This window comes from Neofelis nebulosa, chromosome 10 (assembly GCF_028018385.1).
Source record: "Neofelis nebulosa isolate mNeoNeb1 chromosome 10, mNeoNeb1.pri, whole genome shotgun sequence".
Taxonomy (NCBI): domain Eukaryota; kingdom Metazoa; phylum Chordata; class Mammalia; order Carnivora; family Felidae; genus Neofelis; species Neofelis nebulosa.
In genome coordinates this window covers 57,552,104-57,692,721 of record NC_080791.1, presented here as the reverse complement: position 1 = coordinate 57,692,721, position 140,618 = coordinate 57,552,104, and the positions used below count along the sequence as shown (strand labels likewise).

Here is a 140,618-nt window from a genome sequence, read left to right as displayed (position 1 = left end):
CTCCCTGTCTTGCTCTGCCCCTCCCCCACTCACGTTCTGTTTCTGTCTCAAAAATAAATAAAAGCATTAAAAAATGTTAAAGAAAAAGAAAGGCTGAAGAATGGTGCAAGAAATCAAAATTATAAACAAGCAATGCCCCAAGCAGCAGTCAGTCCTATCTAGGTTTAGCTACCTACCCCCTAAGCACTGTTGGGCCCCTAAAACACACCACTTTCTAGCAGGACTAGTCAGTTGCTGAGGGCATAGAGACTGCTGCAAATATAAAAGAATAAGGCCTTTCCACTCTCCAGTTGTGGTATGATGAAAGAACACAGCTTTGATAACCACTGAGTGGAAAGCACTGGTGAAGGAGACAAAGGACCAGGCCTCAGACCAAGCTCTCTTATATGACCCCAGGCAGGCCACTAACCATTCCAGACCTTGCTTTCCATAATGCCTGCTCTTTCCTCCCTGGGTAGGTGAGGTTCAAGAAAAGTGCTAAAAGTGTTTTGAAAAACTAACATACTGGCCAAAAGTAAGGTGGTACTATTCATAGCTTAGAGACAGGCATCCCCCCTGTTTGCACAGCCCTGCCCCTCCTTCCACGCCTCTCCAGACCCTCAGCATTTTCAAGACTTCGTCAGCCTCTCCTTCCCATGAAGTCCCCGGGGGGAGCTTCTCAGTGCCGTGTTCCTGTTTCCACCTGTGGCTACACTGTCTTGTGATGATCTGAAGGTCTGGACAGGGTCAGCATTCTAATTTCCCTCTACATTCCTGGTGCCTGCAAGGGCCTGGCACTGAGGCAGCACCTTGGCGATGTGATTTGGATAAATGAGGCTATCCCAACCACCCCAAGCCACAGTGATCCCTTCAGTTCTGGACTGTGGCATTCAATAATTCATCTCTTATTGCGTGCAACCTTTTCATATTGTGCTTAACTTACATTTAACCCTGGATGCATTTGTGTTATCCCCCTACTGGCCATTAGCTCCCAGGGACTGTGTCCTGTACCTCTCAGCACCCCCATAGCATGCCTGGGCCTAGTGCCTGCCCCTGGGGAATGCTCAGTAAGCATTTGTTTCATCTGCCAGACAGTTCTTGGGCCTCAGTCACCTGATCAGGATGTGTGATAATTGTCACATATCAGAAATTGCAAAAGTAGTGGTTCAAAGCACAAGATTTGGAGCCAGACTATGGCACTTGGGTAAGTTACTTAACCCCACCTTTGCCTCCCTATCTGTAAAACAGCCATAACACTGTAGCGAGGGTTGGGATGAACATTTAAATCATTGATACGTATAAGGCCTTAGAACAGTGCCCATCGTACAGTAAACTCATCCAAGTTCACCATTGCTGTTATTAGCTGAGACCAACCCTGCAATTCTGAGAAGGCCCAGCTCTGATCCCTGCAGCTGTAAAGAAAGGCGAGCCGTGTTGCTCACAGACAGTAGCTTTCTGTTTCAAGTCCGGTCCTCTGGAGCCTCAATATGTGACTGAGGCTAGCAGACCATGCCACCCCCAAATATGCTACTCTGGCATCTGAATGATGTTGAGCCGTAGGCACTTAAAAAACAGTAAATACAGGGAGTAGCTTTCTCTGAACTCCCCTTATCTGCCTAAAGACAGATCCTTCAAAAGGAAATCAGTTGTCAAAAATCCCCTCTGGGAGTTTCCGCTACTGGGAAGGATTGACTCTTACCGCAGGAGAGGAGACTAGAAGTAGACATGGCATCCAGACAGACTTTGTCACAAACTGTCATACCTCATCTATTCTAAGGGCCCATTCATCTTTCCTAAAAATCTCCTCTAAGAGGGCTACACCTCCCCCTCCCCTTTCCCTTTTAGGATGATATTTAATCCTGAATTCTAAGCCACCTAGCGGAGTTACTCATTTTTCTTTCAGTGTTTCTCATGTATACATGAGGTATACATGTTGATAAACTTCTGTTTTTCTCTTATTAATCTTTTATTACAGAGATCTCCGCTAAGAATACAGAAGGGTAGAGCTAAAATTCCTTCCCCTACATGACAAGATTTAGTAATTCAGTAAGAGGATTTTTCCAGAATCTTGGCACACTCGGCAGAAATACTAAAGATGTGACCAGGTGCTCATCGAGGCCCTGGGGGAAGCTGGCTATCAGCACATCAGAACTCTTTCCTTCGGGGCCACAGAGCTCTGGCAAGCAGAAATCCTGAAGTGCATGGTGCAGGGAGGGGGCAGAGACAACACAGCATCCAACCACCCAACCCCTTAACCGTGTGCCTACTTTGTGAGCCAGATACACACTCCCACCCCTGTTAAAGAACCTGAGCCAAGTTGCCTGGAATGTTCTCTGCACAACTGCTCAGACATTACAATTACCAATACAGCCTTAGCTCATGCTAGCCCTTCTGCTGGGAAATGCTTCTCCTCATTAGACTCTACCTTAAAAATTCTACCAGTCTTCCAAAGCACAGCTCAAAAGATGCCTTTTTATTCACTTATCCAAAAATATTTGCTGAACGCCTACTTATTTGAACCAGACTTTCTGGGGATACCAGGAGGAAGAAGGAGTACAGAGTCCAGTGCAGGTAGCAAAGCAAATAAACAAATATTGAAATTCAGGGCGATGGGGGCTATTATAGAGGCGTGTACAAAGTAGGGTGGGGTCCTAACGCACACAGCCTGCAGGGAAGGAAACTGACCACAGTTAAATGACTAGAGTAATTGCAATTTGAGAAACATGAAGAAAATAAAATCCATTAACATGAAAGAAAATGACTGAAGGGTCAGGCGGTCAGGAAAGCCCTCTCTGAAGTGACACTGAGCCCAGAGTGGGACAACAAGAAGAACTTGGCCATAGGGGGATTTGAGGGAGCAGCCAATGCAAAGACCTGAAAGGTGGGGATGATACTGATGGCAATGACCATAGTGGTTTTAGGAATGGAAAGAATTTCACGTGTCTGGAATGTGATGAGAGGGGATTGGTGGGAGGTGAGCCAAGTTGAGATTATAGCATAAATAAATATATATATATATATACACACACACACACACACACACACACACATATATACATGTATATTTTTTTTTACTCAATGTTATGTGAGAATATTCTTGGTTGTGAAAAATGATTTATAAACACTTTTAATGGCTGTATTAAAAAATCATCATATAAAAAAAGAAAACTTCATTCTGTTTTTTAAAAATATCATATGAGGTACACTCCTGTTACAGAAACAATCCCTGCTCAGCAGAAGTCAATGGAGGGAAGGGCAAAAAGCCATGGAAGTCAGGCTAGCCCCTTCCTGCAGGTGTCCTCATTGCCACTTCTGGGCCCCTGTGGTCAGTGCTCAAAGTGGCAGAAATGTCACTGACCAAACCCCAGGGACTGTTGGTAAGTCCTGTTTCCAACATAGAGAGCCTGAGCCCCAGAAACTTCTCCCTTTGGATTTCTTGTTACCTTCTTTGTATTGCCTGTCCATTCTATTCTGACTGCAATGACTGGAGGAGAAACCATGTAAATTCTGTTCCCTGATACAGATCACTTCCTTAGCTCCCATTTGCAAGGAACAAGCAATGCTTACAAGGCCCTCTTCCGGTAGCTCTCCTTTCTCCTCTCCTAGCTTAGCTTTTTGCTTCTGGCTTCTCTGGAAAGCCACAGGACTCCACCAGCTTCTCTCTGCCAACATTTTAGTCTTCAGGGCTTGAGCTGCATGGTCTGCGGAATTCCTGTCCATACTCATGTATCCACTTGTTGGCCACTGGGGGAGAATAGGGAAGAAGAAGACGAGAACAGGCTCAACAGAGCAGACAGCAGTGATGCTCGCTCCCAGGGCTGTGTGAGGACCTGCTTGCATTCTGCACCCTACGCAACTCGCTTGCCCTATCTTCGTCCCAGCCCTGCTACAGACCACAGGATGTTGCTTCTAGCAAAGATAAATAGCAAAGAGGACATTGTCCCCTAGAAAAAGTCTTTGACAGGGCCTGTCTACTGTAGACTGATTCTCAAACCTTGGGTACTAAGGTCACTTACTCTTTATTCATGTAGCTCCTAAAAGTCCACCTTCCCCCTGGTGCCAATCCAGAGTAATGAGAATAAAGGGGTGGCTTCTCCTGGCAATTCCCTATCTCAGCACGAGAGTCTCTCATCTATTTCTTTTTCTGTCATCAGAACTACGTGGTTTTGGACACATATATGACATAAATACATCTGCTGCTTATTTATCTCTTCCTTGGTTGACCATCTCCTCACGGGGAGGCACTAAATGCTACACATAGTAGCTCGATGGTTCTCTCCTTGGATTAGAGGGCTGGAACTTAGCACCATTTTCCTCCTCAACTGTGCTCAGAAAGCAAGGCCTGTCTGGTCAGGTCAATAAACTTTCACTGACAGCTTCTCTGTGAGAGGATCTGTCCTTTAAGGCTTCTCAATCTGCTGGGGGCAACTAACCCAACAACCTGATCATCTCAATATAATGTGGCACTATAATGAAGCTATTGGAATGGCAAGGCTATGCTATTTTCCATCCACCCCCTATTTCACTTTACTCTGAACCCCTCGCCCCATTCTTATGCCCAGAAAGGCAGGCCTTACCCCACTTATCTCCCACCAGGACAGGACAACCAGCATGAAGTGTGTCTCCATCCCCTTCACCACTCCTATGCAGATTCCACCAAAACAGTGCTGCATTCTGAAAACAAAAGGGCCCACCCCAGAGAGGGTAAGCCCAGAATTTCAGTCCTTTGGAAGTACATGACTAAGGCAAATGCATGCATGTCATTAAATGAGAAAATTATCCACGCAGATTGGAAGCAAGGCATGCATAAAATGGCACAAAATGGCGTAAGTTGCCGTTCACCCATTCATTCATGCATACATCATTTATTGAGGGCATTCTCTGCTCCAGGCTCTGAGGATGCAGAGACAAATCATGTCCACTTCTGCTCTCAGGAGCCCACAGTCTTAGTGGAGAGACAAAACATAAAAACAAACCAGAACAAGACGGTGTAGCAAGTGCTAGGAGAAAGGTGAATCCCGTGATGTCATGGGATCACTGAGGAGAGGCACTCAGGAAAAACCACAAAATGGAACAAAATATTCCTTATACAATTAAGAACTTAATTCAGATGCTTACCCTTCCTTTGGCACTTACTAATAACACCCCCAGGAAGCAGGCATTATCATAACTCCCAACTTTAGCAGCAAGGAAGCTGAGGCTTAGCGGCTTTAAATAACGCAACTAAGAAGGAGCACAAGACTCAAACCCAGGTGTTTTGACTCCAAATGCTATATGTTCTTTTTGATCCCATACACAGCTTTTTTTTCCCCCTATACAATTCCTATACACTTAGTTTAACCTTGGCCATTAGAAGCAGTTTAAACCCAAAGTAATGAACAGCTTCCCAAGATGCACTGACAACATCTGCATCCCCAAGCCCAGAAGAAACACCAATCCCGAGTATTCAGAGATTTCTGCATTTTATTATGCGGTACTTATCTTGTGCCTGGCACTGTGCTAAGTGTTTTATAGGCACAATATCATTTATATATATTCATTTCATTCCTGAATTAGGTAGGGGCTGTGAGGGAGCTTGACTGGTCTGAACCAGGGGATGAGGGAGGAGGGAGTAAAACCTCTTATCACATGGCCCTCCTCTGTGCCTCACGTGATGTCATAGCTCTTATTGCCATATTTTGTTCCTGCCTGCCTGTTAACTTCTCTGTGAGCTCCTGGACGACAAGGACTATGAGTTTTTGTCTGTACCCTCAGTGCCTTCGGCCCTCAGTGTTCAGAGGATCCAAAGGTCACTAAAACGGAGTTCTTACCTTGAGGAGTTTATTGTAATAGAGAAGGCAGACGTGTTATCCAGCTACTTGCAATATAAGTAGTCATAAAATTAAAAAATAGAGGCACAAGTATCATGTGGCCATCCACATTGAGGAATTACCTTTAATTTCGAGAATCAGGGGAAAACATCTTTTTATCCTCCCTCCCAGGAATAAGCTTGCAAACACAGACAGCACCAAAGCTCGAGTGTTAGTTCTGCACTTTTATTACCACCGTGTGCTGGGACCAGATCCCCACTCACCTTGACCACAGGCACGCTGAAGTTGGCGTAGATGAAGGCGGTGGCTCCTCCAGCTTCCACCGAGCTCAGCTACAGTGCCAGAGAAGAGCCAGCGTTGAAATAGCCCCTGACTATCCAACTCTGCCCTACCTGACATCTGATGTCATTTCCACATAGATTCCTTCCTCTATTTCAGCTCTGGGAGAAATACTTATTGAGAGACAATGACCCAATTTAGGAATTAAGGAAGACTGCTCAATGGCATCAGTGTTTGCCCGCAGGGCCACAAATTGGAAAGCCTTTAGGAATTCCCCCTTTATCCTTCCAGCTAACATCCTTATTGAGGGCTGCAGTAAGTAGATTCGAAGTTTGAGACCCTCAGGAAGAAATCTAGTTTATTATCACAACCCAAGACACACACACGCCCCTGAAGTACAAGTTTCATAAACATTCTTAGATGAGATACCCTTTGTTATTTTCCATTTTATTTCATTCTATTCTAGTTCCGATTTCTCAAATGCCAACCACATCCACTAAATTAATTTCACAGCCCACGAATGGGTCATGACTGTGGCTTGCAGAGCACTGTTTAGATAACAGTTAGTTTTCAAAGTTGGGCATTGTAGGAACCACTGACTGCAGCTGTGGCATGTTTCCCACACCACTCATCTCTCTCTAGGTAACCTCAGCTAAGGAGTTTCACCACTGGTATATTCTAGAATTGTGGATATGTTCTCTTAATATGAAGTTTTTTTCTGATTGTCAAATATATAAATAATTTTAAAATACAGGAAAATACTTAAAAATATTACTCATCTTATCATCGAGGAAAAAAAGGCATTGTTATAATTTACATACTAGTAACTGACATTTACTCAGCATTGACTATATGCTAGATATTATACTAAGTCCTCGTGGATATCCTACTTATTCCTCACAACAGTCCTATAAATTAGAATTGTTATTGTTATAATTCGCTTTTTACAGATAGGAAACTGAGTCTCAGCTTAAGTACTTCACAAAAGGTCACCTGACTTCCTCAGTGACTGAGCCTGATTTAACTGAGCCAATGCTAACTACAGAGTCCCTGCTTACAATCTTTATGCTACACGCTTGAACATTCAGGTTATTTCCAAATGTTTACTATTATAAACAACTCTTAATGAGTAAAATCATTTTTTCATCTTATGCTCTTCTCATAGGAAAGAGTCTGGACCATTAGTATTACTGAGTCAAGAGTGTGTGCATGCGTTGAATACTTTTGATACATGCTGCACTAGGAGCACATGACAGTGCCAGTCTTACCTCGCCCTGTCTATCAGAACAGTCATGGATCCCACCACATTCACCTGTCAGGGGTTGGGAAGCTGGCACTTGTTAGAAGAAATTGAATTGACGTGATGCTTCAGAACCTGGTAATGGCAGTGGTGATTTTTAGCATTTCTTAGCTCCCTGTGATTTTTAGCATTTCTTAGCGACCTTTGAGAAGGTCGATGAGAGCAACAATTTGGCCCTTGTGTAACCAACAAACTAGATGATTCTGTTCTAACTCCTGCTGTGGGCAACTATGGGTTTACACAGGGGGAACCTGGACTTTCCTGCATTCCTGTACTTGTGGTTTTGCAGTATGGTAGGAAGGAATGACTTATCCAACAAACTGAAAAGAGAACCTGACCTGTGTGCTATGAAGTGCCTGAACAGGATTGCGAAGTCGGTGGGGTAGGACTAAAGCTTTCACTGTTTTGTACTGGGACTGATCTTATCCAATTTGAACAGAAAATTACAAATTTGATTTCAGCTCAGTCCTCTGTACATCTTATACATTATTTTGTCCCTGCAATATAACTCTTAGGTTCTCCACAAACCCTATGCTTGTTGTTAGAAATGTTTATGATGGTCTTTTCCCCAACCTGAAGGTGAAAGAATTGGGCATAACCTAGCACTTCCTAGGTCCCATGATGCCAGTGCCCCTTTAAGGGGTTCTATACTTGCTTGTGGGGTACAATGATAGAAACATGCCGGATAAAACTTTATAGAGTGATGTTCCCTTATGTTATTTCATCAGATCCTCAAGACAACCCAATGGGAGGCACAGGACAAGAAAACGAGCTCAAAGAATTGATGTAGTTTGTGCTGAGGCCACATATATCAAGCGGCAGAACAAGAATTAGGTCAACTCTAAGTGCATTCCATTCCACTGTGCAAACCCAAAGTGCATTCCAATCCACTGTCACAAATGCTTAAAACCCAAATGTACATGCACATGTTTGTGTGCACTCACCCCCCCACCCCCCCATATACACACACTTGCATTTTGCCATTTAAAATTGCAGGGCTCTTGCATCGATGCTACCCTCACCATAGTAACTGGACCTCTGTAACCAGGGAACCAGTGGTAGGAGATATTAGGGAAGTAAAAGACAGGGAGATACTGGCCCCTAGATGTCCTACTCTTTGGTTGATAACGATATTCATCACTGTCTGTGACCACCCATGCCAGCTTGAGTCATCAACCAGAAATGCAACCAGCTGCAGGCAATAAGACATGCCCCCTGCCTGGAGAGCTGACGTCCCTCTGCCTGATAAGAACACTCAGAATAACCGCTAGAGGCCAGACACATTGGAAGTGATAGCCTTCCAGTTCTGCAGGAAGTAGAAAACTGAGTCACGTGAAGAAACACAAAGGGATCACCAGCATTACAGACCATAAAGTGTGGCCTCTAGTTGTCCTTTCTTGGCTGTACTGTGGAGACAATACAGCACTGACAAAAGAGGGAATGATAGGGTGGGGTGTGTCTGCTATTCCAATGAGCCTGAAACAGGACTTCATCTTTGGGTGTTATGCAGAGCCCTTCTACTAACATGTTCAGTGAACAGTAATACACCTCTTATAATTTAAGTGACAGACGACTGAAATTATGACTTGCCCATAGAGAATGAAGTAAACCCACACGATTTGAAGGGAAGGGGGTTGGTGAGATAACAGCAACTGGGTTCAATTCCTGTAGGATCAGGTCAGAAACTAGGAGAGGAGGCCAATTTATTTGTTAAGGGGGTTTAATGCCGATTTTACTGAACATTTTATGGGGAGATAGGAAAGAGAATTTTCACTGCATATAAGAGAGCATCTCAGTAGGCATCTCTATTCTTCCATAATCTTAGGTGTCTCATTTGTCTTTCCTCTTTCCTGTCACGGCTCTACAACCTCATCTCTGGGTCCATGCTTTCCAACACCAGTTAGTCTATGGGACTTCAAAGAGAAAGACCTTCACATTCTCTTCCTGTGTTGGTCAGGAATCTCTTGGCCTTCAATGTAACCCCACTTCCCTTCCTAATTACTGCCTATGAGAAGGTCATATTTAAGTGTATGCAGTATAAGCTCTTTGCAGGCAGGAACCCTGACTTATATTTCTTTAGCTCCTATAGAGCCTAATAAAAATGCTGTCTGAAAGTCACAAGTCTCAGAGATTTTTGCACTGTATAGATAGACAGATAGATAAAATCAGTATCTGATACGGTTTTGAAAACCATAAAATAAAAGCAGTATAAATAGTCATTAAATAAGAAGCTCTGGTCCTTCCAAAGCAAGACTCACATAGATCATAAATGTTGCAACTCGGTTCCCAGACTTCATTCTGTACAGTGGACTGGTTGGTGACTGGGACAAAAATAAAACATATCATTATTTTATGCACATGGCACCACAGTAACAGTCAGGATTCTAACATAATACAGGGAGGAAAATGGGGGTGTCACAGAAGGGCTATAGCCTTGAGCCACACCTAGTTGAGTACCCACCCTTGCTGGCAGGTACTCAATTACTGTTTTTCTTTTACTAATTTATCAGAGACTCATTTAAATGAATTGTATACAGTTGATCCTTGCACAATATGGGTTTGAACTGGGCAGGTCCACTTGTACATAGATTTTTTTCAATAAGTGCTGTAAACATGTTTTCTCTTCCTTATGATCGTCTTAATAACATTTTTCTTTTATCTAGCTTGCTTTATTGTAAGATTACAGTATATAAAACATAAAAAATATGTGTTAATCAATGTTTTATGTCATCAGCAAGACTTCCAGTCAAGAGTAGGCTATGAGAAGTTAAGTGTAGGGGGAGTCAAAATTATACAGATTCTTGACTGTACAAAGGGTTGGCCTGAGTTGTTCAAGGGTCAACTGTACTAATCAAACAGAACTGCTTGTCAGTAGTGAACGTACTATCTGAGGTTAACTGTACCTTTGGTTCCAGTGAAATAAAGAAATTTGCATATACACTATTACAGATAATTACTCTGTAGGAACTAGGAACACCAAGTCGTAAGACTGGAGTTCCCAGTTATTTGCCAAAGAGACACACTCTTTTGACATAGAACAGTTTAACTGAGATATAATTTACATATCATAAAATTCACCCATTGTAAGGGTACTTTTTTCAGTGAGTTTTGGTAAATTTTACCAGTTGTGCACCACTCGCACAATCCAATTTTAGAGCACTTTTCCAACTTAAAAAGTTCCCTCATGTCAGTTTGTAGTCAGTGCCTATCCCACCCTCAACCCTGAGCAACCACTGATGTACTTTCTGTCTCTATAGTTTGCCTTTTCTAGAAATTTCATAATAAACAGTCTCATAAAATATGTAGTCTTTTTTTGTTTGGCTTCTTTCACTTAGCATAGTGTTTTTTTTGTTTTGTTTTTTGGCATAGTGTTTTTAAGATTCATCTATATTGTTGGGTATATCAGTGGTAGTTCATTCCTTTCTATTGCTGAGTAGTATTCCATTGTGTGGATATAGAAAAATGTGTTTATTCATTCACTTGTTGATGAGCATTTGGATTGTTTATAATTCTTAGCTATTATCAAAAATCTGTTTTAAACATTCTTGTACAAGTCTTTTTTTTAATTAATTTATTTATTTATTTTGAGAGAGAGAGAGAAAGAGAGAGTGGGGAGGGGCAGAGAGAGAGACAGGGAGAGAGAGAAATCCCATGCAGGCTCTGTGCTGTCAGCACAGAGCCCAGTGCAGGGCTCAATCTCATGAACTGTGAGATCTTGACTGGAACTGAAATGAAGAGTCAGATGCTTAACCGACTGAGCTGCCCAGATGCCCCTCTTGTACAAGTCTTTGTATGGACATATTTCCTTTTCTCTTGGGTAAAATACTTAGGAGAGGAATAGGTGGATCATATGTAGGCGTATGTATAACTTTTTCTTTTAATTTTTGTAAATGTTTTATTTATTTTTGAGAGAGAGAGACAAAGTGCAAGCTGGGCAAAGGCAGAGAGAGAGGAAGACACAGCATCTGAAGCAGGCTCCAGGCTCTGAGCTGTCAGCACAGAACCCAACACGGGGCTTGAATTCATGAACCATGAGATAATGACCTGAGCTGAAGTTGGATGTTTGAGCCACTCAGGCACCCCTATATGTATAACTTTTTAAGAAACTGCCAAACTATCTTTGAAAATGGCTGTACCATTTCACATTTCCATCAGCAATGTATGAAAGTTTGAGCTCCTGCACACTTCCATCAACATTTGATATTATCTGTCTTTGTTATTTAGCCACTGTAATAGGAGTATGGTGCTGTCTCATTGTGGTTTTAATTTTTATTTCTCTGATGACATTGAGCATATTTTTGTGTGCTTATTACCCATTCATTTATTTTATTTGGTGAAGTACCCATTCAAATAACCTATTTCATTATTAACCTATACATAATATTAATTCAAATCCATTTTTAACATATTATTTTATTTATTTATTTATTTATTTATTTAATTTAAAGTTTATTTATTTATTTTGATAGGGTGGGCAGGGGCCGAGGGAGAGAAGGAGAGAGAGAATCCCAAGCAGACTCTGCATTGTCAGCACAGAGCCCAATGTGGGGCTCAAACTCACAGACTGTGAGACCATGACCTGAGCCGAAATCAAGAGTTGGAGACTTAAGCAACTGAGCCACCCAGGCACCCCTCAAATAAGCCCATTTTTTAAATTTGAGTTATGGGGTGCCTGGCTGGCTCAGTCAGTAAAACACACAACTCTTGATCTTGGGCTTATGAATTCAAGCTCATAAGCCCACACTGGGCATAGAGCTTACTTAGATAGATGATAGATAAATACATAGACAGATAGAGATAAAAGAAAAAATTGAGTTGTCTTATTACTGAATTATAAGTTTTTTATATATTTTGGATACAACTTTTTTTACCAGGTATACAATTTATGAGTGTTTTCTCCTAGTTAGTGATTTGTCCTTTCATTTTCTAATGGTGTGTTTGAAAAGCAAATGATTGTAATTTTGATGAGGTCCAATTTATCACTCTTAATTTTTCTTTTATGGATCATGTTTTGTTATCCTAAGAAACTTTGCCTAGTCACAAAGATTTCTCTATGTTTTCTTCTAGACATTTTATAGTTTTGCGTTTTACATTTAGGTCTATAATCATTTTCAGTTAATTTTTGTATATGGTGTGAGGTAAGAGTCTAAAGTTGTTGTTGTTGTTGTTTTGCAAGTAGATACCCAATTGTCCCAGCACCATTTGTTGAAAAGAGTATCTTTTCCTCATTGAATTTCTGTGGCACCTTTGTCAAAATTCAATTGGCCATGTGTGGGTTTATTTCTGGACTTTGTTCTGTTCCACTGACCTATGTGTTTATCCTTATATCAATACCACACAGCCCTGATTATTGTAGCTCTATATTACGTTTTGAAATCAAGTAGTGTTGTGTCCTCCAACTTTGTTCTTTTTCAAAATTTTGGCTGTCCTGGATCCTTTGTATTTCCATATACATTTTAGGATCAGCTTATTAATTTCTATCATTTCTTCTAATTTTGATAAAGTTTGGGTTATTGATCTATAGATCAATTTTGGGGAGATCTTTTAATCCTTAAAAATTACTTGCTCAATACACATCAACAAAGATGGGCAGTTGAAATCATGTGGAAAGGAAAGTGACTGTAAAAAGGACAATCTTCACTGGGAAGTCCCTGGATGAAACAAGACAGAAGACTACATGACAAGCCACATTTTTCTCCCCACTAGCAAATTTTAGAGAGGGGTGATTGTGGCCCAAAAGGAAATGAGTCAGCAGCAGCCTGCTTGAAACCAAGGCTTTCAGATCTTCCTGCAACAAGAGTCTTTGTTCTAAGATTTCACTTGGTGTTCCCTGAGAGCATGTTAAGGGCTCTGCCTCAGAGCAATTAATACCCTGGTTCCCTACCCCAGGAGATTGATCATTGGCCCCATAGTTACCGTAGCATGGTCAAAGTGAGGCTCATAGTGACCACCGATTCCATAGTTCACCACCTGGAGATACTCTGCATAGGGAGGCTGGACATCAAGTCCTGTGAGGGCACCAATGCGATGATCAAGGGTTACCAGCAGTGGGTCAACAGTGTCCTTCAGCCAGGCACTAAAACACATCACAGGTTGGAGCATCAATGATCTGATGCCAGAAATGACGATATGTCTGTGAATGAATGAGTTATATTAATTGCCAGAAAGAAGGATGCAAGGAAGGAAGGCAGGCTGAAGAAACAACATAAGCACAGACATGGAGGTATAACAATATAGAATATGCACAAGTGTGAAAGCATTTGGTCTATGAAAGAAGTAATGAGAAACAAGGCTGGAAAAGTAAGTTCAAGACATGTAAAAAGCTGAGGACACCGTGGTCATAAAACTGGTCTTTGCGGGTAGTTGGATAATCAGTGAAGGTTGGTGGGCAGGAAAGTGATTTGGTGATTAGGAGTTCACTGGTGACCTTTGAAGGACCAGTTCCAGTGCAGCTGTGAGGACAGAACCAAAATTCAAACAGATGCAGAGTGATGGTAGAGAAAAAAGAGGAAGTAATGAGGGTCTCAGTTTCTTTACCTGAAAAGTAAAAAGAATACCACCTACTCTGCTAAAAGCAATGAGTCTAAGTAGAAGGTCGAATTTTCTCTTTGACCCTACAGTGTCATAAAGGTTAGAAAAGCAATGAAGCTGAGGCCATATGGACCTTCCAAAGTTTATAAAACAACTCCTAATAAAAGGTCACAAAATGTACCAAAGAAGTTAAGCTAAATGATTCTGAATCAAAGCTTTCATTATTCACCTCACTTCCCAGACAACAAAAACTATTCACCCATCCTGGGTCTGTCCTCCCCATGGATGCTGTTGTCACTGTCTCCCTTGGCTCCAATGGGGACTCATCCTCTTACCAATCCTAAGTCCTGTCTTTACAGTGCAAATCAAGGATTGAGGGAAGAAGATAAAGCTGGATTCTCAGCTGCTTCTGCCTCTCTAGAAGCCATCAGGTCCAGAGATTCCGGCCACCCTTCTTGCCTGAATGTTGGCAAGTCATGCTCTGAATATGAGTCAGGAAGCAGGAATGGAATCTTATAAAGTCAGATTCCAAATGGGGACAGGACTGAATCCTCTGGAAAAGCAATCCTGATTAGGAGAATAACTACACACTTATTTTCTGGTTTGGGGCATAGAAGTTTTGTCAAGTCTTTCCCTAAGGGCCTCCTAGTTAAGTCCTCAGACCATATAACCTGTCATAGGCCCTTGGGTGAGAGGAGTAGAAATTCCTCCCTCTCAACAAGAATGTACAGATACAATACATGAACTACGGATTCTCTAGCAGCATCTCTGGATGGCTATCGCTGACCTTCCATTGTGCCACAGGCCTGAGGACAGGCAGCAAGGATGACCAGAGTCCCTACAGGGAAGGACCTCTCTTACCTTTTGCTGATGCGGTACTCCACTGGCAACTGCTTCTCACCTGATGCCACCACAGATCTCTGTAACTGATGTGAAGGACGTAAAAGAAAGTACAAGTGGTTATGATGTGAAGGGAAGGACTGTATCATTTCCATAGACGTGCCCCTCTCTTCAGTGTAAACCTAACAATCGCCAATTCCTCCTTAATTTAGAAATATTTTGCACATGCCAAAAAAAAAAAGGTGGGAGGCGCCTGGGTGGCTCAGTCAGTTAAGCAGGACTCTTGATTTCCGTTTAGGCCATGCTCCCAGGGCCGTGGGATGGAGCCCCGTGTTAGGCTCCACACGGGGCATGGAGCCTGCTTAAAATTTTCTCTTTCTCTGCCCCTCCCCCATTCTTGCGCACTCTCTCTCAAAAAATTATTTTGCTCATGCTACAAATTTAGTGATAGCTATCAATCTCGAAAATAAGCAATAATAAATGACAAAAAAAAATCTGAGTTAAAAATAACCTTTAGCATCATATCTGGTAGCCAATAAGCACTCGATAAAAGTTTGTTAACTGAAATAAAGTACTATTTGAATCCCTTTTGTATCTGAGATTGTCAGTTCTGTCAGAACAAGGCTGTTTCTCACTCTTCTTTGTCTCCTAGTGGCACAGGGCCTGGCCCAAGGTAAGCACTCAGTGTTTGTCAAATTAAATGAACACCTCTAACAAGGAAATTCCCCACCCTCGGGCACAGCCCTCTCCTCTGAACAATTCCCACAAAGCCCTTCCCTACAAAGAATCAAAATCTATTTGGCTGCAACTGCCTTGATTATGGGGGAAAAAAACCTCAAACAGGTTCAAAGTCATTAATTTAACTGTTTCTATTTTGTTCTGAATGTGTAGATATAAATTTTAAATTCTTTAAGTTTATTTATCTATTTTGAGAGAGAAAGAAAGCACTTGAGCAGAGAGAGGGAGAGAAAAAAACCCCAAACAGGTTCAAAGTCATTAATTTAACTGTTTCCATTTTGTTCTGAATGTGTAGATATAAATTTTTAATTCTTTGAGTTTATTTATCTACTTTGAGAGAGAAAGAGAGCACTTGAGCAGAGAGAGGGAGAGGGAATCCCATGCAGGCTCTGCACTGTCAGTGCCCCCACTGCAGGGCTCTATCCCATGAACCGAGCTGTGAGATCATGACCTGAGCCAAAACCAAGAGTCAGATGCTTAACTGACTGAGTTACCCAGGTGCCCCGAGGGAGATGGAGAAAGGGAGAGAATCTTAAGCAGGCTCCATGCTCAATGCAGAGCCTGACACAGGGCTTGATCCCACAATCCTGGGATCATGACCTGAGTCAAAGTCAAAAGTCAGACACTCAACCAACTGAGCCACCCAGGCGCCCCAGAAAGAGAAATATTTACATAAGGATGTGTCTATTTCTGCATCTGTCATCAGAATGTCAGCTCCATGATGGCAAATCTTTTGTTATTACTGTGTCCCTAGGGTCCAGAGAAAGCCTGGCAGGGAGTAGGTCCTCACTATTGGTGAAATGAATGAATGAATGAATGAACTAGAGTCCTGTGCTTAATGACCCAGGCCTGGCATTTCACATGCATTCAGAGCAGAACACAGGGCAATGAACTGCACAAGACAGACACCTTTCCCTTCTTGGAGGCTTCTATAGTATTATTGTTCCTGCTAACCCAGGTAGACAACTTTGAAAAAGTCTCGTCCTTTCCTTGGACCCATTACCCTCGCTATAAAACGCAGCATGTGAACAACACATTCGTGGGAGGTCCTCTCAGCCTGTCCTTCTATGGTACCAGGATGCAGGAAATCAGTAGGTGACTGATAACGCTTCTGTCTAGTCCTTCACCCAGCATCCTCCCCTGAGCCCTTTGTAGAGGAGAAAGGAGACATTCTTAGAGGAGTTGCTCCCTTACGTTTTTCTAGGGCAACATCAGTGGTTTAAAGAAAAATCCTAGGGATACTCCACTCCACCTCCCTCCCCATTAAAGAACCATCTTGCTCTTAATTCCTTTAACATTTATTGTACACCAGCACAGTCATTCGCTTTTGGGTGCAGATATTTATTGGTTATTCTCTGTGCTGAGCACAATGCTAGGCATTGAAAATACAACATATGGAGCAGACATAAGTCATGCAGTGGGGCCATAATGGACAAGTTCAGGGCACTAAACAAACATTAAGAAGGAGCATGTAGTCCCTTCTGATGGGGGACAGGAAGGCTTCCCAGGATGCGCAGAAGACAACCAGAATCATACAGGTCAAAAGAGGCCAAGGGAAGACTGATTTAGGCAGAGAGAAGAGTGTGTGCAGAGGCGAGTGGGAACATGGCCTGTTCATGGAGGTGCAAGTTGTTTAGTGTGGCCGGGGTGTCAAGTGCAAGGGGCACATGCTGTGGAGGGGGTCAGCAGCACGCAGGCCAAGGAGCATTAAGTGACATTAAAGCGACCCATAAAAGAGTTTAAGCAAGGGCAGCCTTTTAAAGATTACTCTGGCTGCAATGGGCATAATATGGGGCTAGGCATTTCAAGAAAGATGACGTACAATCCCTCCTACTTTACAGTCTAGGTGAGGACACAGGATGCTAACCCTTGAAACAGCTAGTAATACTAGACAACACAAAAATGGCAGAATAAATGAAAAAAATACAAGACAACTAGTGACAAAAGCTTTGAGTTCAAAAAAGAGAAGTTCTTGTATGTAGCCCCAAGAAATGCTCTGAAGAAAAAAATAAGTTCCTACTGAAAGAACCCATGAAAGTACACCAGAGTGACAGGGCTAATGGGTCCAGGGGGGCATGTGGCTTCACCTGAGTCTTCAGGGATGGGTAGGATGTGGATAGAGGGAGAAGTGACAAGAGAGCATTCTCTGGGATAGGAAGCAGATTAATTAAATTCGACACAAGCCACCAAAGCCTTTGAGCTCAGTTCCCGTGTAGAAGCCCCACCCTATAAGCCAAGGCTTATTCCTGGCAAAGCCAAAGACCAGACAGGGATCAGCATCTACAGATCAGCTTCTGGGAAAAGGGAGAGTGGCAAAGTGTGTGCAGGCCAGATAGATGACCTGGCCACAAAGGACTGCAGGGTGGGCTGCCTGTCCTAAGGAAAAAGCAGCTACTGGCCAGATACTACCACTGGTTCCCTAAACTGCCACAGCTACTAAAGATACTTTGTTCCAACTGACCAGTAGAGCTTAATCTCTCAAGTCTTCTGCACGAAGATTCCAGACTTCACTGGAAGGGCTGCTGGATGAGATGATTACTGCTACTCTTATCCCTCCAATCCATGGCTGCTGTCAGAATTTTCCTTAAAATCAACAGGCCTCATCATGCCCATCTCCTGTTTAAACGGTCCGACAGCTCTCCCCCTGCCTATGGGATAGCATCCAAGCTCCTCAGCATGGTATTTTCAGCACTTCCTCATGGCGTCTCACCATGTAGCTTTATCTCCAATCAGCTCCGACCCCATCCCTTGCACACTTCCGCCACCAAGCTTCACCCCATTCTCTGAACACACTGCTTACCGGGTCCTTGCGTACTGTTTTGTCTTCCTGCCATACCCTTTGCCATCTTGTTACTCGGATGAATTTCACATTCACAGAGAAGCCTTCCCCATTTCTCCCTCCCCTCCCATCCGCTTTTCCCTCAGAGGAAGGTTCACTTTGCGATGCCGCCATAGCACAGCTCCTTGCATACACCTCTATGACAGCACCTATCACAGGATAGTGTAAATATCTGTTTTCCCCCATTAAGCTGTGAGCTCCCAAAGGGAAAGAGCCAATACTTAATCTCTGCGCGTGTCCAGCACCCAGGACAATGTGTGGCACACAGCAGGCTCTGTATTGTTGGTGAACAGCCAAATAACTGCCTGGATGAACAGCATGCCATCAAGGGCACGATGACATAAGTTATTCAGAGACAGCCTTAATGTGCCATTTATAAAGAGGCAACGTGCTTCTAAAAATGAGATAGACTGCGGTATTTCTCTCAATATTTGCCACACTTCCTGGGGGATGATTAAACCCATTATGGCCTCATGCTTGGCCTTGACCAGTGAAACAGGGACAGAATTAATGTCTGGCCCTTCGAAGCAGAAGCTGGAGGAGCCAGCTAGGAGTTTGCCATCTTGTCTTTTTTGTCTCCTCTGAGACTGGAAATGTCCCAAACATAGGCTGCTCTGTCAGGCTGGGTCTCAAAGTGAAGACAGTTCTGTGCCACACCTGCAGTCAGCCTAAGGCAGACGCGTAATGTAAGAAACAAACCTTTAGTCTTGTTGTGTCTGAGATCTGGGGGCTGTTTGTTACTGAACATAATTTAGCCTGAGTTAGCTGAGATAGGAAGGCAGAATAACAGAGCAGCCATCGATGTACCCCTAAATTCCAAGTCTGGCTCTAGCTACATATGTGACCTTCATCAAGTGTCTTCCCCTCTCTGGGCCTCAGTTTCCTCTTTAATAAAATAATCTAGTTAAACTAGATCATCTTTCCACTCTGTAATTCTGTAAATCTGCGCTATGATATCATTCCTTGCCCATCATTTCACCCTTTTCTTTAAAGTTTTTTATATATTTAAGTATGCTCTACACCCAACTTGGGGCTTGAACTCATGACCCCGAGATCAAGAGTTGCATGCTCTTCCAACTGAACCAGCCAGGCGTCCCCTCGCCCCTTTTAAAAAAGAAATTTCTACCCATTATGTGGAATGATTGACATTGGGGAGGAAGGATACTTACTTTTGAATTTTTTAGGTAAAATTTACATATAATGATATGCACAGATCTCAAGCGTACCATTTGCTGGATTTTAACAAACGCACACAGTTGCATACTCCACATCCCTAACAAGATATCAAGAGCACATTTCAACACCCCAGAAAATGCCCTTGTCCCCTTTCCCAGCCAATCCCCTCCCTCCAGAAGCAACAACTACTGTGATTTTTTTTCACCATTGATTCGTTTTATGGAATAGTTGGCATTTTGAATTCCTGGCCTGATAAAGTGTGCAGTTGTTCAGGCTGCCTGTTCTCACATTCCTGAACTCCAGGCATGTGATGACACAAAGAGAAGTCCTTGGCAGGCTTTGGGGACACTCACCCACGGTTCTGCAAGTCCTCTAATTTTCTGAGCCTCCAAGTCATTGACAAAGTCATGGTAGAGAACAACATAGGGCTCCAGGTGGATGACTTCCTTCCGAATGGGCTGGAGCAGCAAGTAGGGGCTGGAATTTGTCTCATAGGAGCAGTAGAGGCTAGGGATCTGGTAGTGAGTAGGCTAGAAGGAAAGCCTAGAATCAGCATAAGAGATGAAGGGTCTAGGACCAGAAGCCAATATAGGGGAACTACGGCATAAAAAACCTGGCATGCAGGAGATTCAGAATGTGGTCACTCTGAGGCTGTCCAAATGAGCTTTAATTTTTAATGCATCAGCCTTTTCCCCTCACATCGTTCCAATTCTACCTTCTCTCTCTCGAGCTAAGCCTGTTCCCCCTTTTTCTTTCCCTGAGGAATCCCACCTGGGATCCCAGGGTCTGACATAACCCCTCGTAGGTGTCTCTGGTCTGCAGGTGGGGCACATTGGGCCTCTGGATGACAGTCTCAGCTACCACCCGGGTGGGGCTCTCTGCCAAGAGCTTTTCATATTTCAACACGTTCCTGGACATCCTCTTATTATCTGGGCCTGGAAGAAATCAGAGCAGGGAATAATACAGATTACCAAACAGCGGTCTCAGGGAGTGCTTCCAAGGTTTCCTACAGCTTCCCTGTTGCACATGACCAACGACTGGACACCCTGAATAACTCCTGTGTCCAGGCACAGGAGGATGTAAGGCCCTCACCTCCAGAAGAGTACCTGGTATTAAAGACGATTGAGTTAGGCCTGGTAGATCTGCGGGTGCAAAGGACTTCGGGAAGGGAAGTGGTACTTAACACTGTTAGACCAAGGGATCCTAAGGATGGCCGCTCTCGGATAGCGTGATGGTAAGTTTTCTGTATAGGGAAGAAGCTTCACTCATTCACTCATTCATTCACCCACTCAAAAAATTTTCAGTGTACTGGATACTGTGCTAGAGGCTAACTTCTCAGAGTTTAGAGCCTAATGGAGAAAAGATATGTTAAATAACTACTTACAACGAAACCCATAAATGCCATGAAAGAGAAGTCCAGAGAGCCAAAGCCTATAGCAGAGAGGCCCAACCTATTCTTCCCTGGAGCAGCGAAAGCCAATTCATTGCCAAATCTACTCGATCCTTCAAAATTCCTAACTGGCCTAGACACAGAACAGTGCAATATAAGACAAAGGGGTTCTAGACTTTGGCTCTAGCCTGGGCTCCTACAGGGGTCTTATGTCTTATTTGTGCCCACCTGTTGGTGCCCACTTTGGCTGTAAGATGCCCCATGGGTTGGCAGCCACCCATGACCTGCTAGCCTCTGTGCATGATTTTCAATGCCTCTCAGAAGGACATGCTGAATTGTTCTAATGCTCCCAAAGCATCTTTCTCCGAGGAGCTCAATGTGCTTCTAACTATCACCACCACCACTCTGGCAGAGAGGGGACAGAAGTTACCGTCCTTTTTTTTTTTTTTTTTTTTTTTTAACAAAAAGGGAAATGAAGTTTGGAAGAATGGAAGTGATGAGCCCAAAACCCCAGTGAAAATACTACAAAGCCAGAAATGGAGCCAGTAATCTCAATTTGTTGTGTCCTGCTTATCCACCTATAACTGCACATGGTTTTGGTTCTCTGGGACAGACAGGGATTCTTTTTTTTTAATGTTTATTCATTTTTGAGAGAGAGAGTGTGTGTGTGTGTGTGTGCGTGCAAGGTAGGGATAGAGAGAGAAGGAGACAGAATCTGAAGCAGGCTTCAGGCTCCAAGATGTCAGCACAGAGCCCGACACGGGGCTCGAACTCACCAACTGCAAGATCATGACCTGTGCTGAAGTCGGAGGCTCAACCCACCGAGCCACCCAGGTGCCCCCAGATAGGAATTTTAATAGATCAATCACAGGTGGGGCCTGGGTGGCTCAGCCGATTAAGCCTCCGACTTCAGCTCAGGTCTGTGAGTTCGAGCCCCACGTCGGGCTCTGGGCTGACAGCTCGGAGCCTGGAGCCTGCTTCAGATTCTGTGTTTCCCTCTCTCTCTACCCATCCCCTGCTTGCACTCTGTATCTATCTCAAAAAATAAATAAACATTAAAAAAAAATAGATCAAGCACAAAGAAATAAAGAAGAGTTGGGTTATCACTTTGGCTGTTGTAATTACTCACATGTTTCGAGACCATGTGGCTACCTCCTTATCCCACTGTTTGCCCAATTATCGGAATGGAATAATGTTACTAAATGGATTCATTAAAAATCGATAAATACATACAATTGCAGAATCCTATGTGAGATAGTTTATAAATATTAAAATATAATAGTGATTATTTAGTTACTTTAGTATCTCAATATCTTATTGGGATAGATACTTCCCCCAACTTCCCTCAAAATTTTAAGCAAAAATATCCAAGTAGAGAGCTAAGCTGTTTAAGTCTGGTGACGTGCTACGTGAGCAGGGTTGAAGCTGAGCCCTGCACTAGCTGGTCAGGATGCTTGATAGCCAAGTGAACTCTGGTTTTAAGGAAAGAACTGATATCGCTGTGGAAACAGCCAAAATGAGTTATCCCGCGGGGAGTCACTCACTCTCCTGCACACAGCGCTCTCATTGATTTCATTCGCTCCCAGTGTCCTGGACTTGTTCCCCACTGAAGCAACACTAAGGTATAGCCGGTGGAGGAAAGGGACAGGTTGATACCTTCTTAGCATTTTCCTACAAACCAAAAAACTTTCCCCTGATGCGCTGATCAATAGATAGCCGAGATTCAATCCAAAATCAGAAATGTGGCTTGGATCATAAAATTAGAAAAATAAAAACACACAGCTGTCTTTTCCTTGCAGGGATTAAAGGCCAGAAGCAGAAGGGATTTCCCAGTAAATCAGAGCTGTGGCTTATCTTCTATCATTACGTACTATAGAGAAGAAACTCTCGGGAGAGGCTGAGGGCACACGAAACATTGCCGGCCTATAAAACAAAAAGAAAGAAAAGGAAGAGTTAACTACACTGGGGATATTTCCTTTGACCAAATCATTAAATGGATTTTTAGAAAAAAACTATAAAATACTCTTACCACAAGTAGACAATAAGACTCATTGAAATGAGCAGCAGACTAGAAATGTAGAAGTTCTTGGTCCTAATTCAGGATTTGCAGCCCTAATGCAACTCAGGTCTCCTCAGTTTCCTCATTTACAAATGACTCATTACCACCCTTACCAGGGAAGGTAGAAAAATAAATGAAAATAAACTTTCTTAAAGTGCCCTCAAATCTTAGAGCATGCAAAACCACACAACTGTGGGCTGTTGTTATTTTGGTATATTTCACTACTAAACTTAATAAGGAACTCTAAAAACCCTCGTAAAAATATAATTTGTTCTCTGGGCTCAGTCCTTCCTAGACTCTACGAAGGTAGTGAGAAGGAGGCAACAGAAGAACTGAACCTGAAACATTCCCACTGAATAGTAATGACCTCTTCTGGCCACCATTGGACCTGGGGCTGCATGTGGTCAGAAGTTCACAAGGGCTTTCCAGACAAACCTGGGGAACAGAACCCAGTGTAGGTGGGCTGTGAAACTTCCCTAGGCCCCAAGGAATGATGATGAACTGAGAGATTTGTATTCCTTCTGATCATTTCAATTTTGCATGTTAAAAAAATTCATGTTTAATGATAAAAGCAATAATAAGCACACTATGAAACATGAGAGATAGGGGAAAACATGCTCTGCTGAAACCCAGGCACGTAGATGACACATAGTGTTTACATAGTTACAGTCATATTTGTTACACATTTTCATATCCTGATTGTTTCACTCTACATTGTTATCACGGGTACTATTTATATCATTTCATAGTCTTCAGAGACTGCATATGGTAGGAAACACACAACATAAATTTATCATCTTAACCATTTCTAAGTGTACAGTTCAGTAATGTTAAATAAATTCACATTGTTGTGCAACCAATCTCCAAAATTTTTTCATTTTGCAAATCTGAAACTCTGTACCCAACTCTCAATTGCCTCCTTCCTTCAACCCCTGGCAACCACCATTCTACGTTCTGTCTCTATAAATTTGACTATTCTAGATACCACATATAAGAGCAATCATACAGTATTTGTGTTTTTGTGATTGGCTTATTTCTTTTAGCATAATGTCCTCAAGATTCATCTATGTTGTTGCACGTAGCAGAATTTCCTTCCTTTTTAAGGCTGAATAATATTCCATTGTATGGATATACCACATTCTGTTTCTCCATTCATCCCTCAGTGGACACTTGCATTGCTTCCACTTCTTGGCTGCTGTGAATAATACTGCTATGAACGTGGTTGTCCAAGAGAAACAGCATTTTTAATAGCTGCATTTTATTCCATCTAGAAGCTATATCACAGAGGACTCAGACGTATAGATTGTTTGTACTTATTTAATACCATTAGTTATTCTGTTCCATACTTAACGCAGAGATAGTTAAGTAATCAACTGAGACCTTATAATGTCAGATTATTAACTCAGGATTATAGCTTTTCAAACTCTTTTGAGATGAAGAGAACTAAAACACAATTTTACATATTTTTAAAACTCAAAGGCTCTTTCATGAGAAAATTATATTTTATCAAGAACAAAGTTACTTTTGGTGTCCCAGTTAAATTTCTTTGGAAACGTGTTCACTAAGTAATGTTAAATGAAAGAGGAAAACATATACTTGTAGTGTGTAATATAAGAATAGTTTACACTTGTTGAGTGATGTGTATCATGAACTGTGTTAAGGGACATACAAGTGTTAGCTCATTTAATCCTCATGGCAACTCTTTGAGGTGAGCATTGAAGGGGAGCAGAATAGGCCACCCCAGAATATGCCTCTTTGGCATAAGGATTATTTTGAGCTAAGTATTTTGAGAAATGGCAGACACAGGAGAAGTTCTGAAGACCAGATAAATTACCCGTTTTGTAAGAGAAATTTACATTTATAAAGGAAACCTCCGTTTGTAAGAGTGTCTCCCTCTGTGTACCTGGAAAAGAAGTTTAACTTAGAATCACATGAGAATCTTATCAAGGAGAAGAGTCACTTAAATCTGCATAACAACCTTAGCCTTGTTTGCTTTTCCTGGTAACCTCCCAAAATTGGTCTCCTCCTACACCTTTCTTCCTATTGTCTTTAGCTGGAGATGGTATTTAAGGTGCCAGCTTCAAACACCTCAAAGAGTTCCTCATTCCCCAACCCCATCTCCCATGTATACAGAAGGTATACGTGAAATAAACTGCTGTTATTTTCCCTCTGATTAATCTGTCTTTTATGACAGGGAGGTCCCAGCCATGAACTCAGAAGATTAGAGAAGAATTATCCCATCCCCCACAGCCCATTTCCTAACAGCATCATTTATTATTCCCCTCTTAAAAAAAATAAAATTTAGGTCCGGGGAGTTAAGTAAGTTGCCCAAATTTTCACAGAATTTGAACCCAGGTCAGTATGACTTCAGAACCTGTGGTTTAATCATTATTAACAATTACTGAAATAATTTTTTACTAAACTATATCATGAACAACTATTATATAATATATAGTATTATATAGTGCCCCATGGAGGGACATCTATCCCAGATTTACAAGGGTTAACGAGGCAACCATAAATTGTCTATGAAACAATGCCCTATGTGTTCTACTATTGAGGTGTGAGAGAATATGCTGTAAGAACACAAAGAAGGAAAGTCTGAGGAGTCTGAAGAGAATTAAGAAAGACTTCACAAAACAGGTGACATCTGAGCTATGCCTTGTGAGATGAATAAAATTTACCAGACAAGGCGCGATTGTGGAAAGGGAGAGTCTACCAGTGAGCAGAGGACAAATCCAAGTCAGCACAGGGGAAAAAAGCCAAAACTAATACTCAGGCGCTACATTTAAAGCTCTGTCTCTCAGGGTAAGCTGCTTTAGTTTGTCTTCTCCTAGTCTCTATGTCAATCCTCCATTTTCTTCCTCTATTAAAATTCAATCTTTTCTTGCCCTTTGTTGCACCATAGTGATTCTATTTCAGCTTTAATATGTAGCAAATTGAGTAGGAGAGTTAGGAAGAGCATCCTGGAAAGTTTTACAACAAGGATCCACTTACCAGGAACTTCCATGAGAGGAATAGGCCCATTTGCTACACGGAGAATAAATCCGTGTTTTGGCAGCAACATGTGGGTTTGTTTGGACCACCCACGTCCTCCTCCTTTTTCTTAGGAAAAGGGGGAAAAAGAAAGGAATGTAGGGAGCTGAAATGGTTTATTAGCTTTGGAAATTCTCAGGAATTGGCTCTGTAAATGATATTTCCAGTCTATTCTTGAAGACTATACAATTCTGATGGGAAATGGGATTAACTATATAAAAGGATGGCAGATGCCATATTTAGGGAAATAAGCTTCCGCGGGAGGATCTACAACAGCTCACAGATCAAGTGCCAAGGAAAAGCAACCCCTGGAGGAGGCACTGAGCTGGCACTGCGGAGCAACGACCCCAGCTCTGTAGCCAGCCACTAGTCATAGTTACAGCGGGACTCCACTGCAGATGGCAGAGGATAATCTTGGGGAGGACGATGTTCCTCTGCCCTATGGTCCTTCTAGCTGGACATGGAATCAAATCGACATGAGACTGGTTAACAGGAGAAAATCAAATTTAATAGGCATACATATGGAGAATCCACATAGACACAGAATTCCAAAGACACTGAGGCAACAGGAAGCTTACATGAGCCAAGGAGAGGGGTAGGGTCAGAGGACACAAAGGGGAGAAAGACCATTAGCAAGAAGGTGAAAGGAGCTGTTTGGAAAAACAAGGTAAAGGGGAGTCCCTGTTTATAGCTCTCTTCCTGTTACAGGCTCTCCTTTCCAATGTAAATTTAGGCATTTGCAGGGAGGCAAAGAGAGCTTTTCCTTCATCTGCTTGGTTTTGATTACTTTTAACTCAAAATAATCGTTATGCCAAAGTGGCCCATCTTGGGACAGCCTGCCCTGGGCCCCTACAGTAATAATCAAACTTCTTCCTTGGGTACTGGCAATATCATGGCAGAACATCTGTGAAGAGATATGAGTTGCTGACAGTGCAAAAGAGTGATCTACATTGACTATGAACCCGTTAGACATTTGTCAATGCAGCTGCTGTGCTACAGATGGGAGCCTGCCTCCTACATGGAAGAGGATTTTAAAGCGGTCAATGCACTGGAAAGAGCACCAGACAAAGAGTCAGACAGACTTGGGCGCTAATCCCAGCTCTATGAACTTTGTGACAAGTTAGGAATTTTTTGGAGATTTAGTTTACTCACATGTGAAATATGGAAATAATAAAACAACTGCCCTGCTTGACTCACATTTGGTCCTGTTGGGAAGATGAAATAAATTGAGAGACATGAAAATGCAGAGAAAATTGTAAAGCAGATACAAAGCACTATATTTATTGTGATAAAAGTAGTGAGCCTCACTTACTCCCCTACCTGAAAATAGGCAAAGGCCAAGTGATCCAAGGCATCCTCTAAACTTGCCTCATCCTCTGTCTTCCATTCTCCATAAGATCCTCGGAAGAGACTGACAGCCTCCTCCAGCCATGGAATGGCATGGTAGTAATCCCCCATGTCATAGGCCACCTGTAGGTAACATAAGTACCATCATTAAACCTTAATCCACGGGTAGAGGAGAGGAAATGACAAAGAGTGAGAGAGAGCCTATGGAACACCAGGAGGCAAGTTTTCATCTCAAATTCATTTAAATTCTATTTATTTAGCATCCATTATATCCAATGCATTGTTCTAGATGTAGAGAAGACACATTGAAGGAGTGCATTTAAGAATTCATAATCTGGGGAGAAGGGAGATACAGATATTCAATTAATTGTAATACTGGGCAGAATGACATGAATACTCAAAGGAAATATGCATAATATGTCCCAGAGGCAGAGAAGGAAGAGACTTGGGAATCTCAGAAAGCTTCACAGAAGAACTGGCATCTGGAAGACCTTCCCCAAAGAAAGAAAAGGATTTCAAGGAGCAGAAATTGAGAAGAAGGACATTTTAAGATGAGGGAATGGCAGAAACAGACACTCAAAGCAAGCTTGTGTTCAGGTAGGACACTGTGGTTATAGCCTAAGGTGAAGAGAAGCAAGAAATGAACTTCAAAAGGCAGCATGGGCTAAGCTAGTAAGAGTTGTGAGTGTCATGTTTTTAAGAAGACACAACCAGTAACAATGTGAGAAATGGGTTGAATTCCTTTATTTATTTATTCATTCATTCATTCATTCATTCATTCAATATTTACCCAGTATTTACAATGTATCTGGTGATCCCTGACCTTAGAGCTTACAGTCAAATGAGGGGCACGAGAGTGAACAGTAATTGCAACACAATGTATTAGACCCACATGGGAATGCTCTAAGAGCTCAATGCATTTTTTTTCTATGTTAAATGTTGGAAGGTGGGAATGTAGCAATACGTACTAAACCTAGTTTCTGTATCCTAATAGCTTACAGTTAACTATAATACCAGCAGGTGGAATTTCCTGGAAGCTGATGTTGGAGACAGCATGGAATTATAAAGTAACAGAGTTGGAAGCACTTTTACAAAATAATCTAATTCTGGTATAACTTCCAGACTGGCAGAAAGACAGGGCAGAGCCTAGAGGTACTAAAACTGTGCAGTCTAAACAATAAATCAGTGGCTGTTCTAGGTCTGCCATTAATCTGTTGTGTTATTTCTCTGATCCTCAGGTTTCCTGTTTGTAAAAAGTTGAGTTGAAGAATAACAATCAGGGCCCCCTGGGTGGCTCAGTCGGTTGAGCATCTGACTTTGGCTCAGGTCATGACCTCACGGTTTGTGAGTTCGAGCCCCTGCGTCAGGCTCTGTGCTGACAGCCTGGAGCCTGCTTTGGATTCTGTGTCCCCCTCTCTCTCCACCCCACCCCTGCTTGTGCTCTGTCTCTCTCTGTCTTTCAAAAATGAATAAACATAAAATCTTAAAAAAAAAAAAAAAGAATAACAATCAAAATGACTCAACTTTTTCTGCTAAATTAACAGTTTATTTAATTAAGGTTTCCCTCGTCCCTAAAATACGGCAGATTGAGCTAACTAGAATCCCTCTAACCAAAACTACTTGAAACTTTTGGATAAAATGTAACAAATATTTTACATTTTCAAGAAAGAATGGAAAATGTCCAGGTACAGGAAACAAAAAAGGAGCTAAGAACCCAAGCAACAAGCTTAAGAGCAGATGCTACAGCTGTTTAGAATGGGGGTGTTTGGTAGTCCTCGTTCTCAGCAACCTTTAATTAAAACACCCACATGAGGACAGAATATGAGCCCTCCAGACACATCCTCAAACCTAGGAGTTGGAATGAAGACACACTCATAAAAGCGAAATCCATGAAGAACCATACCTTAAAGGAAAGGGTAGACCTGAAAAAATCTGCCCACTGTCACAAAGAGTCAAGAAAGTTGGTTTATGGGGCACCTCGGTGGCTCAGTGGGTTGAGTGACTGACTTCAGCTCAGGTCGTGATCTCACGGTTTCTGGGTTTCAGCCCAGAGTCAGGCTTTGTGCTGACAGCACGAAGTCTGCTTTGGATTCTCTGTCTCCCTCTCTCTCTCTGCTCCTCTCCCACTAACGCGCTCTCTTTCTCAAAAACAAATAAACAGTAAAAAAAAAAAAAGTTGGTTTGTTTCTGTCTGGGTATTGTTTAGGGGAAACAAAGTGTGTCTTTAGAATATTCACAATCTTGAGCCTATGCTCATGTGAATAAATCAATACAATAATGGATCTAAGGTGAGTGCAAATCGAAACCACAATGAGATATCACTTCTTGCCTGTTAGAACGGCTATTATCAAAAGGACAAGAAATAGTGCTGGCGAGGATGTGGAGAAAAAGAACCTTGTGCACTGCTGGTGGGAATGCGAACTGGTACAGCCAGTGTGGAAAACAATATGGAGGCTCCTCAAAAAATTAAAAATAGAACTACCCTATGACCTATCAATTCCACTTCTGGTATTTATCTGAATAAAATGAAAACACTAACTTGAATAGGTATATGCACCCCATATGTTCATTGCCAGCATTATTTATAATAGCCAAGATAGGGAAACAACCTATGTGTCCATTAACGGACAAATAAAGAAAATGTGGGGTGTGTGTGTGTGTGTGTGTGTGTGTGTGTGTGTATGTGCAATGGAATATTATTCGGCCATAAAAAAGGAGACTTCGCCATTTGCAACAACATGGATGAACCTTGAAGGCATTATGCTACATGAAATAAATCAGACAAAGGGGTGCCTGGGTAGTTCAGTTGGTTAAGTCAGTTAAGCGACTTAGTTTCAGCTCAGGTCATGATCTCACAGTATATGAGTTCAAGCCCCACTTTGGACTCAAAGCTGAGCGCATGGAGCCTGCTTGGAATTCTTTCTCTTCTCTCTCTCTCTCTCTCTCTCTCTCTCTCTCTCTCTCTCGGAATTCTCTCTCTCTGCCCCTCCCCTGCTTACACATGCTCTCTCTCAAAATAAATAAACAAACTTTTAGAAACTCAGACAAAGAAAGACTAGTACCATATGATCTCACATATATGTGGAATCTAAGACAAAAAACAAACAACAAAAACCTGAATCTATAGATACAGAGAACAGATTGGTTGCCCCAGGCAGGAAGTAGGGAGTAACTGAAATGGGTGAAGGGAGTCAAAAGGCACAAACTTCCAGTTTTAAAATAAATAAGTCATGCAGATATAATGTACTCCAAAAACAAAAACAAAAAACCAAAAATAGTACCTAAGGCCAGTGATACCATTAGAGTACCTGGAAGAAGAAAACCAGAACATTCTGGAGTGATATTCCTACAACTACAAACACAGAGATTCTTTTAGGAGAAAAAAAGTCCAGCTAAAAGTAAGCTCACAATTAAACATACTAAACCATATCAGGAAATAATCATTAGCAAAAGTCAACAGGCAAAATAGTAGGGTATTACAATTAGACAACTAAGGATTTCAGAAAATGGAAAGGCCAATCTGCTTTAAAATAATCCATGGAGGAGGAAATTGGAGATGTGTAGATGAAACAAATTTGGCCACATGTTAATAATTGCTGAAGCTCATTCCTTGACCCACCAATACTACTCCCAGGTGTTTATTCAAGAGAAATAAAAACAGAAAGACTTACATAAGAATGTTAATAGTAGCTTTATTCACAGTAGCCCAGGCTGGAAACAATCCAAGTATCTATCACTAGGAGACTGGATAATAAACAGTCTCCTAGTGATAATATATTCATACACTGGAATACTACTCAACAATAAAAAAGGAATTACCTACTAATAAATACAACAAGGTGGATAAATTTCACAGATACAGGGTGCTGAGTGAAAGAAGCTGGACTCAGGATAGTACATATTGCACGCCTCAGGACAATGGTTACCGGGCACCTGGGCAAGGGTAGGTACAGCAGAAGGGAGGGGCTGGGAATGGTGAGAAGAAACAGGAGGGGGACTTTATGGAGCTATATTTAAATTCATTAAAAAGCTTTTTTTTTTTAATTTTTCATTTTAGAGAGAGAGAGCATGAGTGGGAGAGGGGCAGAGGGAGAGAGAGAATCTTAAGCAGGCTACATGCTCAGCATGGATCCAGACATGGGGCTCAATCCCACAACCTCGGGATCATGAGCTGAGCCGAAATCAAGAGTCAGATGCCCAACCAGCTGAGCCACCCAGATGCCCTTAAATTCTTTTCTTTTTTAAGTGTATTTATTTATTTTGAGAGAGACAGAGACAGTGCAAGTGGGGGAGGGGTAGAGAGAGAGGGAGAGAGAGAGAGAATCCCAAGCAGGCTCTGCACTGCCAGCATAGAGCCTGATATGGAACTTGAACCCAAAAAGCCATGAGATCATGGCCGAAACCAAGAGTCGGACAGATGCTTTTTTTAAAAAAATTTTTATGTTTATTTATTCATTGCAGGGGGGTGGGGGGAGAGAGAGAGAGAGAGAGAGAGAGAGACCACAAGTGGGGGAGGGGCACAGAGAAGGAAAGGCAGAATCCCAAGCAGGCTCTATGCCACCGGTGCAGAGCCCAATGCAGGGCTTAAATCCACGAGCTCTGAGGTCATGACCTGAGCTGAGATAAAGAGTCGGACACTTAACTGACTGCGTCACCCAGGTGCCCCTAAATTCATTTTTTAATATTAACTTAAATGCCTTAAGTTTTATGTAAATTCCTTTTTAAAAATCTGAAACAAATATTGCAAAATTTAAACATATTTCATCTCCGGTTATAGATATAATTGCTTGTTATTTTATATACCTTTTTTATATTAGAAACGTTTTATCTTTTAAAATAAGTGAATAAATACAGAAATTAAGACTGCCAATAAAGCTTTCAGGAAGTGACTTACTGAATTTTCAACATATGGTTTTTGTCTCATAAAGGCTTCACAAATGAAGCATACATTGGTTCCATACACAGAACTATTTTAACTGGCTTAAATTTAAATTAGCCATGAACCTGATGGTTGAGCTCTGATTCCATCACAATATTAGAAAAGGAAAAATGGTATATAGAGAGGCTTAGGCAACACACCCTACATTAATTTGGAAGACTGATCCACAAAACTTGAAATCAGGGCACCTGAGGCCCACTCTCATGTCTGCCGGGGAAATTCACTTTCCTGCAATACACGTCTCCAAAATTAAAAAGGATTTACTCCATTACTTATTAAGGCAAAGGCTAACAAAGAGTATATTGTGAAGTGACCTCAAGTGTGTTTATAAGTTATGATCAAAGATCGGCTAAATATCTCATATGGAAGGTTCCTGAAGTTTATTTCCTCAAGGAATGTTAAAATAAATGGCCTCCGCTTTTTGACACTACTTGAATTTAGTACTTCTAAATGCTTGGGAAATGTTGCAAGGGATTCCAGAAAGTCTCAGGAGCCTGGTTTCCATGATCTTACCTTCACATTTCCACCTCTTATCCCTTTCCCCACCCTTGGACCCTACTTCTCCTCTCCACCCAGCTGTTCATCTGCTGGCAGGGTGCTACTGTTGGGATGACCACAAGACCATTTCTCCCAGCTCAGTCCCAGTTTGTCTGTCATCCTGGCATAACTAATAACACCCCCTTCACTCTCAAAAGTGGCCGGCATATGTGATCACCTTAGCTATCATGGAAAGGACACGTGATTTGGAGTTAAAAGACCTGGGTTCAAAATTTATTTCTGCTACTTAAAATTGTGTAACCTTGGGCAAATTATCTCCCTGTCTGATCCTCGGCTTCTTCATCTGAAAGTGGGGAATAATACCAAGTTTCCAAGTTTGCTGGAAGGACTGAAAGTATGTAAAAGCAATCAGGATATAGTTATTTCATCCTTGAGAAATTAGAGCTGAACAATTCACTCTCTCTCTGAATATTGTTACCTTGCCAACTTGGAAGCAGTCATCTGCTGTCAGGGAGAAGAGCCGTCTGGGACTGTACAGGTCAGTGACGGCAGAGCCAGTGACTCTCTGAAAGACACCCTGGGCAAGGCCCTTCACGTTGAGCATGTACACATCCTGTAGCCGCATCAGGGCCCTCGCTGCTCCCTCAAGGTCCTCAAAGGCTGGCAGGTCCTGCTCCACCTTCTCATAACCATCTTTCAGAGCTGTAAGGGCAGTAAAAACATCAATCCACCCCACCCTTCAAAAAACAGGTGGTGAGCATTTGATACATGCAAGGCATAATCACCTAGTCAAATATTTCATGAGCAAAGATAATGTTGTATGTGTTTATATTTTTATTTTTTTAATTTATTTTCAATGTTTTTTTTATTTTTGAGAGAGAGACAGAGAGTGAGCAGAAGAGGGTCAGAGAGAGAGGGAGACACAGAATCCAAAGCAAGCTCCAGGCTCTTGAGCCATCAGCACAGAGCCTGATATGGGGCTTGAATCCACGAACACGAGATCATGTCCTGAACTGGTCGGATGCTTAACCGACTGAGCCACCCAGGTGCCTCTGTTTTATGTGTTTTTATTCCCCGTGGCAAGCACAACTCCTGGCACAGAGCAGATGCTTAATACAATCTTCTGAATGAGGAAAAAAAGCTTTCTAGTAAAAACTGAAGCACGTGTTGTTCCATCCTGTCTCCAGGAATCTTGTCCTTTGCGGGGACAACTCTTCTTCCTCTTAACTTCCCCAAAGTCAAAAAATTTCTTCAAGTCAAAGTAGAATAAATTAGGGGTGCCTGGGTGGCTCAGTCAGTTGAGCATCCAACTCTTGATTTCAGCTCAGGTCATGACCTCACAGTCCATGGGATCAAGCCCCTCATCGGTCTCTGGCTGACAGAGCAGAACTTGCTTGCGATTCTCTCTTTCCTTCTCTCTTTCTGCCCTTCCCCTGCTCTTTCTCAAAATAAATAAATAAATAAATTTTTTAAAAATTTACATCCAAGTTAACATATAGTGCAATAATGATTTCAGGAGTAGAATCCAGTGGTTCATCCCCTATATGTAACACCCAGTGCTCATCCCAACGACTGCCCTCCTTAATGCCTCTTGCCCACTTAGCCCGCCTCCCCACCCACAACCCCTTCAGCAATCCTCAGTTTGTTTTCTAAATTTAAGAGTCTCTTATGTTTTGTCCCCCTCCCTGTTTTTATATCATTTCTGCCTCCCTTCCCTTGTGTTCATCTCTTTTGTATCTTAATAAAGAAATATTTTAAAAACAAAAACAAAAGTAGAATAAATGAGGAAACTGACCTTGCTACAGATCACATTATAGTGTCAATTTAATAAAATAGAAATTATCAGACAAATATGTAAACGGAATGATATAACCTGTACTTCTCCATAGGGTTGTAGTGAAGATCAAATGAAATAATGGATATGAAGGTGCTTTCTAATGTACATTCATATAAACATATTAACAAGGGGACCTAGTCCTTGGTAATCGCTAGAGCTGAGAAGATCGAGTAATACCTACCCACTTCATTACCCTTCATCACATTCCACCAGAATCTCTCTCCTTTCCAGAGTCAGGAGACAGAATCTTCTCTTACCCTCCAGCCCTCCTCCTCATTACCTCGGATGTTCTCACTGGCCTCCAGACTATGTACCACATTCCTCCAGTCAGACTGTAGGCGTTTGATGAGAGTAAATGCAAGCAGAGGGTTAGACACAGGAGTTGCTGAATCCTCATGCAAAGAAAGCACCTTGTCATAGAATCTGGAAGAGAGGAATAGAATGATCTCACTTACTGAGATAGCCACTGCCCCTAGTAAAGGCTAGCATGGTGTATGTACATTTAGAGTCGTTAAAAATGAAACATGACGCCCTTGAGACTCATGTAATAGTCTAACCAATAAGCACAAAGAATATGAAAACTACCAACACAACAAAAGAAGATCCATTCATTTGTTCATTCAGTGAGTCAGTCTCTATTGGTCAATTACAGAACATCAGGCACCACACTAGATGCTAAAGATACAAAGGCAAGACAGGGTAGATGTTCCAAGGAATTCACAAACCAGAAAATCTTTTTTTTTTTTTTTTTCCTCATCACTCTATATTCAATACTTAGAATCTGGTAGAAGCTCAAAAATGTTGTTCCATTAGTTGCAATAACTGTGATACCTGCTATGAGACATAAGCTTGCAATGCTATGTAATGTTACAGCAATTTGTAGGCAGGGCCCCTAACCCAGGTGGGAGTTAGAAGGTGTAAGGGAAGACTTCCCAGAGGAAATGGCACTTGATCTGAGTCCTAAAGGATGAAACATTTGATAGCTACTGCTTACTGAGCTTTACCTCTATTAGGCATCCTGCTAAGTGCTCTAAATATATTGTCTCATTTAACCCCCCAAACGACCCTTAGAGTTGATTTTATCATGCCCATTTTACAGGGAGAGAAAACTGAAACAAGGCCACACTTTTTGTGAGTGACAAAGCCAGATTTGACTCTGAAGTTTATTCTCAGCTGATTTTGCCCTATTGTTTCCATGGAACTAGAACAAAGAAAGGAAGAATTTATTTATTTATTTATTTATTTATTTATTTAAAATGTTTATTTATTTTTGAGAGAGACAGAATGCGAGCAGCATAGAGGCAGAGAATGAGAGACAGACAGAAACCGAAACAGCCTCCAGGCTCTAAGCTGTCAGCACAGAACCCTACGCGGGGCTTGAACTCACAAACCACGAGTTCATGACCTGAGCTGAAGTTGGATGCTTAACTGACTGAGCCACTCAGACACCCTAGTTCTTTTTTTTTAACTTGAGTATAGTTGACACACAATGTTACGTTAGTTTCAAGTGCACAACAAAGTGATTCAAAAAATATGGAACACTTCATGAATTCATATGGCATCCTTGTGCAGAAACCATGCTCAACTTCTCTGTATTGTAGGCAGAATATTTTTTGAGTCAACAGGGACCAACATGTACCAGAGCACAGAGGCTTGATATATTTATTCATTCAATACGTCAGTCTACAATGGTTGCTTGCCAGATGTCAGACTCCACGCTAGATGCTGGGGATGCAAAGTCAAGAACAGGGTCCAATGCTCGAGAATTTCATGAACAAGAAGATAGCTGTTTTTCTCATCACTCTATACCTAAATTCAATAAATAGTTCTATGAAAGAATGACTAATATATACTCTTCTAGGATCTAGGAACAGAATTTTGAATAAGACAATAACCTCAGTCTCAAGGACTCACAGACTAGTAGATAAGACACAAATAATTATATTACAGATGAACACCAGATTTAAGAACAAGGCTTAGGGGGCTGTAAGGAGAGGGGGGAATTAATTTGGCCAGAGCAAGTCAGGGATAGTTTTACAGAGGACATAATAAACTAAAACTTGCAAATAGTGAGGAAGGGAGGAGAGGCAGGCAGAGACAGCTCAACCTGTGTGAAGGGACAGAGAGAACTGGTAGGGGAATATAAGCTGTTCAGCACTGCTGGAGGATAGGGTAGATTAGCCTGGAAAAGTGAGGAGCACCTCATAAGCCACCAAAAAGTTTTAAGTGAGAGTCGGACACACTGACATGTTTATATATATATAAATTCATGAGAGGGTGAGAAAGAGAGTTCAGAAATGGGAATGACCAGAGGCAGATAGACCAGTTAGGAGGTCAATTCAAAACTGTAAGCAAGAGTAAGGAGAGTCTGAACCATAATAATGACAGTGGGGGCTGTGAATGGGATAGATTCAATGAAGCTATTTAGGGAGCAGGCCACATAGAAACTGGTGATGGTTGTAATGGGGGATGTAAACGTGGGGTCATCGAGCATGCTTCCAGCCTCTCTGGCTTGCCGACATGTGTAGAAAAGGGCCAGAAATGGTGGGACCAGAAGTGATCATCTTTCTAGTTAATTTCTCTCTTCAGATGTCCTACAAAGTATTCACACAAGCAAAAGATGCTGTTTCCTGGGGCGCCTGGGTGGCTCAGTCAGTTAAACACCAGACTTCGGCTCAGGTCATGATCTCAAGGTTTGTGGGTTCGAGCTCCTTGTCGGGCTCTGTGCTTACAGCTCAGAACCTGGAGCCTGCTTCAGTTACTGTGTCTCCCTCGCTATCTGCCCCTCCCCCGTAGCGCTCTTTCTCTCTCAAAAATAAATAAACAGTAAAAAAAAAAAGTTGTTTCCTTTCCTGGCATATTAAGGTTATTCCATTTATAACACACTATTGGAATTAACATTATTAAATTATCAGTTATAATAAGGCAGTCCTGAGAGTTCCAGCTGTAAACCTCTAAAATTTTTTTCTTATTTTGGGGCACCTGGGTGGCTTAGTTGGTTAAACGTCTGACTTTGGCTCAGGTCATGATCTCACAGCACATGAGTTCAAGCCCTACAATGGGCTCTGTGCTGACAGCTCAGAGCCTGGAGTCTGCTTCAGATTCTGTGTCTCCCACTCTCTCTCAAAATATATAAACATTTAAAAAAATTTTTTTAAACTTTTTCTTGTCTTAAAATTATTAATTTCAAGAACAATATAATAACAACAATGGACGTAAAAGAAAAAAGTGTGTGCAAAATGAAAAGGATATGTATTTATAGGAATGTGCTCAAGAGTGTGTGACTCCTTTGGCCAGAGTGGAAGACTTCAGTGAGCAGAAAGGGATGAAAGTAAAGAATAGAGGAGTGGCAGGGTGGAGGGATTCACTCCCCTGAAGCTGAGTCGGCCCTAAGGATTTCTCAAGGGTGGAGCCCGCCACTGGGAATGGAGCCTGAAACAGAAGATGATTTACCTCCAGGTGCTTCCAGGGAGCCAAGAGTTCAAGCACAAACTAAGAACAAGAATCTCATTTCCAGGGAGGAAATGAGAGCTCTGTCAAGTCCGAGGATGTCTCTGATCCTGAGACAGTGCACTTTGACAGTGGCTACTCTACGGTTTTAAAAACTAAACCGGCCTCCAGGGTGTGGGATTTTTTTTTTTTTTTTTTTTACTGCCCATTATTTCCTGCTTCAGCTCCATATGGAACTACTTAGTGGAAGATATTCCACTGCTAGACGAAAACACTTAAAGCAAGCAGAGACTTGGGCCTGAGTCCAGCCTGAAGAGTAAGTGTCCAAGGACAACTGAGGCTGAGGGGGCAGTAATTTCATAGACAGTTGGATTGGAAGGAGACCTGAGAGGTATCCTGACACAGCCCCCAACTATCTGTCAGTTTCCTCCTCTATAAAATGATAGAACTGGGGGCGCCTGGGTGGCTCAGTCGGTTAAGCATCTGACTTCGGCTCAGGTCATGATCTGTCAGTTTATGGGTTCGAGTTCCGTGTGGGGTTCTGTGCTGACAGCTCAGAGTCTAAAGCCTGCTTCAGATTCAGTGTCTCCCTCGCTTTTGGCCCCTCCCCCGCTCGTGCTCTGTCTCTCTCTCTCTCTCTCTCCCATAAATAAACATTTAAAAAAATTAAAATGACAGAACTGGTCTAGTCTAGAAGATTTCTATGGATTCTTTTGGCACGACCATTCTATTCTCTCTTTCCATCATCTTTTCCATAACTGAATAGATTCTTCACTAAGTGCTTGAGGACTAACATTTAATAGGCATCAGAGGAAAGAAGGAAGGCAGTGAGGTGAAAATTTCCCCCAAGTCCTCCAGCACATCAAAAGCACTAGCTCCTTGTTCTCTTCACACCCCACTTTGTATTACGGTGTCAGTTTATTTAAGGCAGGGGTTTGATCTCTACTGCACCACATGATTCAATTCAGTGTTCAGATACGTCATTTTTCTGTCACACAAAGAAAAAAAAAAACCTATCAACAGATATCTGAGACTGGCTTGGAATCTAAACGTTGGCCTTATTCCCAGCCTTTGAGCAAATAGCTGGTTTTCAGAGACCGAGTTACTGGATGCTGAATTCAAACCTCAAGGTTTCCTAAATGGCTTTTTGCTTTAACAAATGTTGCTGAGAGTGGAAAATCAGATCCTTTGCTTCAAGAATGTGCACATAAAATTCGCAATCCAATACAGCATTAAACATAGCCTGGGTAGGTTATCCAACCGCAATACATGAGCTTTTTTAATTCAATATGTTTCTCCTTGGGAATTCAGAAATGGCTTTGTCTCAGTTCTTCTGAGACATCCTGAATGTTTAATTCCTAACAGAAAAATTATTGCTGCTGATTTTACTCTTTCAATCTTGGTAGTTTTTTAAAAACTACAACAACTGTTATCTATATATATAAAACTAGTATTTACACTATACTGGTATATAATTATATATACTATAACTGGTAAAATTTTTTCTTCATTAACTTGGGGTAAGATGTAGTTTCAACATCGAAAAATATTTATTGCTAAATTCAGAAATTTAAAGAAGAATATCAACTGAGTCCCTTAGAAATAACATCTCAAGTGACATTAGGTCACCAGATTGGGAGTATAGGAAAATGAACAAGAATTGCCAAAATTCTTGTTCTCAAAAGCAAACATTTCACTAAGTTTTAAAGCACTGACTAAAGAACAGACAGTCTGTAAAATACCACGCTAAACTTTGTGAAATTAAATGCTCATAAGTCATATGAGAAAAGGATCTAGAATTTTTCTGATTCTTTTTTATCTGGGCTCTCACAACCTTAGTTACTGCTTAGAGCCAAAAGCGGAGTCTAGGTTCACCAGGCGGTCTCAAAATAAAAAGCATACAGTTGGAGCTAACATTTGTTAAGCATTTATTACATTCCAAGCAAAATGATAAATAACCTTTACGTGGTACTTAATCCTTCCAACAACTCTGTGGGGTAGGTACTATCATTATCATCATTTTACAGAATGTAGGTAAAGGAACTTGCCCAAAGTCAGAGCCAAGGATTCAAACAGAGGTCTGTTAAATTCCTGAATCCAGACTCTTAACCACTATGTACACCAGTTGCTCATAAAACCTCAGGAGTTATGGGGCTTGGTCTGGGTCCCGGCACATCAGATAAAGCAAGCAGTCAGGACATCATGGCACGATAGAAAGAAACCATCAAAAAAACTAGGTCCTAGTCCTGGATTTGCTACCCTACTATCTGGGATAAGGTACTAAATTTTAGTCTTATCATATTTACATGATTCTTTTTTATTATCTGGGCTCATTTGTTTAAGAGAGTAGTACAAACCTATTTCAAAGCACTGTGTGTAAGAATCAAATGAGATTAGTATTCTGTGACAAAGCTGTAACAACGACAATAGTGATAATACAGTAAAGGAGACCAGCATCAGAGCCCTGCCCCCCATCCCCTCTGCCAGTCACTTTGTTTTTTGTTTTTTGTTTTTTTAATGTTTATTTTTGAGACAGAGAGAGACAGAGCATGAACGGGGGAGGGGCAGAGAGAGAGGGAGACACAGAGTCGGAAGCAGGCTCCAGGCTCTGGGCCATCAGCCCAGAGCCCGACGCAGGGCTCGAACTCACGGACCGCGAGATCGTGACCTGAGCTGAAGTCGGATGCTTAACCGACTGAGCCACCCAGGCGCCCCACTGCCAGTCACTTTGATCAGCACTGCAAACTCTCAGTTCTGAACCTGTTCCCTGAGAGGCCCAGCATCAGGATTCTAACCTCCCCATCTCTATCTGAGCCATCGAAATAAAGAGAAGGAGCACGTAGGTAGCAGGGAGCATGTTGGGATCTCAAATTAAAGAGAAGAGTCTTTTATTTCCACCAATAAACCGAGACTCCAATGCATGTGGACTGAGAACAAAATTAAAACATTTTGCTTTATAGAGTAGACCCAGGGGCACCTGGCTGGTTCAGCTGGTGAAGCATCTGACTCTTGATTTTGCCTCAGGTCCTGATCTCGTGATTTGTGAGTTTGAGCCCCGCATGGGGCTCTGTGCTGACAGTGGGGAGCCTGCTTGGAATTCTCTCTCTCTCTCCCTTTCTCTCTGCACCCCCCACACTCTCTCTGTCTCTCTCAAAACAAATAAATAAACTTAATTGCAACTCTGAAGAGTGACAAGAATTATTGAAAATATCATTTTTTAGACATGAATAGACACTTCTCGAAAGAAGACATCCAGATGGCCAACAGACACATGAAAAAATGCTCCACATCACTCATCATCAGGGAAATACAAATCAAAACCACAATGAAATACCACCTCACACCTGTCAGAATGGCTAACATTAACAACTCAGGCAACAACAGATGTTGGCAAGGATGTGGAGAAAGAGGATCTCTTTTGCACTGCTCGTGGGAATGCAAACTGGTGCAGCCACTCTGGAAAACAGTATGGAGGTTCTTCAAAAAATTAAAAATAGAACTACCCTACAACCCAGCAATCGCACTACTAGTTATCTATCTAAGGGGGGATACAGGTATGCCATTTTGAAGGGGCACATGCACCCCAATGTTTATAGCAGCACTATCAACAACAGCCAAAGTATGGAAAGAGCCCAAATGTCCATCGATGGATGAATGGATAAAGAAGATGTGGTATATATATAAAATGGAGTATTACTCGGCAATCAAAAAGAATGAAATCTTGCCATTTGCAACTACATGGATGGAACTAGACAGAGGGTATTATGCTAATTGAAATTAGTCAGTCAGAGAAAGACAAATATCATATGACTTCACTCATATGAGGACTTTAAGATACAAAACAGATGAACATAAGGGAAGGGAAGCAAAAAATAATATAATGAACATAAGGGAAGGGAAGCAAAACATACTATAAAAACAGGGAGGGGGACAAAACATAAGAGACTCTTAAATGTGGAGAACAAACAGAGGGTTACTGGAGGGGGTGTGGGAGGGGGGATGGGCTAAATGGTAAAGGGGCACTAAGGAATCTACTCCTGAAATCATTGTTGCACTATAGGCTAACTAACTTGGATGTAAATTAAAAAAAGATAAAGTGGTAAAAAAAAGAAAATATCTTTATTATTAGAATACATACATTTTGTGTGTGTACATGTGTGTGTATTCATACTCTTTCAAACTAATAGTAAATTTAAACATGCATTAACTGCTTATATGCAAGCTACATAAAAGCACATACCAACTTACATCATCGTTCAGTCACTACTGAGTAACAAACAAGATCTTTCACACACACTTCCATACACAAACTGATTCTCTCCGACCCGGGCTCTCTTACACAGCCATAGCGTCCCCACACACCTTCTTCCCATGTGCCCCAGAATCGGTATTACTATCACATACACTCAACTCAGTTTTATCAGCAGCACATTGTGAGACAGGTCTCTGTTGTCTCGGCTCAGCAGAGAGTCAGATGATGTAGAGCTGTATTAATATATTCAGTTAGCAATGTGGTTACACCACTGCTGTAGACTTCTTAATGTCCCAAGCAGAGAAGGCACAACACCTATTCCAACACATGGTACCATAATACAATCATTCATCTTTCAGAGTTTGACACTGACAGTCAATACATGATTACAGTGCCTGTATTCCAGTCTATATAGTATTTTATGCCAGTGTGTAGCACTAGAGTGTGTTGATTTCATAGCAAGACAGTACAGCTGAGCATTTGCTTGTGTGTGCTATACCCATAATCCTCTAGTATCAAGTATGTTTTTCCTCCAGTGTTTTTTTTTTAATTTTTTTCATGTTTATTTTTTGAGAGAGAGAGAGAGAGAGAGAGAGAGAGAGAGAGAGAGAGAGCATGAGCGGGGGAGGGGCAGAGAGAGCGGGAGACACAGAATCTGAAGCAGGCTCCAGGTTCTGAGCTATCAGCACACAGCCCTACGCGGGGCTTGAACTCACAAACCGCAAGATAATGACCTGAGTGGAAATCAAGAGTCAGACACTTAAATGACTGAACCACCCAGGCACTCCTCCCCACTGTTTTCTTGATGTCAACATACACATATCAAATGTCAGTTACCTTGTATTTAGAATTTAATTTTTTTAAATTTTTTTTTGAGACAGAGAGAGACAGAGCATGAGCAGGGGAGGGGCAGAGAGAGGGGGAGACACAGAATCTGAAACAGGCTCCAGGCTCTGAGCTGTCAGCACAGAGCCTGATGCGGGGCTCGAACTCATGAATCGCGAGATCATGACCTGAGCCAAAGTCAGACGCCCAACCGACTGAGCCACCCAGTCGCCCCTTGTATTTAGAATTTATTTATTTATTTTTTTTTTTAATGTTTTTTTTTTTTTTTATTTATTTTTGGGACAGAGAGAGACAGAGCATGAACGGGGGAGGGGCAGAGAGAGAGGGAGACACAGAATCGGAAACAGGCTCCAGGCTCCGAGCCATCAGCCCAGAGCCTGACGCGGGGCTCGAACTCACGGACCGCGAGATCGTGACCTGGCTGAAGTCGGACGCTTAACCGACTGCGCCACCCAGGCGCCCCAAAATAATTTTGTAATTTTTTTTTTTTTTTTTTTTTTTATTTTTGGGACAGAGACAGAGCATGAACGGGGGAGGGGCAGAGAGAGAGGGAGACACAGAATCGGAAACAGGCTCCAGGCTCCGAGCCATCAGCCCAGAGCCTGACGCGGGGCTCGAACTCACGGACCGCGAGATCGTGACCTGGCTGAAGTCGGACGCTTAACCGACTGCGCCACCCAGGCGCCCCAAGAATTTAGAGAGCTCTTATATATGGGGAGAGAAGGGAGAGTTGAAGCAAAGGAAACAAATGCTATGGACTCCAAGCTCCTTGAGGTCAGGGTTGGGTCTTGTTCACCATTTTATCCCCACTGCCTGGAGCAGTGCCTGGCTCACAACAGGCACTCAAACGTGTGTGTTGAATGAGTTAATGAACATGAAGCATTCGTTATATAGTGAGCTGTACAAGCAGCATTCGTTAGAGACACAGAGATATCCATAGCGGCTGCCCACGCAGTCCCAGAGGCATGTAAATCTCATACATGGTCACAGAGAGTCACTTCATACTAAACACTAGTCCTCTGGGTCACATGGCCACCACACACGGCTACAGCCTCACAGTATTTTCTCTCTCTCACTCTTGTAGTCTTGCTGTGTCTCTGTGACACAGAGCCTGCGGCCCCACACAGCTGGACACTGTGCCTTGTGAGGTCCTTCCTCCTCGGCCCGAGTCACCCCACTACACTTTTGCACAGCTATCAACTTGGCTGTGTGAGGATGGCTCTGGGGTGCTAGTGTGTGTGTGTGTGTGTGTGTGTGTGTGCGCGTGCAACGGAGTTCGAGACTCCACTCCGTGTGACACAGCGTCCCTGGGGTCCCACTCAATCTGTTTCGCCACGACCTCATGCCTCGGGCCACACCTCGGGGCTATCTCGGGGTCCCGCACACTGGACCTGATCGTCACACTGGGCCACGGTGTCTCAGTCTCACCGTCTAGCGAGGCTCTTACCCAGTCTCAAATCGAGTCTGAGGTCCCACGCAGAGGGACAACGAGACCGAGTCGCCCGCCACCGTAGAGCAGGGTGTCTCGGTCTGGTCCTCTGACTCAGTCTCCCCGACTGCGGCGCCCTTGGGGCTCCCTCCCGCCCCAAACCCGTGCCCTCACCTGGTCAGGTCCCGCAGCCGCGCCTCTTCCCCGCGCAGGTAGCGCTGCAGCAGACCCAGCAGCCGGCGCTCGGGCGCCAGGGCGCGCGCAACGCTGGTCAGCGCCGAGAACGTGTCCCCCCGCGCCGCGGCTCCCGTCGGGTCCCCTGCCCGGAGCGCCAGGACAGCCAGCAGCGCCGCCAGCTGCGCCGCGGGGCCCATGCCGGCGCTCGCGCGCGTCCCCTCCGACGGTCCCGCCAGGCCCCTGGCGCGCGCCGCTCCCGCCCGGCCCGCCTCTCGGCCCCGCCCGGCCGCTCGCCTGCCCGGCAGCCCCGCCTCGGGCCTCTCCTCCCCTTCTTTGCTCTGACGCCTGCCGTCTCTCTCCATCTCCCACCCGCCTGCCGCCTGGCTCCTCCGCCTGCGTGGGGGCTGCTGCGCCCTCCGTGTCCGCGCGCTAAGACGCGGGCCCGGGAAGGGTTTCCGCTGTGGCCCGTTCACACTCAGGGGAAACAGAGGCAGGGGGTGTGGGAGATGAATTCACCGGTCTATGGCTGAACAACGCCATCCCCCGAGTATTCACCCCTCTAGATGGAGGGTGGGAATGCAGAAACACCACTGGATTCTTAAGGGGAAATCTAGGAGAGTGAATGATGTGGTTGGTAATGACGATGTGGGTGGAGAGCTGTGGGAGAGCAGAGGGAAGGAAGAAACACTTCACGGAAGACTTGACAATCTGAGCCATCATGAAAGACAGGCAGAACTCTGGTAAAGAGGGTGAAGGCGATCAGGGTCACGGTGTGACAAATCTAGGACCCATCACACCTAAAACGCTGGGGTCCTGGGTTATTGCTCCACACCATATACCTATGGCTACTTAAGCAAACAAAAATATTATTATTATATCCTACTAGGCTACTTACTCTTTTCCTCACCTTTCCAGACAATGTTCATTCATTCATTCATTCATTCAACAAATATTCAGCACCTCTATTACTGTGCTGAGGACACAGAGAAACAGCACATCCAACCCTGGACTCACAAGGGGAAACAGACATAAACAAGTAACCACAATAAAGCGCTATCAGGATAATGGAGGGCTGTGCAATGAGCAAGGGCAACACTGAGGAGGGAGTCCCTGCCATGCATAGGTGGTGGTGAGGGCTTCCCAGAGGAGGCAATGTGTGCAGGTCCAAAAGGATGAAAAGAAATTGTCTGGAAGATGACAGGCAAGTGACGGATGGGCTTTCCTTGCAGAAGGTACCTATATGTACCAACGTTTGGAGATGGAAAAATAGTCTGAGTTCCAGAAATGATGAAAAGTTCCTTGTGGTTGGAACTGTCAGGTTATATTGCATTGCATGACATACTAAGAAAGTTAGCCTATCCTTCATGAAAATCTACTGGAAGTTTTAAGGTGGCAATAACAGCAATAACAATAGCAAGAGTAAAAATAATAGTTAATACTTACTGAGTGCTTCCTGTGTGCTAGGCACTGTCCAAGCATTTTGCATGTATTAGCTCATTTAATTCTCATACTGACTCTATGGCATAGGGAGGATTATTAGTCCCATTTTACAAATAAGAAGACTGAGGCACAGAGAGGATAAATAACTTACCCGATGTTAATTATGTATAGACTAGTTCAGAGGTGTGCTGGTAAACTGGCTCCCCAGGACAATAAAAGTCCCGATGTGTGACATTTGCTAACTTCTGTGGTGTAAACTCCCACAATGGCCACTTTCAAGGTACTGAGATGATATCACTGAACACAGTAAAGAGTTAACAACTGGCTCCCATGAGGAGCTATGAGCCAGCTCCAGCATAGCACTGCTCACGGAAGACACAGAGATGCATCATCCAGATCCCTTTTCAAGGGAGGATTTGATGCACAGCTCCAGAGAGTGTAGTCAGGAGAGTCTCTAGTAGTCAGCTCCTTGGGGTCTGTCCTGCAGCAGAGAGCAACCTTACCTCAAGCCATTTCAAAACTTCCTTGGGAAGCCTGCACCCAGTCTCTGAGTGAGGGAATGAAGATGGAGCTTAACTTAAACCATGTGTCATTGGCTTTAGCAAAGTCTTGAAGGCCCTCATAAAGACTGTTAGCAAAATCTGGAAGGGCCTCCAGGAGACTGTTGATGAGGGATCGAAGGACAGGAAGGAAAACAGCCTGGAGAAAAGGGCACTTGAGTGCTGTTCTGTACTGGAGGAACAGTTAATGAAGCTTGTCCTGCAGGCAATGTGAAAACAGAAGACACTCTAATAACTACATTGTGAATCTGGCTAATGAAGTCTCCAGGCAGAATGATGAAAGTGCCAACTGGATTCTTCTGGCAGACTACAATAAAATACAAAAAACACACAAGGAATGGCTCAGTTTCTAAGCCAAATTCAGAGGAAATATAGAAGGTCTAACCGTCTATCCAAGGATCTAAAATTTCTCAAATAAAGAAGTGATGCAGGGTAAAGAACAAGTCCAGGGCACTACAAGTAAAACATGACCTCAAGGAAAAGCTTTCAAAAGTATGGTTTTAAAGACTCTTTGTTGAAACTTTAGGAAGATTTAAGGGCATGCCTAGCAGACCTTCAAAGAAAGGGCATTTCATTTAGATTCTCTCTGGTAAACAAGAGAGCCTCTAAGAGCCTTGGGTGTCCTCTATAAAGCAGACTATTTCAACCAGGCAAAGATGTTTCTAAGAATCTTAAGACTGTTGTACCACAGCATCCTGACTCTCAGACCAAGTGAGAGAAGGGCCTGGAAAGAAAAATAGATGTGGCTTTTGTCTAAAGGAGTGGATTCCAATAAGATTGATAGGAAATCACCAAGAGTTTTCAGATAAGGGGCATTTGACTGGCTCAGTCAGTGAAGCATGTGACTTCCTTGACCTCAGGTTCATGAGCTCAAAGCCCCATGTTGAGTGTAGAGATTACCTAAATAAATAAGCAAACAAACTTTTATTTATTTATTTATTTATTTATTTATTTATTTATTTATTTTTAATTTTTTTTTTTAACGTTTATTTATTTTTGAGACAGAGAGAGACAGAGCATGAACGGGGGAGGAGCAGAGAGAGAGGGAGACACAGAATCAGAAGCAGGCTCCAGGCTCTGGGCCATCAGCCCAGAGCCCGACGCGGGGCTCGAACTCACGGACCGTGAGATCGTGACCTGAGCTGAAGTCGGACGCTTAACCGACTGAGCCACCCAGGTGCCCCAAGCAAACAAACTTTTAAAAAGTTTTAAGATAATTTTATCAGAAGAAGTACTGCCAGATTGGGGTAAAGAGAAAGAAAGAAAGAAAGAAAGAAAGAAAGAAAGAAAGAAAGAAAGAAAGAAAGAAAGAAAGAAAGAAAGAAGAAAAAGGAAGGAAGAAAGGAAGGAAGGAACAGAAAAAGAAAGAGGGAGGGAGGGAGGGAGGAAGGAAAAAAGAAAGAGGGAGGGAGAAAAAAGAAGGAAGGAGGGAGGGAGGGGGAGAGAGAGAGAAAGAGAGAGGGAGAGAGGTAGGAAAGGGAAGGAAGGAAGGAAGGGAAGAAGGAAGGAAGATAGGGAGGGAGGGAGGGAGGAAGGAAAGAAATTTAAAAAGATGCCTTTGGACCCCTGTACCCATTTCCTATTGCTGCTGTAACAAATTACCTCAAACTTAGTGACTTGGAAAAACTCAAATTTATTATCTTACATTTCTGGAGTTCAAAAGTCTGAAATGGGTTTCACTGGGCTGAAATCAAGGTGTCAGCAGGGCTGTTTCTTCTGGAGGTTCTGGCAGGAGAATCTATTCCTTGCTTTTCCCAGTTTCTATGGACTGCCTGCATTTCTTTATTTGTAGTCCCTTCCTTCTTCCTCAAAACCAATGTAACATGTTTAAATCTCTATTTGACTTTGCTTCTACTGTCGCATCTCCTTCTCTGATTCTTTTAAGGACCTTTGTGATTACATCAGGCTCACCAAGATTAATTCAGTATAATCTCCCCATCTCAAGATCCTTAACTTAATCACACCCCAAAAGGCTCAGATTTGGGGAACTAGGGCATGGACATCTTTAGGGAGCCATTATTCTGCCTACCAATACCCCCAATCTTCTATGGGCAGAAAACAGGCCAAGATGGCTACTCAGTTGCAAACAAAGGTCCATGGCCATTTCACCATTCTTACCATGAAGAGAAGTGTTAGGAGGGAAAGTGTAATGGAGAGGAAGTCAGAGTAGAAAGAAACAACTTTACCGATTGTGGTTAAAGTAGTTTTCTTTGGCAAATTTAAAAAATTCATATAGCAATGTGAAGACATTGCTAGGCTCCCTCATCCCCCCAACCCGAGGGCCCCTGAAAGGGTTTGTGCACATTAGGGGCCTTGAAGCTTAGGCTTTATGGCAAACTGCCTCTGGTAGGCACTAAGAACATGGAATCTGGATCCACATACCTGGGTTCACATCTCTGCTCTATACTTACACTGTTTGCACTGATGTTGTAGCACCCAGAAGCAGATGCTGAGACAGTTTGGGGTACAGGATATTTATTACAGATCAACATCTGTGAAGGGGAGAGGAAGGAGGGAAGGGCACAGGAAGAGTCAAAGAGGCCTGACAAAGCTTTGATCAAAGTGACAGGAGTGGGGGTGCCTGGGTGGCTCAGTCTGTTAGGTGTCCCACTGACTTCCTCTCTGACTTTGGCCCAGGTCATGATCTCGCTGTTCAAGAGTTCAAGCCCTGCGTCAGGCTCTATGCTGACAGTTCAGAGCCTGGAACCTGCTTGGGATTCTGTGTCTCTCTGCTCTCTGCTCCTCTGCTGTTTGCGCTCTGTCTCTCTCTCAAAAATAAATAAAAACATTAAAAAATTTTTCTAAAAAAAGAGGCAGGGAGGCTGCAACTAGGATCTCCTTTCAGAGCTGTCTCACAACAGGCGTGAATGGCTGGGTCTCTAGTCTGTCACCTCATTAGGTCCTTGTTTAGGGTTCACTGAACTTCTCAGATATGTAGACCTATGTCTTTTGTCAAATTTGGGAAATGTTCATATATTATTTCTTGAAATACTTTTACAAACTCTTTTGGAATTTTAATGACATGAATTAGATACTGCCTCATAGGTCCTCAGGCTCTGCTCATTTTTTAAAAACACTTTTTCTCAGGGTGCCTGGGTGGCTCAGTTGGTTAAGCAACTGACTTCGGTTCAGGTCATGATCTCACAGTTCGTGAGTTTGAGCCCCATGTGCTGACAGCTCAGAGCTTGGAGCTTGCTTTGGATTCTGTGTCTCCCTCTCTCGCTCTTTGCCCCTCCCCTGGTTGCACTCTCTCTCTCTCTCTCTCTCTCTCTCTCTCTCTCTCTCTCTCAAAAATAAAATAAAAACAATTTAAAGAAAACACTTTTTCTTTGTTGTTCAGATTAAATAAATTCTATGGACCTATCTTCAAGTTCACTGATTCTTTGCTGTCATTTCTATTCAGCTATTGAGTCCATCAATGACTTTTTTCCTTTTGTTATTTTACTTTCAATTGTAACATTTCCATTGAGTTTCTCTTTATATTTTCTATTTCTTTGTTGATAGTTCCTACCTTTACATTCATTTAAAGAGTGTTCATCCTTACTCCTTAGAGCACTTTATGAATCTTCAACAATTTTCTTTTTTTGTTGTTTTTGTTTTTAAGTTTATTTATTTATTTTGAGAGAGAGAGAGAGAGAGAGACCATGTGTGAGCAGGGGAGGGGCAGAGAGAGAGAAGGAGAGAGACAATCTCAAGCAAGCTCAGTGCTGTCAGTGTAGAGCCCGAGTCAGGGCTCTATCTCACGAACTGTAAGATCATGACCTGAGCTAAAACCAAGGGCTGGACATTTAGCCTACTCAGCCACCCAGGCACCCTGCGTCATTGACAATTTTCAACATTTGTGTTAATCTCTTTCTGGATGTCTGTTGGTTGCCTTCTCTCACACTTGACATTTTCCTAGTTCTTCATATGCAGAGTAATTTTGGATTAAGTGCTACATATTTTGAATATATAAGTGTCTAGATCGTATCTATCTATCTATTTATTTATTTATTTATAATTTAACTTTATTTTTTATTTTTTAAAATTTACATCCAAATTAGTTAGTATATAGTGAAGCAATGATTTCAGGAGTAGATTCCTAAATGCCCCTTACCCATTTAGCCCATCCCCCCTCCCACAACCCCTCCAGCAACCCTCAGTTTGTTCTCGAATTTATGAGTTTCTTTTGTTTTGTCCCCCTCCCTGTTTTAAAAACTTTTTTTTTTTCAACGTTTTTTATTTTTATTTTTGGGACAGAGAGAGATAGAGCATGAACGGGGGCGGGGCAGAGAGAGGGGAGACACAGAATCGGAAACAGGCTCCAGGCTCCGAGCCATCAGCCCAGAGCCCGACGCGGGGCTCGAACTCACGGACCGCGAGATCGTGACCTGGCTGAAGTCGGACGCTTAACCGACTGCGCCACCCAGGCGCCCCGCCCCTCCCTGTTTTTATATTATTTTGTTCCCCTTCCCTTATGTTCATCTCTTTTGTCTCTTAAAGTCCTCATATGAGTGAAGTTGTATGATTTTTGTCTTTCTCTGTCTAATTTCACTTAGCATAATACCCTACAGTTCCAACCACATAGTTGCAAAAGGCAAGATTTCATTCTTTTTGATTGCCAAGTAATACTCTATTGAGTATATATACCACATCTTCTTTATCCATTCATCCACAATGGACATTTGGGCTCTTTCCATACTCTGGCTATTGTTGATAGTGCTGCTATAAACATGGGGTGCATGTGTCCCTTCAAAACAGCACACCTGTATCCCGTGGATAAATGCCTACTAGTGCAATTGCTGGGTCGTAGGGTAGTTCTATTTTTAGTTTTTTGAGGAACCTCCATACTGTTTTCCAGAGTGGCTGCACCAGCTTGCATTCCCACCAGCAGTGCAAAAGAGATCCTCTTTCTCCGCATCCTCGCCAACATCTGTTGTTGCCTGAGTTGTTAATGTTAGCCATTCTGACAGGTGTGAGGTGGTATCTCCTTGTAGTTTTGATTTGTATTTCCCTGATGCTGAGGGATGTTGACCATTTTTTCATGTGTTGTTTGGCCATCTGGATGTCTTCTTTGGAGAAGTGTCTATTCATGTCTTTTGCCCATTTCTTCACTGGATTCTTTGTTTTTTGGGTGTTGAATTTGATAAGTTCTTTGTAGATTTTGGATACTAACTATATCTGATATGTCATTTGCAAATATCTTCTTCCATTCTGTCGGTTGCCTTTTAGTTTTGCTGATTGTTTCCTTCGCTGTGCAGAAGCTTTTTATTTTGATGAGGTCCCAGTAGTTCATTTTTGCTTTTGTTTCCCTTGCCTCTGGAGACGTGTTGAGTAAGAAGCTGCTGCGGCCAAGGTCAAAGAGGTTTTTGCCTGCTTTCTCCTCAAGGATTTTGATGGCTTCCTGTCTTACATTGAGGTCTTTGATCCACTTTGAGTTTATTTTTGTGTATGGTGTAAGAAAGTGGTCCAGGTTCATTCTTCTGCATGTCGCTGTCCAGTTTTCCCAGCACCACTTGCAGAAGAGACTGTCTTATTCCACTGGATATTCTTTCCTGCTTTGTCAAAGATTAGTTGCCCATACGTTTGTGGGTCCATTCCATTGATCTGAGTGTCTGTTTTTGTGCCAGTACCATACTGTCTTCATGATTACAGCTTTGTAGTATAGCTTGAAGTCTGGGATTGCGATGCCTCCTGCTTTGGTTTTCTTTTTCAAGATTGCTTTGGCTATTCGGGGTCTTTTCTGGTTCCATACAAAATTTAGGATTCTTTGTTCTAGCTCTGTGAAGAATGCTCATGTTACTTTGATAGGGATTGCATTGAATATGTAGATTGCTTTGGGTAGTATCAACATTTTAACAATATTTGTTCTTCCTATCCAGGAGCATGGAATCTCTTTCCATTTCTTTGGGTCTTCTTCAATTTCTTTCATAAGCTTTCTATAGTTTTCAGTGTACAGATTTTTCACCTCTTTGGTTAGTTTTATTCCTAGGTATTTTATGGTTTTTGGTGCAACTGTAAATGGGATCGATTCCTTGATTTCTCTTTCTGTTGTTGCTTCATTGTTGGTATATAGGAATGCAACTGATTTCTGTGCATTGATTTTATATCCTGCAACTTTGCTGAATTCATGAATCAATTCTAGCAGTTTTTTGGTGGAATTTTTTGGGTTTTCCATATAGAGTATCATGTCATCTGAGAAGAGTGAAAGTTTGACATCCTCCTGGCTGATTTGGATGCCTTTTATTTCTTTGTGTTGTCTGATTGCAGAGGCTAAGATTTGCAATACTATGTTGAATAACAGTGGTGAGAGTGGACATCCCTGTCTTGTTCTTGACCTTAGGGGGAAAGCTCTCAGTTTTTCCCCATTGAGGATGATATTAGCATTGGGTCATTCATATATGGCTTTTATGATCTCGAGGTATGCTCCTTCTATCCCTACTTTCTTGAGGATTTTATCAAGAAAGGATGCTGTATTTTGTCAAATGCTTTCTCTGCATCTATTGGGAGGATCATATGGTTCTTGTCCTTTCTTTTATTGATGTGATGAATCACATTAATTGTTTTGCGGATATTGAACCAGCCCTGCATCCCAGGTATAAATCTCACTTGGTCGTGGTGAATAATTTTTTTAATATATTGTTGGATCCGGTTGGCTAATATCTTTTAAGAATTTTTGCATCCATGTTCATCAGGGAAATTGGTCTATAGTTCTCCTTTTCAGTGGGGTCTCTGTCTGGTTTTGGAATCAGGATAATGCGGACTTCATAGAAAGAGTTTGGAAGTTTTCCTTCCATTTCTATTTTTTGGAAGTTTCAAGAGAATAGGTGTTAATTCTTCCTTAAATGTTTGGTGGAATTCCCCTGGAAAGCCATCTGGCCCTGGACTCTTGTTTTTTGACAGATTTTTTATTACTAATTTGATTTCCTTACTGGTTATGGGTCTGTTCAAATTTTCTATTTCTTCCTGTTTCAGTTTTTGTAGTGTATATATTTCTAGGAATTTGTCCATTTCTTCCAGATTGCCCATTTTATTGGCATATAATTGCTCATAATATTCTCTTTTTATTGTTTTTATTTCCATTGTGTTGGTTGTGATTTCTCCTCTTTCATTCTTGATTTTACTTATTTGGGTCCTTTCCTTTTTCTTCTTGATCAAACTGGCTAGTGGTTTATCAATTTTGTTAATTCTTTCAAAGAACCAGTTTCATTGGTTTCATTGATCTGTTCCACAGTTTTTTTTGGTTTTGATAGCATTGATTTCTGCTCTAATCTTTATTATTTCCTGTCTTCTGCTGGTTTTGGGTTTTATTTGCTGTTCTTTTTCCAGCTCCTTAAGGCATAAGGTTAGATTGTGTATCTGAGATCTTTCTTGCTTCTTTAGGAAGGCCTGGATTGCTATATACTTTCCTCTTATGACCACCTTTGCTGCATCCCAGAGGTTTTGGGTTGTGGTGCTATCATTTTCACTGACTTCCATATACTCTTTAATTTCTTCTTTAGGGGCGCCTGGGTGGCTTGGTCGGTTAAGCGTCCGACTTCGGCTCAGGTCATGATCTCACGGTCCGTGAGTTTGAGCCCCACGTCAGGCTCTGTGCTGACAGCTCAGAGCCTGGAGCCTGTTTCCGATTCTGTGTCTCCCTCTCTCTCTGCCCCTCCCCTGTTCATGCTCTGTCTCTCTCTGTCTCAAAAATAAATAAATGTTAATTTCTTCTTTAATTGTTTGGTTAGTGCATTCATTCTTTAGTAGGATGTTCTTTAGTCTCCAAGTATTTGTTACCTTTCCAAATTTTTTCTTGTGGTTGATTTCAAGTTTCATAGCATTGTGGTCTGAAAATATGCATGGTATGATCTTGATCTTTTTGTACTTACTTAGGGCTGATTTGTGTCCCAATATGGTCTATTCTGGAGAACGTTCCATGTGCACTGGAGAAGAATGTATATTCTGCTGCTTTAAAATGAAATGTTCTGAATATATCTGTTAAGTCCATCTGGTCTAGTGTGTCATTCAAAGCCATTGTTTCCTTGTCGATTTTTTTATTAGATGATCTGTCCATTGCTGTGAGTGGGGTGTTGAAGTCTCCTACTATTATGGTATTACTATCAATGAGTTTCTTTATGTTTGTGATTAATTGATTTATATATTTGGGTGCTTTCACATTTGGCGCATAAATGTTTACAATTGTTAGGTCTTCTTGGTGGATAGACCCCTTGATTATGATATAATGCTCTTCTGCATCTCTTGATACAGTCTTTATTTTAAAGTCTAGATTGTCTGATATAAGTATGGCTACTCTGCTTTCTTTTGTTGACCATTAGCTTGATAGATAGTTCTCCATCCCCTTATTTTCAATCTGAAGGTGTCTTTAGGTCTAAAGTGGGTCTCTTGTAAACAGCATATAGATGGATCTTGTTTTCTTATCCATTCTGTTACCCTATGTCTTTTGATTGGAGCATTGAGTCCACTGATGTTTAGAGTGAGTACTGAAAGATATGAATTTATTGCCATTATGATGCTTGTAGAGTTGGAGTTTCTGGTGGTGTTCTCTGGTCCTTTCCAATCTTTTGTTGCTTTTAGTATTTATTTACTTATTTATTTATTTATTTATATGTATATTTTTTCATCTTTTCTCCCGTCAGAGAGTCCCCCTTAAAATTTCTTGCAGGGCTGGTTTAGTGTTCACAAACTCCTTTAATTTTTGTTTGTCTGGGAAACTTTTTATCTCTCCTTCTATTTTGAATGACAGCCTTGCTGGATAAAGAATTCTTGGCTGCATATTTTTCTGATTCAGCACACTGAATATATCCCGCCACTCCTTTCTAGCCTGCCAAGTTTCTGTGGATAGGTCTGCTGCAAACCTGATCTGTCTTGCCTTGTAGGCTAGGGACTTTTTTTTCCCTTGCTGCTTTCATGATTCTCCCCTTGCCTGAGTATTTTGTGAATTTGACTATGATATGCCTTGTTGATGGTCGGTTTTTGTTGAATCTAATGGGAGTCCTCTGTGCTTCCTGGATTTTGATGTCTGTGTCTTTCCCCAGGTTAGGAAACTTTTCAGCTATGATTTGCTCACAAAACCCTTCTACTCCTATTTTTCTCTCTTCCTCCTCTGGGACCCCTATGATTCTGATGTTGTTCCTTTTTGATGAGTCACTGATTTCTCTAATTTTTAAAATGTGCTCTTTTGCCTTAATCTTCCTCTTTTTTCCTGCTTCGTTATTCTCTGTAAGTTTGTCCTCTATATCTCTGATTCTCTGTTCTGCCTCGTCCATCCTTGCTGCTGCTGTATCCATCCGTGATCGCAGTTCAGTTATAGCATTTTTAATTTCATTCTGGCTAGTTTTTACTTCTTTTATCTCTGCAGAAAGGGATTCTAATATATTTTCGACTCCAGCTAGTATTCTTATTATCGTGATTCTAAATTCTGGTTCAGACATCTTGCTTGTGTCTGTGTTGGTTAAATCCCTGGCTGTCGTTTCTTCGTGCTCTTTCTTTTGGGGTGAATTCCTTCGTTTTCTCATTTTTTAAAATTTTTTTTTAAGTTTATTTATTTTTGAGACAGAGAGAGACAGAGCATGAACGGGGGAGGGTTAGAGAGAGGGAGACACAGAATCGGAAGCAGGCTCCAGGCTCTGAGCCATCAGCCCAGAGCCCGACGCAGGGCTCGAACTCACAGACCGCAAGATCGTGACCTGAGCCGAAGTCGGACGCTCAACCGACTGAGCCACCCAGGCGCCCCCTTCGTTTTCTCATTTTGAAGAGAGGAAAGGAATTAATGAGGTAGAAAAATTGAAGTTAAAAAAATTAAAATTAAAAAAATATTAAAATTAAAAATTAAAAACACACACACACACACACAAATCGAATAGATGATGCTAGATCCTAGGTGTGTTTTGTTCTGGGTGTAGAAAGGTGGTTTGACAGATTAGAGAAACAAAAAACCAAAAAAACAAAAAAATAGGGGGGAGAGAAAAAAAAGGAAATCGTTAGAGAATTTGAAAAAAATGAACACATTAAAGTAGACTAAAATACACAAAAGTAGAGAATATAGTAGAAAAAATTATAGAAAAATATTTTTAATAAAAATTAAAAAGAAATACGAATTTTTTCATTTTCTGCATTTAAGAAAAAAGAAAAGAAATTAAAAAGAGAAAAAAGATTTGAAAAAGAAAAAAGAAAAGACAAAAAAAATAAATCGTTTGAAAATTTGAAAAAGTGAATACACTGTAGTAGACTGAAATAAAATAATGGGAGTAAGATAGAATTTGAAAAAAATTACATAAAAGCAAAAAATATAGTAATAAAAATTAAATAAAAATATTTGAAAAAAAAATTGAAAGTAAAAATGAAGTTTTTCTCTTTCTGCATTCAAGAAAAAGAAAAGAAATGAAAAAGAGAAAAAAAAAGAAAGAAAAAAAAGGAAATTGTTTGAAAATTTGAAAAGGTGAGTACACTGAAGTAGACTAAAATAAAATGATGGAAGTAAAGTAGAATTTGAAAAAATTCACACAAAAGTAAAAAGTATAGTAATAAGAATTAAAGACAGATATTTTTAATAAAAATTAAAAATAAAAATGAGTTTTTTCTTTCTATATTCAAGAAAAAGAAAAGAATTGTAAAAGAGAAAAAGGAAAAAGAGAAAAAAAAATTGAATAGATGAACCTGCTAACAGATTGAAGTAGGACTGAAGTTGCTTCGTTTTCCCCTAGAGGTCAGTCCATGTAGCTCTTTATAGTCCATAAATTAAGCCAGTGGTGAGGTTTGTGCTCTTGAATAGCGAAGTTGGCCCAGTAGGGCAGGGCCCGTTGTAACAGCTCCACTCTCCACTAGATGGCGCTGCTAGCCTACTGGGGTGGATTGTTGCGGTGCTTGTCGGTGCGCATGAGCATGCGCGGGAGCGGTGAAAAATGGCGCCACCCGGCCACCCAGTCTGTTCTCCTGGATCAGCAATCGCGCACTGGTCCTCCGTCTTCAGCTCTCATCCACTCCCTGCTTTTCCACTCTCCGTGACCAGGCCCCAGGCAGTATCTCTCTCCCAAGTTTTGTCTCAGATGCGGCTGTTTTCCCCTGGCCCCTTACTTCCGAAGGACTGCGGCTTTGACCTGCTCTGCCCCTCTGCGGGAGGGTCTCACCGAGCAATGGCCGAATGTCGGCTGCACCCAGGAACGCTTGCTGGACCCGGGTGCTGCTGGTGCCCCGAGACTGCGGTCAGGTGCCAGCCCGCCCCAGAAAAAGATCGTGAGACAGTGTAGCCGCAGTGTTTCAGGGTCCATGGAAAATTGCAACACACATCTGGCACCAGGCTTCACCTTCAACAACCTTGCCCCAGCACCAGCGAATGTGGCTGCCTTCCAGGTGGCTTCAACAGTCTCTACCAAATGTCCTTCCAGCAGTGGAACCGCTTTTTCCCGTGTGGCCCGAGAACCTCCTGGATCCCACTCTGTTCCTGGGGATTCACCTTTCCCACCAGAGCACCGCCAGGTATGGAGCTGCTGAGTTGCAGCCTTTGTGCTCCCCTTGTTTACAGTCTTAATGGAATTTAAACCCTCTCCTTTCTCTTTTCTCCCTTTTTAGTTTAGTCCCTGCGGCTATTTCCAATTTTCCACTTTCTCTCCAGCTGCTTTTGGGGAGGGGTGTTTTTCCCGTATGTTCCCCCCCCTCCCCAGTCTCCATCCTCACTCTGCCCACAATAGGGGTTCCCTACCATTCAGGGCTTCTTGCTCCCCAAGTTCAGCTCTTTGTGTCACGTACCTGCTGAATTCTGTGGTTCAGGTTGTGCAGATTGTTGTTTTAATCCTCCAATCAGTTTTCTAGGTGTGTAGGATGGTTTAATGTTGGTCTGGCAGTATTTCATGGACGCGAGACACACAAAAAGCTTCCATGCTGTTCCGCCATCTTGGCTCCTCCCTAGATCTTATTTAAATGATATAGAAAATATTAATATTTTTGTGTAGCTTGTAGTTAACTCAGTTGGATTCAAGCCACAAGTTCTGATCTGCCTTCTGCGGCCATGAGTTCAATGTCAGTTCAGTTTTCAGTTTTTGCAATACTTTTCAGATTTGTCCCATTTGTGTGCCACATTTGGACCCAGACAGTGGTCTGTCCCATACCTCAGTTCTTAGGTCTATGGTATGTACTTTAGCATCAGATCCATGCCTGCAGAGCTAAGGGGTGAGTCCGGGAATTATGGGGTTGATCTCTCGAGCTTCGCCCTCTCTACAATCTCTCTGATAGTTTACAGCCTACTGATACTTCCCTTTTTGGTTCTCTGGCCAAAGACCTGGGCTTCAAATAACTCTATTCTGCTGTATGCTTCTCATTATTACATATGTCTGGGACCAAGTGGCAGGAGGATGCAGAGAGAAAAAAATCAGTGGGGGTTTCCCCACCCTGTTAGGATTGCCGAAGCAAAAATTACAGCATTATTTAAGATGGTTTCAGTGTAGGTAGATGTAATACATAAAATAACTCAATGTTTTATACAGCCGCAGGAACCTCACTGCCACCTTTGCCATTGGGGCCACCACTGTGAGATTGCCCCGGGGAGATGTGTGGGGTACGGAGAAAGAGAGAACAAAGGAAAACGTGAGATCTCGCCCCTCTGAGTGGGGGAGTTCTATTCCTCTTTGCTTGAGCCAGAGCTAGTGGGTTTCTCCTGCAGCTCTCCCAGTCCTCACCTTGGGTCCCAATTCTGGGTTTAGGGCCATTGAGGATTGAAAAGTGGAAATTTAATGCCAGCTCAGTGATGCTTCAAATTCTGGTCTTCTTTCCAAATCTACCTGCTGTCATTTACTTTTCAGAGTCCTCAAATGCCATTTCCATGCGTTCTGTCCAGGTTTCATAGCTGCAGTCATTGGGGAGACACAGTAGAATGTGTCCATTTCATCTTCCCGTAACTAGAACGTCCCCCATTATAATATTTAATTTAATTCTGCACCAGAGAGGAGTTTTAAAGTCACTCTGAGTAGCACAGGGTTCTAAGTTTAACTAAAACCGAACTAAAATGTAACTGAATTATACTACCAGTACGAATAACTATGTGACAATAGAATAGATACTTTCTAAGCACAGCTAATTGTAACAGCTCAATTTATACTCCTGTTTGGTATTTAGCAAGGTGTTTTTTTGTTTATAAACTTGCCTTAGTAGACAATGCCTATTTCTGAACATCAGAAACTGAAAAATGTGCAGAGTAGTTCCCTTTATTCACAGTTTCACTTTCCGTGGTGTCATTTACCTGAGGCCAACCAGGGTCCAGAAGCAGACGATCCTCCTTCTGACACCCTGTCAAGTCAATAGTAGCCTAATGCTCCATCGCTATGCCTACGTCTCCACCTCACTTCACCTCAGCATGTAGGCATTTTATCATCTCACATCATCACAAGCAGGGTTAGTACAGTACAAAAAGATAATTTGAGAGAGAGACCACATTCACGTAACTTTTCTTATAGTATATTGTTATATTTGTTCTACTTTATTATTAGTTACTGTTCTTAATCTCTTACAGTGCCTAATTTATAAATTAGTATAGGAAAAACATAGTATATTTGGGGTTCAGTACTACCCGCAGTTTTAGGCATTTCCTGGGGGTCTTGGAACGTATCCCTTGCAGATATGGTGGGACTACTCTGTTAGCTTTGAGGAAATGTTACTAGTATTATTAGGCTTTATAGTGTAAAAGTGGGGAAAAAATTGAAATGGAAAAAAGGGTGAAGGAAAAGATAAAAATTTTCACATAAATATCAAGGCAGGATAAAAGGAAAGTTTTCCAGAAATAGTAATCATCCTTAATTTCATGCCCCTCTCTCCTGCTCACTCCACACCAGCCACTCTGGCCTTTTCATTTCCCATTCCTGCCAAGCTCTTTCCTGATCTGTGTATAATTTCTGACTAATTCCTACTCATCCTTTGAGTCATTTCCTCAGGACGTTTTATTTGTCTGAAGATTAGGTTTGAATCCCCACATTATTTAAAGCACAGTTTATATTTTCCTTTGGTAGTATTTATTACAATAGTAATTTCTTATTTCTATAATTAATGACCATCGGCTCCACGAGATCACAAGCTTCGTGTAGGCAGGACTGCCTAGTGTTACCTGGCAACAGCCATTACTCATTTAAGGAGCTAGAGTTAGGGGTGCTTGGGTGGCTCATTTGGTTAGGCATCCGACTCTTGATAGTGGCTCAGGTCATGATCTCACAGTTCATGGGTTCCGGACCGGTGTGGGGTTCTGTGCTGATAGTGTGGAACCTGCTTGGAATTCTCTCTCCCTCTCTCTCTGCTCCGCCCCCATGCATATTCTCTCTCTCTCAAAATAAATAAATAAACTTAAAAAAAAAAGAAATAGAATAAATGGAGTAGAAAGAGCATTCAAAATAAACCCATCAACCAATCTCTTTTATCAAGGGTCCTCTACGTGCCAGTCCCCTGCCAAACCCTTTATGCTATTTATCTCCTTTTTTCCTCACAGTAAGTCTATGGAACATGTATTGTTGTTCTGCATTTTACAGTTGAGAAAATCATAGTTCAGTGAGGTTAAGTAATTCATTAGCAAGATGGTAAAGCCTGAAATTGAACCCAGAATCTTCAGTTCTCGGTTGGGCATTCTTTCCTTGTATCATTACTTCAGGTGCTCATTATCAGTTCCGGGGCCAGCCTCCCTTACTATACCCAAGGAGAGTTTCTGTGGGACTCACTTCCACTCACTTCTCGTGAGTTTTCTCTTCTGTTATGAAAGGATTAAACCAGTGGATTGATGTTTCTAAAAGTGTAGTCCACAGTTCATCTGCATCAGAACCATGGTGGGGACAAATGGATGTTCTTATGAAAAATTCCATTTCAAGATTCCCACCAAGACTTGTTAAATAAAAATGTGTGTGTTTGGGGTGGGGGTGGGGGTGGGGGGAGGAGAAAGTCAAGGAATCTGTATTTTTAGCAGGCTCTTGGGGAGATTTTTATGCATGTTTGAGTTGAGGACACTTCATTAGGTGATTTCCAAAATTCCCTCTAGTTTTGACAGTCTTTACTTCTAAGGAATGCCTTTGTATTTCTATCATCTTTTACATAGCCTGGAACTAAATATACTTTTAGTTAAATACATTTGAATTTGGAAGACAGATTTAAGTCTTTGCTAAGGTACCTCTTGACCCTTAGAGTTACCATCTTTAAGATGGAAATAATAACAACAATCCCTATTCTGGCTCCCAACAGTTGATGTGGAAGATAAATTAAGTCATGTTTTTGAAAGCTCTTGCAATGATTCCAAGTTGAAGAACCATTACAGATAATAAAGTGGACACCAACAGGAGTTACTTCGGTCCTTCAAACTCACAGATGGCTGAGATACAGCTCTTTCAAGTGGACTGACTAGGGAGTTTATTAAAAAACAAAAACAAAAAACAAACAAACAAGCATCACCTTTGAAAATTACATCTCCTCCAAAGTAGGTAGGGTCTTTCCAAGGAAATGACGTTGATTTTTCCGGAGAAACCCGAGGCGTTCCCATAGTGCCAGTGCCCCCTGGTGGAACTTAGAAGCTAACTTAAATGTACCATCCTTGTCAGGCATTTATTTGCTGTTTGTTTAGCAGAGAGATGGATCTGTCTGTCTGTCTGTCTGTCTATGTGTCTATCTATCTAAATCTGTTCTCCACCTACACTAGGAGCTTTTGGTGGAAGTTCTCTTTGTCCCCAGAACCTACCATTCATTCTTCATGCATTCATTTAACCATTAGTGAGCATCTATGGTTCTAGGTGCTGTGCTTAGCACCCAGGATTAAGAAGAGGAGCCTGGTGGCCAACAACAACAGTGATATATGCCATGTAGGAGAAGGTACAGGGAACTATGGAAGCTACTTTCTTTGGTCAATACCCATTGATCAGTTTAGAGAAAAAGCATGGCACATTTGGGGATGGATGGCAAATATGAGGCAGGAAGTGTGAATAGGAGCTAGATGATGAAGGGCCTACTCTGTTAATAAGTTTGGTTTTATGCTAAGGCCAATGGGAAACAAGTGAACAGTTTTAAAGAGAGGAGCGGTATGATTCAATTTTTGTTTTGAGAGATCATTGTGACTACAGTGGGTTGACCTGATTGATTGGATGAAGCAAGACCGGAGGCAGAAAAAGTCAGCTAGGAAGCCATTGCATAGTCCAGGTGAGAAATGAATGTTTGGTGGGAAGGATACACAGGGAGGGTAAAATGTATTGCCAAAATTCTGTTTCTCTCTTACAAAAGCATTTTATTCTTTGTATCTTACATTTAAATTATACAAATTCTTTGGTATATGTGAAGTCATTCATTTAAAAACATATAACAGTGATGGGAAAAAATATTTTTGTGTTCACATAATTATAAAGATTGGAAGGGAAGGATGCATACCAAATTCATGATGAGGCTGCTTCTGAGGAAGTATGGTGGGCTGTAAAAATAGCCATGGTCCTATTCTGCCCTGTATCCACACCTGTTACTATGTGATTTTGCATTTCTTTTCATTCCCCTTTGCATTCCTCCTCCCCTTGAATCTGGGAAGGCCTTATTACTTTCTTTAGCCAATAAAATGCAATAGAAGTGACGTGTACCAGTTCTGAGCCTAGGCCTCAAGAAGCCTTACATGCTGTGACCTTCCCTTTTGGATCCCTGCCCAGGCACCCATGTGAACAAGCCTGGGCTAGCCTGCTGAAATATGGGAGCCACATGAGGCAGAACTCAGCCAACCCAGCTGAGGCCATCCTAAACTAACCAGCACCCAATCAACTTGGCAGCTGACCCCCATCTGATAATTGGACCAGAAGAACCAGACAGATGATCTCAGTCCAAATTGCCAAGCTGTGAGACATATAAATAGTTTTGGGGTAGTTTGTTTTACAGCAAAAGTTGACCATTACAGAAACTGGTGTCTGAAAGTGAAATGCTTACCTTTAACAAAACCCCAAATTCATGGCATTGGCTTTGGGATCAGGGATGGGTGGAGATTGGAAAAATGGCAAGCAAACAGTGAAGTCTGGAAAAAATGGTGAGGAAATTGTTTGGAGGCTGGAAAAATGGTGATCTGTGTTTTATAATAGCAAAACAATTGGCCAAAGTGTTGCCTATGGCAACTTGGAAGCTGGGGGAAAATACTCAGAAAGTGTTTGGTTAGCTAAGGAGATCTCTAGGCAGAGTGTTGAAAGTGTCAGTTGGGTGTTCCTAGCTGTGTAACCTTGTAACAGGAAGAGAGGTACCAGCTAAAGAAAGAACTGGCAAAAAGAATTTAGAGAGAACAGAGGGACAGGACTTGGTTAAAAAATAAAACTTTTTGGGGGACACCTGGGTGGCTCAGTCAGTTGAGCATCTGATTTTGGCTCAGGTCATGATCCCAGGGTTGTGGGATTGAGCCCCATGTCAGACTCCATGCTTAGCATGGATTAAGATTCTCTCTTTCTCTCTCTCTCTCTCTCTCTCTCTTTCTCTCTCTCTTTCTCTCTCTCTTTCTCTGCCTCTCTCCTGCTCATAAGCGTTCTCTTTCTAAAATAAAATTAAAAAAATAAATAAATAATAAAATTTTTTCATCTTGAGGCTCTCTAGCCAGCATAGGGTTATTACAGGAAAATACATTCTGGAGATGTAGATCATATCAAAGATGTAGCTGTAACACACTTTGTAAAGACTTTGAAAGAATTCGTGATGTCTAGTAGATTCCTAGACAAAAAGACTTCTTGGAATCCTTCCTAACAGCAATATCCACAGAAGCCCAATTCCAAAATAGCAGTGATAAAATTGAGGGAGATGTCTCAAAAACAGTTGTGAGTATAGAGTCGACCATAATCAGATACATAGAAAACCCACAAAAATTTTAAATGAGTTGAATGTGCCAAAGTACCAACAGCTTGAACTAAAAGGAACTGAGAAATAATTCCCATTGCTACCCAGCTCCCCGCATGTGCTACTGCTTCAGAAGTAGCTAAGGAAAGAGATGGACAAGGAGGGAGGGTCCAGAGGGTGGAGCCAAGAAGCACAGAGATCAGTGGACTAGGGAGCCACTTCCAGGGAGCAGAGCGCAGGCCAGAGCAAGGAATATTAGAATATCCCTTCTCCCAGGCTGGAGCCCCATCTGGTGTTTATCTAGCTGGAGTCAGAATTGCTCTGTTTAAGGATGACTATGCCCCTTTCATGCTTCTCCTTCTTGAACAGAAATGTCTGTTGAGCTTATCCTGCCTCTGTCTCGCTCTATACTCTCAGAGCAATAGTGGGAACTATGGGCATTTCACCCAGAAAGAGTGTATAAAATCAGAAGTGTCAATGGCTGAGATCAGAAACCTATCATTCAGCCTTCTCAGGATGCTTCTTCCTGCTTTTTTCTTGCTGTCTCCTGGGTCTGCAAGGCCTTTCCTTGTTTCTCTGCCCAACAGACACCTGTTCTCCCTTCAAGGCTCCACTCTAGTCCCAAGCAATTGTTTGGACCCCCTCCTGGACCCCACACAGTTGCCCCTCTCTCCTCCTGCACCATTTCTGTGTTCACCTTTTACAACATTTCTTTTGCTTATTTGTTTTTGAGAGAGACAGAGACAGAGCATGTGTGGGGGAGGGGCAGAGAGGGAGGCACAGAATCTAAAGCAGGCTCAGGCTCAGAGCTGTCAGCACAGAGCCTGACTCGGGGCTCAAACTCACAAACTGTGAGATCACAAGATCACAAGATCACGACCTGAGCTGAAGTCCTACACTTAACTGACTGAGCCACCCAGGCGCCCCACTATTATAGCACTTCTGTTGCACTGTCACTGTTCTTGTCTTTGTAAAGATGGATGACATCTTACCAACCTCTTATTCACGGTCCTGCTTCCAGCAGGTTAGTAAATATTTATACCGGAAGGAGAAGGGACTACCAGTCAGGAGACCTATTAGTTACAGTTTTGTCTCTGACCAGCTCTGTGACTCAGGGTATCACTTCTCTCTGGACCTTAATTTTCAACGGAATAGAAATAGGAAGGGCCCTTTCTGACTAAAGACTAAGATTTATTGAAAGAATTTTGACTAGCCGTCCTCAGGTCATGGGAGTGGAGGGGGGCGGCGCGTAGTGGCGGGGAAACAGCAGTTTGGGAGTAAGACAACTTGGGTCCTGTAGAAATCCACCCCGTGGACTCAAGTGGGTCCCTGATCCGACCCTCAGGCTTCCCTAATTGTCAAGAGAGATGCTTGCACTGAATTTGGGTTCCTTGCTTTGCGCAGGGACTGTTTCTTTTGTGGGTCGTGGATCCCTGTCCACCGGGGGGGGGGGGGGCAGGGAGTATGCATGTGTGGGAATGGAATAGCGACTGGAAGAAACTGACCCAGTTGCTGGTTTTTTTCCACCCTTGTTCCCTCCCCACATGGGAACAAATCTCTTCTACCCTTCCCCCATGCCTTATTCAGCCTCAGGTTGATTTCTCTCCCCTCAGTTTATGACTTTTTTCCGCTTCAGTTTATGTCTGTCTCGAAGCCCTCTAGCAAATCTCAAGTAGTCCTACTTCCCAAGTCTTCATTCACATATTTCTTTGCTTTGAGTTGAATGTACTCATATAACATGTGTGTCTCCTCCCCTTTGCTTATTCACAGCCTGCTTGCCTTTAAAAGCTCAGCTCAAATTCCAATATTCCAATTCAGTTCACTTCAGCTGAACCTTTTTTTTTTTTTTTTTTTTTTTTTTTTTTGAGGGCTCATCATCTGCTTGGCTCAGTTCGGGGCACTGGGGGTACTGCATTGAGTCAGCCAATTCCAGCTTTCGGAGAGCTGGGAGAGTCCAATACACAAGCAGATCATTTCTTCCTGGTGTGGGATGTGCTGTAACAGAGGCTGGCAAAGGGAGCTATGGCCATATAGAGCAGGGCCCCTGTCCAGCTTGGCTGGTGGGGTGGGAGGTGGCAACCGGGCAGTGAAGGCTTTTTGGAAGGCATGATGCTTGAATTAAGGGTTAAAGGAGTTATTTGCAAGTGAAGAAGTGTCACGCAGTGTGCCCCAGGCAGAGCCCCCTCCCATATCAGGACTAAATCCCACCTTTTACTACTCTGGGCTGGTACTACCATTTCTGGTGTAGCATATTAACTCTGGATCCAGTTTTTTGAAAACTGTCCACGTGGTGATCAGGAAGGCAATTGGATGGTCATACAAGGAACAGTAGCTGCACTGTGCATATTTATACTGAGGGAAAAGGGATTTGGAGTGAAAAGGAGATGCAGTTTGGAATCACATTGATCTTTCAAATACAATTGGAGGGCAGAAGCTTCGGGAGGCATATTTCAGCTGAACACAAGAAAGAACTCTCTACTGGCCTTTAGTATTTTTTTTTATAAATTAAAAAAATTTTTTTCGTTTATTTATTTTTGAGAGACAGAGTGAGTAGGGGAAGGGCAGAGAGAAAGGGAGACACAGAATCTGAAGCAGGCTCCGGGTTCCGAGCTGTCAGCACAGAGTCTGACGTGGGGCTCGAACCCGCAAACCTTAAGATCGTGACCTGCGCCGAAGTCAGACACCTAACCAACTGAGCCACCCAGAAGCCCCTATACTGGCCTTTCTTTAAAAGAGTACAACTTGTCTTGGCAAGTTGTCACAGGAGAGGTTCAAATATAAATCTGCAGATAGTGGGAATTGATGAGGGTTGGATAAGATGAACTTTAAGGTTCTTACCAGGGATGGGGTCTCTCATACCACCTCCCCACCCACACCACCATCTCAGAGACCTTCTGCTTATGCCTTTCTATACTCTCACCTGCTGATTGAAGTCCAAGCTCCATAGCATAGCACACAGGGCTCTCTCCACTCACACCCCTACTCAACATGCCAGTTCTCTGCACACTCAAGCTGATCTGTGCTTGATGCGTCCTCCCTCTTTCTTTGCCTTCCCCATAATTTCCAATCGGTCAATTAACTCTCTCCCACTGTGTCTTGATGGAAAGGTATAAATGCAGTGGCCTGCCTCCTACTACCATTCAGAAGGAAGCTGGGGGGTCAAATTCTTCTCTTATCAGTTTTTGGTTTCAGCTAGGAGGAAGGCATGTCACCAAAGTATCACAAAAGCCAACTGGGCCTTCTTTCTAGTGCTTTGAATCCAAAGACATAAGGAATAGATAAAGGTGATCTGGTGGATTGGGGGTAGTGGGAACAGTGTCCTGAACAGACTGTTCCAACAATAAAATGGCTGCTGTGTCTTTTTTCCTACTTTGTAGCCTTCTGGAGGGCCCTTGGTACCTACATATTTCCGACTTCATAGATATTTATAAAATGAAATAATGAAGCATGGGGTGCCTGGGTGACTCTGTTGGTTAAGAGTCTGACTTCAGCTCAGGTCACGATCTCACAGTACGTGAGTTCAAGCCCCACGTCGGGCTCTGTGCTGACAGCTCAGAGCCTGGACCATGCTTCAGATTCTGTGTCTCCCTCTCTCTCTCTGCCCCTCCCTGGCTCATGCTCTGTCTCTCTCTGTCTCAAAAATACACAAACATTAAAAAAATTAAAAAAAAATAATGAAGCAGAAGGATAAAATAATTTAAAGCAAGCTGCATGCAAGATGAGACCATTTAATGATTATAATCAGAATTAAAGAGAGGAAAATAAAGACAGGAGAATGGTCCTATCACTAACAGAAATGAGCAAGTGCAAGTTTAGGGAAGACAGGAAGGAAGGACCAGGAATAACAAATATATTATAATATATATTTAACTTTTTATTATGTTAACTGATGCTAAGGTGAATAGACAAATTAGGTCAAATGAAAGAAAGAGAAAAATAAGATGGAAAAAACTTGAATATTAGCTCTTTCTTCTGGGACTTCTGATGAACCAGTTTATGAACATGTTTAGTGAATAATAAGCTAGAATATTCATTTAGGCTGAAAGTAGGTTCTAGGTATGCCATGCATATATTTCAAAAATATGTTCCATTTGGATAGCAAACTTTATGAACCACACAGTAATTAAGATAATAAAAATTACACAGAAACTCATGCTTATAAAGAGGCCTGTTTATTACCGATAACACTTCATTTGGCTAAAACCACAAGAAATCCACTCACAAACACTTCAAGTGCAAATTCTCACAGGCAGTACTTATGATACATCCTGGTGTTTTCATCCGGAAAAAAATGAGAAAATGTTGACAGAAACTGTTAAAACAAGGGCACAATTTTGAGCAACTGCTGCACAAGTCAGAAAAATAATTCATTCTTAACTGTATATATTTTATCTGGCATATTCAATGACATAATACAAAGAGTTTATTTTAGCCTAAAACAAAAAGGCCTCACCATATATACAGATGCAGACTCTTGTTTGAGTGCCTCTTTTAAGATATATGATGAATCATAACAGTGGACAAAAATATACCAAATAGTTTCAAATTAGTTGTGACTCACTTGGAAGGTAGCACTAGTAGGCTCAAAATGGCACTTATAACCCGTGATATTAAGTCTACATAGATACCTTCTTAGCCTACTTGGCCAACATCTTGCTTTGAGTGTAAAATACTAGGCATTATATATAATTTGCAAATAGGAATATGCTCTGCTCTCTCAAAAGGAACAGTATTTAAGGGTGTGCATGCTTAATGAAGATTTATCATAAATTCCAGCAATGAGAAATGCTTAAAAAAACTGAATCAGAAAATTAACATTTTTGATTGTTTCTTACTTAAACTATTAGTTTCTTTAAAATACAACCCCCTAATTCCTACTGTCACCAACTAGGCACTCTATAACAGGTACTATATCTGGGGGGCAGGGGGAGGGTGTGGGTATGAAAAACTAATAAAACATGATCTCTGCTCTCAGGGAGCTGATAGTTGGGTGCTCCTTCTCGGTCAAGAAATGCCAATGAGTTAACGAAAACAAATGGGCCAACACCTCTGACAATATTATATAAGGCTCAGTGGTAACGGAGCTGTTTCAGTTCAGTTTAATTTGGCATTAATACTTTCAAAGTTCAGCTTTTAAAAGGCAGGGAATATCCTAGGTATGTCCTATGTCTATATTTCCCAAAGTCAGTGTGTGTACCACCAGGCGGACGTGGCAATTGAGGAGGGTAGAGGGGGAAAACTGAGAGGCCGTGTGCTAAATGTGGTGCTCCTTGCCGGCAGCACTGGTTTCCGTGAAGACTGAAGGAATCATCTTTATGTTGAAACAGTTTTATTATGGAGAATGCAAAATTCAACTTACGTTTTTAAGACAGAACACGAAATTTCACGAGTGGTAGACTACTTCAGATTTTGTGCTTGGGCCCCTTCCCCCCACGTATTTATACTCTTCTGCTTTAGGGTGGAAAAATTTGAGAAGCAAACTTTAGATATGTCATTTGCCCTTACCTTGGACACGTTACTCATTCTTATATGTCCTCTTTTTCAAGTACACAGTCTTGAATGAACAAAGAGAAAAGATCATTTAATGAATGTAATAGTATGGTTAATTTTTTAAAGTAACCAATGGAAAACTTTAACTTTGTTTCCACCTGGAACTAAAGAAAATCGTGCTGTGTTAAGTCCTGCAAAGAAAGATCCTCTTCTTTCCACCTGGGACTTCTTACAGCTTATGGTAAGATGCTTTGGGGACAAATGTGAAAAAAGATTTCCTCAAATTTTGTGCTTTGGATACCCCAAGTACAAGGAAACCTGAAATAATATGTGAGATCAATTGACCATTCAATTGATTAGTATGACTCTTTCCTCATCAGTTTCTAGAGCAATCTCAGAAAAACAAGTGAATTGTAAAAGGCTATAATAAATTAACATATAGTAGTATCCAGACAGACCAAAAAGGTTATGAAATAGATTTAAAATTACTTCTTACAATGTCTTAAATATTCTCACAATAATAACAAAATAACCAAAAGTCCAAAAAACAGACATAGTTTATGAACACGTTTAAAGCATTCTGAATGAATACAATTAAGATTTCTTATCAGTGAGGTAATAGGGCAATAGCTTTTCACAGTAACAAAATGTGGGAGGGGACCTAGGGAAAAAGGGAGGTAGAGAGAAAAAGGCATAAAATAAATTTATCCAATCAAAATTTGGATTTTTCAAGCATCACAAATATCAGTGGAAAACATCTGAAAGAAATACCAATAGCAGCAATTCATAGTTCATAGAACAATTTCTCCATTAAACTCCAGCTAATACCTTTGTTCGATCAATTCCAGAAGCAACCTCCTTAAGAAATAGGAGGTCTATTTCCTATATAAAGTTATGCCCAGAGTATCCAGTCTTTTTCCACTGGATCCACACTTTTATGCCCAGAGTATACAGAGTCTTCCTCTCTGCTGAAGTTAGGACACCCAAATAACAATACAGTTAAAACAAAACCCTCAAATATCCTATAATGCTATATAGTCTTCAAGATGAATAAAATGGTGTTCCAGTCTCACTTATTTGCCAGGTTAAATTAAAAATAATATCCGAGCAGGTCTTTATGCAGTGAATAAAGACTGCACTCATGCCTCTACTACTCAACATATACAAAAACTCTCTTGTGAGCTAAATTCTTCTAGATAAGGAGCAAAAACTCAAATGTAACTTTCAGTGCTATGATATCATCGTTGTCCCAACCTGAGTTTTAAAAAAACGTATTGGAAGGAACCTTTAAAATCCATTTAGTACATTCCTTAATATATAAATTTGTTATTTAATTTTTTTAAAAAGATCCTTATTCTTTTTTAGTCTGTCCTCATTGAAGATAGAGAATAGTTTGATATATTCCTTCTTACTTTGAGCCTTTCAATAAAAGATTCAACTAATAACTTAGGAAGACTTATTAAACTATCTCAACAGCTTTCTCCCCCCCAGAGTTAAATGATCTTAATTCTTCGAACTCTTTCTCACAAGTCTTATTTTCCAATTTGTATTATATTCCTTTTTATTTCTGCTATGTCCTCTCCTCCCCAGTTCCCATATGATCCTAAGACACAACATCCTAGCAGGAATTGAATCAGTAAGACGGGTACTTTTTCTCACCTCCTAAAACTTGGCTTCTTTTTAGTGGTTGCTAATAAAGGAAAGAAAGCAAAAGGTTCGCTATTTGTTCATCATAATAACAAACACAGCTAAATAACTTGCCCACAGCCAGTTTATTCCCTACTTTTTGAGAGGTTAGTTTGCCCTTCACAAGAAGTTGTTCCTGTGCCATCTTATTGACTTTTCTTTTTTTTTTTTTTTTTTTTTTAAATTTTTTTTTCAACATTTTTTATTTATTTTTGGGACAGAGAGAGACAGAGCATGAACGGGGGAGGGGCAGAGAGAGAGGGAGACACAGAATCGGAAACAGGCTCCAGGCTCCGAGCCATCAGCCCAGAGCCTGACGCGGGGCTCGAACTCACGGACCGCGAGATCGTGACCTGGCTGAAGTCGGACGCTTAACCGACTGCGCCACCCAGGCGCCCCTCTTATTGACTTTTCTATTGTTTGTTTATTTCTACTGCTTATTTTCAATGTATTCTTTGACCTTGCCCCACTAGTTTGTTCCTTTTCCCCAAAACTCTAGAGAAGCCCAGTTTTGATCTATATACTCAAGGAGAATGCATTCATTTTTGTGATATAATTCATAAAGAAAAAGCTAAACAATGTAGAGCCCAAGGCTGAGACTCATGGGCCAGCACCTCTGCCCTTCCTGGTTGACTTGGATCACTGATTTATTCTATTAGGCCACTGTATACCCACTATGTCAAGTTCATGTTAAAATACCATGCTTACACATAGACTTGAGAGCTTGGCTAGAATCTAATAATTCCCTCAATCTATACATTTCAGGAACGTTTGTAAAATTTTGTTAATTTTAACTTTGGATTTTTAAATTTTTGAGATAACCTAAGTTTTCATAACTTTTCACCTTGATTAAGATGACTTAAACATTGTATTATATTAAAGCACTCAAACTGTTCTCTTTATAATAGAATGACAATCATGACATGGCTTTAGTGATTATGAATGGGCTATCATATCATTTTAGCTTCACTTTGTTCTTCAGTCATGGAAACACAGACACTAAAGCCAAATATACATATTTTTGATATATATAGCATTGTTTATAATACTTGGCAGAATATAGGCTATCTCCTAAGTCACATTCTACATTCCTTAAAGCCAATAAAGCAAAAAAGTATACACATTTTCCCTAGTGCAAAGCCTTTGAAAACAATGTCATTCAGAAGTATGGTGCTCTACCCTTAGCTAGCTATTACCTACAGTCATACAAGATCTAGCTATAAGAAAGGAAGGAACAAATTAACAATAGTGGCAATACAATAATTTGAAAATTATACTTGGACTATATGGGTTCAACCAAATGTTAGCTGATAGCTGCAATAAACCAAACTGTTATTTAATAAATGTTTAAATTTTATGCTATTATTATTTTTTAGGAAATAAATTCTCTAATACCAGTTATATCCCACTAGCTATTTGTTCAGTATAATTACACACAAGGCCTTGTGATTGTTACCTCTTAACTACAGCACTTGGGTTTAATTATTAATTCTGTGAGTTATATAGGACAGGATACACTTTAAGAAGATTAAACGGTATTTCTCTATTAAGACTTTTTTAGAAGTCTGGGGAATCAACCAAAAGTGACCTTCCAAAATTTTTTTCCAAATTGGTAAAGAGTACTCTTGAGATCAGAAATTCTACAGTGGCCAGCAAGATGTTAGAACAAACTGGAATTTAGTTTTAAAACATGTAGTTTTAGTGTTATTCTAATACCTAAAATCTGGATATTTTATTTCTTAGTAAAATTAGCATTACTTCATCTGATAAAGGAATAAATCTACTTATAAAAATGTAATTCCAAAGTTAGACATTTAAATAAATTTAGAGCTCCTTTCTCAGTTCAGATTTTTTTCTTTACTTGAAGGCTGTGATTACTGACCCTGAATTCTAACATGAAGATCCTTCAGTATAGTTACACTGAGTTTGCTTTTATTAACATTTTTATTTGCATTCATAAAATTTTTTTAAAGGGCAAATTTATTTGCTATAGAGGGGGAGCACCTACATAGTTTGGAAGATTTCCTCAACTGTCTGAAAATTGGCTGATTAAATTATATTCAATGCAGGAACACTGTTTTAATTCATACCATACCCTGAGAAGGCACTGAGAAATCTGACAAGAACGAAACCACTAGGAGCATTGCCACTATTGTTTTACGTTCAGTAAAAGTCAGAATTTTAAATACGTACAATAAGTTCACACTACATTAAGAGCACCTGAAAAAGAGAAGCTGAAACCACATATTGTAACATCGGTTCTAAGCTAAAAATGCAAATACCCTATTTCAAATACTCTACTTTGTAAGTTAATACCTGTGACATAACAATGACACTTTCCCACAGTATTATGGGAGCAATGCCATTTTCTTGTCAATTTTATAGATTAATTTCCTTAACTAACTCTACAATTATATAACATTTATCTGCCTTTTTTTTTTTTAAACCGTGCTCTACACAATTATAATATGGAACTAAGCTTAATCACACTTAAATAAGAAAACTCACTTATGTATTGTTTTTTTTCTGTTAAAGGAAGAACAACGTGTCACTATAATACTTTTAATGCAATGACTTTTGTTCAAGATTATGAAAAAATTTGAATCATTTCTCTCCAGACCATTGCATTTCAAATTGATAGTTTGTTTAGTCAGCCAACCAAAAGAAAGAAAATAAAAGTAAAAGGATACTTGGCCAGAGGAGATAGGGAGAGAATGCTCATATGACGTCAACACATGGAGTTCTTTGCTGTTCTGTTCCATGTGCCAGTGCAAAGAAATGATGTACTGGTGTGCACTAAACAGAACGCCAGATCAGTCCATTTTTACTGGGCTCAAGAAAATTCTCAATCAGAGCTTCAATGAGTTTCTTCAATTCCTCTTCTAGTAAGGCAGTGTCACTGAAGAGAAAGATTAAGGGTTTTGAAATTCTTCATTTTCATCACCTTAAAATTCATTTAAATTGTTATAATTTTAAGAGGACATATTCCGGAGAGGATGATCAAACAATTTGTTAACAAAGCAGAAGTTCACTCAGTTAAAACAAAACAAGACTAAAGGGGAAACGATCACACACACACAAAACACAATTATCACCAACTGAAGTTGAATTTCACGAAAGGGAGTTCCTTGGTACACAGTACATGGATGAGTTGCAGTATATCTACAGATTTCTCCTGAGTTAGGCAATTTAATGGCCTAGAACACCAATACTAGGTGTTATGCTAAAATGGCTTCCTGAAAACTTTGAAGGATACCCAGTAGATATTATGGGATGACATGGCATGATTCAGGTACAGAGGGAGATGTGACTAGAAAAATGAGATGTTTAAAAAATAAATATACACTTACAGGTATGCGCTTCAAAGTCATCACTGCTGTTGCCCAAAAGATTTCCAGGAAAGCCTCTTCTCAACTGACTTCACAATCATTTTTTATTACTTTAATAATCATCCCTTAGTTTTAGCCAAATACAGCATTACCCAGTTTGGTTTCCTTTAAACTCTACTCTGAATGACTTCAGGATGTCTTTTTGCCCCCAAAGGAAATAAAATCTACTCTTAAATGCAAAGACTTAGGAACATACAAAATAATGTACCTCGGACTCTGCAGGCAATTCCAAAAAATCTCCTTCCCAAAAGTATATTAATCAGTGACAAGGTACTACTTTTAGTAAGTTTAAATAGCATTTGAGATGTTTATTAAAGTCAATTTAGTCACAATTCTTACTCTTAAAAGGCAATAAATTAGGCAGATTAAGTCAAATCATATTTGATGTAAAAAATGAATATTCTCGGGGCGCCTGGGTGGCTCAGTTGGTTGAGCATCCATCTCCTGATTTTGGCTCAGGTCATGATCTCAGTTTGTGGGATTGAGCCCCACATGGGGCTCTGTGCACAGAGCCTGCTTGGGATTTTCTCTCCCTCTCTCTCTCTCCCTGCCCTTCCACTGCTCATTCTCTCCCTCCCTCTCTGTCTCTCTCTCAAAATAAAATTTAAAAAAAAATTAAAAAAATGAATATTGTCTGAAAATAAGTTATTTGTTCATCATTTCTTTATGTTCAACATATAACAGTTAAAGCTCACAGAACCTTCCAGTAATAAAAATTCACTAAAATTTAAAAATTCAATTTCTAAATGATGCAGCTGGTTTGGAAAATAGTCTGACAGTTTCTCTGAAGGTTAAACATAGAACTACCATGTGACCTAGCAATTCTACACCACCTATATACCCAAGTGAAATGAAACATGTCCACACAAAAATTTTTGCACAAATATTTGTAGCACTGCTATTCATTAATAGTTAAAATGTGGAAATAACCCAAATGTCCACAGCCTGAAAAATGGATAAAAAAATTTTATAACCCATACAATAGAATATCATTAGGCCATGAAAACAATTTTTTTTAAAAAAGGAATAAAGTGCTGATTCATGCAACAACATGGATGAAACTTGAAAACATTATGTTAAGTAAAAGATGCCAGTCACAAAGGGCTAGATATTGTATGATTCCATTATATGAAATGTCCACAATAAACTAGTCTATAATGACAGTAGATTAGTGGTTGCCCAGGGTGAAGAGGGTGGGGAATAGCAAGTGACTGCTAATGGGGATGGTGTTTCTTTTTGAGGTGATGAAAATGTTCTAAAATTGTTAGTAAAAAAAAAAAAACTGTGGCAAACCATAAGAGACTCTTAAATACAGAGGACAAATTGAGGGTTGATGAGGGTGGGGAAAACAGATGATGGGTATTAAGGAGGGCACTTGTTGGGATGAGAACTGGGTGTTATACATGATGAATCATCGGAATCTACTGAAGCCAAGACTACACTGTTATGTTAGCTAATTTGAGAATAATAAAAAAAAAAAAAAGAATACGTGGAGAAAAAAATTGATTGTAATGATTGCACAATATACTAAAAACCACTGAATTGTACACTTTGAATGGGTAAACTGTACAGTATGTGAATTGTATCTCAATAAACTTTATATATGTGCATATATATGTATATATATATATGTATATTTAAAAAATCAATTCTCACCTCTGCTCTGGTGATGCACACATCTCTGCGTAATACTTTATCTTGGGTTCTGTCCCACTTGTCCGAAGAGTAGCCACACAGCCATTTTGAAAAGTAAATGTAATCATTTGGCTGTTTTTACTCACAGGCAGCACCTATGCACAATTTTAACAACAGCTTAGTTACACTCAGTACCTTTTTAATTTTCAAGAGTTGTAAAATATACTCTACTTATATGAGGTATCTAAAGGAGTCAAATTCATAGAAACAGAAAGTAGAAGGCTGTTGGCAAGGGCTGGTGGGGGGCGGGGGCAGTTGTTTAATGGTATGGAGTTTCAGTTTAGCAAGATGAAAAAGTTCTGGAGATTTGTTGCGAAATAATGCAGATATAGTTAACACTGCTGGGCCTGCATGCTTAAACAGTTACGGTGGTACCTATTATGTTATGTGTTTTTTACAGCTGAAGATATTTTTAGAAGAATTATAAAATACAAAAGGAGAGTACATACATAATAATTTATAAATATACCATGTACTTAACATTTATAATAGTACTGGCATTGGGTTATATACATGGTCTCTAGGCCTCAAGAATAATCTTCCAAAGTAAATATTACTTCCAATTTACCGACAAGTTTCAAAAAGAGTAAACAACCTAGTCGAGGTAACCAGCTAAAGTGGCAGAGCAAGAAGCTGAGGCCAGGCCTATTTGTACCAAAGTCCAAACTGCCTCTACATTTGCAAAGTGCTTTACAATTTCAAAGCACTTTCACAGTTTATCAATAGCTTCCAAAGCAGAGTGCCCATATCCTAGAGGACAGGCCAAATAACCTACTGGGGTACAAAAAAATTGTATACTTTTTATGTAAAAGTTAAAAAAAGAAATAAAGCTTTACTTTTGACATTGAACATATGGATTAACACTTGTACTCTTCCTGGGCCACATATCTGTCTATGAAGGTATCTTGGGGGACCTGTGGGGGTTGTACTGTGACATGGGTTTGACAGTGGTGCCTTTCACCAGGTGTCCTGAGCCTGGTCCTCTCCGTGAAACCCCTCCCTCAGTGGTATTACCATACACCAGTTGCTTAAAACAGTCACCTTCTGGGGTTCCTGGGTGGCTCGGTTGGTTAAATGTCCAACTTTGGCTCAGGTCATGATCTTGCAGTTCATGAGTTTGAGAACCACAATGGGCTCTGTGCTGACAGCTCAGAGCCTAGAGCCTGCTTCAGATTCTGTGTCTCCCTCTCTCTCTGCCCCTCCCCTGCTCACACTCTGTCTCTCTCTCTCTCTCTCTCAAAAATAAATAAACGTTACAAAAATTTAAAAAAAACCAGACACCTTCTTCTCCTCTTTTTCACTCACAGACCATCAATTAGCAAGTCCTGTGTATTCTACTTCGCCCAACTTTCTATCTCCACTGCTACTATATTAAATTTAGGGGCACCTGGGTGGCTCAGTCAGTTAGGCATCCAACTTTGGTTTAGGTCACGATCTCATGGTTCGTGAGTTCGAGCCCAGCATCAGACTCTTCTGCTGTCAGCAGGGAGCTGCTTCAGATCCTCTGCCCCCCTCCTCTCTCTGCCCCTACCCCACTCTCAATCTCTCTCTCAAAAATAATAAACATAAAAAAAATTCAGGCTCCCATCATCTCTCAGCTTGATTACTGAAACAGCATATGAACTGATCTTCCCGCCTGGGAGTTTGTCTCTCTCTAACCCACACACCGCACAGGCCATTCTACCTCAAACTCCACACTACCACTACAGTTGTAGAGAACTCCTTGTGGTTCTGTGAAGGAGAACATGCCTTCTCACCTCCAGATCTAGCACCTGCTGCTCCGTTTGCCTGAACACCCACTGTTCCTCCTACATCTGGATAACTCCCACTCTTACTCAGCTCCCAAAAGTCCTCTAGAATGTATTCCATAAGCCTCCCAAATCCGAGCAGGGGTCCTTCCTATGCTCTTCCATGGCACCTTATGCACCCCCTGGTTGCATTTGTCATGTTGTAATCAGTTTCATTCCATTTCCCCACTAGACTCTTGAGTGTAGAAACAGCGCCTTTGTCATTGCTCTATCTCCAGTGTGTCTGTACCTGTAGCACCAAAGGATTCTGATAAATGCCTATTGAACATACACATGAATATCAATCTGAAATGTGAAGAAAAACCTAACAAAGTCTTTGACACTCACTAAGTGACCTTAGGGGATTAACAACATCTATAGCACCTGCCTTATAAAATTGTTGTAAGCATCTGCAGAGAACACACAGGAAAGTACTTTGAATAATGACTATCATAAAGCTTAAAGGGGGTTAATAGGAAAAAAGCATCACAGCAAGAACTACTCTGAGCACAGCAACAGTAGTGAAATAAAAAGAAGCAAAAAATTTGATTCTTCTCTTCAAGTAGTTTACAAAGACAGAAAAATACACACATCCTTGCACATATACAGAATACCAACAACTGGGAACCAATATTTGCTGACCAGATGAATATACACACACAAAAGGATTATGAGCTATATTATACACAAGGAGTTGCAGATTTCCCAAAATACATTATGCCCCTAGCAACTTGAGACATCAGGACATTATAAATGGAAATTTAGGCTAATAACCATAACAATAACCAAATACCTATGATCAGCAATCTATAGCATTTAAATATTTGTTGCGCACCTACCACGTAGGCAGGAGCCTTGAGAGGAACAGAGGTGTATCAGAAATGTATCTGCCATGTACAACACAATGATAAAATAGAAAGTGATAAGTGACAAGAGGAAGGCACCATATATAATGAAACCTCAGGAGGAAGATATCTAATTTTGGGACCAGGAGGGTATGTGGAGGAGGTGACATGTGTCTGAAGTCTTAAATAATGGCTAAGGTGTGGACCTGCAGCAACAGGAAGGAAACAAAGACTGAGGAAATAGCTTGAGCAAGAAGAGAGAAATTTATAATAAAAATGTATGCATGTAAGAAACTATTAAGTTGTTCTATTTGGCTACAGGTATAGGGAACAAGGTCGAAAAGGGAAGTTACAAATAGAAGGGGGTTAATTGTGAACTTTGAAACAACAGGCTTTTAGACTTTATTTTCAGCATTATGTAGCATCATCACACATTCTCCCTCTCTCCTTCCCTTTCTCTTTTTGTCTAATTCTCTTTCCCATCTCCCCACATGGAGAAAGAAGAGGACAGGATCAGAGGCAGGGAGGCTCTGGGATTACAACTGCTCTGAAGATGGGGCACCTCGGTGGCTCAGTCGGTTAAGCGTCATGACTCAGGTCATGACCTCACGGTTCATGGGTTTGAGCCTCGTGTCAGGCTCTGTGCTGACAGCTCAGAGCCTGGAGTCTGCTTTGGATTCTGTGTCTCTCTCCCTCTCTCTCTGCCCCTTCTTGGCTCACACTCTGTCTCTCTCTCTCAAAAATAAACAAACATTAAAAAAACAAAAAAAAAAAAATTGAAAAAAAAACTGCTCTGAAGAAAAACAACAGATCCCCTAGTTTCAAGACACTCACAGGCTTGAACTTCCATTTCACTATAGTACGAAGTACTACAAATTGTTAAAAAACTTAAAAAAATATATTTGGGTACTTACTGATTTCTTATTAGGCTGGCTGCTGTCATATCCAGTGGTAACATCCCGTATGTGCAATATAGCAAATGTCCCACAAAATTTTGGATATTCTTTTGGAGAATCAAAATTGCGAAGCCTTTCAAATATACTTTTGATGGTAATCGGATCATAACACAAGAAATAGGACGTTTTTGAAATGTGATAACCATATCTGCACAAAAATTTAAAGTGTTAAAATCAGATGTCAGATAACTCTTCAGGAAAGTACATATTAAAGATAAGCCTATTATTGTATTATGTAGAAAGTGGAAGTCTTTAGTTCAGTTTTAGAACTTTTTAAAAAGGATTGGCTATTTTCAAAACCAAATTTAGAAATCTAAAAGGAGAACCAAAAAACTGAGAAATTTAGCAATTGAAACTAGAAATTCATAATAACATAACTTACTTTTCATAAACCTTAATCAGTTGTTGTTTCAATGTTATGTTCATGGTTTCCAGGTAAGCTGCCATCTCAGCAACAACAACGGCTGCACTCACCCCATCTTTGTCCAAAACTGAAGTTCCACACAGAAAACCTGAGAATTAAAACACATTTTTGAAAAAAGGGGAAAACTTAAGCCTATAATAATTTCAATAGTTTTAGTGGTGCCTGGGTGGCTCAGTGGTTAAGCATCCAACTCTTGGTTTCGGCTCAAGTCATGATCTCACGGTTTCATGGGTTCGAGCCCCACATCTGGCTCCACGCTGATGGTATGGAGCCTGCTTGGGATTCTCCCTCTCTCTCTTCCCCTCTGCACTCATGCTGTCCCTCTTTCAAAATAAATAAATAGACTTGAAAAAAATAATTTCCAGGGGCGCCTGGGTGGCTCAGTCGGTTGAGCGTCTGACTTTGGCTCAGGTCATGATCTCACAGTCCGTGAGTTCGAGCCCCGTGTCAGGCTTTGTGCTGACAGCTCAGAGCCTGAAGCCTGCTTTGGATTCTGTGTCTCCCTCTCTCTGCCCCTCCCCCATTCATGCTCTGTCTCACTCTCTCTCAAAAATAAACATTAAAAAAAATTAAAAATACTAATTTCAATAGTTTTATTTCTTCAGAAGTACAAATGAATTTAAGAGCCTAGTAATAGATGATACCGCTTGATACTGAAGGTATTTAGGGAATTTTTAAGGGTCTTTTTTTCCCACGATGAAAAATGCAGCCACATATTTCTGAGTTCTCTATGGTTTTTACAACACAAAATGCAAAACCAGAAGACAAAAACTCCTCTCCATAGAATTACTATTTTAAAAAGATGCTCTCATTCAAATTTCAAAGATTTTAATATTTACTACATACCAATTGACTCCTCAAATGCAAAAAGGACTTCTTTTCCATTTTCCAGGAGGTCTTTTATCCTACATCCAATCCATTTAAAACCTGGTAATGTTTCCTGAAATGCACAGAAGGCCACTCTAGTTAAGTGACTCCTCATAAAAATATAGTAAAGCCTATTGCTAAACGCACATAACACTCTCATAGTGATCTTCTGTTACGGTGTTTGGTCCACACAGATTTATAAAGTGGTAAGCATACAGCCAGGAAATGCTTGGATTCACATTGCCACGACTGATAAACTACTATTCACTGAGCACACAAATAGGTGATTTGCACCAAATACAGTCCAGCAGTTGAAAGTGGTGATACAGATAGTCACAAAGTAACATAAATACCCACATCTATTATGATCATCCACTATTTATCAAGCACTGTTAACGGGTGCTCTATATCACTGTCTTTTTATTTTTTTTTTTTTATTTTTATTTTTTTTTAAATTTTTTTTTTTCAACATTTTTTATTTATTTTTGGGACAGAGAGAGACAGAGCATGAGCGGGGGAGGGGCAGAGAGAGAGGGAGACACAGAATTGGAAACAGGCTCCAGGCTCCGAGCCATCGGCCCAGAGCCTGACGCGGGGCTCGAACTCAGGGACCGCGAGATCGTGACCTGGCTGAAGTCGGACGCTTAACCGACTGCGCCACCCAGGCGCCCCTATCACTGTCTTTTTAAATGCTTACATAGAGGCTGAAATAGAGGCTCAGTAAATTTGCCCAAGATTATGCCGTATATGAAATAGAGCCAGGATTCAATTACACTGCTTCTCAGAAACTGTCTTTTAGGCTGTATTATAAGTACTAATGTAAGAGCACCCTACAAAGGGTGTGATTTAGTCCCCCTGAATAATTGAAGGCCATAAAGCTTTTTAATGATGCACTTACAACATTATCACAGCATATGCTTGAACCAAGTGTTCCTTACTATAATACCATGGCCTAAATAAACCCAAGAGAGTTACTGAGCCCTTCTTTGGTAATTAGATTCAAGGACTTTTCATCTGATGAGCTACTGTTCACTTTAAAGACATGAACTGTCTGGGGTGCCTGGGTGGCTCAGTCAGTTGAGCGTCCGACTTCAGCTCAAGTCATGATCTTGTTGTTCCCGAGTTCAAGCCCCACATCGGGCTTTGTGCTGGTGGCTCAGAACCTGGACCCTGTTTCAGATTCTATGTCTCCCTCTCTCTCTGCCCCTCCCCCATGCATCCTCTGTCTCTCTCTCTCTCTATCAAAAATAAATAAAACATTAAAAAAAAAATAAAGACATGAACTGTTTTATGGGGCGCCTGGGTGGCTCAGTGGGTTAAGCATCCAACTTCAGCTCTGGTTATGAACTCGCGGTTGGTGAGTTTGAGCCCTGCATCAGGCTCTGTGCTGACAGCTCAGAGCCTGGAGCTGCTTCAGATTCTGTGTCTCCCTCTCTGTCTGTTTTTCCCCTGCTTGCACTCTGTTGCTCTCTCTCAAAAATAAATAAAGATTAAAAAAAAAAAAAAAAGACGTGAACTGTTTTAGAGTCAACAGAAAGAGTGTGTGATAGACACTGATTCTAGAGCTGACCATTACTAACTTATGATTCCCAATTCACCTCTCTACTTCCTCAGTGGGAAAAAATAAAAGCCAAAAACCTCTGCTACCTCCTTACATACAACAACACAAGGAAGCAAATTTATAATATTGGTCTCCAGAATCAGGTTCTTTTTTCTCTTTTGTGCTCATTGTATGTTGTTTTTGCCATAGATATTAACAAGGAGAATGTTAACATTAATATAATTCAGAATCTCAAGCTTGAATAAATTTTCAATTTCTGCTCTTTTGCTGTTTGTATTTCTTTAAAAGCCTGAGAATGAAAGTTCCATTTCATTAAAACAGGTATAATTTTATTTTATTCAGCCAATTAATGTTAAGACCTGTAGCTTGGCTGTGGCTAAAAAAAAAAAAAAAGGCCCAGAGGTGACATTTACACTGACATTTTGGCAAAGATGGCAGAGGAAAAGCAATTTAATTGGCATCAGTCTCAGAAGCTCTAAAAACTGTCAGCTTAACTGCCTGAGACTCACAGAGGTTACAGATCTGTGCTGAGAGTGAGTCATTATTTGTTTTTTTGGATGGAGAATCATTGGGTCTTCATTTACAATTTGGAAGACTGCTTTAATTTTCTTAAGACTGAACCTGAAGAGCCTAAACAGTGGTCGATGATACCTACAATTTTTTGGAATGGAGTTTATGCTACTGATGAGGTCACTAGGAGCAAGATTTTCTCAGTATGAAAACCAAGTATTGTTGTATGAAATAATAAGCATTGATTCAATTTTTAAAGTACACCTTATCTTAGTTCCAGAAATTCACATACTGGATGAACTTGGCTCAAGGTGTCTGAATTGTCAGAAGATGAGCAAATTTTAACAGAATTAGAAAAAAGGGGGGATTATAAATCAAATCAATAAAAAAGTTTTAGTGGGGAGGTGAATTTATTGTATAGAAATTGATTTAGAGGGGCACCTGGGTGGCTCAGTTGGTTAAGCATCCGACCCTTGATTTCAGGTCAGGTCATGATTTCATAGTTTGTGAGTTTGAGCTCTGCATTAGGCTCTGTGCTGATCGCTCAGAGCCTGCTTCGGATTCTCTCTCTCTCCCTCTCTCTCTCTGCCCCTCCCCCAGCTCGTGCTCTCTATCTCAAAATAAATAAACTTGAAAAAATTGTCAGATTAATGCGTTTAAGTAATAGCTCATGTAATTTTAAAAAAGAAATTGAGTTAGAAAAGTAGCACACAGATATTATCTTTTCTTACTTCAAAATGAAATCCTTCTTCAAGTGCAATTGCCTTCAAAATTTTGGAAGAGACTGTGGTGGCTAACATATAAACGTTCTTCACATCAGCATTTCTTGATTTATTTTTCTTCCAGCAATCAAACATCCACCACCCAAACAAAGCTGCCAACTCATTCCCTGTGAAAACTTTCCAATGACCACTGGAGAGAGAATGAAAATTCAGTTCAACACTTTTATAACTTATTAAAATTTCTTGACCCTAAGACATACAAACAAATTACCATCCTTCACATAGGAAAATCCAAGAACTATTATATGAGATTTTTGAGAAAACATTTAGTACCATTTCTACCTCATCAGGGGTGAACTTTGGGTAGAAATGGCAGCAATGTCTGCTGAAAAATTATTACATTATAACTTTTATTCTCTTACTTAATGAGAGAAAAATTTAGACTATGATATCCTGTCTGTGCAAGGACATTTGTCACAACATTATAATGATAAAAATCCACAGCAACCCAAAGGACCAAGATTAGAAAATGATTGTATTCATAAAGCAATCTGTTGGGGTATTACTCCATTTTAAGAATTAATATTTTAAGGGGTTCCTGGGTGGCTCAGTTGGTTAAGCGTTTGACTTTGGCTCAGGTCATGATCTTATGGTTCGTGGCTTGAGGTCCTGCATCGGGCTCTGTGCTGACAGCTCAGAGCCTGGAGCCTGCTCCAGATTCTGTTTCCCTCTCTCTTTGCCCCTCCCCCACTTGTTCTCTCTCTCTCTCTCTCTCTCTCTCTCTCTCTCTCTCAAAAATAAAAATAAACATTAAAAAATTTAAAGAAAAGAATATTTTAAGCAATATTTAAGCAATATGAAGAGTGTTCATAGTTCAATATTAAGTGGAAGACAATGAAAATATTAAAATATATATAGTATAATAACAATTTTATAGAAACAATTATAGCATATCTCAAATATCTGAGTAGAAAAAATATAGAAAGGAAATGGCAAAATATCAACCTAAGGGTTATCTTTGGATAGTGGGCTTCTGGGAGATTTATTTTCTTATGTTATTATTTCCGATGAGCCTGTAAGACTTAAAATCAAAGTTTTAAGCTTTTAATTAAATAACAGGCTTTACTTACTTCTCCTGAAGTTCTGCTACTGCCAGTCGGTCTGCATCAGGATCTGTGGCTAGCACTACCCGGGCATTTTCTCTCTCTGCTAGTCTCAAAGAAAGTTCCTGAAACAGCCAAATCATTGGATTTTATTAAAGATGTTAAATTCATTTAATTTCTAAATGGAGGGATGATGTTAGTTGATATAAATTTTAGAAGGAATATAAGTTTGGCTAAATTTAAGATAAGCCTAGGGGCTCCTGGGCGGCTCAGTCGGTTAAGTGTCTGACTCTTGATCTTGGCTCAGGTCATGATCTCCTGGTTTGTGAGACTGAGCCCTGCATCAGGCTCTGTGCAGATGGTATAGAGGCTGCTTCGGATTCTCACTCTGCGCCTCCCTCTCTCTCTCAAAATAAAAAAATACACTTAAAAAAAAAAAAAGCCTAGAAGTAGAAATATCTACTATAGAGATTTCAAATAAAACAGAATATATGGCTCCAATATAATTTAAATTATGTAAAGTAAGATGGTATCTACTTTTGTAAGTAATCATTGAATTGTCAAATGAGTTCTAGCTATTTGATGAAGTTTAACGCACTCATAATAATTTAAATAAAGAAAAAAAATACCAGCACAGATTCTCCTTCTTCAGGATTTGGGCATTTAACAGTAGAAAAGTCTGGATCAGGATCTTTTTGTTCTGGTACTGGAATAGGAGGCTTAAAACCAAACACTTGAAAAGCCAGCTGCACATAGTCATGTCCGACCCCATGAAAAGATGTATGTACAAATTTCAAGGTGGTCTTTGAATTTAATTCCCTGTAAAGGAAAAGAATTATTCAGTCAATATCACAAAACTTGGTACTTGTGGTATAATTAAAATAAGTTAGAGAAAAAGCTAAAATCTATTTTTTAGGATAAAGCAAATAAACTCAGCAAGCCAGGATGCTTTCTAGCAGTAGTGTTAGCTATTTATGGAATAGTAAGAAAATATGGAAGGCAAAATCAAATTTTAGAAGAAATTTCCTGATCTCATACAGAGAACACATATATTTAGCTATAATTTTTAATGGCTTTATGAAGAAGCAATTAATATACTATACTATACAATTCTTCTATTAAAATGTACAATTTAATGGCTTTTACTACGTTCAGTTATTCAAACATTACCATAATCAATTTTAGGACATTCTCATTACCCCAGAAAGAAATTGTGTACCCCAGAGCCACCACCCCCTAACGCTCCCATTCCTCCCAGCCATAGGCAATCACTAATATACTTTCTGTTTCTGTCTCTACAGATTTGCCTTCTCTGGACATTTCCTATAAATGGAATCATACAGTATGTGGTCCTTTGTGACTGGCTTCTTTCACTTTGCATGTTTTCAAAGTTTATCCATGTTGTGGTATGCATCAATATTTCTTTTTACAGCTGAGTGATATTTTGTTGTACGGATATACCATAGTTTATTTATCCATTCATTAGTTGATGGATATTTGGGTTATTTTCACCTTTTAACTATGATGAATAGTGCTATTTAGCTATATTCTTCATATAATCCATAGCCAACACATTTTTATCCCTATGTCTTTCCTTTATTTATCTTATTGTATGGTAATACTATCCTACATTCCCCCCGTAGATACCTGTGAAAACAGATCTTTTTAAGATCTTCCATGTATCTTCTGCAAATGTCCTGCAGAGGATCTCTCTTCAGTGGGCTGGTATCCACTAAATTATCATTCCAGGAACCATTCCAAGGTTCCACACATTCTTCTATACATTTCAGAATTTCTTTGTCATGAGGAGATGTGATCTGGGCACCAGTTTCCCAATAAACCTAGTTGATAGGTAAATACAGCTATAATTACTTGAAATGTAGGCCAGATATTTTTTGCTACAGTAGAGATCTTTGGCTTTATAAAGAACCATACCAAATTAATCAAGTAGAAACTGTCAACACGGGACTAAAGTAATATGAAAGGATGTTGCTGATAAAGATTCCTCAGGGACTCGTTAATAAAATGATCATGTATTATTTTCTCTTTTAGAAGTATACTTTAATAACAATACAAGTAAAATATAATCAGGGCACCATTATGACAACATATTAATGCATACATATACCATAGTATTCAATCATACTCTTAGATCTATAACTATGTACTACAGATAATCTAAGAAATTATGGGATATCCATGAACTTTGACACTATAAAATTTTAGCATTATAAAGTAGTTCTGTGATAAAGAAGAAATTATCAGCTATAAATTAAAGTAGAATTTATGTCACACCAGATAAAGTCTAGATCAGGAAAGATAACTAACATGTTAATTACTGCATATACATTTCAGTATATGTGTTTTCAGTATTAATCAAAATACATTTCATTAAGCTGTCAGTTTGTCAAGTGGCTTGATCAACAAGAAATTAGGAACAGTTAACAAAAAAGCAAGAAAATGTATTTCTATAATTCATAGGATCTCAAAGTTAGAAGGGACTCTGCTTAGAAAATATCTATACTGACTTCTACCATATATATGACAAGACTACCCTCTTTTGCATCCTGAATGATGAAAAGAAGAATACATTTGAATATAAACTATGTACTAAGCTCTGTGCCAAACAATATGGTAGGCTAGATGAAAATTCTCACAATATAAACACCTTAAAATGTTAGCTAAAGTTGGAAAAACATTATCTAAAATGTATAGCTTAGTTCATAAGAAGAAAAGGGAAAACTCCAGGCAATGGGAAAAAAGGAAAGAATTGAACACCAGATTGATGAGGCTGTGAGCTAATGCTGTGACTGCCTGGGGTTTGGGAACTATTTCCCTGGTTCTTGAGTTGTAACACCCATGTGGAAGGCAGGAAATTTGAGATCTGAGACTCCCCTCCCACCCCTTGTGATCAGTAGAATTACAGTATAGAGGCTCTGCCCACTATTCTAGAAAGGTGATGAGGAAGCATGTCTATTCTTCTGGGTATGAAAACACTTTCAAATCTGAGGTCTAAATTAACACAGACATTGCTCCCCATCAGCGAAACTCCTGAGGATTCTAAAGAAATTAAAAAAACAATACCAAAAACTAATCTGAGTGATCCTCCCACAGTCCAAGCCATAAAAAAGATTCTATCCATAGCCTATATCCATAGCTTTCAGAAACTCACCATAAAAATTTATAAAACATGACAAAAAGCTCTTGGCCTTTCTCCTTGCCCATTTCTTCTTGCCTTTGTATATGGATGTGATGCCTAGAGTTACAACCATTATATGATGTCCACACTGGTGAGAAAGGCCAAAAAACTGCAGAGATGCCAGGCCCAACAACACTGAGCTACAGAACCCTGCCAGTAGCCACCTACCTTTGGACTTCATGTGTGAAAAATAAACTCCTATCAGCTTAAACCATTTTTGTGGGTTTTCTGAATCTATAGCAGAAAGTATCCGTATTTGATTCAATAACAGAAGAATCCATGCAACAAAGTATACCCAGGAACAAACTTCAAGAGAAATATGAAAAATCTATCAAAAATATTTAAGGGGTGCCCGAGTCAGTTAAGTGTCTGACTCTTGGTTTCAGCTCAGGTCATGATCTCACAGTTTTGTGGGTTCAAGCCTCACACCGGGCTCTGTGCTGACAGCATGGAATCTGCTTGGGACTCTCTCCCTTCCTCCCTTTCAGCCCCTCTCCCACTTGCCCTGTCTCTCTCAAAATAAATAGACAAATTAAAAAAAAATATTTAAAATGTTACTAGAGTATATGATAGAAGTCTTGAAAGAACAGAAAGAAACATCCTGTTCATGAATAAAGAGACTCAATAAAAATTGTAAAAACATTGAAGCTGCCTAAATTAATCTACAAATGAAATATGATACCAATAAAAATGTCAAAATATTTTTTTCCCAAGTGGAAAAAATATAATACCATGCATGGAAAATATAAATAAAGTCAAAAGGCAAATAATGATATGGGGGAAAATACCTGCAAAACAGATGACCAAGAGCTATTTTTCACATATAAAGAGTTCCCAAAAATCACTAAGAAGAAGAGCAATTACCCAAGAGAAAAATGGACAAAACCTTTAACAGACTTCTCAGGAAATGGAACACAAATATCATGTAAATAAGTGAAAAGATGACCAACCTCACTCACAGAACAGGTGCAGATTAAACCTAACATTTTCACCTGATTGGTAAAGACCAAAAAGTTTGATAATATGAAAGGTATACATTGTTAGTGAGAGTATCAATTGGTATAACCACGTTGAGTAGAGAATGACAAATTTTCTTTCATATCCCTTTGACTCAAAAATTTCACTTCCATGGCCAAAATGAACAAATCAGGAGACTATAGATGCTGGAGAGGATGTGGAGAAATGGGAACCCTCTTGCACTGTTGATGGGAATGCAAATTGGTGCAGCTGCTCTGGAAAGCAGTGTGGAGGTTCCTCAGAAAATTAAAAATAGACCTACCCTATGACCCAGCAATAGCACTGCTAGGAATTTATCCAAGGGATAAGTACTGATGCATAGGGGCACTTGTACCCCAATGTTTATAGCAGCACTCTCAACAATAGCCAAATTATGGAAAGAGCCTAAATGTCCATCGACTGATGAATGGATAAAGAAATTGTGGTTTATATACACAATGGAATACTACGTGGCAATGAGAAAAAATGAAATATGGCCTTTTGTAGCAATGTGGATGGAACTGGAGAGTGTGATGCTAAGTGAAATAAGCCATACAGAGAAAGACAGATACCATATGGTTTCACTCTTATGTGGACCCTGAGAAACGTAACAGAAACCCATGGGGGAGGGGAAGGGGAAAAAAAAAAAAGAGGTTAGAGTGGGAGAGATCCAAAGCATAAGAGACTGTTAAAAACTGAGAACAAACTGAGGGTTGATGGGGGGTGGGAGGGAGGGGAGGGTGGGTGATGGGTATTGAGGAGGGCACCTTTTGGGATGAGCACTGGGTGTTGTATGGAAACCAATTTGACAGTAAATTTCATATATTAAAAAAAAATAATAATAATAAATAAATAAACATTAAAAAAAAATTTCACTTCCAGAATTTATCCTATAGAACAGTGTCATAGAAATATAAAGTCAGCCACAAATGCAAGCCCACTTATGTAATTTTAAATTTTCTAGTAACCACATTCAAAAAGAGAAAAAGGAAGAGGTAAAATTAACTGTAATATGCTTTATATAACCCAATATATCCAAAATATTATCATTTCAACATGTAATCAATATAAAATTAATTAAACATCTTACATTCTTTTTTCCTACTATGCCTTTGAAATCCGGTGTGTATTTTACACTTTCAGTGTATCTTAGTTCATACTAGTTGTATTTTAAATGTTCAAAAGCCATAGGTGGCTAGTGGCTACAATATTGGACAATGCAGCTATAAGATGATAAGAATAAAAGCAATTGGGGCACTGGGGTGGCTCAGTTGGTTGAGGGCCCAATTTCAGCTGAGGGCATGATCTCATGGTTCATGGGTTCGATCTCTGCATTGGGCTCTGCACTAACAGTGTGGAGCCTGCTTGGGGTTCTCTGTCTCCCTCTCTCTCTGTTCGCCCCCGTTCATGCTCTCTCTCTCTAATACATAAACATTAAAAATTAAAAAAAAAAAAAGAATAGATGCAACAGCTAACATTTATTGAGCATTTATTGGAGCCAGACACTATACTAGGCATTTTGCATGCAGTATCTCCTTTAATCATCACTCTTACCCTATGACATTGGTTCTATTATTCCCCCTAGTTTGCAGATGGGGAAACTGAAGCACAGAGAAAAGAACTTGCCTGGGGTCACAAAGCTTCTGAGTGGCAGAGGCAGGTTTTAAACCCAACCCATAGTCTTAACCCCTATCCTAAATAGATCTACCCTATGACCCAGCAATAGCACTGCTAGGAATTTACCCAAGGGATACAGGAGTGCTGATGCACAGGGGCACTTGTACCCCAATGTTTATAGCAGCACTTTCAACAATAGCCAAATTATGGAAAGAGTCTAAATGTTCATCAACTGATGAACGGATAAAGAAGTTGTGGTTTATATACACAATGGAATACTACTTGGCAATGAGAAAGAATGAAATATGGCCTTTTGTAGCAACGTGGACGGAACTGGAGAGTGTTATGCTAAGTGAAATAAGTCATACAGAGCAAGACAGATACCATATGTTTTCACTCTTCCTGAGAAACTTAACAGAAGACCATGGGGGAGGGGAAGGAAAAAAAAAGTTAGAGAGGGAGGGAGGAGTCTCTTAATAAGAGACTCTTAAAAACTGAGAACAAACTGAGGGTTGATGGGGGGTGGGAGGGAGGGAAAGTGGGTGATTGGCATTGAGGAGGGCACCTGTTGGGATGAGCACTGGGTGTTGTATGGAAACCAATTTGACAATAAATTTCGTATTAAAAAAACCCAACTATTCTATACTGACTATGCAAATCTACTTAAACATATGAACAGGGGTGCCTGGGTGGCTCAGTCGGTTAAGCGGCCGACTTCGGCCCAGGTCATGATCTCGCGGCCCGTGAGTTCGAGCCCCGCGTCGGGCTCTGTGCTGACAGCTCAGAGCCTGGAGCCTGTTTCGCATTCTGTGTCTCCCTCTCTCTGACCCTCCCCCGTTCATGCTTTGTCTCTCTCTGTCTCAAAAATAAATAAACGCTAAAAAAAATAAAAAAAAATAACAAAAACCAAAAAACATATGAACAAAGACATATGTAGAACATTCTTTGTAGCACTGTTTATGAGTAGCAGAAGATCAGAAACAAATGAAATGTTCCTCAACAGAGGACTGGTCAAATAAACCAGGACTCGTTTATACAGATTTTTAAAGAGGAATGAGGCAGACCTATCTACCTATCAATTGATCAACTGAAAGAATGATCTCTAAGACTGTTTCATGCTGTTGTGTGAAAAACAGCAAGGTGTAGAACACTATATAGTACTCTCCCATTTATGGAAAAAAACGTGGGAGTGACAAATACATATATAATTATACATGCATAGACAATCTCTGGGAGGAAACAAAACCAGAAACAATATTTGCTTCTGAATAGAGGTACTGGGGGAAAGAAATGGGAGAGGTACTTTTGGCTGTTTAACTTTTTACACTGTTTAACTTTTATCCTTTTTATATCGTGCTTATATTTTAAGGAAAAAAATCTTTGAGGTTCTACTATGTGACAAATACGTTCACCAGGAATGACTACTATAACAGGTGAAGTCCTTCCACCCCTGAGCTTATATTGGGGAAGGGGATTGGAGAAGGTCAAACAAGTCAATAAAGAAGCAATTCATCCTAAAGAAAGCAGATAATCAGAGACAGTGATAAGTTCTGTAAAGGAAATAAACAAGATGATGAGACAGTCACTGAGGGAAGTCACTTCAGATAAGATGGCTTGGGAAGGTCTCTTCAAGGAAATAACATCTGGGCAGGAATCTGAAGGATGAAAATAAACAAATCTGCAAGATTAAGGAAGAGCAATCCAAGCAGAGGAAAAAATAATTACAAAGGCTCAGAGGTGGGAAAGGCTTTGGTATACTGGAGGACCAAAGGAACAGAAAGAAACAGTAGTGTGAGTGGAATGTAGTGAACACAGGAGAGGAATGAATGAAACGAGGTTGAAGAGGTAGGCAGGAGACAGAGTCCTGGAAACCCCAAGGTAAGGAGTGTGGATTTTATTTGAAGAGTGAGAAGCCACTGGAGAATTTTAAGAAGGAAAGTAACATGACCTTTTCATATTAAAAAAAAATCATCTGCTTGCTTGGTGGAAAATGGATTACAGGGAGAACAACGGGACCAGAACGAGACCAGATAGGATGCCATGGCTCTGACATAAGATAAAAGTGCTTGACGACGGTGGAGGTAGAAGTGAGCAGAGCAAATATATTCAACATACATTTTATTTTATTGTATTTTATTATTATTTTTTAAAGTGTGTTTATTTATTTTTTACTTATTTAGAGAGAGTGGCGGACGGGTAGAGAGATAGGGAGAGAGAGAATCCCAAGCAGGCTCCATGCTCAGCTCGGAGCAGACCCCTTCCTGACTGTGAGATCACAACCGGAGCCCAAACCAAGAGTCGGACGCTCAACCAACTGAGCCACCCAGGCACCCCTCAACATACATTTTATTTATTTATTTTTTTTTTTAAATTTTTTTTTCAACGTTTTTTATTTATTTTTGGGACAGAGAGAGACAGAGCATGAACGGGGGAGGGGCAGAGAGAGAGGGAGACACAGAATCGGAAACAGGCTCCAGGCTCCGAGCCATCAGCCCAGAGCCTGACGCGGGGCTCGAACTCACGGACCGCGAGATCGTGACCTGGCTGAAGTCGGACGCTTAACCGACTGCGCCACCCAGGCGCCCCTCAACATACATTTTAAATGTAGAATCTGTAGAGTCTTTTAGTGGGTTAAATGTTAGGAGTGAAGGAAAAGGAATAATCAAGAATAATTTTGGGGGGCGCTGGTTGGGCACCTGGGTGGGGGGTAGGATCAGCTCCATGCTAAGTGTGGAGCCTGGTTGGGATTCCCTCCTCTCTCAGCCCTTCTCCTGCTCATGAGCACATGGCATGCACTCTCTCTCTCTCTCTCAGTAAATAAATAAATAAATAAATAAATAAATAAATAAATAAAAATTATTTTTGGTCTTTGTTTGGGTGGCTGATAATGTCAATTTACAGAGGTGGGGAAGATTCAGGGAGGAACAAATTTGGGTGTGCATGTGACAGGTTGTGGGGGAATTAAGACCTCTATTTGAGAGACACTAATTCTGAAATGTCTATTAGACATCCCAATGGATATCAGGTAGATAGCTGGATTTAGAAATCTGATCTGATGCTCAGAGGAGAGATCTGGGTTCTCAGCTCTCTTTGACAGTTGACTTCTCCTTCCTTGCAACTCTCTTCTTATCCCTTTGGTTTTTATGGCACTAATCTCCCCTGGTCTATCCTCTATCTCAGCTCTTCTTCTTTCTGCCTTCCTTAAAGTTGATGTTCCCTGGGGATCCCTTTTGTACCTATTTTTTACTATATACTGTCTCTGGGCCACTCACCCAACTAAAAGACTTCCAAATATTCTTATATGTTCTAATATGTATGATAACCCCCAAATCTGTAACTTTAACCTTAGATTTCTCCCCAGAGAAGATCTATATACATCCAGTCACCTACCGGATATTGCTACCTGGTTGGCCCACAAAGACGTCAAACTTAATATGTCCCAAACTGAATTAATCATGCTTCTTCTCTGCCTCTGTGCATAGCAACACTACCCATTTAGCTGGCCAGGGCCAAAACCATAGATTAGTACTAAATCTTCTTTTCCCTAATAAAACAGAGTTCAGTGTACCTGAAGACCTCCCATACAAGAAGAAAAACAAATATAAGATCATGCATTCATCACCCAGGAGCCCCGAACACTGGCTCAATACTGTGCTGTACCCTCTCTTTGCTGCTCTTCACCCCTCTCTGCCCTGCTTTCTGCCATGGAGGCTGACACATCAAATGGATCCTACAGCCAACGGGGAGTCCCAGTAGAAGGTTGTAGGAAAAGGAGAGTGAGATAGAGGTACTGTTCCTCTGGCTTTCCTCCTGCAAACTCCCATTCATTCTTTAAGTTCTCAGTTCTCAGTATGACTTTGTTTCTAAAATATAGACAGGGTGGGTTTGAGATAGGATGGGGAAATCAAAGGCAGTAGAATACTAGAAGTAAAAAGACCACTGAAGAGATTTTTGTAGTAGTACACGTTGAGAAGTAATAGGGCCATTAGGGAAACACATCCTTCAAGGGCTGGCCTTCATGTTTTTATATTCCTGTCCCCAACATCTAACCCTGCTCCTCAGTGATGAAAATATAACTCAGCACATATTATTTAAATAAAATAAGAACTATACAATAAGCAAAGATCAAGAGTCCAAGGTTTACCTTGTACCCGTTGTCTTCTTTGCGGTTGTGAGAAGCAGTAATCATCACACCTGCAACTGCTTTGAGCTCCTGGACCGCATATGGCTGAAAAAACAGTCACACCATAATTCCATTTTGCTTTCCACCTACTTACACATTTGACCTAGGAATAACTTTGAGTAACAGGAGAAGACATTAAGACAGAAATAGGCTAAAACTTGTTATCTCGTTATAGATCAAATTCTTTGGTGGTTCAACACATGCTTGTTGAATGAAAATAAACTCAGTGTAAACTTTGTTTCCCTTCCTTTGGTCTTTCATGTCACTTAATATAGAACTGTAAGCATGACAAATATTTGAATCCTGGTTGATTTAAGACATTTTTTTAATTTGCGGCAACAAACTGTACAATCAATAATATAAAACACTTACTACAAAAGGCGTAGGAACATATCTTGAAAAAAGGTACACAGGAACATCTTTGGCCAATAAGACTGCAGCAGTGAGTTTAGCAAGTCTAAAAAAAAAATTGAGGGAGATTTCACTCAGTCCTTAGCTTATCATAGATTTTAAAACCTAACCTTCTACAAGATAAATGTTTCATATTGGAATTATTCTGAACATATAGTAGCCTAATATAACCAATTCTTATAATCAGCAGTTAAACTTCATGCTCCAACTTAAAAATGTTAAATAAATAAGGTTTTTTAAAAAGGAAGTTAATAAGAAACAGAACTGATCTTTTAACTTCCTCCTTTTTCCTTAATCATCTTTTGATGGCTCCTTTACTAAGAAATAAAACCTGAAAAGGGCAAAAAGAATGCAGGAAAGTGAAATAAGAGACTCTGATAAACACAATTGCATAAGTAACCCCTGGAAAAAAGTATCACTGTCTCATGACTATGTGTGAAAATCACCTAAAACTAATTAAATGGGATTATAATGAGAGAATACAATTTTTTTTTAAATGTTTATTTTATTTTTGTGAGAGAGAGAGAGACAGACAGAGCGTGAGCAGGGGAGGTGCAGAGAGAGAAGGAGACACAGAATCCGAAGCAGGCTCCAGGCTCTGAGCTCTCCGCACAGAGCCCGATGCGGGGCTCGAACTCACAGACCGAGAGATCATGACCTGAGCTGAAGTCGGACGCTCAACTGACTGAGCCACCCAGGTGCCCCGAGAATACAATTTATTTAATCACTCCTACCTGGTGCTTTTGCCAAAGTATTAAAATCATAACATAAACTATGATACTATTCTAAATACTAACTCTAAATATTTAAAAATTTTAATCCTGCCTGTAAAACCTAAGCGTTCTTTTTAAAATGCTTCTATTTTGGGGCGCCTGGGTGGCTCAGTCGGTTGAGCGCCGACTTCGGCTCGGGTCACGATCTCGCGGTCCGTGAGTTCGAGCCCCGCATCGGGCCCCTGTGCTGACAGCTCAGAGCCCGGAGCCTGTTTCGGATTCTGTGTCTCCCTCTCTCTGACCCTCCCCCATTCATGCTCTGTCTCTCTCTGTCTCAAAAATAAATAAACGTTAAAAAAAAATTTAAAAAAAAAAAAAAAATAAAATAAAATGCTTCTATTTCATCTCTAAAATAAACATCAGCATGTGATCACATTTCTATTTGACAGTTTCCTGTTTCAGAAATCCTACTGTTAATTTTTTTTTTAAGGCTATCGCAATCCAACTTAATCTCTGGAACAATTAACGCCGTACCTCTGGCTGCTGCAGCTGCTAGTTACTTGACCCCGGGTGTCATACCCGACGACAAAGCCTCTCTGCTTGAAGTCTGAGAAGCATCTCTCAAGGTATTTGTACATTCCCTGGAGCAGATAAACACAAAAGATTAGTTCCTGAATAATACCTGCATTTTCCACAACTTAAAATCTATTATTTTTATGTGTAGTGGTCAGTTTATCGGCTCATAGGGAACCGGCTTCCGCCTTCATACTCATGTTTACCGATTTGGGAACAATACTGTTCAAGCCTCAAATGTGAGATGACAAACATTTATTTCCTGGAATTTCAGACTCATTTAATACCACAGAAATATCAATTAAGTAACTATTAAATCCAATATGATACATAAAACATTAGGGGAAAACGAGGGGACAAGAGAGTCAGTATGCTAAGAAAAAAATACTGTCAGAAGACCCAAAAGAAATTGTTTCTTGTCTTAAGGCTCTAGAGAATAGAATTTTGACCATATTTGGCCTTGCTAAATCATAAGACTGAAGCCAACCAAAATATTTGACCTATTTATGACACAAACATTTTAAATCAGCAACATAAACCTTCATCAGAACATTTCTTAAGATGGCTGATCCCGTTCGTAATTCCTTAGTTTGAAAATCTCACAGAAAGAAAATCTCATAAAGTAGGAAAATATGCAGTCACTGGTGACAAAAAAAGAAGCGAAGCACTGAATACTGAAAATATCACAACGATAAACTAAAACCATTTAACTAACTTATGGTTTGATAACTTCAATAAATGTTTTCATCTCTGAAAATAACACTTCATATTTTATAGTCCTTTAAAACCATTATCAAAAGTGTTGCCACATTTAATCCTCATGACCCCAAAAAGAAAGAATGCAGATACCTTTTCTATTTTTGTCTTTCAATATATCTTCAAAAAAAGAGGTGACAGAGTAAGACTGAAGCTCCATTTAATGAACTGCCCAAGGCGATTCATTCAACTAAAACTAAGTTATACTAATTTATTGAAGTACTGGATGGCAGGCACTGCTAAGTAACTATGTGGCAGCACCAAATGAAGCCCCAGGGACCTCTGGACCCTTTTTTCATGGCTCTTTCAAGTGTAATTATTCTTTTCAACCTGCTCCTCAAAGAGGATTTCAATTACCTCCATTTTGACCTTAGGCTCTAATTTCCTAATTGATTAAGTTCTTTTTCCCAGCTAATCTCTTAACTCAGCAAAGATGCTGGCAAAGCATCTCCTTATGGAAACTGTAACTGTGACTACCCTGAGCCAGCAAGACCCACATGATTGACTACAAGACTATGAGCGACTTGACCTTCACTGCCCACCTGCAAGTACCTCCCTACCTTTGTCCCACATTTTCCTTATACAAACCTGGAATTATTTTCAGCACTTTGGAGGCAGTCTTTGAGATGCTAGTCTGCTGTCTTCCCGGTGTTGGTATCACCGATATAAATTCCTGTCTTGTTTCACCACCACCCCACTCTCTTTGGATTTTGTCATTGGCAAGTGGTCAAATCTGGTTTGTTTGGGACCCCAAGAGCCAGGTGCTCTTGCCCCCTGTCCCTGGGTTACATTCCCTATGAATGTGTGTGTGTGTGTGTGTGTGTGTGTGTGTATGTGTGTGTGTGTAAGTGCACACATGTGCATGCTTAATATAGCCCATGTTGACTAGTTTCCCCAATTTATTTATAATAACGATGTTATCCTAAAACTTCACAGAACATCCTATTATTCTCTGGTATAAATATCTGTCTTATCCCCCTTTATCTAGACTCTGAAAAGGGTTAGGGCTTAACTATTAGATTCCATTTGGCTTTTCCCTTTCACACAATGGAATCTCAACTCCAGTAAAAATTTACACTTCCATAGAAATTTATTTTCAAACACCTCCTCCACCCCTTTTTATAAAGTCAAGGAATCTTCATTTAAAATGAAAGCTTATGAGGAAACCAATATATTAAAAAGAGTGAACTGATGACTTTTGGGGCGAGGAGAAGAAAGGGGTCTGGGATGGGGGAAGTGGCACGTATCCTACCCATGTAGTCTAGTCATCTTATCATCCCTTCTACTCCATCCTCTGCACTAGCCTTTGCCTATGGAGAATTCCCTCAGAACAAAGCTAAGGATGATTTACTGTTTGACAGTATTGATTAGAATTATGCCTACTGAGCAATTCTCTAGTCCAGAACTATTTTTAGTATATTCTAAATGCATTTTGGCTTCAAAAGTATAGTTCCTTGAAGCAGTGAGAATGTTTCACTAGAAAAAGAAGTAATTTGTTTCTAGGGTAAGTTGTATAAAATGGGGAGACATAAATTGTATCACATCATACACTGTCTTAAAGAACTCTCAAATGGATATAGAAAACCATGTTTAAGGGAAATATTTTCAACTAAATTTTCCAAATATTCTGGTTAACCTTTATCAATGGCCATATGCCAAAATGAGTAATTCTCTTTTTCCTAAATTTGTTTCTTTATGTTAATTGGAAATCTCAATATCTGTGTCCTGATTTCAAATGCAAAGTAACTGTCAAGATTTCAAATGCAAAGTAAATGTCAAGAAGTTGACAATGGTAATCATAAGAACTCTTAATCAGAAAGTTAGTTTGTGACCTTGAAGATACACAAATGACTTATAAATTCTGTGCAAGAGCAAAGGTTAGCATTTGTCCCAAGGTTTTTTAACTTACAAGAAGGTACCTTCCTAGACATAAAGTTTGTTTTTGTTTTAGAAAGCCTACCTAATTTATAAAGCAAAAAAATAGAGTGATAAAAAGTATACATAATACTTTATAATACCTACCTGTGTTGACTGTATTACTGTAAGGTCATTAATATAGCAAAATCCTGCCCCCATAGCAGAACGAAGTCCCGCCGTCCCAAAAGTCATTCGGCAACAAAGACGATCTCGTAGCTCCTTGTTCATCCCATTCCGTAACAGATTTTCAATTTGCTCTTTTGTTTTGGGATTCTATAAAAAAGTATTAAGACTTAATCAGGATCACAAGCAGAGTCCTGATATGAAGCCCTTCTGAGGAGCCAGTAAGTATTATGCATATTTCACAAGGTTCTAAATATAAGTTCCACAGTGCTACTTATCAGTATTAGTATGTATAATAAAACAATACCTGTCATCTATGGAGCCCCCCAAAGAACCAGACCCTTACCGAAGGTAATGCACATATCTCTAATTGTCATAGCATTTTTGGTAATACTACTCAAGAATTTTTTAACAAATTGATAAACTTAAGAGCTATGGAACCCAAATAAGCCTCCTAGTCAAAAACAACATTAAGTAAGTTAGAGTCTGTCTTAAGTTTTAAAAGAAATAAGGAACCTATTGGATAAAAGCCATCAACACATGCCTACCAATTACTTCCTAAACCTCTGTGATTCAAAATGACCAGGTAAGCCTTCTGCTCTTTAAAGTCACAGAAAACCATTCAATGTATCTACAGTAAAGGTGATCATAAAAAGGTCTTAGATGTTAAATGTGGACTTGGTTAAGAATAAGAATGAAAATTCAGTCCAAGCTTGGCTTGTGAGGCAGGACATGCCAACATCTATACTTTAGGATTATGTATTTCATTATCACATCCATTAACTTATTTTCATAAAGCTCATGGATACTCTTGACTGAAATATTACTTTACAAGCAAGTTTCAAATGGACGTGCAATTATATAATAAGAATAAAATTTGAATGGAATTTTCTAGTATTTTCCTTATAAGAGAAAGAGTCAAATATTATGAAAATAAAGTGAACCACAACTTCTCCCTTCCATACTATATATAGTATGGATTTAGTCCATACTAACAGCTTAGATCTTCTATGTCTATGGCCTATACAATGATAACGAATATTCAGAATGATAAACCAAGGCACCTATAAGGTGCTAAATATTAGAATAGATTTGTACTTGCAAAGAAATAAAAACATATTAATATATAATTTAAACAAAAAGGTTTTCTGGGGGCACCTGGGTGGCTCAGTTGGTTGAGCGTCCGACTTCAGCTCAGGTCATGATCTCACAGTTCATGAGTTCGAGACCTGCATTGGGCTCTGTGCTGACAGCTCAGAGCCTGAAGCGTGCTTTGGATTCTGTGTGTGTGTCTCTCTCTCTCTGCCCCTAACCCACTCGCATTCTGTCTCTGTCTCTCTCAAAAATAAATAAACATTAAAAAAAAAAAATTAAACAAAAAGCTTTTCTGGTTATAGTGGAATTAAAGTAACCAGAGTACATGCCACAAACTAATGAGAAGCCATGGAAATTCTGATTAACTGAAATTATAATCAGCTAAAAATGGATATAAATTTATGTATATATATGTATGTATATACACGTATAATGACCTTAGCTCATGAAATCTCCATTTTATAAATGGCACACACTAACAAATACACAGCCTACATAAAACTATGAATAGCTATTAAGAGGAGAATCTAAAGACTAACTGGGCTACTCTATATTTTCTATATTTTCCCAATGTTTAAGATGCTACCAGATTTGATACAAAGGTCAAAGAGACTTGAAGATGGCTAACATTTAAAAACAGGTATAAGAATGGCAAAATTGAAGACTAAAAAGTTTCAGTTCTGTAGAGGGTATATGGCAGTGTCATACAGTTCGTGCCATAGAAATTGAGATAGTCCTAGGGCACCTGGCTGGCTCAGTCGGAAGAGCATGTGACTCTTGACCTTGGGGTCATGAGTTTGAGCCCCACGTTGGGTGTAGAGATTACTAAAAATAAATAAGTTTATTTATTTAAAAAAAATAAATTAGGATTTAAAATTCTTTTAAAAAGAAATCAGGATAGCCCTTTTAGAATGATATCACAGCAACTACCAAAATTTAAACTGCATATGCCTTTTGGCCCATAAATATCTCTGTCCATAGCAATGTCTTTACTCAAACAAGATTTATTCATACAAGAATGTCAACTGCAGCATCTTACTGGTAGTATTATTACCTCTGTGTTAATAAAGAAATTAAGATTTAGGGAGCCTATTATTACCACTGTATTAATAAAGAAATTAAGATTTTTTTTTTTTTTTTTTAAATTTTTTTTTTCAACGTTTTTTATTTATTTTTGGGACAGAGAGAGACAGAGCATGAACGGGGGAGGGGCAGAGAGAGGGAGACACAGAATCGGAAACAGGCTCCAGGCTCTGAGCCATCAGCCCAGAGCCTGACGCGGGGCTCGAACTCACGGACCGCGAGATCGTGACCTGGCTGAAGTCGGACGCTCAACCGACTGTGCCACCCAGGCGCCCCAAGAAATTAAGATTTAGAGAGCCTATTAACATGGAGCTAACATTGGAGGTCTAGACAGGATTTGAATCCAGGTTGGTCTGGTTCTAAATCCTATACCACCTCACAACAACAAAATAATTATGCAGAGCAGGTTAATAATGTTCCTAATAATAATGAACTCCAACTATAAAGCCAAATATGATTCCTTTTAATTATAGCTACATAAGATACAAAAATGACCCACCAGACATGAATATTATTAGGTTACTGAGTACTTCCTAGTGTTTAACTGCACAGCTACTAGAGTAGGGCCTAAAAATTCCATTCTCTGTTATAAACATTACAACCAGTCCTAACCTAATTCCTGTTTCTGAAAAAGACTGTAAATTAGAGAAAAATAAAAATGGATAAAGAATCACGATGCATTGGACAGACGTATATTTTTATGGTAAAAAGTGCTAAGTGATTATGGTGACAGGCAAATGAAATCTACTTTAAATGCAGATTTCTCCACTATTTCATAACTACATTAAATTAGATGTTGATGTTAAAATGTTTAAAAATACACCTAAAGGGCAATCTATGTAGCCATGATTATCATACATTTTCCATGAGGATGAAATTACATTTCTATTTTGTTGTTAAAATATTCAAACAACTATGATTTTTATAAGCTATCATATTATGAAGATTCTAAAGAACTACAAATTATTTTTAAAACTCTTTCCACATAAAACTCAGATACATTAAATGAAAAGCAGAAGCATACATAATGTGTTTTAATTTGTACAAAAAGAAGTATATGTATACTTACATCATTCCAGAAATACTCCATGCTAATATAAGACACTAAAACTAGTGATTATCTCTGATGGGGAAACCAGGCATAAGGTCTGAGGCAGAAAAGTGACTTTATTGTACAGCCTTAGTACTGTTTGGATATTTTATATTTTACTTATTTTATGGTAAAAACTAAATAAATCTCTCTCTCTGATGGCTGAGAAAAACTACTATTGTGGGTCTCCATGGATACTTTTTACCTCACAAATTGCTTTTTTGTCACTCACAGAAGGTTATTAATAAAACAAATGTTGGAGCTTTCTCAAATACAAATTATTGTTTCCTTTCTAAATGTGCTCTTATTTACAATGCGTTCATTACTTAAGGATAGGAGCAGGCTAATCAGCAAAAAAAAGAAAAAAATGGTTCAAGTGATGCCAACAGTAAAGAAAGCTCTAAAAATTATACTGTAAGTCTGCAGAGAAGTTATTTGATTTACATACCTTCTGGAAATGTACATTCCTTTTGGAAAGTAAATGCATTCAATCTGAACTAAAGTTGCTCTTAACTAGTGTATTTTAGAATCCTAATAATTTTAGTGCCCCAAAAAAGTAATCCTGCAGAAAATCCAAAAAGATTTTAGTGACTACTAGCATTTTCTATACTTCATCAGGAAGGAAGCTGATTGTTTAGTAGGAAATCAGTAAGCTAAAGAATACAGAATTAAAGCCATGCATTATTTTCAAAGGTTACCTGTTTACCCAAAATTTTCCTTTAGGTTCTAATCCTATGGAGTGCTGCAACTTTATATGGCTGAAATGAAGAAAAGAAAGTGTCTTCTTACATAATACTCTGTGGAGTTGTGTTTTTTCCATAGCGTAGGTCCTTAAGGCCCAAATTCAAAGAAAACATGAAAGAACTGATTTAAAAAAAAAAAAAAAAAAAAAGCAGCACTTTATATATATAAAGAGAAGTACCTCCTTTAACAAACCTCTTACAAACTTTCATAGATGTGAATAAAGGTATATACCAGACCAAAATCATTCCAACTCTACCTGCCATGAAACGAAAGTATTAGTATTCATTTATGAAGGATTACTCTGGATTCACCCAAGATTTTCTGAACCTATTCTGTTCATAATTAGGGGGCTTCTGTATTATCTATATATAATAAATATAAATGTATATAAAAGTACATAAAAAACTGATTAATCATCATATAAAACAAATCAAGTTTGTCAATGAAGAATTCACCTATAAATCTTCTTTCCTCCTTCTTTTATAAACCTAATAATTGTATAATTTTTATACAACTTGAATCTACTCTATTAATATTATTATATTATATATGTATTTTTTGCAATCAAAATCCTAATATTGTTATATATCTAAAGGTGAGGTAATATACAAAATTGACTTCTTAGTGGCTCATATATATGTAAAATTGCAAAGCTTGTAAATAACATTTTAAAATGTTACTGACAGAGGCTAGTGCCTAAACAACAAATACCAGTTTTATAGAACTACAGAAAAAAAAATATTTAAGTTTATTTCTCAACAGAAGTTAAAATAGGAAACTGCCATCTGAAAACCTGAAGGGTAAATGTAACTGACATTTACTTCTAAGGGTCAACCAGCTTGAAGATCCAAATCTAGAGACCTGAAGCAGAACATGTTTTCCAAACCAGATGCTTCCTCAGAGTCCAAAATATACTCTTGCTAACCAACATTTTTTTCCCATCTAAGAGTCTTTGTGTAATTCTAAATTTAATTTCTCCATCTTAAATTTTTTTTTGTATTTAAGTATAGTTGACATATAAAGTTGTATTTGTATTAAAACATAGTGATTTGATAATTCTATAGATTACACAATGCTCACTCACCACCATAAGTGTAGTTATACCATCTGTCACTATACAATGTTAATACAATATTATTGACTATATTCCCTATGTTGTACTCTTCATCTCCGTGACTTATGTATTTTATAACTGGAAGTTTGTATTTCTTAATCCCTTTTACCTATTTTGTACATGTTCCCACCTCTCTACCCTCTGGCAACCATCTGGTTTGTTCTCTGTATTTATAAGTCTATTCCTGGGTTTCGTTTGTTCATTTGTTTTGTCTTTCAGATTCCACACATAAGTAAAATAATTTCTCCATCTTTAAAAACATTGCAGAAATTAGCATAAGTTGGCTTAGATAACAAATTTGAATGACTATTCTTGTCATATAAAATGAGATTTCATTAATAATAATTGGCTTAATAAAGCTTGAGACCATTTAATGAATATAAAAATCATATCCAGGAAATAAAGATTCTAACTACTCAAAAAGCAGAAAATAAGACATTAAATATAACATATTATCATTTAAGTATAATACTAAACATGCCAAAATTCGTGTGAAAGATAAAAATGTTGATTAATTCATTTCAAAACATGTATATATATATATATATATATATATATATATATATATATATATAGTCTTTTATTTAACTTTTGGATTGTTTTTCTAACAAAACACACACGTGTTCAATAATATAGTCATACTTAAGTCTCTGTTATGCTTTAAACAAAAAATATTTCTCATAAAGACAGTCAAAATAAAACATTTCAAATGTTTGCTATTTTTCTCTAGGTATTCTGACACATACTTTTCTTGACTGAAACTGATCTTAAAAAATAAAGTCTCAGTTTAAAAAACAACAGAAAAAATATCATCTTGGTAGATGCAAAGGAAGCATTTGAAAAAACTCAACACCCAATAGCTATTTTAAAATTTCTCAGTAAATGCTGAATAGTAATTCCACTAGGAATCTACCCAAGAGAAATGAAACATGTTCACACAAAGACCTATAAATGAATTTCAAAGGTAGATTTACTCTGAAGAGTTAAAGCCTGTTGTCCATCAACAGGTGAATGAATAAACAAATTATTGTACATCCATAAAACAGAATAACATTCAGCAATAAAAAGGAACAAACTGCTGGTATAGAAAACAAAATGGATAAATCTCACAAGTATTATGTTAACTGAAGGAAGCTAGACACAAAAAGCCTACGTATTGTATGATTTTTATAAAAGCAAACTACAGGAACAATAAAGAACTATTACAAGTCAACAATAAGACAACCCAATTTAAAGAGGGACAAAGGATTCACTAAAGAAAATATATAAATAGCCAATTGATTCATGATACAACATGGATGAAATCTGAAATGTGCTAAGTAAAAGAAGGCAGACACAAAAGGCCACAAACAATAGTATGGTTCCATTTATATGAAAGGTCCAGAATAGGAAAATCTAGACAGATGAATGGTTGTCAGGAGCTGGGGGGGGGGGGGGGGGGCGGGGGGGGGAATGGAGGAATGGGCAATGACCACTAATGGATACCGGGTTTCTTTCTGGGATAATTAAAATGTTTGGGAATTAGATAGTGGTGGGGCACCTGGGTGGCTCAGACAGTTAAGCATCCAACTTCAGCTCAGGTCATGATCCCACGGTTTGTGGGTTTGAGCCTCGCACTGGGTTCCGTGCTGATAGCTCGGAGCCTGGAGCTTGCTTTGGATTCTGTGTCTCCCTCTCCCTCTGCTCCTCGCTCCTCCCCCTGCCCCACTCTCTCTCTCAAAAATAAATAAACATTAAAAACAATTAGATACTGGTGACAACTGAACAATCTTTTGAACATACTAAAACCCACTGAATTATATACATTCTAAAATGGTGAACGTTATTTCACATTATGTGAATTATATCTCAATTAACAACAACTACAGGACAAATTAGATGAGTGGTTGACAGGGGCTGGAGCAAGGGGATTCACTACAAAAGGGCACAAGGGAACTTTCTGCAGTGATCGAAATGCTCTTTGATTGTGATGCTGGTTTTCCAACTGTATACACTCTTCAAAATTCATTAAGTAGAACACTTAAAAGAATTAAATTTGCTGTCAATTTTGTAAATGTAAATTATACCTAAAAACCAAACCATATAGAAAAACTCTAAAGCTGAGACTAAAGTAGAAGAAATACACATAAATCCAGATGCACACAGGGTTTTACCTTATAATGCATGAATTAATGACAAACAATATTAGGTGCTTTTTTCAATTCCCTTTATAAAACATTTGAGAAATATAGTTTAATGTTAAAAAAATTACACTTGAAAGATACTTGAATTCTCTTTATGAAGCAGAGTTTTTTTTTAAGACATACAAATTACAAAAACAAATTCATGCGTGTGAATTGTACTGTTGCATAGTATCAGCTCTCTTACTGTTAAGTTTTTCCTGATAATTATGTAAAAGTTCCTTGATGTTGGGGAGAACAATTAAGTCATTAAATCTATGTTGTTACGAATCTAACTTTACAGAAACCACACATGAAACTTACTATCTTTGTAAAATATGACATTTCTACTTAGAGAAAGAACATCTTAGGCTGTATTTGATGTTATTTTATTGTTGACTTGCCCTATAGCTTCTGCTACTATTTAGGGATAAGTTAACAGGGTCCACATTTTCAAAAGTTATATATTAAGTATATATTATAAAAAATATAATACTTCAATTTTGATTCGAGTGTTTTCAGGCATTGAAATATTTTTCACTACGTGATTTTTTTTAAAGGAGTTGTTTAACTTTCAGGGTTATCTTTACTTGACTAAATGAAAAACAAAACTATTTTTCAAAAAATTTAGGAAATTTAGACAAAACTCTAGTATTCCTAGATATGCCTTGGTTACTTGGAGGAAAGGATGGAGGAGAATGTAAAGTAGATATGGGAATTTAAACTGAACCTGTAGCTTAATTTTTTAAAAAGGAGTTCTGATTCAAACTTGGCAAAATATTGTAACGAAATAGAAGCTGTTTATCATTTTCTGTGTTAAAAATTTTTTTTTAATGTTTTATTTATTTTTGAGACAGAGAGAGACAGAGCATGATCAGGGGAGGGGCAGAGAGAGAGGGAGACACAGAATCTGAAGCAGGCTCCAGGCTCTGAGCTGTCAGCACAGAGCCCGACACAGGGCTCAAACCCACAAACCATGAGATCATGACCTGAGCTGAAGTTGGACGCTTAACCAACTGAGCCACCCAGGCGCCTCTCAGTCTCTGTGTTTTTAAAAAGGATAGGACAATTGTTAAAAGGGCTCATTACTTCTTTAGTTTTCTTGGAAGGCTCTGTAATCATCCAAATGTAAAACTTTGTTATCCATAATTCTGAGTCTCCATCTCCAACCCATCTCATCCTAATTACATACTGCCAGATTAATCACCCAAGAACCAACAATAGAGTCCAATTCCAGTTACCTCAAATATAAATAAAGGTCAGGAAGGGTGGGAATCAGATCCCAAAGGGCAGAGGAATTCAAAACCTTTTTGGATTCAAATACTCTCTTCATTTCTCTGAGCCCAAGTTTGTATATAGGTTAAAAATGAGAATAACAACTACCTCAAACAATCCTTGAAGGATTAAAAGAGATTTTTTTTTTACATGAAAGCATCTATTAATTAACACAGCTGGCACATGATCACTCAATAAACACTAGATATCCTTTTTCCTTTGTGTAGCCTAAATTGCCACAGCAGTCTAACACATACACTATACTTGAGTTTAAAAAAAAAAAATCTTCATTGTTCTTGCACGCTGTGCAGTTTCACTTTCCTGATCAGTTTCATTTTCCATTTTATTCTTCTATTTCTCCCACCTTAAATTTTCTGTCCCCCTATTCATCATCTATTCCTATCCTATTTTTCCTTTCAGGCCCAGGTCAAATTCTACTTCTTACATAGTCTTCCTGACTTTGAATTCCTATCGCTCTTAAAAAGCAGCCCCACAAGTTGACCATTAATTGTTCTTTATTTGTATTTTAAATATTATTAATTGTAACTATGTATTTTCCTAGTTTAAAATAATAATAATACAGATAAAGCTACAGACATTTTGACTATTACCTTTAGTCCCAGACCACTCCTGTGGGGGAGCAAGTACTATTGTGATGTATCCTTCTAGACCTTTACTGGCATCTATATATGCACAGAAATGTAGTTTAGCTTTCTCTCTTTATTTTATATAGATGCTATCAAATTGCATATGATGTTCTATAACTTGCTTATTTCACTTAATGTATCTTGGAGTTTCTTTCAATACATACAGATATACTTTTGTTTTGTTTTGTTCCTCTTTTACTGAGAAATAATTGACATCACTAAGTTTAAGGTGTACAGCATGATGGTTTAATTTACACATACAATTGACCCTGTAAGAACACGAGTTTGAAGTGAGCAGGTCTACTTATATGCAGATTTTTTGGATAAAGTCAGTACAATAATGTAAATGTATTTTCTCTTTCTTATGATTTTAACATTTTCAAAAGAAAATGTCTAGCTTACTTTATTGTATGGATACAGTCTATAATACATATAACATACAAATCTGTGTTAATTGACTATATTATCAGTAAGGCTTCTGTTAACAGTAGGTTATGAAGTTTTTGGGGAATCAAAAGTTATATGTAGATTTTTGACTACATGGCGTGTTGGTGCCCCAAACCTTCATGTGGTTGAAGGTATTGTGAAAACATTACATGATAGGTTTAGTTAACATTCATCATCTTATATAGATACAATAAAAGGAAAAATTTCTCTGTGATGAAAACTCCTAGGATCTACTTTCTTAACAACTTTTCCTATATATCATACAGCAGTGTGAACTATAATAAAATTGTCCATTACATCTCTGTACTTACTTACCTTATAACCAGAAATTTGTACCCTTTGACCACCTTCCTCCAATTCTATACCCTCCCCCCAATAAGGTAACCACAAATCTGATCTGTGAGTTTCGTGTGTCTTTTGGTTTTTTGGGTCTTTTTAAATTCAACATGTAAGTGAGAACATAGTGTCTGCCTTTCTTGTCCGACTTATTTCTCTTAGCATAATGTCTTCAAGTTCCATTCATTTTATCACAAATAGTAGGATTTTCTCAATTTTATGGCTGAATAATATTCCATGGTGAATATACACCATAACTTTTTTATCCATTCATCCCAGACCTATTCTATTCAGCTGTTGCAGTGTTCCAATTTGTTTACTCTTCCCCCTTTGGTGTGCATTTAGGTTTTTTCTAATATTTACCTGTATAAATAATGAAGTATTTCAGAGGGCAAATAAGATGAGAAAAATTCTGAAGCAGAAACCACAAAATAAAGTCACTATTTACATTAAAGAGATTTTCTAATGAGTTGAAAGCTAAAAGGTCTATGTATCTGAGAAGCAGAGGATTTTTCATTTATATTATAATTTTAATATATTTTTTTCAATTTTCATATTCTTTTGGGCATTAGATTGGGCTATGCCATGGTTTTTTTGGGTAAGGTTCAGTGCTCATTAAATTATCTGGTATAAAATATCCCATGCAGGATTAGATATAGTACCTACCTGTCTATTTTCCACCAGCATTATTTTCTCCATTCACTCCCAACACGAGAGGGCAGTAGCCTTAGTGCTAATTAGCAGTCACGTAAAGATAAAGTGACTCATGAAAAAATATTTTAGTAAAATCTGCACTAAATTACTAAACCTTTTGTTTTGGGGGAAAATATTTCTAAAAAACAGGACATATAAAATATGTAAAAACAATTAAACAAGCTGTTTAAGAGGATGAAAGAACCCTGATTTAGATAATCCAGGGAGTAACCATGAAAATCTAAGATGATGAAATATAATATTTACATTCTTTGGCTAGTTCAGTGTATCTTACAAGTAAAATCTGGAAGAACCAAATGAAGACAAATTCCTTTTCATTAGGTTCTCCAGGCTCTCTCAGATTTTTCAAATAGGAGGAAAGAAAGAGATAAGGAAATAATTCTAGATCAAAGATATATCCACATAGGCTTTCTAATGGCCTTGTGGAAAACTTGAAGGAACTAAACAAAAATCCTTTATGAAAGAAAAAATAGGGCAAAGAAGACCCCCAAATAAAAGGCAGAAAAAGCCAGTCTGCCTATTTTAAAATTTTCAGGTGGGAAAGAAGGAGGTGCTTTCAAATATAAATCCTTTCTTTCAAATATATACATACATATATATATATATAATTTTTTTTTTTAATGCATAGACTTTACTTTTTTTTCAACTTAAAAATTATTTAAACTCTACTCTCAACATGGGGCTCGAACTTATGATCCTGAGATCAAGAGTCACATGCTACTCACTGAGCCAGCCAGGTGCCCCTAGACTTTACTTTTTAGAACAGTTTAAGGTTTACAGAAAATTGAGCAGATAGTACACAGAGTTCCCATAAATGCCCTAGCCCAGTTTTCCATGTTGTTAACATCTTGTATTAGTGCAGTACATTTGCTGTAGTTGATCCAATACTGATCCATTTTTTTTCAAAGAATTTTTAATATTTTTAAGTAATCTCTACACCTAACATAGGGCTCGAGCTCACAACCCCAAGATCAAGAGTTCCATGCTCCACTGACTGAGCCAGCCAGGTACCCTTGATCCAATATTATGAACTAAAGTCCACAGTTTACGTACGGCTTTTGACAAATACATAATGCCATATATCCGCCATTAAAGTATCATATAGAATAGCTTCACTGATCTAAAAATCCCTTGTGCTCCATATACTCCTTCCTTTGCCCTGATAACCAGTCATTTTTCAAAAATTACCTGTTTTCAAAATGACATATAGTGGGCATCAGACAGTATGTAACTTTTTCAGAATGGCTTCTTTCACTGGGTAGTATGTATTTAAAGTTTCTCAACTGTGTTTTTGTCTCTTGATGGCTCATTTCTTTTGTGGCTTGATAACTCATTTTTAAAACATCAATGAATTGGAGCGCCTGGGTGGCTCAGTCGGTTAAACATCCCACTCTTGATTTCAGCTCAGCTCACAATCTCATAGTTCATGAAGTTGAGCCCTGAATCAGGCTCTACACTAACAAGTGGAGCCTGCTTGGGATTCTCTCTCTCTTTCTCTCTCTCTCTGCCCTTTCCCCACATGCGTGTGTATGCACACACGAGCACTCTCTCTCCCAAAATAAATAAATAAATAGGATATGCTAAAATTTGTTTACCCATCACCTACTGAAGACATCTGGGTTGCTTCCAGTTTTAAGTACATTTTTAATTTGAAAAAAAAAAAAAAAAGAATAGAGAGTTTTAGTTGAAGATGGAAACCTCAAGCACTTGTCTCTTCTTCCTCCTGAGAATTTTTTACATGACAATAAAGGTATAAAATAACTAAATCCATAATGCAAAAAGAACTGGAGAAGGGGTCAATGGATACTGAGGAGTAGATGAGATTTCAACATATTTCTGAAAGACAGAAAGAAGCATGAAATGAAATACAATAAGCCAAAACCCTATTTATGCTGATAACATCTACATTTTGTTCCAGCAATCCCACTTTTGGGTATGAGGACAAAAGAATTGAAAGCAGGGTCTTGACGAGATATTTGCATATCCGTGCTCACAGCAGCACTATTCACAACAGCCAAGGGTGGATGCAACCCAAATGTCCATGGATGGATGAATGGATAAAAAAAATGTGGTGTATCATATTACTCAGACTTAAAGACGGAAATCCTGTCACATGCTACAACATGATGAACCTTAAAGATATTATGCTAAGTGAAATAAACCAGCCATAAAAAGACAAATACTGTATGATTCTCTTTATATGAGACATCCAAAGTAGTCAAATTCATAAAAACAGGATAGAACACTAGTTATTAGCAGGGGCTGGGAGGAGGGTCAAAGAGGACTTATGTAATGGGTGCAGTTTCACATTTGCAAGATGAAAAAGTTCTAGAGATCCATTTCACAACAATGTGAATATAATTAACACTACTGAACTGTACACTTAAAAATGCGTAAGACTGTAAATTTTATGTTATGTACTTTTTCACAATAAAAAAATAATTAAATCTTGTGTTTCGTCTTGTTGATCCTCAAAATTGAAAATAATATGTAAGCACAAGGTTAAGATCATCTAAATATTGTTCATTGTGGATCTATGTAGTGGGTGTGGATAAAATTTGCTTCTGTTCAGACCTACCTATACCTCCTGAAGGTATTGAGATCAAAACGATTTTTTTTCTTAACCTCTATCAATTAGTTGTTCAAAATCATGACCTGTTTTGGTTTCATGTTCAAACCATAACTTGCTTACTCAGGTCTTCCTTCCTTCCTCCTTCCCTCCCTTCCTCTCTACCAACCCCTGGATAATTGCTTTTCTTTTTTAAATGTTGTTGCCAGGGTGGTGGTGCCTGGGTGGCTCAGTCGGTTAAGCGCATCTGACTTTGGCTCAGGTCATGATCTCATGGCACGTGAGTTCAAGCCCTACAATGGGCTCTGTGCTGACAGCTTGGAGCCTGAAGCCTGCTTCAGATTTTGTGTGTCCCCGTCTCTCGGCCTCCCCTGCTCTTGCTCCGTCTCTGTCTCTCAATAATAAATAAACATTAAAAACAATTTGTTTAAATGTTGCCAGAAAAACATATCATCTTCACCATATCATTAATATCTTCTAGATTTTTACTATTTATGCATAGATGTTGCACTCTTTTTAAAGACACATTTCTTGAAGCCCAATGTGGATCTAGGGCACTACGGTCATCTAAGATTTCTTTACATTGGGGTAGTTCCTCCATGTCAACTTCCCTTATATTTCCTACTTCCTTTTGCTGTAGGTTTCCTCAACTTAAGCTTTTATATTTTCTATTGCATTTGGCAAAAGGTAGACGGATAGTCATTTATTTTTCTCTTAACTTCTAAGAGCTCGTTCCTATTTTCGATGCCTTTCTCATAGCAGCTTTCCTCATTTGATGGAATTCTCTTTTTAAATTTAACTTAAAAAAATTTAAAATTCTATGTACTTCATTAACCTCATTTTTTCCCCCCTCTGGAGCCATTGCTTTGTTTTTCTTGCTTTTAATGTTGCTTGTTTTATGTAACTTGATCCTTGGTCAGTCATTGATATCCATAAATTATTCTGTGAAAATGGTATGGGTTTTCTCCATTTTTGTAAATGTATGTTATCTGCCAGCCTCCCTTGTTGTTGTTGTTTATTATTTTTGAAAGGGTGGGGCAGAGAGAGAGGGAGACAGAAGATCTGAAGTGGGCTCTGCACTGACAGCAGAGAGCCCAACGCTCGGCTGGATCTCAGGAGCTCAAACCCAGGGTGAGATCATGACCTGAGCACTGAGCTGAAGTCAGAAGCTTAACGGACTGAGCCACTCAGGCACCTCAACTAGTCTCCTCTTAAATAAAATGGGCAATTAGGAGCTCTGGATTTGTGGATTGGGCTTATTGTTCTGCAGACTGTTAGCACTAATTACATTATTTAAACTTACAAGAATAACTACAACATAACTATTGAAATTTAGGAGAGGTAGAGAATAATGTAAGTTAGCTCTGATTTTTTACAGCATATATTTGCCAAGTAACATATAAAATAAACCAAGGACTAGTGATACTAGTATATTGTTTAGTCGATTGATGGTAACCATGAGAATAACTAAAAACAAGTAGCTAAAAATGGTTTCTAAGGAGCAAATTGAAAATGAGAAGAAGCAGTTAGGAACATTGTTTTTTATTATATTCCCTTTTGTATTTTTTTTTATCATAAGCATGTATTTCTTTGAAATAAATACAAATGAAGTGAATATGAAATGGTAGAAACTGAGGGGAAAATGTAAGAAATTTGAAAAGAAAAAGAAAAAATGAATTTCATTTCTAAGAAGGAAAATAAATTCAAACCTTCATTTATCTGTACTAAATTTCTCAGACAGAGGGAGAATGTTGTTGCCAAGGAGACCAAAGCAACTGTTGAGCCGCAAATTCAGCTCTTTAAAAAAATTCCATAACATTTATTCTGCAATTACATCCTACTCAGGTTTTACAAAGGCCAATAAAATGGTTTTAATGAAGTCCTTGAAACCTGGTGTATGATGTCACTAACATTTACTAAATATTCAGGTTATAGAATCTAGTACAGTGATAAGAAAATTAGAGTAAAAGTCAAATGATCTAAATTCTAGTCTCAACTCCACTGCTTAAAAGCCATACATCCTTGAGTAAGTCATTTACCTTTTCTGAAACTTTCTTTACTTGTAAAAATGGGGAAAACTACTATCTAGCTTGCCTGCCATGCAAGGCTGCTGTATCAAATGAGATTTAGATCATTTTCCGTTTGAAACATTACAAATAAATTCAAGTAGTAGTGTTAATATTTCCCAAAATTAATAAAGCCACATGTATTCTGTACTCTTCATTGCTTAAGGACCAAATTAAGTATTAGGAAAATGTGAACCAAAAAAAGTAACCTAAACTACTACTATAAAAACTGGATTGAACTAAGTGGCAGATCCAACCTCTGGTCCAGGCTCTACCCAAACTGGATAACTTCCACAACTTCTTTAGATCTCTATACCATGAAGTTAGACTAGACCACCTTTGTAGAGGTGCTTCTTGGGTGTCTTTTCCATCACACAATGATGATTAAAAGGGAATTCGTTCACCTCCATTTTACTGGGCTATATTTTGCTTGCAAATGTTTCACTGCTAGGTATCCGAAAATCACTGGCTTAGACTGAAGTCTTTTATTTCTATTTTCAGGCATTTCATAACCCTAACCTAACCTAACCTAACCCAACCCATCTTTACATTCTATTCTTTCTCAACACAGACCTATATTTTGAGACCAGAGTACTCTACTCACTATTTCTCAAAATGCCTTGGCCAAGCTGTGCCTGCACATTTTGTCAATATACAACCGTTGCTGCTCCAACTGGGTGAATAGCACTGCCCTGTGTCCTGTTCCACTCCCACCCACACATTAAAACACCCAAACTTGAGCAGTACTCAATACTTTGGCTATATCTGCTTTCAAAAAGTTAAAGTTTGAAGTAAATTAGAAACAGGTGATAGTTGTCATGTTAAAGAGAACCTGGCTTGTAGGCCAGCCAAGACTTGTGTGTAATTTGATAGGATGTAAAAAAAACATCAAAAGAAGTATGAAGAAAGTGGGAGCTTTAGTTAGCCCTAGCACATAGAAGGGAGTGAGCACTATAGAAGAGTCATCTGGGCACTACTTGGAAGAGGAACACCTTGATCCATGGACTTGGGTTCCAGTGGTAAGATAGTCCCATCATAGAAACGGATGCATTTACTTACTACAGGCCAATGCTGTTAAACATTTAGGCATATATCTGAATCCTTGTGATTTTATTTCATGATCTTTGACTTCCTTATGGTGCATCTAGAAAACACCTTGACTACAGACAAATCTACTTATTTTACATCTGTACCATAAATTAATATAACTGCATTCTGAATTCAGACATCAGGTTCAGTTTCGAGTATAGCGAATCCATCCTGAGACAACACAGCCTAACAAATTAGTCTGACAGCATAGAAACTGAGGGTCAGATCCTGGACTATGGTAAATTTACCAACAGAATGCCATCCCATAGTACCCCAAACTGCTCCAGTAAAAACCCTGTCTTGTGGTATTATTTTCCTTTTAACACTTAACCACACTCTTACTTATTCAAGGCCAATAAACACATACTGAAGCTTTTCTATGGCCCCTACATACCTTTCTGATAATTTCTATGTACCCTAAACTACAGCTGAAACAAATGTTCTACATACACAAAGTTTCTATCTCTGCTTGGAATAGTCTTCCTATGTTGGGAAATCTAAATTCTAACTAATTCTGAAAGTTCAGCACAAATAACACTTTTTTTCATGAAGATAAAACTAGCAATTTTGTTGATCTAGGCAAGCAGAGTCATTGAGGATCAGCCATATTTGATAGGGGTTCCTTTTTTTTTTCACTAAACAGGTATTAATCAGGTATTAAACTCAGTTTCTCTTCTAAAAGACTATTTATGCTGTCAGTGTGTAATGTAATAAAAACTGTAAGTTTGATCTATTATTTTACATTTCTGCACTCTAAATTTCAGTGCCCTGGGATATAGCCTAGGTTACCCACACTATCAGTCTATAGTAAATACACATTTGTTTACCAATTATAAGCATTCTTTCCCATTATGGGGGGAGTCAGTTAAGTAATTATTTATTATTTTTATTAAATAATTATTTAAATTATTTGGATCTATTCCTCAGTTAAAGGCACTTACTACTTGTTCCCTTTGCGAGCTTTAGTTTTATTTTCCCTTCTATGTTGCTTGAAGATATGATCCACATCTATTTCATGTTTGTATCTCCCACAAGTTTTTAGCTAGTATCTTACATAGAGAGGGCACTTTAAATATAATTTAAGAACCTCTCTTCCATTTTCAGTGAAGGCTCACCTCAGTCTTTTTATATTTATCCTGGTTTTATAAAGTCTCCTTTGATCATCCCAGTCCACAGGTCACTCTTACTTTTGTTCCAATAAGGACTGCCTATAAAACATTTAATTGCCAGCAATACAACCCTAATGTTATCTTTTTTTGGTGTATATGCATTTTATAGTCTTTTTATATTTCAGTATATTCCAATAATATCCAGGCATAGACAATTAATACATATTGATTCATTCAGCCAATCTTTAAAAAGAAATCAATCAAGAGACTCATTAGGAAAAGTATAGTCAAAACTGGCACCTAAAGAGAACAAAAGATCTCATCCATGGCAATGAAAAACAAATTCCTATTGTTGGGGTCAAACAACCTTGACATACTTAGTAGTTACTAGTAAATTAAATTGTGTTGTAATTCTACAAGTGTTTTCAAATTTCATGAGTCTTCCTTTCTCTTTAGGGACACGTAAGTGCCCAACCACATTCATTTCCTGAAAATACCAATGAAAGCAGATGGCTTTAAACAAAAACAATTAACTATATTAAACATATACAGCTATCATTCATTTGTAATTTGGGTAGGTTTCCCTGCTGAAGACATTATATAGTTGGTTTGTAGTACATTTGATTTTATTGTATGCTATTCCTTAGCTCTTATGCTATGCTTTAAAGTTATTTGCATTTTACACATCCTTACAGTAATTAATGGGATATCACAAATTCTGCACACTTGATTTAAAAAATATATCTTTATGGTCAAATTCTGTAATAAGGGACTTATTTCTTTAATTTGATATTTGAATCAGAACACTAGAGATTCTCCCCGCTCCAAGTATGGTCCACAGACTAGCAGCAATGGTATCACCTGGAAGCTCATTCTTGAGGCCGAATCTCAGACCCTACCCCAGGCCTACCAAACGGAAATTTGCATTTTAGATTCCCAGGTGATCTGTAAGCACGTTAAGGTTTGAGAAGCACTGGTTTAGACTCTAGAGGAAGAACAGAATGTCTAAGATGCACATGACCAAGAAACAGTTACTAACTCATTGTAATTGCTTATTTGTTGGTCTTTTCTGCTAAATGAAGGCGTGTTGAGGGCAGAACCCTTTCTATTTCCTCACCACTAGTATTCATTCCCTGGCCCTAACAGGCTCTGAAAACATTACCCAATACACAATACATATTTTTGCTAAATGCATGAATGACTGAGCAAAGTAAAAATAAAACTTTTTCATAAAGTGAATCCTTTAGGAAATTCTTTTGTACAACACAATTTCATGTACTACCATACTAATTCCTTAATTCAGTATTATGAATTCCATTTTAAATACACTGCCTTCGCTACTTCAACAAATGCATTTAATGCATTTGACAAAGCAAAAGCTTGGATCATCTTCCTCTGCTGGAGTCACCAGTGGCGTCTTTTACAAGTGAGAGAGCTGCATTTTAACTCTGGCTCTCACAGATCCATCCCATATGTCTGCACAAGATGAAATCACCCCAACAACTTGGAGGGGGTGGGGGGAGTAGAGGAGGAAAAGGAATGGGTAAAGCAAAAACAATTCCATATCAGGAGCATCATATGAAACCTGGAAAACATGATTCTTTGAACAGGATACTCCAGAAAATAACTCCCGGCAAGGGGAATAAAGAGGTAAGAGAACTCTTACCTTTTCAAGAGCTAAAGGTGATAGAGAAAACCACCAGCGACTACCTAGCGACGGAAAGTGGAAACACACCAGACCAGAAGTAAAGCAGAGAGCGGTTAGAAACACCTAAAAAGGGTACCAAAAACCACTTTCAGGTTTGCAGAGAAGGAAGTCAAAGGAGAAGAAAGAGGAAAGAAAATAGTTCTATGAAGGGTAGAACTTACGACATGATGATGATAAAGTAATAATAAATAATCGATAATAATAATTTTTTTTTAAAGAGACGACGTGCACTTGAAGGGCGGGGCTGTGGGTGAGAAAGGGAGGCTGCAATTCCGCGCACTGCAAAAGGAAGTGACCACAGGTATCCCGGCTCAGATGGTCCCGGGGAGGCGGCCCAGGCATAGGTGGGTGGCAACGCCCGGCTCCGCTGTCTCCCACCCCGTGGCCTGAACCATCTTCTCAGCAGCCTGCTGACCACCGGGTGCGGACGGGAAAGGGCGGACTGTGCATGGGCGGGCGTGCGGGAGGACAGGAGGATGCAAGGCTGAACAGGTACCCACCTTATCCCAACGGAGCCACTGCCCGATGGCCGTGTCTAGCTGAGGATCACCGGTATGGTAGGGGGCGTGGAGCAGGTTGGAGTTCAGGTCTCCCTCCGCGTTTTCAGCCATGGCAGCAGGACTGAGGTGTGAGGGCCTGGGGGCCGGCGAAGACACTGAGTTGGGGGTGGGGCTGAGATGCGCTCACCAAGGTTCTGACGCCCCCTCCTCACTGAAGGGCATCGGAGACCAACCGCAAGGTGTCTGAACCAGCTCCTGCCTCAGCTTTGCGGAAGCAGGAAAGACGGGGGATTCGGCCACCCGCTCCCCACCAGACTAGCTCCGGGTCTCTTTCTGGGCCAACGGACTGAAGCGGTCCGGCGGCGAGAGAACAACAACAGTCCCAGATGTCTGGGTCTCGGCCGCCGCCGCCGCCCTCGCCGCTGTACGCCCCGCCTCCCGCGCCACTGGCCCCACCCTTTCCCGCCCCAGCTGATTTAAGTCCCTGGGGCGTGAGGCACCAGCTGGAGAGTACGATCCCGGTGCCTTCGCAGTAACATAAGTTAGGATCCGTTGGGGTGTGATGGGTTGTGGCGCGGCCTTTTTTTTTTTTTTTTTTTAATTTGCTTCTTGCCACGCGTCTTATCCTTGTTAACAGTCCTCACACACTCCCACGCGTCTCTTTTCTCGCTCAGCTGCCAAGGCCGCTACCAGCACGCTGCTTCAGAGCTCGCTCCGGAGACCCGGGCGCGCGTGCAGGACCCCTGCTCCCTCCAGCTTCAGTTTGGGGTACGCGCTTGGCGGGAGGATGCACGGGCCTGTTTCCGCACGACCTCACGGGAGTTGTAGTACTCTTCTTTCCCGGAGATCTGTAGAGACCGCCGCAAAGACTACAACTCCCAGCGGCTGCGCGCTCTCCCTTTCCTCAAAGGAAAAAGATCCGCCTCGGAGCTATTCCTTATGGACGCGCCCTGCCCTTACCTTGCTGCGCAATGTGGCCTTAGAATGAAGTTATTTTAAGCCAGGACTGATGCAGTAAGGGGACCACTGTCATCCATTTAATGCTTTACAGTTTATCAGTCATGTTCTATCGCTTCAACCATCTTGTGAGGTAGGTGGGCGTGATCTAGCCCTAATTTACAAACAAAGAGGAAACTGCCTGTGCCTGTGAAGGGAGTTTCTCAAAGGCAAAATTCGAAATGGAACCAGGGTGCCAACCTCACATTTCATCTGGTAGTTCTGTTGCTGCAGTGGGGTAGGAGGGAGAACAAGATGACTGAAAAAATAGACAAAGAAGTTAAGGAGGGAGGATGGGTCAGCATTTAACCATAACAGAAGCAACGATGTTCAGGTGTCAAAAGAGAGGTAAAGAGCAATGACGATAGGCATACGGAGGAGGAAATGAGATTTTTGAAATAATCTTCAATTTTTTATTTTGCCTCTCTGCTATGGAACGCTCACCTTGCAGAGTCACACAACTTGAGGACTGAGAGATGCTGAGCAGGGCTTACCTGTCAGACGCTCAGTTTCTTGGTTTGGCCTTCTTACAATGGCTCTACGATTTTGGCCGAGTATCTTAGAGCTCTTTCCCTAGTCAGCTTTTTTGTAAGGAGGGTGTAATAATATTTTACAGTTACTGGCTCTACAGTAACTTAATAAATAGCTTTAGAGTGCTTGAAGGTTCACAGATAAAAGACCTAATAAATTCAAAATACTCCTTTCTTCCCTTTAACAAGCCATTTACCATAATAAAATCCAAGCTGCCAAGGTACAGAAAGAGCATAGTGCCAATTCCTAAAAAATAACGTGCCATGGTTGGGATTTACAGTCTGCTAAGCAGTTGGGTGTTTCTTTTATGGAATTAGCAAGTTCTTTTAATCACACAAGGCCTGGGAAACAACCACGTGTCCTGAAAAGAAATTAATAGTTCACTATCGTCACCATTATTGTCCATGACAAATGTTGAGTATTTACTCTATGCTAAGCATTATGCTAGGAGCTGAGGCCACAAGAAAGTATATAACAAAACTGTTTATTTCAAAAAATAAAATGTGTCTGGGAAGACAGATGTATGTGAGAAAATGCTTCCTTCAGACAACTGTTAAAGAATTCAGAGTCTGAGGTAGTCAATAAAAGCAACAAGCAGCAGGAGGGAGAAGCACTGGGCTTTAAAGGTCAAAAAATTAATAAGTAGAGAAAAAGGTAGAGGGCATTTCAAACCCATACATCACTGGTTCTCAAATCTCCCTAGGAATTCATTTAAAATGTGTATTTCTGGGGCACCTGGGTGGCTCAGTTGGTTGGACATCCATCTCTTGATTGTGGCTCAGATCATGATCCCAGAATCGTGGGATTGAGCCCCGTGTCAGGCTCTATGCTGTCAGTCTCCATGGGGAGCTTAGATTCTCTCCCACTCCCTCTTTCTCTCTCTCTCTCTCTCTCTTCTCTCTCTCCTACTCTTCCTCCCTCTCTCCTTCTTCCCCTCTCCCCCTCATGCTCTCCCTCTCTCTAAAAAAAAAAAAAGTGTATTCCTGGTCACTGCCCTAGAGATTCTGATTCAGTGCTTTGGAATAGGGTCTAAGTGCCCACATATTTAACAAATATCTATTGATTGTGACATAGGTGGCCATGATCTGACTACAGAGTTTGATAGGAGGACCAGTGAATTGGGGTCCTCTGGAATCTCATTAAGAAATACAAAATTTCAGGGGCGCCTGGGTGGCTCAGTCGGTTGAGCGTCCGACTTTGGCTCAGGTCATGATCTCGCGGTCCGTGAGTTCGAGCCCCGCATCGGGCTCTGTGCTGACCGCTCAGAGCCTGGAGCCTGTTTCAGATTCTGTGTCTCCCTCTCTCTCTGACCCTCCCCCGTTCATGCTCTGTCTCTCTCTGTCTCAAAAATAAATAAATGTTAAAAAAAAAAAAATTAAAAAAAAAAAGAAATACAAAATTTCAGGCCCCATCCCAATTGTGCTGAATCAAAATCTGTATTTTAACAGGAGCCAATCATGATTTATATGCATATTAAATTTGATAAGCAGTGGTTTTTATAAGACAGTTCTTTAATTCAATTCTGAGAAACACTACTAAATCAACAGACCTTCTAAGAGATGGAATTCTATAGCACAAGTATAAAAGACTGGAGAAATACAAGTTTTAATTCAACACCAGAATCAACCAGCCCTCAACTTTATCAGCAAGATTATGACATACACTGGTTACCAGAAACCTTGCCCAGCATCTTTGGCTTATTGCTTAGGAATTGAGGGGTACCCAAAGAGACCTACAACTTATCAAATCAAAGAATAGTGTAAGTGTGTCCAGAAGAGGGGGTATAACAGTTTTCCTAGTCAGAGAAAGCTCAGAAGCTTTAATTTCTGTTGGAATTTGCCCAGGGTTCTTTTTTTTCAAGTCTTTATTTAAATTTCAGCTAACGTACAGTGTAATATTAGTTTCAGGTATACAACATAGTGATTCAACACTTCCATACATCACCCAGGGCTCATCACAAGTGCACTCCTTAATCCCTGTCACATTTAACCCATCCCTGCACCCACTTCCCTTCTGGTAACCATGGGTTTATTCTTTATAATTAAGAATCTCTTTCTCTCTCTCTCTCTCTCTCTCTCTCTCTCTCTCTCTCTCTTTTTCCCCCCTTGCTCGTTTGGTTTCTTAAATCCCAGGTATGAGAAATCATATGGTATTTGTCTTTCTCTGACTGACTTACTTTGCTTAGCAGAATACTCTGCAGCTCCATCCATGTTGTTACAAATGGCAACATTTTGTTCTTTTTTATGGGAATTTGCCCAGGGTTCTGTATTTTTATTTGTTAAATCTGGCAACACCAACTGTGGTCATGAAAGAGAATATCTCTCTTGGTCCTAATATATATATGACCTAATATTTTAAGGTCATAATGTATATAACTTACCCTCAAGTGGTTCAGAAAAAAATACTGTGTGTGTGTGTGTGTGTGTGTGTGTGTGTGTGTATATACACACACAAATATATGTTATATATACACACACATATGTATTATATAAATATACATGTAAACATATGGTTAGATAAATACCAAATAATAGATCAAATGGGGGGACATTTTAACAACGGGTGAATTTGGGTAAAGGATAGATGGATAATCTTTGTACTATTTTAATTTTTGCAGCTTCATTTGAAATTATTTCTAAATTAAAAAATTTAGAAGAAAAACCTCAGGGCATCTGGGTGGCTTAGTTGGTTAAGTACCCAACTTCAACTCAGGTCATGATCTTGTGGTTCATGAGTTCAAACCCTGCGTCGGGCTCTGTGCTGACAGCTCAGAGCCTAGAGCCTGCTTCAGATTCTTTGTTTTCCTCTCTCTGTGCCCCTCCCCCGCTTGCACTCTGTCTCTCTCTCTCAAAAATAAATAAACATTAAAAACATTAAAAAAAAAAAAAAAGAAACCTCAAGTGTATAAGAAATAGCCATTCATTTATTGTTTTTAAAATTCTAATTAAGAGATTCAAACCTCTCATTATGTCAGGGTAGCAAGAAATTAAGTTTTCATCAGTATCAGGGGCCCCTCCTCTCGCTCAGGCTTTATTGTATGGTACTGGGGAAACAGAGAGTCAATAGCTCTAGTTCATCAAAGTTTTTGCTAACCTCTGTATTGTCCAGGGTCTTTTTTTTTTTAATTTCATTAAAAATTTTATTTTTAGAGCCCATCAATGGACAAATCCCAAACAGTAGCAATACAGAGTATTTAAGAACATTTTAATATTTCTTTCTATCCATCTTTGTTTTCCTTTCCACAAACAAACATACTGGATTAACGCAACAATACTCAACCCCAAGTTCAATGCCTGAGTACTTTCAATATCTATTTTGAACACATAATAAAGCAGAGGCAGTTGATTTTATTTCCATTTGGAGCTCAGCAATTACTTTAGCTTCACATTATTGTATCACAAGTTATAACCAAATGGCCTACCAAAGCATCTAAAATCATAAAATTATTATAAGCCAAGTCAATGGTATGTATAAAGTTAACATGAAACAACAACTAGACTAGTATACATTTGTTTTGGGTCCTACAAGAAATATGCCAAAATAACAAGCTTTGGTAAAAGATGAGGTCCTGGGGCAGAGGAGAAGGGGAAGTCATATCATCAAAAATTTTGAGGAAAAGTTAGGTAAAAGGAAACCAGCCTATAGTTTTAACCAAATGAAGGGAGAAAGGGGAGTACATTATCAGGGTTGATGACAACTTGGGAAAAGACATATAGCATTCCATCACAAACTTGTTCACTACCTCAAGAGCTCAGCATCAGGCTCTCCAGGCATTCTGTTATTCTCCCGCTGGGTTTCTTCACGTGAACATAAACGTACATTTATGCTAACAACAGAGTATTATACGGTATTTAATCTGATGGCAAACAATAAGAAAAAAAATTGTTGGGGCCAGACTGACTTCAGGCCATCTCAATACCCCTGAAAATAGGGGCAAAAAATGAATCATTAAGAAACAGTATTCAAAGAGTACTGTATTACCTAATGTGATTTATAAAACAAGCACAATTCAGTAATTGTCAATGGAAAAAGTCATAATATTGGAAAATTAGGAATGTTTTGATGCTGATTTTTTACCAAAATGGTACTCCAAACAGTTAAGTTGGAACAAATTCCAAACTCGCACTTACTTGCATCACCTCAGTTTAATAATCCAACAAATGACAAGGCAAACAATGAAAACAACATCATATAGCACAGCAGCTTGTTTGGCTCCCTCTAGATAAAATCTTCAGTTTTCCCATAGTTTTACCTAGAAATCCAGTTACAGAATCAAACTGTGAATCCATTTCAGCTAATAATTTATTTTGATGCTTAACCTCATGGCCTATTTCGATGGAAAGAGATTTTATAGCAGTTACTTTGCTTCTCAGACTTTCAGTGAGTCTCTCATTTTCTTCACAGGCACTATACCCACTGTTAGCATAGCCATAGTTCCCATATTTGCCTGGAGGTACTCCTTCACCCAGGCCTGCACGCCTCATCCTGCCAGAGTAGGGAAGGAAAAAAAGCAGAAGGAGGGGTGGGTAGAAAGGGGCCACGGTCCCTGGACGGTGTCTTCAGAACCAGGGCCCAAAGAAACACCAGCTTCTTTCCCCGAAGCGCCATGACATCAGTCTGTATTGCCCAGGGTCTTAATGGTCTCTGGAAGTCTGACAGCTTTCTCCTTGCAAAGCATTCATAAGCTGTGGCCAGGAAACTTGGTTAAGACTATGAACCCCAAAGCCTCTATCTAGGTATACCATATAGCCATCACCTCTAAAATCTTGCCAATTCCTTAGACCTCAGGGACTCTCTCTCCTTACTCTATCTTAAGACTTTAAATCTTGAGGAAATCTATCATTCTGCTGTGATGTCTCTGAAAAGAGAAGTATTGCTGCTCACAAAGATAGTTGATATAAACTCTACTGAAATCTGTAATAAAAAAAAAGTCAAAAAGCAATTTTCAACTTTTAGCCCTGTTGCATAAAACTCCAAGGGAATACGATAATAACAAAAAGTGATTATCTTTGTGTGAGGGGAAAGGATGCAGAGCACGCCTGAGATTCGGGTTAAGCAAGGCAAAGAACCTGGGGGGCAAAATCTAAGGAGGTGCTCCTTTTTCAGGTTTGTGGAAGTGCAGGATTGGTGCCGAGAGTGAGTGCCTTAGTATATTTTTTTAAACAGCTTTATTGAGATATAATTCATATATTGAGATATAATTCATTTAAAGTGTACAATTACATGTTTTTTGTTATGTTCACTGATATGCACAAACATTACCACAGTCAATTTTAGAACATTCTCATTATCTCGGAAAGAAACCTCATGCCCTTTAGCTATCAGCCTGCTATTGCCTAATCTCCCACTCCAGGCCTAAGCAACCACTAATCTGCTTTATATATTTGTAGATTTCCCTGTCCTGAACATTTCATGCAAAAGGAATCATATAATATGTGGTCTTTGTGACTGACTTTTTTCACTTAGCGTAATGTTTTGGAAGTTCATACATGTTGCAACATGTATGAGTATTTAATTTCTTTTTACATTTGAATAGTATTCCAGTGTATGGGTATACCACATTTTGTTGACCTATTTGTCCATTGATGACATTTGGGTTGTTTCTGTCTTTTGGCTGTTATGAGTAATGCTGCTACAAAATTCATGTACAGTTATGTGTAGACTATGTTTTCATTTCTCTTTGGTATATACCTATGAGTGGATTGGCTGGATCATGTGGTAACTTATGTTTAATCATTTGAGGAACAGCCAGGCTGTTTTCCAAAGCGGCTGCTACACTATTTACATTCCCAACAGCAGTGTATGAGGGTTTTACCACAGATTTTCCCAACACTTCTTATTATCCCACTTTTTGATTCTAGCCATTTTAGTGACTGAAGTTGTATTTCATTGTGGTTTTTATTTGCATTTCCCTGATGACTAGTGATGTTGAATATCTTTTCATATGCTTAAGGCCATTTGTATATCGTCCTTGGAGAATTATTTATTCACATCTTTTGCCCTTTTTTAAATTGTTTTTTTTTATTGAATTGTAAGATTTATTTATATTTCTGGATATAAGTTCCTGATACAAATCAGATAAATGATTTGCAAATATTTCCTTTCATTCTGTGGGTTGTCTTTTCACATTCTTCTATATTACTGACGTATAGATGACATACAGTGTTATGTTAGTTTCAAGTGCACAACATAGTGATTTGACAGTTTTATACATTACTCAGTGCTCACCACCTGTCACCATACAATATTATTGACAGTATTCCCTATGCTGTGATTTTTGTCTTTATAACTTATTTTATAACTGAAAGTTTGAACCTCTTAATCCCCCTTTGCCTATTTCACCCATCCCTCCCATCCTCTGTCTTTTCACAATCTTGATGGTGTTATCTGAATCACAAAAGTTTTTAGTTTTGAGGAAGTCTGATTTATCTTTTTTTTTTCTGTTGTTTATATCTAAGAATTCTTTCCAAATTCTAAAGTCATGGAGATTTACCCTTTGTTGTCTACTAAGACTTTTATGTTTCTAGCTCTTATGTTAGATTCTTGATCTATTTTGAATTGCTTTTTTATATGGTGTGAGGAAGGGATCTAAACTCATCTGTAAGTGGCCATCTGAGCTCCATTTGTTGAAAAGACTACTCTTTGCCTACTGGATGGCCTTGGCATTCTTGTAGAAGATTAGTTGACTATGGACATATGGATTTATTTCTTGACTCTCAATATATTCCATTGGTCTATATGTCTATCCTTGTGCTAGTACCACAATGTCTAGATTACTGTTACTTTGTAGTAAGTTTTTTTTTTTTTTTTTTTAATGTTTTTATTGTTTATTTTTGAGAGAGAGAGACAGAGTGTGAGCAGTGGAGGGGCAGAGAGAGAGAGAGACAGAATCAGAAGTTAGCTCCAGGCTCCAAGCTGTCAGCACAGAGCCCGACGTGGGGCTTGAACTCACAAACTATCAGATCATGACCTGAGCTGAAGTCAGACGCTTAACTGACTGAGCCACTCAGGTGCCCCACTTTGTAGTAAGTTTTGAAATCAGGAAGTGTGAGTCCTACTTTGTTCTTCTTTTTCAAGGTTGTTTTGACTATTCTAACTCCCTCACAATTCTAAGTAAATATTACAGTCAGCTTGTTAGTTTCTACAAAGAATTCAGCTGGGGATTCTGATTGGTTACATTGAATCTATAGAGTAGATTGGGGAGTATCACTGTCTTAACAATGTTAAGTCTTCCAATCCATGAACATGGGATTTTTTTCTATTGTAGATCTTCTTTAATGTCTTTCAACAATATTTCATGGTTTACAGAATGTAAGTTTTGCACTTTTTTGTTAAATTTATTCCTAAGTATTTTATGCTTTTTGATGTCTTTGTAAATGGAATTGTTTTCTTAATTTCATTTTTGGATAGTTCATTGCAAGTATATATAAATACAATTGGTTTTTGTACATTGATTACATCCTGAAACATCACTGAATTCATTTATTAGTTCTGATAGTTTTTTATGCAATTTCTTAGAATTTTCTGTATGCAAGATCATGTCATCTGTGAATAGTTTTACTTTTTCCTTTATAATCTGGATGCCTTTTGTTTCTTTTCCTTGCCTGTTTGCCCTGGCTAGACCCTCCAGTACAATGTTGAATTGAAGTGGCAAGAGTGGGCATCCTTGTCTTGTTCCTGACCTTAGGGGAAAGCATTCAGTCTTTCACTACTACGTGTATTGTTTACTGTGGGTTTTTAGTAGATGCTTTTAATCATGTTGGTGGAATTCTCTTCTGTTTCTAGTTTGTTGAGTGTTTTTATCATGAGAGAGGGTTGAATTTTGTCACTTGCTTTTCTTAAAAAAAAAGTTTGTCTATTTATTTATTTATTTATTTATTTATTTATTTATTTATTTAGAGCAAGTGGGGTAAGGGCAGAGAAAGAGGGAGAGAGAGAATCCCAAGAAGGCTCTGTACTGTCAGTGCAGAGCCCAACACAGGGCTCGAACTCATGAACCTTGAGATCATGACCTGAGCCAAAATCAAGAGTAAGATGCTTAACTGACTGAGCCACCCAGGTGCCGCCAAATGCTTTTCTGTATCTATTAAGGTGTACATGAAAATTGTGTTTTTTATTATGTTGATTACATTATTACAATTATTACATTAATTGATTTTTTAGAAGTTAGACCAAACTTGCCTTCTACTTGTTCGTGGTATATCATTGTCTTTATATGTTGCTGCATTTGTTTTGCTAGTATTTTGCTGAGGATTAATCTGTCCATATTCATAATAGATACAGTCTATATTTTTTTTGTGATATATTTTTCTGGTTTTAGTATCAGAGTAATACTGGCCTCATAAAATGAGTGCTCGCTTCTAACTTTTGGAAAAGTTTGTATAGAATTGGCATAAAATTTCCTTTAATTTTTAATAGAGAATTCAGTGGTAGAATCATTTGGGTCTTGGCTTTTGGGTAGTTTTGGGTATTTTTCTGATTATTAATGCAATCTCTTCACATTTTGTAGGTCTATTCACTCGTCTTTCTTCTTGAGTTTCATTAGTCTGTTTCTTTGTAGGAATTTGTCCCTTTCATCAAGGTTTTCTAATTTGTTGGCATACAGTTGTTTATGGTATTTCTTTTTAATCCTTTTTTTCCCCATAAAGTCAGTAATAATGTCTCCTCCTTTATTTGATTCTAGTAATTTGACTCTTGGGGGGAGGTGGTTAGTCTAGCTACAGGTCAATTTTAGTTTCTCTTTTCAAAGAACTAACTTTTAGGGTCATTGATTTTCTCTATTGCTTTTCTATTCTTTATTTCATTAATTTCCACTCTAATCTATATTATTTCTCTTCTTCCAGTTTCCTAATTTTCTTTTTATCAGAATCTGATTTACTAAACTGAGCCTTAGGTTTTTTTGTGTGTTCATGTATTCCAATAAAACTTTATTTTACAAAAGCAGGTGGCAGGCCATGTTTGACCTGTGGGCCACAGTTTGCCCATCCATGATCTAGAGTAATGGTTCCCAACCTTGGATGCATACCATTTTATGGAACTGATTCCTGGACCTCACTCCCTGGGATTATGACCCAACTGATCTGGATTGGAGCATAGGGTGTTTTTTTCTTTGCTTGTTTGTTTTTTAAGCTTTCTCAGGTGTTTCCCATGTGCAGCCAAGGCTGAGAGCCCTCTTTTCAGAGCAGTGATTTGACCTTGGGTTTTTTGTTTGTTTGTTCTTGGCTTAAAACAACAGAAATTTAATATCTCAGAGTTTGAGGCCAAAAGTCCAAGTTGCAGTGTCAGTAGGGCCTTGCTCCCTCTGAAGGCTCTAATGGAGAATCCTTCCTTGCCACTTTCAGCTTCTGATGGCTGTAATTGTTCCTTAGTTTGTGGCTACATAACTCCAATCTCTGCCTCTGTCTTCACATGGCCTCTCCTCCTCCAACTCAAGAACAGCAAATGAGGGGCGCCTGGGTGGCTGAGTTGGTTGAGCATCCAACTTGGGCTCAGGTCATGATCTCGCAGTCTGTGAGTTTGAGCCCCGTGTCAGGCTCTGTGCTGAGAGCTCAGAGCCTGGAGCCTGTTTCGGATTCTGTGTCTCCCTCTCTCTCTCCCTCTCCCCCGCTCATGCTCTGTCTCTTAATGTCTCAAAAATAAAGATAAACATTAAAAAGAATTTTAAAAAAAAGAACAGGAAATGAACAGATGCGTAGGGCAAAGTGTGGGGGCATGGGGTGGCATGGAGTTTTCATGTCCTCAGATCATGCCACCCTCCTAGTATCTGGATGTGTTCACCAACCCAGAAGTTCCATCTTTGAAGTTTTGATTTCAGTTATTATATTTTATATATGTATTAAATTCTTTTAGATTCTTTTACAAATTTTACAAAAGTGCTATAGCACTTTTTATGGTTTCCTGTTCTCTATAGAGATCTTCTCTTTATTTAGTGAAAGAACTGGTAGACTGTAGTCAGTTTTCTAACAGTGTTTCATTTCCTGATGAAATACAAGATCCATCTTCTATTATAATATGCAGATAGTACAGTATATTATGGATGAAGGGGTATTGAAACTATTGAGGTTAGCTCTGGGCTCCAGGAGAGAAATTATGATTTTATGATGGTGTGATGTCCTCAGCCTGATATATCCTGGAAATTTCTAGGAATTGAAGAAAATTAAACATTCCAGACTCAAAGCAACAGGAAAACATAACCCCATATTATGTGGCAAAGGGAGGACTAAAAGGTATTATTTTTGTGGATTTCATTGTTTAAAAAAGTCTATATAAATCACAAGCTGGAACAAGTAATACATACACACACTCATATTTTCCTGCCCACTCTTTAGTTAGGGATATCAGTGAAGAGTGAAATGGCTAAAAGTATGTATCAGTTATGATTGCATTCAGCTACATGTGTTGAAAACCAAACTAGAGTGACTTAACCAAAGAGAGGTATTTTTGTTTTCCAAATAACAAGAAGTCCCAAGGAAGGCAATCCAAGTGCAGCAAGTCAAAGACATTATTAATGACCAGTCTCCTTTTTATCTTCCTGCTCTGTCATCCTAAATGTGTGGTGCCTCACAGTCAAAAGATGACTACTGACTTCTGGTTTCTAGTCAGGCATGTAAGGAATTTGGAAGATGCCATTGCATCCTAACCATAAGTAAACAGCTGAACAAACTGAAAAATCAATAGCTTTCTTGGATCCATCAGAGAAGTGATGTCACAGTGCAAGCTGCTGCCCCCAAACTGGAGACACAGGCCTAGATGAAGAATCACAATTTACTGTAATGGAAATCCCCAAGCAGAAACCTCAGGAACCAGTGCAAGGGTTGGAAAACCTAAACTACAATTGATGAACTATGGGAGGCTCAATGTGGCCAAGTCTGAGAATCAAAAATTCCAAGGAGACCAGTCATATGGGGGTATCTACTTTTGTCAGTTTTACCTCCAGGAGGTTGACCAGGTTTTCATAGTGAATATTGGAGAAAAGTCCCTCATACTTCTGGCAGGCCAAGGGAGGAAGAAACCATTTTGAATACACCAGAGCATCTGCTCTTAACAAGACCTGCCTCAGGAGAAACTGTTTAACCAGAGGCTAACCTGCTGGATTTTTATCAGAGTTTAACTGACCTGGGGGGAGGGAAATACCCAACCCAAGTGCACTTGAACTATCCTGTCCCCTAAGGGTTGGGGAAATTCTGAAAGGTACTTGTGAAGTTTACAACCCAGAGTCACAGGCTCCTTAAGAGACTGATACTAATCATCGACTACAGAATACTTCTACTCTCCCTTCATCTTACCATGTTACAAAAGACCCATTTATAAGCAGTTCTTTTACCCAGTATATCATATGCAAATATCAGTAAAAATTATTAGACATATTAAGTGGCAAAAAACAGCTTAGAGAGAGAAATCATCAGAACCAGACTCAGATACAGCAGGGATATTGGAATCATCAGATGAGAAATTTAAAATAACTGTTGTTAATATGCTAAGGGCTCTAATGAATAAAGGAGACAGCATGCAAGAACAGATGGGTAATATAAGCATAGAGGTGGTAATTGTAAGAAAAAATCAGAAAAATGCTAGAGATCAAAAACATGTAGCAGAAATGAAGAGTGACTTTGATGGACTTCTTTCGTCAACTGGACACAGCGGAGGAAAGAATTTCTGAGCTTGAGGATATCTCAATAGAAACTCCCCAAAATGAAAAGCAAAGAGAAAAGAGGCTGACAAAAACAGAATATCCAAGAACTATGGGGCAACTACAAAGGGTATGATATACTATTCATAATGGGAATATTAGAAAGAGAAGAAAGAGAAAGAAACAGGAGACATATTTAAAGCAATAAAGAAGGAGAATTCCCCCAAATTAATGTGAGACACCAAATCACAGATCCAGGAAGCTCAGAGAACACCAAGCAGGATGAATGCCCAAAAAACACTGTATTTAGGGATATCATATTCAGATTGTTGAAAATATAAGATGAAGAAAAAAATCCTGAAGGAACCCAGAATTATAAAAACAGCTTACCTATATATGAGCAAAGATACAAATTACATCAGCTTCTTCTCAAAAAACCATGCAGAAGAAGAGAGTGGAGTAAAATATTTAAAGTGTTGACAGGAAAAAAACCCTAGAATTATATTCTTTGCAGGCTAATCTTTAAAAAGTGAAGAAGAAATAAAGACTTTCTCAGACAAGCAAAAACTAAAGGAATTGTTGCCAGTAGACCTGCCTTGCAGGAAATGTTAAACGTTCTTTAGAGAGAAGGAAAATGATACAGGTCAGAAAGTCGTACAAAAAAGAAAAAAAAAAGCATTGGTGAAAGTAAAAGTGAAAGTAAAATGAAAACATTTACTTTTCAAAAAAAGGTTTCATTTTCATATTGTTTTTTTAAAGTGCTTATTTATTTTTGAGACAAAGAGAAACAGAGCACGGGTGTGGGGGGGGCGGGGATAGAGAGAGAGGGAGACACAGAATCCAAAGCAGGCTTCAGGCTCTGAGCTGTTAGCACAGAGCCCAACTTGGGGCTTGAACTCACAAGCCGTGAGATCATGACCTGAGTCAAAGTCGGACACTTAACCAACTGAGCTATCCAGACACCCCTAATTTTAATATTAATTGATCTAACAGAAAACAGTTTGTTCAAGACAGTAACAGCAGCAAAGTATTTGACTATATATGTTTACGTATATAAATGAAATAAATGATACAATGAAAGGGAGGGAGGAATTATTTTGTTATAAGGTATTCACACTACCCATGAAGCAGTGTAGGATTATTTGAAAGTGGACTTAGATTAATTGAAAATTATAGGGCAAATACTAGAAAAAGTAAAAAAAAAAAGTGTATATATGTATATACACACACATATATACATATATATGTATATACGTGTATATGTATACGTGTGTATACATATACATGTATATGTATATACATATATACATATATATGTGTGTATATATATATGTGTGTGTATATATATATATATGAATGACATGCTGAGACAGAGAAAATGGAATTGTGTAATATGCTCAATTAAAATGACAGAAGGCAGAAAAAGAGTGGACAAGAACAAGGGCAACAAATAGAAAACAGTAACAAATATGTTAGAAATTAATCCAACGATAAATATAATGACTTTAAATGTCAATGGTCCAATACAACACTTAAACGATTGAGATTTTCAGAGTGGATCAAAAAACAATACCCAACTATATGATATTTACAAGAAGCCCACTTTAAATATAAAGACACATGGAGATTAAAAGTAAGTGAGTAAATGGATGGAGAAAGCTATACCATGCTAACCCTAATTAAAAGAAAGGAATAACGATATTACTTTTAGACAGAACAGACTTCAGAACAAGGAAAGTTATCAGATTGAAGAAGTACATTACATAATGATCAAGGGATTAATTCTTCAAAAAGACATAACAATTCTTAATGTGTATACATCTAACAACAGACTGCCAAAATATGTAAGGCAAAAACTGATAGAACTGCAAGGAAAAATAAATGAATTCACTATTATATTTGGAGATTTCAGCGCCCTTCTATCAGAACTGGATATATTCAGTGGGCAGAAAATCAGTAAAGACATAATTGAACTCAACAATACCATCAGTCAACTGGATATAATGAACTCTCACAGACTTCTTCATCCAACAGCAGAATACACATTCTTCTCAAGCACATATGGAACATTCACCAAGATAGATCACATTCTGGCCATGAAACACACTTCAACACATTTGAAGGAATGTCTGCTCTCAGACCACAAAGGAATTAAACTAGATATCAACAACAGAAAGACAATTGGAAAACCCCCAAATATTTGTAGATTAAACAACATTCTTCCTTATAGCACATGGGTCAAAGAAGAAATCTCAAGGTAAGTGTAAAAATGTCTTGAACCGTGGGGTGTCTGGGTGGCTCAGTCAGTTAAGCACCTGACTTCAGCTCAGGTCATCATCTCACAGCTTGTGAGTTCGAGCCCTGCATCAGGCTCTGTGCTGGCAGCTCGGAGCCTGGAGCCTGCTTCCAGTTCTGTGTCTTCCTTTCTCTCTGCTCCTCTCCCACTTGTGCTCTGTCTCTCTCTTTCAAAAATAAATAAACATTAAAAAAATTTTTTAAATGTTTTGAACTAAATGAAAATACAAGTTATCAAAATTTGTGGGATACAGTGAAAGCAGCCCTTAGAATTTTATAGTATTGAATGCATATATTAGAAAAGAAGAAAATCTAAAATCAGTAATCTAAACTTTAATTTTAGGAAACTAGAAAAAGAAGAGCAAATTAAATCTAAAGTAAACAGAAGAAAATAAATTAAAAAATTAGAACAGGAATCAAGAATATTTAAAACAGGAAATCAACAGAGAAAAATCAACAAATCCAAAAGCTGGTTCTTTGAAAACATCAATAGAATTTAAAAACTGCTAGCCAGGCTAAGTAAGAAGAAGGGAGAGAGAGACAGGACAGAAATTGCTAATATCAGAAATGAAAGAGAGGATATCACTATAGATTCTATGGACATTAAAAGGATAATAAATAGGGGTACCTGACTGGCTCAGTCAGTAGAACATGTGACTCTTAATCTTGGGGTCATGAGTTTAAGCCCTACATTGGGGGTAGAGTTTACTTTTTAAAACAAGGATAATAGGGTGCCACGCCTGGGTGGCTCAGTCAGTTGAGTATCCGACTTCGGCTCAGGTCATGATCTCGCAGTTCACGAGTTTGAGCCCCATGTTGGACTCTGTGCTGACAGCTCAGAGCCTGCAGCCTGCTTCAGATTCTGTGTCTCCCTCTCTCTCTGCTCCTCCCTGCTTGCACTTTGTCTCTCTCTCAAAAATAAATAAAAATCTTAAAAAAAAATTTAAAGGATAATAGAGAGTACTATGAACAATTCTAAGCCCATAAATTTGATAACTTAGATGCAATGGACCAATTCCTTGAAAGATAAGATCTGCTGAAATTCACACAAGAAGGTATACACAATCTGTGTCTGTCAAGGAAATTAAAATTACAACAGTAATTAATAACTTTCTAAAATAGGGGTGCCTGGGTGGCTGTCAGTTGAGCATCTGACTCTTAATTTTGGCTCAGATGATCCCAGGGTTGTGGGATCGAGCCCCCACGTTGGGCTCCACACTGACCATGGAGCCTGCTTAAGATTCTCTCTCTCTCCCTCTACCCCTCTCCCCTGTGTGCTCTCTCTCTCTCTAAAATAATAAATAAATAAATAAATAGTTAAAAAATTAACTTAAAAGTTTTTTTTAATGTTTATTTTTGAGAGAGAGACAGAGACAGAGCACGAGCAGAGGAGGGGCAGAGAGAGAGGGAGACACAGAATCTGAAGCAGGCTCCAGGCTCTGAGCTATCAGCACAGGGCCTGATGCAGGGCTCAAACTCACAAACTGTGAGATCGTGACCTGAGCTGAATTTGGACGCTTACGTGACTGAGCCACCCAGGCTCCCCTAAAAATATATAACTTTCTAATACAGAAAGCACCAGGCCCAAATGGGTTCATTGGTGAGTTCTCGCAGACATTTGAGGAAGAAATTATACCAATTCTCTACAATCTCTTTCAGAAGATAGAAGCGGGACTATTTCCTAACTCATTCTGTGAGGCCAGCATTACCCTATTACCAAAACCAGACAAAGACATTAAGAGAAGAAAACTGTAGACCAATATCTCTCATGAACATAGATATGAAAATCTTCAACAAAATATTAGCAAATCACATCTAACAATGTGTAAAAAAATTACATACCATGCCACCATAACCAAATGAGATTTATCCCAGGTATGCAAAGCTGGTTCAACGTTCATTTAATGTAATCCATCTCATCAAACAGGATAAAGAAGAAAGATCACATGATTATATCAATAGATGAAGGAAGAACATTGCACAAAACCCAACACCAATTTATAATAAAAACTCAGTAAACTAGCAATAGGAGTGAACTTCTCAGTTTGGTAATATCTACAGAAACCTATAGCTAACATCATACTTAATGGTGAGAAACTTGAATCTTTCCACCTAACATGAGGAACAAGGATGTCTCCCTTCACCACTCTTTTTCAACATCATACTGGAAATCATAGCTAATGCAATAACATAAGAAAAGAAAATAAAAGACATACTGATAAGTAAGGAAGAAATAAAACTGTCTTTGATTGCAGATGACATGAATGTCTATGTAGAAAATCCAAGAGAATTGAGAAAAAAACCTCCTACAACGAATAAGCAATTATAGCAAGGCTCCAGGATATAAGGCTACTATACAAAACTCACTCATTTTCCTATACACCTGCAATGAATAAATGGAATTTGAAATTAAAAACACAGAGGTTTTGGGCAGCTTTCTGCTCAGAACTAATTGTCCAAATGAGATACATACCTAACCAATCCCTGGCAAGGAGAATGAGACCACACGAGTGCCTTAGATCAGTCCTAATTCCTTCCTGCGGTGAGCTGGAGCTAGAGAGCATTGGGCAGGAAGATGGGATCTAATCAAAAGTGGAGCTCTGCCAGCATGAGAATAGGAAGAATTGGCATATGGAGACACTACAACAATATCTGCTAAAGACAGGGAGCGATGGAAAAAAAGAGAGAGAGAGAGACAGAGAAAGGGAGAGAATGTGTGTGTGTTATACACCAAAGGAGAGTGCAAGAGACAGAGAGGCCATACTATCTTAGGCTCTTGAATGCTGCACTGTGGCATCAAAATTTCTGGGGGGAGAGCATCAAAACATTACATATCAATGTTGAAAGAGATGAGTTAATATGACAATTAGTAGTTGCTCAATTGTTTTTAATGTTTATTTATTTTGAGAGAGAGGGAGAGGGTGCGCGTGTGTGCATGTGCATGCATGTGTGCACAAGTTGGGGAGGGGCAGAGAGAGAGAGAGAATCCCAAGCAGCCAGTGCAGAGCCTGAGCCCAATTTGGGGCTTAACCCATGAACCATGAGATCATGACTTGATCCATTGGATGTTCAACCAATCGAGCCACCCAGGCACCTTAGTTGCTCACTTCTTATTTTTGAAAGAATGGACTTTTATATCAGAGGAAATAGTAATTGGTCTCATAAAGTACTTTTTCAGTATTTGGTATAAAGTCTATCCCAAGAGCAGTCTGCTTTCCCTGTAATATGTGCTCATGGACATACTGATAAGTAAGGAAGGCCAGAATGTATTCCTTGGAAAAGTTTTTCATATATATATATATATATTGGGAAGGAGAGAGAGACAGAAAGAGGGAGAGAGAGAGAGAGAGAGAGAGAGAGAGAGAAAGCACAGACATGAGTAGGGGAGGGGCATAAAGATAGAGAATCCTAAGCAGGCTCTGAGCTGCCAATGTACAGCCTGACAGGGGCTCAAAACCATGAACCCTGAGATCATGACCTGAGCTGAAACCAAGAGTCAAAAGCTTAACCAACTGAGCTACCCAGGCACCCCTGTTTCTATGCTTGATCTCAAGCAAGGCAAAATAAGCAAAGATGGAGCTCTACAGACAACCTTTTACTTAAAGCATTCTTTATCATCAAGAAATGGGATATTTTTTGTTTGAAGTGAGTGGGATTTGATTACATTCCTTTTTGAGTCATTTTGAAGTTTTTTCATGATGTGTTAAAAAACCTGTGGCAATTAAAGCAAGTTGTCTTAAAGGTTGGCAATAAGCCTCTTTAAAACAGGTTGAGCCAGTCCCCCACCCCAACACCTTTCTTTAATTAATCAGGTTAAATGGTTAAAACTAGCCACACAGATTGCAGTTTATTTATTATGTGCATTGAAGATGAAAAGGAATGAGGTAGTCTCAGCAAGTCCCCTGGGGATAGCTCAAATTTTGTATCCAGCCTTGTTACATGATGCTTTCTTTGCACTTGTCTTTTGGTTACCATGACAACCAAAGAGCTCACGGGAGGAAAGATTGTTTTGACTGCTGGACTGAGATTAGGAGGAAGAGTTGGGATAGGTGTAGAAACATAGATTCAGGTCAAGGAACAATGAGAGCTGGGAACTAGGTAGATGTGTACGTGCTGAGCATTTTATGTTATTTTGTAAGGAAGACAGGCGTGATGCTGAGGAGTATGACAATGCAGAGTACCAGAGGAAGACATGGAGAACTTAAAGGCCAGTGGGGCAGAAAAGTTTTATGTAGCCACAATGTCCCCTGTCCCTTCTCAGGGTGTCTTGAGTAGAGGAACACAGCCAGCTTGATCCTGTCCTGCTGAGGTGACCTCAGGGGAAGGGATTTGGTGACAGAGTCGCAGCTTTCTTTGGCAGGACCTCTCCACAGAGCAGAAGCTATCACTTCCCCAACTCATGGAACAGCCAAGGGATGTTGAGGAACATTGTCTCCTAAGGTGACCCTGGTGACTGGCAAGCTGAGACTAACTTAGAAGAGGTTCCGTTGTGCCCAAGTTGGACTTTGCCTAATGTGGAACTAACCTAATTTGGTACAGGTACACACTGTTAAAGAATGGTTCTCGCCCAGGATGCCTTTCTTGGCAGTTCATTGTGTCCAATTACACCCTGGCACAGCCATCTCTTGGATTCTGGCTGTCACAGGGACAGTTTCAGAATTTATTCTGCTTTTACCCATCACAGATGCAGAACCACTCCATTTTTTTTAATTGAAAACAATTTTTAAAACATTTTTTATTTTAAAATTTCATTTTTATATTTTTATTTATGACTTTTTATCTGTTGCAATAGTGATTCCAAGTAGGGGTAGAGAAATACGTGTTCCCCAAAATAAGAATTGGAAAATTTTACCACCTAAAATTGATTATGAGTCATTTAACGCTCAAGAACTATTTTCTAACTTATCGCTGACTTGAATTAATGCCACATTTTATTCTAAATCTGCCTTTTGTGTTACTTCCTCTGTTTCCCTGGCCTCCTGTTGGTGAAAAGGGATTTTAGTGATATGTAACCTTTGAAAAGTACATTCATTAAGGCTGTCAGCAACATGTATTTGAACATTATAATCCTGGCTTTTTATTATGTTTCTTTTCCTCTTGTTCTCAGTTTTTATTCCTGAATGTTCTGCAGTCTCTCTTTACTGCATGCTTGAATTACAAGCATACACAAAGAAGTGGCTTTTATGACATGCCAAGGCAAGGATGTTGTGTTCAAGCTTTATAATAATAGCATTGGGGAAAATACTTTATTTCAAAAAGACTAAGTAAGTTCTACTTCAAAAGAGCTTTAGTTAATTAAAGTTAAGGTGGTAAAAAGCTTAAAAAGCAATGCTTAGACCATACAGTATTTTTATTTAGTATTAATTGAA

General features: G+C 39.5%; 3 protein-coding genes and 1 non-coding gene across 6 annotated transcripts; all 4 read right to left on the bottom strand.

Annotated features, from left to right (window-relative positions):
* Positions 1 to 3,080: 3,080 nt before the first annotated feature.
* P4HA3 (prolyl 4-hydroxylase subunit alpha 3) lies at positions 3,081 to 45,058 on the bottom strand. Of its 3 annotated transcripts, XM_058687780.1 has the most exons (13): positions 44,750 to 45,055; positions 34,879 to 35,021; positions 33,240 to 33,463; positions 27,298 to 27,447; positions 22,754 to 22,805; positions 20,264 to 20,427; positions 19,846 to 20,022; positions 14,761 to 14,825; positions 13,285 to 13,444; positions 9,627 to 9,689; positions 6,053 to 6,121; positions 4,557 to 4,653; positions 3,081 to 3,723 (listed from the first exon to the last, which is right to left on the bottom strand). In XM_058687780.1, the coding sequence occupies exons 1-13, from the start codon at positions 44,947 to 44,949 to the stop codon at positions 3,653 to 3,655; spliced, it is 1,635 nt and encodes a 544-aa protein (XP_058543763.1). In that variant the 5' UTR covers positions 44,950 to 45,055; the 3' UTR covers positions 3,081 to 3,652. The 3 variants fall into 3 exon arrangements, with proteins under 3 accessions (XP_058543763.1, XP_058543765.1, XP_058543766.1); XM_058687782.1 differs by lacking the exon at positions 6,053 to 6,121 and having other exon boundaries at positions 44,750 to 45,058; XM_058687783.1 differs by lacking the exon at positions 27,298 to 27,447 and having other exon boundaries at positions 44,750 to 45,057.
* On the bottom strand, positions 36,126 to 36,229 carry LOC131488928 (U6 spliceosomal RNA). The gene has a single exon (XR_009250314.1). It is a non-coding gene; the product is annotated as a U6 spliceosomal RNA (small nuclear RNA).
* Positions 45,059 to 72,142: 27,084 nt separating the features above from the next.
* Positions 72,143 to 120,567, bottom strand: PGM2L1 (phosphoglucomutase 2 like 1). The gene is made up of 14 exons (XM_058687776.1): positions 119,799 to 120,567; positions 100,036 to 100,203; positions 97,219 to 97,325; positions 95,933 to 96,017; positions 95,522 to 95,605; positions 87,213 to 87,406; positions 86,195 to 86,384; positions 85,593 to 85,690; positions 84,472 to 84,652; positions 81,649 to 81,742; positions 80,761 to 80,890; positions 80,337 to 80,526; positions 76,752 to 76,885; positions 72,143 to 74,605 (listed from the first exon to the last, which is right to left on the bottom strand). Exons 1-14 carry the CDS (start codon positions 119,907 to 119,909, stop codon positions 74,503 to 74,505), a joined length of 1,869 nt encoding a protein of 622 aa, XP_058543759.1. The 5' UTR covers positions 119,910 to 120,567; the 3' UTR covers positions 72,143 to 74,502.
* Positions 120,568 to 125,512: 4,945 nt separating this feature from the next.
* LOC131486570 (BET1 homolog) lies at positions 125,513 to 125,901 on the bottom strand. Its single transcript, XM_058686484.1, has one exon. The coding sequence runs from the start codon at positions 125,807 to 125,809 to the stop codon at positions 125,513 to 125,515; it is 297 nt and encodes a 98-aa protein (XP_058542467.1). The 5' UTR covers positions 125,810 to 125,901.
* Between the last annotated feature and the right edge of the window lie 14,717 nt (positions 125,902 to 140,618).

Excerpts from the sequence above, each read along its gene's own strand:
- LOC131486570 (XM_058686484.1), bottom strand. The coding sequence starts at position 125,809 with ATGAGGCGTGCAGGCCTGGGTGAAGGAGTACCTCCAGGCAAATATGGG.
- P4HA3 (XM_058687780.1), bottom strand. The coding sequence starts at position 44,949 with ATGGGCCCCGCGGCGCAGCTGGCGGCGCTGCTGGCTGTCCTGGCGCTC. Across the intron at positions 27,448-33,239 it reads ACTGCTTCCAAGTTGGCAAG|GTGGCCTATGACATGGGGGA; the intron begins GTAACAATATTC and ends TGTTACCTACAG. Across the intron at positions 14,826-19,845 it reads GAGGACTTGCAGAACCGTGG|TTACAGAGATCTGTGGTGGC; the intron begins GTGAGTGTCCCC and ends CCTTCACATCAG.
- PGM2L1 (XM_058687776.1), bottom strand. The coding sequence starts at position 119,909 with ATGGCTGAAAACGCGGAGGGAGACCTGAACTCCAACCTGCTCCACGCC. Across the intron at positions 95,606-95,932 it reads ATGTTCCTACGCCTTTTGTA|CCATATGCGGTCCAGGAGCT; the intron begins GTAAGTGTTTTA and ends CTGTTTTTTCAG. Across the intron at positions 85,691-86,194 it reads AAGAAGGAGAATCTGTGCTG|GAACTTTCTTTGAGACTAGC; the intron begins GTATTTTTTTTC and ends TGGCTGTTTCAG.